At 40.0% G+C, this 144,179-nt stretch overlaps 4 protein-coding genes across 5 annotated transcripts in view; 3 read left to right on the top strand and 1 right to left on the bottom strand.

Annotated features, from left to right (window-relative positions):
• Positions 1 to 3,106: 3,106 nt before the first annotated feature.
• LOC311187031 (NACHT, LRR and PYD domains-containing protein 12-like) lies at positions 3,107 to 22,064 on the top strand (the record flags this gene model as incomplete). Its single annotated transcript, XM_084258247.1, has 12 exons — positions 3,107 to 3,179; positions 4,544 to 4,588; positions 5,263 to 6,928; positions 9,075 to 9,164; positions 13,118 to 13,288; positions 13,403 to 13,573; positions 15,583 to 15,756; positions 16,439 to 16,609; positions 16,716 to 16,886; positions 17,187 to 17,357; positions 17,476 to 17,646; positions 21,983 to 22,064. Exons 1-12 carry the CDS (start codon positions 3,110 to 3,112, stop codon positions 22,062 to 22,064), a joined length of 3,153 nt encoding a protein of 1,050 aa, XP_084114373.1. The 5' UTR covers positions 3,107 to 3,109.
• A 29,267-nt stretch (positions 22,065 to 51,331) lies between these two features.
• VSIG1 (V-set and immunoglobulin domain containing 1) lies at positions 51,332 to 82,825 on the top strand (the record flags this gene model as incomplete). The annotated part of the gene is made up of 8 exons (XM_084259220.1): positions 51,332 to 51,383; positions 65,719 to 65,882; positions 69,421 to 69,528; positions 73,651 to 73,849; positions 77,738 to 77,893; positions 78,289 to 78,408; positions 81,120 to 81,261; positions 82,510 to 82,825. 8 exons carry the CDS (start codon positions 51,332 to 51,334, stop codon positions 82,823 to 82,825), a joined length of 1,257 nt encoding a protein of 418 aa, XP_084115346.1.
• A 7,924-nt stretch (positions 82,826 to 90,749) lies between these two features.
• PSMD10 (proteasome 26S subunit, non-ATPase 10) lies at positions 90,750 to 96,399 on the bottom strand (the record flags this gene model as incomplete). Its single annotated transcript, XM_084258488.1, has 5 exons — positions 90,750 to 90,903; positions 92,951 to 93,117; positions 93,209 to 93,355; positions 94,221 to 94,319; positions 96,286 to 96,399. 5 exons carry the CDS (start codon positions 96,397 to 96,399, stop codon positions 90,750 to 90,752), a joined length of 681 nt encoding a protein of 226 aa, XP_084114614.1.
• Positions 96,400 to 133,747: 37,348 nt separating this feature from the next.
• Positions 133,748 to 144,179, top strand: part of ATG4A (autophagy related 4A cysteine peptidase) — a gene marked incomplete at its 3' end in the record, with an annotated part of 18,594 nt that continues 8,162 nt past the window's right edge. Inside the window, exons 1-5 of one of the 2 annotated variants that reach the window (XM_084258315.1) lie at positions 133,748 to 133,856; positions 136,518 to 136,589; positions 138,732 to 138,830; positions 141,245 to 141,346; positions 141,532 to 141,604. In XM_084258315.1, coding sequence (XP_084114441.1) covers positions 138,770 to 138,830; positions 141,245 to 141,346; positions 141,532 to 141,604 — 236 coding nt within the window. In that variant the 5' untranslated portion in view covers positions 133,748 to 133,856; positions 136,518 to 136,589; positions 138,732 to 138,769. The remainder of the gene's footprint in view (positions 133,857 to 136,517; positions 136,590 to 138,731; positions 138,831 to 141,244; positions 141,347 to 141,531; positions 141,605 to 144,179) is intronic. The other variant, XM_084258316.1, reaches the window with a different exon arrangement.

Genomic DNA, 144,179 nt, shown 5'->3' on the forward strand with positions numbered 1-144,179 from the left:
TTTCCTCTATCAGAAATGAGAACAATGGCTCTCTCTCCTGGCTTAGTATTAGAAATACCTGGGGAGCTTTTAAAAAAATCAATGCCAAACCTCATCATGAATGATTCTGATTTAATTTATCAGAAATGTGGACTAGAAATTGGATTTGTTTTAAAGCTTTTATTCACATTCAATTTATTCACTAAGCATTTAATGAGTGTCTGCACTGTTGAAAACAATTGTAGGCATTTACAGTCCAGCAAAATGTGTCAGTTAGCTATTTCCAATACCATATGTAGCAACCACAAAATCGCAGTGGTATGAAAAATTAAGACTATTAAGCACTTATTCTCACTAATCTGCAGGCCGCTGGGATTCAGTTGACTAGGCAGGGCACTATTGAGCAACTCTGATTCAGGCTGGGGTGATTCTACTATTGCTGCAGGACTGTGAGTAAATTGGGGTGACTGCTTCATGTATTTCTCATCCTTCTTGGATCAGTGAATTAGCTGGAAGCTTGTCTCTCTCACGGCTTTTCTCATACAAGTGGCAGAATTGAGAGGGGATGTGTCCAACTGTGCACACACATTTTAAGCCGCTGCTTGAGTCACATCTTTGTACACTCCATTAGCCAAAGCAAGTCTCAAGACTGAGCTCACAAACAAGAGGTGGGAAAATAAGCTCCACTTCTTTTGTGTAGACCTGCAAAACTCAGACAAAGGCTGAGAATTGGGCTCAATAATTCAATTTAGATGGAAAGACTAACAATGACAAAATAAGTGCATACATAAGTAAATTATCAAGTGTGTTAGAATGTGGTAAGTAATATTGTGAAAAAGGAAAGAAATTCTGTAGTGTGTGAAGGTGATTCTAATTTGCAGATAGAGAACTATTGCTCTTAACAATGTCCAGTCTGGAAAGAAACCTGGATTAACATCCCTTTAGCCATTTTTTTTTGAGGATTCCTGCTATTTATTACCAATTAGATCACATCATTTTCAGGATACAAAGGTACTATCAACAGCAAAAATCCATTGTTTTCTCACTTCATGTAATTCCAGTATGTTTAAGCTGGAAATTTTTGTGATATCTTTTTTTAATTAGGTATAATTGACAATCAGCATTATATTAGCTTCAGATATACGACTTAATGTTTCACTATTTGTATATATTGCAAAATGATCACTACATAAGGTCTAGTTAATGTTATAATACAGTTACAAAAACTTTTTCTTGTGATGAGAATCTGCTACTATGATTAAGATTACTCTCTTAGCAACTTTTAAATATGCCATAGGATAGTGTTAACTATAGTCAACATGCTATACATTACATCCCCATGACTTCTTTCTTTTATAATTGGAAGTTTGTATATTTTCACCCTCTTCATTCATTTTGCCCATCCCTCTGGCAACCATCTATCTGTTGTTTGTTCTGTGAGCTTGTTTGTTTTTTTTTTTTTAAAGATTTCACGTATAAGTGAGATAATATGGTAAATGTCTTTCTCTACCTGACTTATTCACTTAGCATAATGCCTTCAAAGTCCATTCATGTCACAAAAGGCAGGATTTCCTTTTCATGGCTGAATAATATTCCTGTGTATATGTGTATACATCCTTATGCACACATATGATGTATTTCCACCTGTGATTGCATTTTCTTTCTTCATTCATCCACTGATGGACACTTAAGTTTTCTCCATTTCTTATAAATAGTGCTACACCGAACATAGCAGTTTTGAATAGGTGTTTTCCTTTTCTTTGGAATTATGCCCAAAAGAGGAATTGATGAATCACATGGTAGTTCTATTTTTAATTTTTTGAGGAACTTCCATTACTGTTTTCCATGGTTGCTGCATCAATTTACACTCTCAGTGACAGTGTACAAGGATTTCCTTTCTCCATATCCTCATTTGCCTCAGCCATTTCAAAAATAATAAAACAGACCCTGAAAGGAGAAAAATCTTACTCAAGGTCCTTAGGTAGATAGTCACAGAAATGGGAGTAGCACCTATGTCTCCTGACTCTCTACATGGTCTCTCTCATACCATCATACTGCAATCTACAGCCATAACTCTCCCTTTGCTAATGATGTCAAGAATATGCTGTTGAGTGCAGTCATTTTTCTTATGTTGACCCCAAACATGAGAGGTATACTCCCTGTGCCTCCCATAGTGACCCAATTCAGAACCCAACTTTATATTCTCCATATGTGTACTTTCAAAAGTCTTTATTATTATCTTTTATTAAGTCTTTCTTTCTTTCTTTCTTTCTTTCTTTCTTTCTTTCTTTCTTTCTTTCTTTCTTTCTTTCTTTATTTATTTATTTATAATAGAGGCATGCTTTATTTATTTGTTTGCTGGTTTGTTTGTTTGTTTTGTTTATACATGCACTGGGTACAGTCAGAAGCGCGGGAGGGAGGGTGAGAGAATTCACCAGAGCCAGAGCGGGGAGCAGAGCAGGCAGAAGGACCGAAGTACACTGCTGAGGGGAGCAGCGGGCGGCAGGAGAGGTCTGCGCGCCATGTGGGACCCTCCTCCGGTGGCCGGGGAGCAGCCGGGGATTGAACCGGCGCCGCAGAGGCCGCGCGCAGTTTCGCAACCCAGCGCTCAACCGCTGCGCGACCGGGGAGGCCCTATTAAGTCTTTATTATTATCTTTTCTCATGTTTCTCTTCAGCTTTGGTCTGCTTTTATGCCATTGCCCCAGTCCCACCCCAGCTATCTACTTAGTTACTGGATATTTTCTCTTCCTCAAATGGGAACTGCCTTAAGTGAAGAGTCTTTCTTGAGTTGTTTTTTTTAAAAAAGAATTATTTATTTATGCATTCAGGAGCTGGGGTACAGGCCAGAGATGCAGTGGGTGAGAAGATTCACCAGAAACAGAATGGGGAACAGAACCCCTGCTGAGGGGAACAGCAGGCGAGATAGGAGAGGTCTGCTGTGCCATGTGGGTCACCTCCTGGGCCGTGGATCGAATTCGTGCTGCACTGGCTGCGGATAGCTTCATAATGCTGCATCTCCACCCCTGCGCCAGCAGGGAGGCCCTTGAGTTACTTTTTTAATCTGGAATTCCACTAGACGGTACAATCATCATTTCTATTTTGTATTATAGTCTTTTTGATTTGCCAGGATGAACACTCAGAAGAAAAGAAAAGATATGGAACCTGCTTGTACCTGGAGTTTATTGTCTGAGCAGAACGGTGAGTAACTGAATGAGGTAGGAAAGGGTATCTTTAGACAATTCTGTTCATTCTCTTTCCTCTACTTCTTCTCATAGCCTTTGGGATTCTTCCCAATTTTTTTTTATTTATTTATCTATTTTTACAAGCACTGGGTACAGTCAGAAGCACAGGAGGGTGAGAGAATTCACCAGAGCCAGAGCGGGGAACAGAACAGGCAGACTGACGAAATACACTGCTGAGGGGAGCAGCGGGCGCGGCAGGCAAGGTCTGCACGCCATGTGGGACCCTTGCCAGAGGCCCGGGATCGAACTGGCGCTGCAGAGGCTGCGGGCAGCTTCACAGCCCAGCGCTCAACCGCTGCGCCACCAGAGGAGGCCCCCAATCTTTAAAAACTTTTTGCATGTGTATAGATGCATGTATGTTAAGGTACTACATGGATGCAGTATTTACCCTTTAATAAACTGTTGAAAATATCTCTGCAATTTTCTTGCTTCCCAAAATGAGGAAAAAGAAAGGAAAGAGACAACTGTGGTTCCTCCTGTTTTCCATAATCATTAAAACATTTATAATCTTATAAAGCTCTTAAGTCTTTCCCTTTACTGTAACAATGGAAAATAGCACAAAAGAGCAAAGCATGCAGATTGCTTGAGTATTTCCCCTTGTGACTGATTCCTGAACTCCAAGGATTTTGAGTTGTAAAACCTGTTATTTTCAACGGACCACTCATTGCCTGCTCTTTCTGTGATATTCTAATAGCTGCTTCCTCAGGCTTTGCTTCCTTCTCTCCACTTAGCCACACCTCCCCAATATAGGTCTTTCTCTTGCTTTTAAAGATGTACAAACAGTACTAAAAACCTGTAGGGATGTGAAGGTGCGTTGTGTGCTTGTGCATTTTTATCTATATACCTGTTTATGTGTTTGGATTGAATGTGTGTGTATGCATTTGAATGTAGGTTATTGTATATGTGTCAGACTATCACCAACAATGCCTTTTTCTTTCCCATTAACAAGTTAGGTTCAACAGAAACACTAACAAAAGGAACAAGCTTCACTGGAAACCAAAATACCAGAAATAGTCACTTCAAATAAAAAAAATGTCCCTTTATATTCATGCCTAAAATTTTCTTTATTGATCCTATAAACAAAATATTTACATCCTACATATAGCTATGTGAGTTCTTATGTTTTACTATTTGCTGGATGTTAGTTATAAACTACCTTTGCAAGCAAGTTAGGAGGGTGATTGACTTTATTCATTGCATTTCTGCTTGGAGAACAGCATGGTGGCTATAACAACATGGCTAAATTACTCTGTAGTTCGTGTTTTGGTTTGTCAGTTTTTTTTTGTGCTACTCTTAACCCTAACTCCTTTCCTCCCATAGCTGCTTCAAGTTCTCTGGCTTCATTTTCGTGGAAGGAGCTTACAGGTAAATGTCCTTTCTGTTTTACTCTTTTTCTGTTTTGGGAATAGTGCCAAAGAGCCTGGCTGCTCATCTCCACTCCTCACCCATTTCTTCCCCCTTAATCATTGGGGCAATAATAATTGATTTTTGTAATATCCAAAAATCCCCTAACTGCCATAACAAATAGGATGTTTATCCTATAGAATAGATATTTGAATACTCAGAAGACCATTGATGGTAGTGGTTAAGTATCAGATGTTAGAGAATTTTATTGTTAAAATAGACTAGTCTGCTTCTGGAATGATCTAGATCATGGTCAATAAATTGCAGCTAGTGGGCCAAATCCAGCCAGCTTCCTATTTATGTAAATAAAAGTTTTACTGGAAAACAACCATCCCTTTCATTTACATATTGTCTTTGGCTGCTTTTGTGCTCAAATGGCAGAGTTGAGTCATTGCAACAGAGACCCAGAAGCCTACATTATTTATGAAATTTTACAGAAAAAAATTGCAAACCCTTATCTACAGATTCCTCAAACTGAGTTCTAAAGAACACTATTTCCAGAAGCTGATAGTTTTGCTTCGAGAAATGGATTTTGGAGTCATTTAAGACTGGCAGTGCTGGATTAAACAAAGTTGATGGTGGTATTAGTAATAGTTGTTTGTAATGTTTACTAACTCTTGGTGTCACCTTATTAGATTACCGGGAAGCATTTAGAAAACATCTAAAAGAAAAATACCTAAAACTAGTTGATGATAAATGCTATCACCCTGGCAAACATATAGAGTCACGACTGCTTATTATAAAAGATCATGGAATATCAGAAAAGACACCATGTGGAATTCCTCAAGAAGATACTTTTATTGAGATGGAACACATATTTGATCGTGATGAAAAGGGCTTCAGCTCACCCCAAACTGTGGTGCTTCAAGGATGTGCTGGAATTGGGAAAACAACTGTGGTGCACAAGTTCATGTTTGACTGGGCAGCGGGAATGGTTACCCCATGCAAGTTTGACTATCTCATCTATGTAAACTGCAGAGAAATAAGTCACATTGCTAACCTGAGCGCTGCTGACCTGATCACTAACATTTTTCAAGATGTAAGTGTAAGTGGACCAATCCTGAACATTATTCTGACAGATCCAGAAAAGCTTCTGTTCATTCTTGATGGATTTCCTGAGCTTCAGTATCCTGTAGGTGATGAGGACGAGGATCTTAGTGCTAACCCCCTGGACAAGAAGCCTGTAGAGACCCTCCTACGTAGTTTTGTGACAAAAAAACTGCTCCCTGAATCTTCCCTCTTGATAACTGCCAGGCCTACAACTATGAAGAAGCTCCACTCTCTGTTAAAAGAGCCGATCCAGGCAGAGGTCCTGTGTTTTACAGATGCTGAAAAGAGAGCATATTTTTTAAGTCATTTTTCAGGTGCTAATGCAGCGATGAGAGTCTTTTATGGTCTGCGAGAAAATGAAGTCCTTGATGTTTTGTCTTCTCTTCCCATCATCTCCTGGATGATCTGCAGTGTCCTACAGTCCCAGGAAGATGGTGACAGGACTCTTATGAGGTCACTTGTGACCATGACTGATGTGTATCTTTTCTACTTTTCCAAGTGCCTCAAAACCCTTGTAGGCATCTCAATGTGGAAAGGACAAAGTTGCCTATGGGGCCTTTGCTGTTTGGCTGCAGAAGGACTGCAGAACAATCGGGTCCTGTTTGAAGTCAGAGACCTTAGAAGACACGGGATAGGAGTGTATGATACCAACTGCACCTTTCTCAATCACTTTTTGAAAAAAACTGAAAGTGATAACAGTGTCTACACTTTCCTTCACTTTAGTTTCCAGGAGTTCTTAACTGCTGTCTTCTATGCCCTGAAGAATGACAGCAGCTGGATGTTTTTAGATCAAGTGGGGAAAACATGGGAAGAAATATTCCAACAATATGGAAAAGGGTTTTCATCATTAACGATACAGTTCTTATTTGGCCTCTTACATGAACAAAAGGGAACGGTTGTGGAATCCATTTTTGGAAGAAAAGTTTCTCCAGGACTTCGAGGGGAGTTACTGAGGTGGACCGAGAAAGAAATTAAGGATAAATCTTTTAAGTTTCAGATTGAGCCAATGGACTTGTTTCACTGTTTGTATGAGATTCAGGAAGAAGAATATGCAAAAAGGATAACTAGTGATTTACAGTCAATTATACTGCTTCAGCCTACCTATACAAAAATGGACATTCTAACTATGTCATTCTGCGTAAAAAGCAGTGACAGTCACCTATCAATGTCTCTGAAATGTCAGCACCTACTTGGATTTGAGGAGGAAGAACGAGCTTCTGCATTGATGCCATCAGCTTTGACACTAAATCAGTGAGTATATTCATGTCTTTCTGCCAGAGTTTTGGCCTTCGGAAACGATGGGCCTACTTGTTTATTCCAAGGCTTCTGGCATAGGAGCATTTCTAAATGAAAGAAGTCATCCCTGTTTTCCAAGTTTTATGTCAGTCCACACAGTAAGGACTTACTGAATAGCCACCATATGTTGATCATTGGCCTAGGTAGACACTGAGAGAAATCTTAACATTTTTGAGCACTTACTATTGCCAGGTTCTGTGCTAAATCACCATATAGAAGTGTGTGTATGCGTGCGCACGCGCGCACGTGTATATTAATCTTCATTGTCACTCTGTAAATGTACTTATAGGTATAAAGTGTTAAGAGCATGTTAACCATCAAAGTATCATTGAGAACTCTGCTGTACTGGTATAGATCACCATTCTGGCAAAGGTTTAAACCTAACACTGTGTTGGTCATCACTCTCCTCTACATATACTTCATCACTGAGGCCTCACAGAACTCCAGGTTAGTATGGGCCTGAGCCGCATTTCTGTGTGTATTGCTGGAAAGCTTGTGATCTTGTACCTTCCAGAGGGCCGAGGGGAGAAGTTCCAAGAGGCTTAAGTAAACTGCTTAAATAGTATGGATTCAGTATTCTACAGTTTTAATTGCCAGAGTCCAGCTCCAGTGAACAGGGTTGAGAGAGGAATCCAACTGAGCTGTGGAAACAAAGAAATGACAGACACAAAATAGAGTTCAAGAGAAGGGGGAGCCAGGGGACGCAAGGCCTCTCATCCGTGCTCAAGGGTCCCGAGTGCCCGGTGCAACTTGTTTTTATTGATATAAGCAGCTGCCCCCCACCTCAGGTTAGTTACTAGACAATGAAGTATTCTCTTGGCATTTGGCCTTGTCCAGGCACACATTCACCGCCAAGGTTCTGCACCATCAGGTCATTCTGTTTCTTTTTCTAATCTGGCCTATCCCCTAGACATAGCTTCGCAGACACAAGAAAGAACACTCCAATCTGTACACGGGCCAGTCCTCCCACCCAGGCTCATCAGTTTTTTAGCCATGACCTTGATGTCTTTCTTGTCTCAGCACTGCAGGCCTTAGGGGTCTCCAACATTTACCGACTTATTCAAAAAGCAGCCAACAAGACTTATACCTAGAAAATGCCCCTGCTTATATCTGTTCTGGGTACTTGGGTTCTGATGGACAATGCTTCTTCCTTAGTTGTGGCTGAGGGGTAAGGTACCTGGAGGACACGAGACATTGGCAAGAAACCTCTCCTTGGAGGGTGAGCTCACCTGAGTCCTTCATAGTTGTATATCCTCAGTGGGCAAGAGCACAGAGGTGGAAATGAGCGAAGGGCATATGGTTGAGGGAAGCTGGGCGGGAAAGAAAGGTGCAGGAAGAGTTTGTGTTTGAGACTGGTGTAAAAGAGGTAGGGGAGGACTGGGAATTATGACTTATATGGCTATAATGCCTTGACAAATTCATGACATCTTCAATCCAACTGTGTACTATAAAGTAAAATAATGGAATAATACATTGAGAGATTTTAAACACGGATGGAGACATAAAGGGGCTGCTGGTTCATTCTGTGTTTCCAGAACTTCTGCCTTAGATAGAATCTCCAGCCCCAATCCTTATTGTCGTTATCAGAGGGCTTAAACGCTTTTCAAAATTTAACTCAAAATACTCCTTTCCCAAGCATGTTGACTGAGAATTTATTATTGAGCTTTCCTGACTCTCAGTTACTGTCATTTATTCTTCTATTAGCTGACAACCTAGAATCAGTTATATTGTAAAGTTAGTTTGGGCAAGTCATTGACCTCTGTGACCATGTGCAAAACGGTGATGACAATACCTGTCTCTAGGTGAAGGACCATGGGAGATAATTGGTGTTTGTAAAGTGCTTACCTCGGCCTGACACCTGGTTACATGGTTTTGGCTTTGGAGTCAGACCTGAGTACAAACCTCATTTTTGTTCTTCCCCATGTGACCTTGTGCAAATTACCTTTTTGTGGTTTAATTTCCTTACCTGTAAAATGGGATAATGCCTCTTAAGATTTTCAGGAGAAGTGTATTAGGTAATGGAGGCCAAAACAAGCCTTTTACTTAAAATTGTGTTTTTAATTGTTTTATTTCAAAATATTTTTTTTCTCATTTCTTTTAGGCCCTTCCAACTGCTCAATTTGCCACTGTCTCAGCTACACTTGCTTTGCCAAGCAATGAGAAATCCAAACTGTAAAATTAAAGACCTGAAGTAAGTTGAACTTTGCTTTAAACTCTTTTATGTATTTGCAGGTAATGACTGGGCTGCCAGAAGATGCACTCCCAGCTGATAGTACAATTGCTCAAACTTTGCATAATGGTGCAGCAAATGAGGAGCTAGACTATGAGCCTAGAAGGGGTGGGGAGTTCAGGTACAGAGCCCTGCCATCCCCTCCTGCCTCTTTCCCTTTTGAATATGTAGCTTTTCCTGTAGCATGTGGGTGACAGTGTTAGACATTTGTGTCCCGTGTCCTTCCAGAGACCTACCTTCTCCTTTTTCTTCCAAGCTTCCCCTGTCCTATTCTTAGATTTTCACTTCATGCAGGTGATCCTTTTTTCTGTCTTCATTCCCCATCCTGGCCTCTGCAGTTATTTCCCAAAGTGCCAGTGCTCTTTGAAGCCCCCCACGCCCCCTTCTGTTCTTGCTCACTCCCACTCTCACTTGCCTTGTCTGTTTGTCCATATCAGAACACACAGGCAGGAGCCTGCTTAGTGTCCTATCCCTTCACCACTCACATCAGTGTCTGCTCTCCTTCCTTCCTGTCCCAGAGAAAGAGGTGTTCTTTTCAAATCCACTCAAATCAGTAAATTAACTTCCCTTTATTTTAATGTAAATTTGTGAACATTTAGTTGTTTCACTTTACACAACACAGAAGTATGTAAAGATATTTAAAAAGATATGAAAACTCTCCACCCTATTACCCCATACCCCACCTGTACCCCAACACTGGCTGCCTTGACTCTGATCTCATCTTCCCTTGGCAACACCTTGTTTGTTAAATATCTTTCCAGACCTTGCTGTATGTTTATGTAAACATCAATGTATAACACAAGGCACACACATGTATAACATACTTAGCATACATACACACAGACATTTGGGGCTGGTGGCTGTTTCGCACATGCACAAAAATCTGCTCTGTCATCCTTATTTTTTCACTGGACACATGAACATGGCTCCTATACAGCAGTGTGCATGGTCTCATTCTTTTACGTATCTCGTGCGTTGTCGTGCTTTCTTCAGTTACCTCATTCCCCAGGCCTCAAGCTTCCCCCATATTCAAAAGAACCCTCTCTGGCCCATACCTCCCACCGCACTCCTTCCCTTCGCAGCCCTGGAAGAAGAGCCTCCCTCACTGACTGCATTTCCTCCATTCTGGCTCACTCTGCAGTTTGGCTTCGGGGCCGCCCCCACCGGGATCTACTGCAGATCAATAGTGCAAGCCTGACCCAGTGAACACTTTCCACCTTGATCTTAGGGGGTCCCTGCAGCCCTGCGCACAGCAGAGCACGCTAGCCTTGCACGTCCCTTCCCTCTGTTCTGAGGGCCTGTGTACCTCATTGCCTCCGAGGTCCCCAGCCAGGGTGATCTGGCCCTCCAGTGGCCATGTGGTGATATCCGGAGCCATTTTTGGTGGTTATAGCCAGGGCGGAGCCGGGGTGTGCTAGTGGTACCAGTGGCCAGGAATTACATCTCGTAACATGTAAACATCATCAGTGTACTGCATAGCCCCCTGTAGCAAGGGATTATGCAACCGCAAGTGCTGAGAGTGCTGAGTTGGGAAACCCTGCCCTAGAAGGATGTACACAAGCCCAAGGGCATTTCTGACTAGGGATCTGGCCCCCAACCCACACCTGCCCCAAAAGGAGACACCCCAGAGTCACATCCAGCTGCTGCAGAGAGGTCCCAGGGACACGACTCCTCAGTCTCTAGGTCCACAGTCCATTCGTGATGGCCGGGGGTGCCTCAGTCTGTCCAGGTATGATCCTCCCCATCCTTCCCGCTGCGGACAAAACCAGAGTTAGCCCCTTCGGCACTGAATAGCCGTAGGTGAGGGGGACAGCCCGTCCTCTTTTCCTCCTTGTTCACCCTCCCTCTTGAGGCTGATTTACATGGGGATAGCCAGCTCCACCTTTGTGGATTCACTGAGAGCTTTGTAGCCAGGCTCCCCTTCCGTAGTTGTCATGTGGTAGATTGGTGGAGAGACTCTCAGACTGGACTCTACTCTTCAATCTAGACCAGCAAGGCCTCGGGCACTGTCAGCTGCTGACTCACCTCCTTGGCAGTGGCACGAGCTCCCGGGTCAGATGTGTTCCTGATTCTGCCTCCTGGGAACTGGGAAGGATTCTCCTGTCAAGGGGCTGAAGTCATAGCTGTCCTCATGTGCAGCCAGCGCTGGTGTCCTCCGAATGCAGCCTTGGTTCCGTTAGGGGAGGCAATCTCTGCAGCGTTGTCAGTCCGGGTTAACGCCAGGCCTGTTTTGATCATTTCTTGGGGTAGAACTGGCTCAGAATCTGAATTTTCATGTTGTGGAGATGCTTGGGATGCAGGAATCCCCGCTCCCTTTCTCTCTCTCGTGCACCTCCTCAGTCCAACATTTTCTTTGATGGTCTGTTTTGCAACTGCCATTCTGGAGGCAATTTCTGACTTAGAAATAATCTGGTACCACAAACAGGAACTCACTTCAAGTTAACTAAAGACAAGGGGTCTGTGTAAAGTGGTTTTTCTCGCAGCACTATTGCAGGAAGGTGAAAAGTGGTGAGGTCCCCTCTCTCCATCTCTGGGGTCCTAGGGTATACTGCTCTGTGCTGCTCTGGGCCTGTCTGCTCTGAGACTTCATACTGGCATTCTCTAAAGACACCTTGCATCTGTGGTTTTGCTCCCCACAACCAGGGCCAGACTTTAGCTGTGGTCCAGGTGCCTGTGCCTCTGACCTTGGCCCCAGCTCCAAGAGACCCCCTGCTTCATTGCCCAACACCATCTTGAAGGAATCTGTCTCTCTATTCAGTCTCTCCAGCTGGAGAATCTGTTTGGTTCAGGATGGGTCAGATGACCTTTCCTGCTCCAGTCGTCTAAGACCTAGGTTGGGGCGGGAGTGGGTTGTTATATACATGCCCAGATGCATAAGTACTAGGTTTGGGGAAAGACGGACACACAAATAGAAGCTTTCACCCCTGCACCTCTACAAATCTATAAAATTTGTAGATTTTATTTATTTTATCAAAGATTTATTTTTATGTGTTTATGCATACAAGAACTAGGGTGTAGACCAGAGGTGGGGACTCACCAGAGACAGAGTGGGGAACAGAACAGGTGGATTGACTGAAATAGACTGCTGAGGGGAGCAGCAGCCGAGTCAGGAGAGGTCTGCTGCGCCATGTGGGTAGCTCCCTGGCCGGGGAATCAAACTCAGGCAGTGGCGGTGATAGTGCTGAACCTAACCCCTGAGCCACCAGGGAGGTCCCAATAAAATAAATCTTTAAAAAAACTGTTTTTCTATTTTTTTTCATTGTGAAAATTGCTTATAATAAGCATGCATTATACTTTATAAATTATAAAGCCTTTTTCCCCCATATAACCCCTGATCATTTAAAATAATTTTTAAATACCTAGCAAGTAAATGTCTCTGTAGAGTCCCACTCTTCCCCCAGCCTGGAAGATAACCAGTGTTAATACTTTGATATATATCCTTCTAGTCTTTTTAAATGGCCCTCGCAAATAAATGAGTTTCTCAAATGAAGCATCCTCTCTCTTCCTCCCTGGGCTTAGCACAGGCTCCACCACGAGTGAATTTCTCCTTAGCCCCTCATGTTCTCCCCACTTCCTTTATCCTCTCCCACCTAATTCCTACTAAATTCCTATTCCCCTTTCACAATAGCACACAAGTATCTCTCTTCCTCTTACAAATATTTTTGATCCTCCAAACCCTACCCCATGATACTTTGTGCATTTCGCCTGCAGTGCTTTTCACACTGTATTGTAGTCCATGATTTTCTAATCTCTTTCCCCCATTAAATGGTCATTATGTGAGCACAGAGTTTGGGTCTTACTTGTTTTTGTGTTTTCAGCAACTGGCACTGCGGTAAGCAGCCAGGGTGTAAACAGGTACCTTTAAATAGATTGGTGATTTCTTCTTCCTTTGAAATGTGTATTTTTCCACACAGACTCATTTTCTGCCACCTCACAGCTTCTTGTGGCAGGGACCTCTCCTTAGTATTTGCAACCAACCAGTATCTGAAAGATTTGGAATTTGTAAAAAATACCCTGGAAGATTCAGGAATGAAGTTGTTGTGTGAAGGATTAAAAGAAGCAAACTGTATCTTACAGGCACTGAGGTAACCAATAGCAGGCGTATTTGTTGTCTGCGTCCATATCTTTTTTGCCCGCTTCTGTTTGTGGAGTGGGAAAGCATGAATAAGGTCATAAAGTCATTCTTCTGTTCTCTGAAGGTTTTACCGATGTCTTATTTCTCCTGCTTCATGTGGGGCACTAGCAGCTGTTCTCAGCACCAATCAGTGGCTCACAGAGCTGGAATTTAGTGAAACAAAACTGGAAGCTTCAGCTATGAAATTGCTCTGTGAAGGCTTAAAAGATCCAAATTGCAAATTGCAGAAGCTCAAGTAAGTTGTCAGTTTCCATACTGCAAAAATAACATTTTAAATATACAACTCAAGATGAATGTTATGTGATCAAAACACATTTCATAGGCAATGGAGAGGAAGAAAAAAGTGCAAGTCCCTAAAGTTGTTCCTATATAACAAGTTTAGGAAGAGAATTTTCATTGTACATGGCTGGGACATCAGTGACAATAAGAACCCATATTTACTGAGCAATTGGTGTGTACTGAGCATAACACATGATTTCCTTTAATCTACACAATAGTTTTGAGAGGTTCAGATTATTATCTCCATGTTAGCAGATGAAGAAATGGAGACCCAGATATAAAACTGAATAACATGGCGCCAGAGGTACAATTCAAAACCCAGATGTGTCTGACTTGAAAGTCCATGGTAAAGACTTTATATCTATCTATCTATCTATCTATCTATCTATCTATCTATCTATCTATCTATCTAAGAACGTGACTGCTAAATATCTATATGGATATCTAGATATTTATCAGTCAGGTTCTCCAAGATACAGAACTGATAGGATCTGGATAAATATAGAGAGAGATCTACTTTAAGGAATTTGCTCATATCGATTATGGTGGCTGTCAAGTTCATATCTGCAGGGTAGACTAGAGACTAGATATACAGGGAAGAACCGATATTGCAGCTGAAGTCCAAAAGCAGTCTGTTGGCAGAATTCCTTTTTCTTCCAGGGAGGTCAGTCTTTTTCTATTAAAACTTAATTGTAGTTTTGATTTGCATTTCCCTGATTACCAGTGATGTTGAACATTTTTTCATATGCCTGTTGGTCATTTGCATTTCCTCTGTGGAGAAGTTTTTTTTTAGCTCTTCTGCCTATTTTTTGACTGGGTTGTTTATCAACAAGCAACTATAAACCAGAGACATACTATGGGAGTGCGGGGAAGGGAGTAGGATCAAAACAAGGGGGGTGGGAATTGTATGGGGACTGTAACCAAGATGAAAATGAATACATTGTGCAAAAATGAAAAATGATGTAAAAAATATATAAAAGAAAAGAAAAGAACTTTTAATTGACTGAGACCCACCTTAATTATGAAGGGGAATCTACTCAATGTCTGCTGATTTAAAATGTTAATCTTAACTAGAAAGTACCTTCACAGAAGGATCGAGAATATGTTTGACCAGATATCTGGGTACCATAATCTAATCAAGTTGACCCACAAAATTAATCATCATAATATAGGTGTTGGATTTTCTAGAGCAAAAACTCTTTAGCATTAAAACTTTCAAAAATCTGCCTTGAGACTTTAATTTTTTGTAAAATACTTCTATTTAAAATTTTTAAATTGCAGAGACATAGCTACACATCCTTATGAGCCCTCTTCAAACTGAGTTTAGAGCTTGATAACTCAAGAGAAAATTGAGTACTCAAAGGTTCTCAATTATCAGAAGTTCTTGAAAGTGATTGAAGAAAAAATTGATGGGAAATAGTTCAAGGAATTTTACTACTTAATATGGAGAAACAAAGATTGAGAAGACAGGGAGGTCAGTAAAAAATAATCTTCATGCCAAAGAAAGAATATTATGTGGATGATGGTGATGACCTGGGTCTCTCTAAGGATGGCAAATTAATAAATAACTTTCAGACAAAAGGAAAAGAAAGCTCCTTTGACTAGAGTTTATTGAGGTTGATAATAGTATTTTTCCCTTGGGATTTGAAAAAGATATGAGATAGGATGCTAAATTCATACAAGGAATTTAGACGAGATTAGATCATCTTGCTGTTTCTTCCCAACCATTTCCACTTTTGAGAGTCAATAGTTACTGAGATCCCAATGGTGGGAGACAGTGTTGTGGGAGCACTGTACAAATTGCTCCCACGGTGGTAGGGGGGAGGAGGCTATGAAGTACTTGAGGTTAAGGGTCTTGCATGAGTGGGCCTTAGTTTTCTTTGCTCATGAGCTGTTGCAGGTAGTGGGTGACTAGGACAATAAGGCAGAAAATTCTGTCCTATGTTCATCCTTCTTTCTCTCCAGGTTGTGTGGCAGCCTTCTCCCTGAAAGTTCAGAGGCTGTTTGCAAGTATCTCGCCTCTGTTCTCATGTATAATACAAACATCACTGAGCTGGAGCTGAGTGAAAACCCCCTGGGGGACACAGGGGTGAAGTATCTCTGTGAGGGTCTCAAACATTCCAAAATGGAGAAATTAGAGTAAGTTTTTTAAAACTAGCATCATCATATGACTATTGAACTTGTTAAATGCCTGCTATGTGCCATGACTTATGATTGGTGTTTTGCCAGAAGTTTTTCCACTTAATTGGTTCTTTGCAATAAGCATGTATGGGTGTTCTTTGCCTTGTTGTACACTTGAAAAAAGTGAGGATCAGGGGGAAAATGACTTGTCCAAGATCACTCTGCTAAATAGTGGTAAAGTCAAGATATGACCCCAAAATCTGTCTCTAAGTCTCATGCTTTTTCCAGTGTACTGCTGTCCTGCGTGTTTACAAGAATGATGCTTATTAAATATTAATTCTATGAAGAGTTCCTACTATGCACCCTCCACTGCTCTAGATGTGGGTGGAATTATTAGGACTACAAGTGACAGGGCTGCCCTGACAACACAGAGATATGAAGCAACTGGAAAACAACACTGTTCAGTGTCATCAGTCCCCAACACTGGAATCATTTAAAAATGCCAGATGAGCCAGGCAAGGGAGGAGGTCTTTGTGGGCTAGAGACCTCAGGATTATCACGGAAGGCCCTGTGCAGGAGGTGGGCCTAGGAACTGGATGTTGAAGGATGAATAGGACTTAGGTAAACGGGGAGGCTAGAAGAACATTCCCAGGAAGCAAAATGACAGCAGTGGCTGATTTTTTTTCTCTTTTCTGAGTAGCTTGAGCACATGCCACCTCACAGATGCTAGCTGTGTGGAGCTCTCTTCTTTCTTGGAAGTGAATCGGACTTTAAAGGAGCTATTTGTGTTTGGCAACCCTCTGGGGGACACAGGAGTACAGCACCTCTGTGAAGGTCTGCGGCACACAAAGGGCATAATCAATAATCTCGTGTAAGTGTCTGCTTGCCCTGGTTCCATTTGTGGGCCTTAGCATTTGAGGTGCGGTGGGAGTCCCTGCTACCCTGGTTAATGGCCACCTGTGTCCCCATCCCTCCAGGCTTTCCGAATGTTCCCTCTCTGCAACTTGTTGTGAGTTCCTTGCCCAAGTCTTGTGTTGCACCCAAAGCCTGACAAGGCTGCTTCTAATTAATAACAAAATTGAAGATTTGGGACTGAAATTGCTGTGTGAAGGATTAAAACAGCCTGACTGTCAGCTAAAGAATTTGGCGTAAGTATCATTGACTATAGCCACAGGCAGGGTTCCTGATGTTTCAGCAACTCCCAAAATTAAATGAGTACCTTTTGGCCTGGTGTTTGACTCTCCAAGGAAGCAATAAATGAAGATCCGAATAATTTAAAGGGAATAAATCTTTCCCTTTCCACAATCTCCACTTGGCTCTGGCCCAAGGGATTTTTTTATGTGACTCTCTGACCTTCCACCGTGTTTTTCAAGTGGGCAAACATAATTCTTAAAGTGACCTAGTACCGATGAAATGATGCCAACTTTCTCTACCTTGCTTCCTGGCAGATTGTGGACTTGTCACCTGACTGGAGAATGTTGTCAGGATTTGTGCAATGCACTCTACACTAATAAACATTTGACAGACCTTGACCTCACTGATAATGCCTTAGGGGATGAAGGCATGCAGGTGCTGTGTGAAGGGCTGAAACACCCTTCCTGCAAACTACAGAACTTGTGGTAAGTCCACAGGGGCTCTGTTTATTGGGCTTTTGTTTAAGGCTGAATATACAATAGAGGGCAGTTGTGGGACTTGAGGTAAAGTTGATTTCTTTCTTGAATCCCCTATCCCCCATAGGTTGGCAGAATGTCATCTTACAGATGTGTGTTGTGAAGCCCTTGCCTCTGTCCTCAACAAAAATGAGAACCTAACGTTGTTAGACTTAAGTACAAATGACCTCAAGGATTTTGGAGTACAAATGCTGTGCGATGCGCTGATTGATCCAGCATGTAAACTACAGACATGCTAGTAAGTTTCTGTGGTTGGGGAAGTGGGAGGGAGAGTGGCAGGACCAGCACGTTGGGTTTGATCATAGCCTGCTGCAGTGAGGAAAGAAAAAGAAAACTGAGAGTAGGCCATACCAATGCCAAATAACGAAGTATGTGAAATTACCTATAGTCCTCCTTGGACACGGAGAGGGAGAGACAGACAACAGGCAACACTGGATCTCACTAAGAGAAGCAGCATGGTATAGGAAAAAGGCCACAGAGTCTAGATTTTGCTAGGTCTGGCTTAAATAATAGGTCTTATACCTGCTTAGCTACATGAGCATGCTTATGTAACCTCTATGAACTTTAGTATCCTTGTCTGTCAAATGGAGATAATACTCCATACCTGACTACCTGTGTTAGCATGGAGACTGAATGAAGTGAGACCTTAATTATGAATATATCCAGAACAATTCTTGGCTCATAGGAGATACTCCATAAAGGTTAGACTCTTTCTCTTTTCTCTTTTAATATATAATAGAGGGTTTAATGTTTACATTTTGAGAGTCTTTAAGACTCGAGGGAATAAAACTATCATATGGTGCAATTACTGAAAGTGGAGATCTTGACCATTTCTGGTCAACGTCCGTCTGCCAGCTCAGCAGGCTGGCATGGCACACGAAGTAATTCTTAATTAGGATACAACTATGCTCTATTGGCAGCTAACCAGTGGCCAAATGGCCATCCATTTCTGGCATTCAGAACTGGAACACATAATGGAAAATAAAGGCCAAGCGCAAAAATTCCACATTCCAAAGCTAATTTGATGGATTGAAATGTAAATGAAAACAGCATAAAGGCCTGATTACAAATCTGGCTGAAACAGAAGCTGGGTTTCTACTAGCAAAGTGAAGTTAGTTTCAAAAGCTCAAGAATGTGGTGATTACTGCCCAGGAGAACGGGAATTATTCACAACATGATAAACCTCAGGGATTAAGAACCTCCATGGCTTCCTTCTTAGAAAAAGGTGGCTGGGGTCTCTGTGGTCAACAATTTGAACTAAACTCAACAGTCAATGCTAGTGCTGCTTTAAATACAGAATAATTACGTGTAGCTCTGTAGTACATATACTCCCCAAAGATCTTAAAGGACAGCAAGGAGAAATTATTTTGTTGGTGATGGCTGCTATATTTTTTTGTATTATAAATATTTGTACCATTTCCTGTTTCTCTCACTCTGTCGTTTAGCCAATGTGCTTCCATTGTGTTTTCAGGTCAACCTTCAAACCTTTATAACTTGTCAGTCGGCAAGTTGATAGCAGTGTGCAATAATAGTTCAGAATACAAAATAAAGGACACACACAAAGTAGACACAGTTCACTTATCTCAAGAAATTGATGAATATTAGAGTTTATAAAACAACATTGAAATAAATAGAAAAATATACTTAGTAAAGTAAGGTGAAAGAAACCGATGGATCATTTTAGATGGTCCCCCAGAGGGACACTCTTCTCTGGAAATTGGAAAAACTGGGGGAAGAAGATTATATTTGAAGAGCTCCTTGAATGTGGGGTTTGAGTCCTACTCCTCATTGCATTTTCCCCTGTAAATTTCCTGGCTCAGTGCTTTGCATATAGTAAATATCTAAGGTGCATATAGAAAATACATAGAGGGGTCTCCCCGGTGGCGCAGCGGTTGAGCGCTGAGTTGTGAAGCTGCCCGCAGCCTCTGCAGCGCCGGTTCGATCCCCGGCCGCCGGCGAGGGTCCCACATGGCACGCAAACCTCTCCTGCTGCCCGCTGCTCCCCTCAGCAATGTGCTTCATTGGTCTGCCTGTTCTGCTCCCCGCTCTGGCTCTGGTGAATCCTCTCACCCTCCCGTGCTGCTGACTGTACCCAGTGCTTGTATAAATAAGTAAATAAATCTTAAAAAAAAAAAAAAAAAGAAAATACAGAGAGGGGGCCAGTTACTAATTTAGAGCTTCCAGAGGCAGGGCAAGGAGATAGTTAATTATATATTCATTAAAGACTAGGTGTCTAGACATTCAGAGGTCAACGGGGGAAAAAGAGGTGGGAGTCCTAGAGTGACAAAGCTCGCCTTCATTCATTCCACCAGTACCTGCTGAATTTCTGTTCTGTGCCAGGAAAATGTGCCAGGTGATAGAAGACAAGAATAAGAAACATGATCTGTGCTCTTCAGGGGCCAGCGTGTCCCTGGTAAGGATAATCACATAAGCTGAATCCATTAGGGTAATCACGGGTTTACAAGGCCATGGCAGAAGATAGCGCACCAAGTCCTAGCGGGTGAGGGAAAGCTTCATGGAGCAAGGGCCTCCAAGAGAAGAGTTAAGTCTCAAGACTATAGCCAGGGGGATGAGGGTAAGGGTGGAAAAGGGTAGTTCAGGCTTAGGAAATGTAGCCAGACAATGAACAGCATGGTTTATGGTACTTAATGGGAACGGGGTGGGAAGTCTTCAGGACGTTTGTTACTGCCAGAGCATAAAGGGTAAAGCAGAATGTATCAAGGAGTAAGACTGCGGATGTAGGCTGAGCTTCGTAGGCCGTGTGTGATTAATAAGACCTGTTAAGCAAAATTCTGGGTGCAAATTCAGTCATCTCTTTTTCTTCATACTCTGGTAGTATATTTAGGGGCCTCTTCTCACTTTTTCAAAACTGGCCCCAAAGTTGGAGCCAGTTTCAATTCCAAAGTTGGTTGGAGAGTCAGTCCACTGCTGCTGTTGTTTTTCCCTGCTATTAACGGCTTGATCTTGAGAAATGATCCTACTCAATCCCACAGAAGCTGGGTGACAGGACAGTGATGCTCTGGCTGGTCTGATCTGCCAGCCCTTTAGGGGCATTATACTAAGACTCCAAGGTAATGATATCTTGGTCTACCTCCAAACATGCAGCCACTGTTTTCTAAAATATCGTATGTGCCAGAGTGACTGGGTCTAGAAGAGCTACTAAAATCAACTATAGGTGTGTATGTGTGCAATCTACCCTTGCCCACAAAGATGAAGGCCCCTGAATTGAGTCAGGGACACTATTTAAGGGCCTCTTTCTTCAACATAATTTCATTTTAGGGGTCTTGGTGCCTTTCACAGTCCTGTGCCTTGGATAAAGCCCCCAGCTCATCCTGACCCTAATTCTAAATTTAGAAAGAAGGGGTTGAGAGCAAGTAGCCTTTTAACTCCAAGAAAATCACTGGGTTTCCTCCGTGAATTGCCTACCTCTTCCTTAGCAGTGAGTTCCACATATATAAGGCAGTTGGTCAGTTTTGTTAAGTTACTCAAAAAAATCTAAAGATTGTGTTACACTTCCATGGCATTAAATGTCTGCTTATACTGCAGTTGCAAAATAAACACTACTCATTTCACTTTGCTAGATAAAAATTAGCTTCTGTCCATTTAAAAGTAGACATGCTACTTCACTACGACTTGAAGGAGCTTGTGTCTTCTTTTGTAGCTAATGGGCTTTAATCAGGGATACACATGTGGTGTTTAACGTGTCTGTGGAACTTTGGGAATTATGGGAAGTTTTCTGATAGGTAGGCCATTGGATGAGGAGCATACCCTGAAGATGATAGTTGAAGCTATGACAATGGATGAACTATACTAGGGAGAGTGAGGAGAGAAGAAACTCTGAGGAACATCTCTGGGGAATTAGTTCTGGGCAATACCAACTTTTCAGAGGTGGGTATGGGAAAACCGTGAAGAAAACCAAGAAAGCAAAGTGTCCCAGAAGCTAAGGGGAAAAGATGGCCTACAAGGAACACATCCTTGATAGTATCTAACACAGCAGAGAGGTCCAAAAAGTTGAGTGCTGAAAAGTGTCTGTTGGAATTAGCCATGAGGAAGTCACAGGTGACTTTATTAAGGGCTGTGGTAGGGCCAGAAATCAGACCACAGTGATTTGAAGAGATGGCAGGTAAGCAAGTAGGGAAGGAATGGAGACTGTTTTTCCAGAAGTTTGTGAACAGGAGAAGCAATATTGGGTCATAGCCAGAGGGAATTGTGCGACTACAGGAAGGGCATAGTTCTTTTCCTTTTTTGCCTTGTTTTGATATAAGAAAATTTGTGAGCTGAGAGAAAGGAGTCCATAGAGAGGGAGAGGCTGTAGATACAGGAGGGGGAGTTAATGAATTAAGGGAGCAGGGCCTTGGACAAGGTGGGAGCAACAGAAGTGACAATCTATGAGGATAAACATTTTCTTTCTTGAGACCCAAGGAAAGTGCCTGGCTGAAATAGATGCCAGTGGGTGAAGTAACTGGGTGCACCATGGAGCAAGCGTGAATGGGAATCTTATCTTTGAGAGTAGGAAAGCTACTGAAAGCATCTGCTGGCCTGACTTGACACATGATTCTTTTCATTTTCCTTAGCATCGACACAGATCATTTACATGAAGAAACATTTAGAAAGATGGAAGCTTTAAAAATGAACAAGCCTGGATTTTCCTGGTAGTCTCCAAGGAGAGGCCCTGGTCAGCTGCATGTAGAGCACCGTCTTCAACAGTTGTGCAGTATTCTTGTCCAAACCTCTTACCCTTTGTTGAGGACACTAGTGTGAATCAAGTAGCAATGACTGCTATTTCTTACATAGAACATCCACTGAGCAGTATACAAAAGACAGAAGCACTTTTGGTGAAATGTCCAGCAATAAATTCCTTACATTCCTATATTGTTTTGCAAAGTTTACTGCGTTTTCACAAAACCCTTGAAGGTGGGAAGGTGAGGCTCAGAGCAGTTGTGACTTGCTCCAGGTCACCTAGCTTAGAAGTGGGACAGTGGGGACTGGGATCCAGCCAGGTTGCCCAGTACTCAGACCAGGCAGGCAACCAATAGAAAGAAGACATGTGAATGAGACCACTTCAAAGAAACAAGATACTTGAAATGATTAAAGGGCAAGAAAATATAGAAATACATTATATTTTTATGGTGCTGATTTGAAGCAAAAACTAATTCACAAGAGAAAACAATGAGCTGATTAATAGGGAAAGGCTTACGTGGAAGTAAGACGACATAGGCCTTGAGAATAGGCAGGATTGAGGCAGGGAGAGACATACTGGCCAGGAGCTGTATGACTGGGGCAACAAGGCTGTGTATGTGAGCGGCTCACCAAAAGCACCCGGGAGAAACAAATGTTTGAGTTAGAAGTTCTTAAGCTCCCGCAGGATCCACATCCTAAGTTCCTGAGGGTGCTTTCCAGTTCCCAGGCGCGAGTCCCTTGCTGAACTTTTAATACCTCCACAATGTTTTTGCACTTGTTCAAAGGGCTCCTCTGACTGACTCCCTCCTCATCCCCGACGGCATCTTGCAATAGCCTGTGTGGATCCTGCACAGCCCTAGGTGATTCTATGTATTTCACGTAGCTTCCATAAACCATCAGATGAGACAAGTGGAGAAGCAGAATGTCGGGCAAGGAAAATAGCACAAACAAAACCCATGAAATAGGAATGAATGTGATGTAAGATCAATAAAAAGTAAGTGGACCCGATCAAAGTGTAAAATTGTCTCTGGAAGCTACTTAACTAGCTTTGTGACCCTGAATTAGTCACTGGATTCTTGGAACCTCAGTTTTCTCATTGGGATGAAATGACATTAACCTTACAGGGCTGTTCTTCCCAGCACGGGGCCTGTTTCTTAGTAGTAGGTGCCGATTAATGGTAGCTGTGTGAGTGTGTACCTGCAATATAACTCAGCTGTGTAGTCTCTGAGCTCCCATATTTTCCTGCTGTGTTGTCAGTGTGAAGTGCATGTTTGAACTAAATGTGTGTGCTGGAGGCAGTGAATCTAGTGGAGGAAGAGACCATGGTGGGAAGTTAATTCTCAGCGAGCAGTCCAGCTGCTCATGTCCTCGTCTGTCTTCGAGTATGGCTCCCGCTGTCCCGGGAGATAGTAACTCTCAGAACGGGGAGACAAGGTCTGGTCTGAGAAGAATGATCAAGAATAGCAATTTGTTTCCAGTTTTTTCAAGCTCCTTTTTTCCCTTTAGTTGTTTAGCACTCACTTATTGAGCATTTATTTTGCGCCAGGTTTTGTGTTAAGTGTTGGTTTTGTAGAGGAGAATATGCCTTGTCCTGTGCCTTTTCCCTACAGTGTTTTCTCACCACCCCGTTCCCTCTGTCAGTCTGGTAAATATCTGATAAAAGTCAGTCATGATAAGAACTTAAAGATGTAATGTTAAGTGAAAAATTGCAGAACTCTGTGTGTGTGTGTTTTATTCCGTTTGTGTGTGAAAGAATACATTTGCATGTGTATGTGTGTGTTCAAATACATATGGAAGGGTATATACCAGAAACTGCTAACAGGAGCTATCTCCAGCAAAAGAAATTTGGCAAGCTGAGGTACAGGGTGAAGAGGAAAGAAAACTGCATTTTCATCTCTAGCTCTCTGTTCCACTTGATTTTTTTTTTACCACGTGCATGTATTACTTTTATAACTAATAAAGTTTGTTAGAAATAAAGCTCATTCAGGGCCTCCCCGGTGGCGCAGCGGTTGAGCACTGGGTTGCGAAGCTGCCCACAGCCTCTGCAGCGCCGGTTCGATCCCCGGCTGCTCCCCGGCCACCGGAGGAGGGTCCCACATGGTAGGCAGACCTCTCCTGCTGCCCGCTGCTCCCCTCAGCAGTGTACTTCAGTCCTTCTGCCTGCTCTGCTCCCCGCTCTGGCTCTGGTGAATTCTCTCACCCTCCTGCGCTTCTGACTGTACCCAGTGCTTGTATAAATAAATAAAATATAAATAAATAAATAAATAAATCTTTAAAAAAAAGAAAGAAAGAAAGCTCATTCATACCAAGGAGTTATTTTTCTTCTTTTAAAACTTGCCAAATGAGGGCCTCCCCCGTGGCGCAGTGGTTGAGCGCTGGGCTGCGAAGCTGCCTGCAGCCTCTGCAGCACTGGTTCGATCCCTGGCAACTGGCGAGGGTCCCACATGGCGCACAGACCTCTCCTGCCGCACCTGCTGCTCCCCTCAGCAGTGTCCTCAGTCTGTCTGCCTGTCCTGCTCTTCCCTCTGACTCTGGTGAATTCTTTCACCCTCCAGCGCTTCTGACTGTACCCAGTGCTTATATAAATTAATAAATAAATCTTAAAAAAAAACTTGCCAAATTAGAAGAAAACAAGGCAGCAATTTATAAGCATGACATAAAAATCCAAAGGAAAAGAATGGAAGTTTGACATCCAAATTAAAAATCTCTTCATTAAGAAAAAGTCATCATAAATAAAAGGGCTAGTGATAAACTGGAAGAAATATATGGCACATGCATAACATGATATAAATAACAAATTAGTATGAAAAAATACAGTATTTCTACTTTGAGCAGTGATGAAACAACAGTGATGAATTCACCCTCCCACTTTAACTCAAAAAATGGGCAAAATATAGGAAAATACTGTTTACAAATATTGTACAACAGGCAGAGTTTGGACAAATAAAAATCAAATAGCAAGATGGTATTTTTGAACAGAACCATATTGATAACCCTATTAAAGTTAATGTTCTCCCAGTAATTAGAAGGCTGAGCTTGTAGAATGGGAAAAAATTTAACAGCAAATTGTGGGATCCCCAGGCACCTTCTTTCTTGAAGCCCAGAGTTCCTGCTTGTCAGCTAGGTGTAGGGTCATGCAGGGGGCCTCTCACCAAGGGCAAAGTCCAGGTATGAGGAACAGTACTGGGAAACCATATCTGCTGAAAACAGCAGGCAGATACTAGAATAGAGATAATATACTTTGAATTGCAGGAACAATGGAGGCCCACAGGCAACAGCCTCTGATCACTCCACCCTAGCTTACATCCCCAGTAACTGCTTCCCCCAAGCATGTACACTCCCTCCATACTTGCCTCACTTTTGTACTTGATGTTAATAAATACGAGACCCCCTTTGGATGGGGGCTGCACATCACTTCTGGTGTAACCCTTCTAGGCTTCTCATTGCTCCGCGTGGACTTGAAATAATCCTTCTCATCCCGCACAGCTTCCAACACTGCTGCCTCTAGGCGACACTGCTCAGACACTACTGCCTGTAGGAAACACACTTTATTTATTTATTTTTAAAGGCTATTTTTTTAAGATTTATTTTTATTTATTTATACAAGCACTGGGTACAGTCAGAAGCTTGGGAGGGTGAGAGAATTCACCAGAGCCAGAGTGGGGAGCAGAGCAGGCAGAAGGATGGAAGTACACTGCTGAGGGGAGCAGCGGGCGGCAGGAGAGGTCTGAGCGCCATGTGGGACCCTCCTCCTGTGGGGGAGCAGCCGGGGATCGAACCAGAGCTGCAAAGGCTGCGGGCAGCTTCGCAACCCAGCGCTCAACCGCTGCGCCACCGGGGACGCCCTTTAAATATAAAACACAGGGCCTCCCGGGTGATGCAAGGGGTTAAGAGGAAACCTATAAAGCTATCGCAGTCACTGCAGCACAAGTGCGACCCCCGACCCCCACCCCCAAACCCCTTTCCCCAGGCAGCAACCCACATGGCGCAGCAAAACTCTCCTGACTTGCCTGCTGCTCTCCTCAGCAGTGTATTTCGGTCAGTCTGCCTGTTCTGTTCCCCACTCTGTCTCTGGTGAATCCTTTCACCCCTGCACCTCTGGCCTGTACCCCCATTCTTGTATGCATAAATAAATAAATATAGAACACAAATAGGTTAAACCTTTAGATGCACCATGTGAATGTTAGTTTTTAAAAAGGTGAAGCTGTCATCAGAGAATATAGATAGCAAAACAAAAAATATTACCAGAATAAAGAGGGTTATTTCATAATGGTGAAGTGGTGAATTCATCATGAGGGCATACCAATTGTAAGTAAATATGTACCTAAATAGCATTCAAAATACATGAAGCAAAAACTGACTGAACTTCAAGGGGAAATAGACAAATCTGCAGTTTTAGTCTTAGACTTCAACACTTTTCTCAATAATTGATAGGCCAACGAGACAAAAAAAATCAGTAAGGATATAGAAGATTTGAACTACACAAACAACAATTTTGACTTAGTTCCTATCTATGCAACGCAAAACATAACAAGAGAAAACATTCATAAGTGCACACTGAACATTTATCAAGCTAGATCATACCTAGGTCATATAACCAGACTCAATGAAGTTAAAGGAGTCAAGTCACAGAAAATTTGTTCTCTGACCATGATGGAGTTGAATTAAAAATTAGATAAAGATACATGGGACGGGCCTCCCCGGTGGCGCAGCAGTTGAGCGCTGGGTTGCGAAGCTGCCCGCAGCCTCCGCAACGCCGGTTCGATCCCCAGCCACGGGTTGAGGGTCCCACATGGCGTGCAGACCTCTCCAGCCACCCGCTGCTCCCCTCAGCAGTGTACTTTGTCCGTCTGCCTGTTCTGTTCCCCACTCTGGCTCTGGTGAATTCTCTCACCCTCCCACGCTCTGACTGTACCCAGTGCTTGTATAAATAAATAAATAAATCTTTATTAAAAAAAAAAAAGATACATGGGACATCTCCCGAATATTGGGAAACCACACACTTCCAAACAATTTAATGTTCAAGAGCATGTCTGCAGGGAAGATAGGAAATGTTTTAAACTGAGTGAAAATGAAAACATGAGGCATACAAACTTATGGGATGTAATGCAGTGCTTAGAGGGCAATTAGTACACTAAACAGCTGTATGAGGGGGAAAAGGTATTAATGATATTACCAATAAGAGTGACAATGAGGGCCTCCCTGGTGGTGCAGCGGGTTGAGTGCAGTGCTATGAAGCTGTCTGCAGTCTCTGCAGCACAGGTTCGCTTACAGGCCGGCCCGCCAGGGAGATTCCCACATGGCGCAGCAGACCTCTCCTGTCTCTCCCGCTGCTCCCCTCAGCAGTGTATTTCAGTCAGTCTGCCTGTTCTGCCCCCCACTCTGTCTCTGGTGAATCCTCTCACCCCCCACACCTCTGTCCTGTACCCCAGCTCTTGTGTAAAAATAAATAAATCTTTAAAAAAAAAAAGAGTGACAATGAGTGTGAGCATTGAAAGAATGGCTGAAACTTTGAAATGTTTATCGTTGTCACCACCATGAGGACATCAAAGGAGTTTGCTGGGAAGGAACTGCTCAGTCATTTCCCTTTACTTCTTTTCAAGTTTCACTCCACCTGTCTGAGTAGGTAACTGACTAAGCAGCCAAGGAGGAAGTAGCCTCCTTTTCTAAAAGAATAAATAGTGATAGTAACAATGATAATGATAATAATACAGTTGTGGTAGAGGAAGAATACTAATAGTCGTAATAATAATAATAGAAAGAGCTGTTTAAGCACTTAGCTGTCACAGGCATTGTTCTTTACTATATTTTATCACTAATTCTATGAAAGTAGATATTCATTTTCTTCATGTTATGTATGAAGCATAGAGATATAAAGTAGTTTGCCAAAGTTCACATTGGTAGTAATATCTGACCCAAAATCTGTCCTCCTAATAACCATACCTCTTCATGGAGAATCTAACACAGGAGAAGAAGCGGAGGTGTATTGTGTAAAAAAGAATTACTACATTCAGCAAATGTGTATGCCTTTCCTGCTATGTGTTGGACCAATGGGTTATAAAAAGGCAAGTCTATAGTCTGCGTCCCTAATGGGATTACAATTATTCTAATGGCTCTGATATAAGGCAGGGTTGGATCAAGACCATAGCAGATATAATGCTAACAGCCACTGGTTATTGAGAGCGTACTATAGTTGGACACTATGCTGTTACATTCTACATTTTCCAGATGAGTAAACAAGACTAGTAAAGGGGTCATTAATTTCTGTGACTCAGAATATTGTTACTGGACTCTTCGGAGGCAGAGGAGAAAAATGGACTGAGTTCTCTTATCCTTCCTTTTTGAATGAACTAAAGGTATTTGCACTCTTATCAGAGCCTACAAACCAAACCCCCCAGCTGCTTCAAGATCGTGTGTACCTCAGCCAGCACCTGCTCTGAAGTAGCTTGACACTCTAATGTCATTACATTTGGAAACTTGAGAACAGTGGTGACCACCATAGTCCAATCATTGGCCACCATCACAAATGTAAACCCACTTTTTGGAGGGTTTAAACCCATTTATTCATTAAGACTGTACTAAGTGCCACTGAACTACATATTTTAAAAATTGTTTAAGTGCTAATGTAATGATGTGCACATTTTACCATAATACAAAATTTATTGCACAAATGTTAACTTTTGTTAAAAGTTTAATGTAGTCTTTTCAAAAAGTAGTGTTGGACCAATTGAACATTCATAGGCACACAAAGAAGAAAAAAATGAACTCGGTCTAAACCTGATCTCTTATACAAAACTGAAAATGAAAATGGGCAAATTCATAGAATTATGAACATTCCAGGCTGGATCAGGGAGAGATTGAAAAGCCGAGCTCATCACAAGCAAGGAAACTGAAACAGTAATCAAAAACCTCCCCCAAAACAACTTTGACTGGGGTTGTGACAGCAGCAGAAGCAGCAATGTTGGCAAGCAGTCACACATGCAGATGGGTCTATCTAGAAGGAATTGAGCTTTTTTGCGAGTGTGAAGGTGTAGTCAGTTTCCACAGACAAAGCCAGGACCACCTTATACCCCTAGATGATGGACGGGGCAATGAGGCAAGTTGGGCAACCAAGCTGTAGGCATGCTGGCAACACCGCAAACACTATTCCAGAAGCAAGAAGGCAGTTTTCTCTGTGATTTCAAGCGTTTTGGGTTCTAGATGCTGTCATGGTTAAACACCCGCTGGACGGTCAGCCCAATGGGGAAAGGGGAGAAATTTGGCGTGTTCAGTAGTGTGGCTTCGCTGCCTCACACTTTGTCTCCAGTCTTCATTACCTGCACATCACTCAGGATTTCAACAGGGTCCCTGGAGATTTTTTTTTTCAAATATTTTTAAAATTTATTTTATACAAGAACCCTGGTACAGGCCAGATGCGCCTGAGGGTGAGAGGATTCACCAGAGACAGAGCATGGGACAGAACAGGTAGACTGACGAAACACACTGCTGAGGGGAGCAGCAGGCGAGGCAGGAGAGGTCTGCTGCTCCATGTGGGATTCTCTCTGGGCCGGATCGAACCCACACTGCAGAGGCTGCGGACAGCTTCACAGCACTGCACTCAACCTGCTGCGCCACCAGGGAGGTCCTCCCTGGAGATTTTTTGTGGTGATGCCTAGACAGTGGAATAAGGTCCCAGACCAGCATTTTTGGTTGGCACAGTGATTTCATATGCAGCAATAGCACCAGCACGGGTAGCAGCTGGCACCTTATTGGCCAACAGCATACCCTGGCAACAGAGTTGGTTTGTTTTCCAGATGCCTTTGAATGGCCTTGCACAACATGGAGTTTTTGCCCATTAGCACTAAAGCCTTCCCTCAAAGAATATGTGCATCTGCTGCATCTGCTCCTACAATGAAGCATCTTGGATAATCCTCCAACATTTGGATTATCTAAAGGAAACAGCTGGACATCCAGGCCACCCTTTTTCCCCTGAGCATCATGGTGCATCAGGGATTGTCATGCAGGGTTTAAAGACATGTCACTCTCATGAGGATGCCTGGGAGAGGAGTTTGATATTTTCTTCATTTGTTATTAAATCTATTTTGACTGGACCAACTGCGTTTCCAGTGCATGACAGATTGGGGGTGGGGTGGGGAATGGAGGGGAGAGAAGACATGGAAAAGTAAGGAAGAGGATTGGGAGAGAGGAGAGAGAAGAGACGAGAGCAGAGGAGAGAAGAGATAGATGTTGATATGACCTGCAGGAATACCAAGTAGGTATTAGTTGATGCTCACAGAACACACTTATTATCATGGTAAAGTATTTACAATGTATATTCATCAAAAAAAAAAAAACAGGTCACCAAACAAAATGTGTATGTATGCATAAGACAGTGATGGGCCAGGAAGAGAAATATTAAAATGTTACCCATTATTATTTCTGGTTTGTGGGATACCCCTGACTCAACATATCTTCTAATTCTTCTACATTAAACATGTACTTTTTGTAATAACAATTTAAAAACTTTCTAGATACTAGCTTATTCCCTTCCTGTAGCTTCTACCTTATCTCTCTTCTTCCCTTCAGATGTTAACTTCTGAATAGTCTCCACTGGTTATTTCCACTTCTTTCGTTCCCATTGTCTCAAGCATTTGCAATCTAGCTTGAGTTCCCACCATTTACTGAAACTGTCTTCACCAAGGTCTCCCATGACATGGTTGGTGCTAATCTGCCGGACATTTTCTGTACTTATCTGACCTTCCCAAGTTGTTACACTGGATTTGATACTACACCCTGGATCACTCTGTTCTTCCTTATATGCCTTCATCTGTTGGTGCCAGAACCACACTCTTTCTTAAGTTATTTTTTTGTTGTTGTTGGCAGCAAGGGTGTGAATTAAAAAGTCTGAAAATCTAGCTTTGAATCAGGGCTCTGCCACTAACTCACAGCATAAATTTGGGCTAAGTACCTTAATGTCTCCAAACTTCAGTTGCATTCACCTGAAAATGGGGATAACAAACACATCCTTCATAAAATTTTGTTCAAGATTAAATGAGGTGAGGGCCTCCCCTGGTGGCACAGCAGTTGAGCGCTGGGTTGCGAAGCTGCCCACAGCCTCTGCAGCGCTGGTTCGATCCCCGGCCAACGGTGAGGGTCCCACATGGCGCGCTGACCTCTCCAGCCATCCACTGCTCCCCTCAGCAGTGTATTTCATCAGTCTGCCTGTTTTGTTCCCCGCTCTGGCTCTGGTGAATTCTCTCACCCTCCTGAGCTTCTGACTATACCCAGTGCTTGTATAAATAAATAAATAAATCTTTAAAAAAAAGATTAAATGAGGTGATGCCTGTAGAACACTTAGCACAGTCGCTGGAATGTGGAAAGTGACAGTAAATGATAGTAGTAGTATTAGTAGAAGTATTATTATTCCTGTCTATGAATTCTCTTCTCAGTTTCCCCCTTTAAAATATCATCAGCGTTCTCGGAAATATCATCTCTGTTGTGGGTACTCTTTTCTGACACAATACACTGTCCCTGGTGATCTTGTCCACGCTCATGACTTCAACTACCATGATATGCTGATAAACTGTTGAATCTTTGCCCTCATCCAAACCCTTCTCCTGAGTTCCAGACCATTCAAACCATCTGCCTGAGATTCATCATATGGATGTCCCTGCCAGAATTTTAAAGCTGAGTGTATTACATAGATGAGTGATTATCAACTAGGAGCCATTTTGTGTCCACAGAGAACATTTGACAATGTCTAGCGTCACAAGGTGCCACTGACATCTGGTAAATGGAGGCCAAGATTGCAACTAAACATCCTACAATGCACAGGATAGCCCCCAACAACAAAGAATTATCAGTCTCAAAATGTCAATACTGTGTTAACATTGGGAAACCCTGATGTAAATTTTCTCTAAAGGCCCACCCAACTCTTGCCTTCTTATAGGGAACATATAACTGATAATGAACATGGCTCCTGAGGTCTAGAGAAGAAAGTGACATGATGAGTTTCTCTTCCATCTCTATTGCTTTTCTTATTCTGCTAAATTTTAAAATCTCCTTATTCTAACTATTCCTTATACAGCTGTCTTTCATGCTTCTCTCCTGATCTCTGCTCCTCCCAACAACTCGCCCTGAGTGATGTCATCTAGTTCTGTGGCCTCACCTTCAACCTTTATGCTGGTTATTTTCAGGCCTATATTTCCAGGCTAGATTAATCTCTCAAGCTCCTGAAAGATATAGCCACATAGTCACCTGCTTACTATTATTCTGAATACCTTCTGGAAAAACTCTCTATTTTTATAACTAATGCGAGGCTGGAGGATTTTGAAGGACTATGTGAATGCTATGCTTTTCCCTGAGCCCTCTGCTTTATTTACTTAGCTGTCTACTATTTCAACTTCTGGACCACTTTAACTTATTTCTATCAAAATGTACCTACTTAGCATTCAATTTCCTGGAATCTTGGAAAGTGGCAAGTTTAGCTAATATTATAAATTTATTACTTAAGCAATTTGCCAAATGACCTTGTATGTTTGAGATACAGCACTGTTTCCTTGGGGAATTCAATATAAGGATATTGTAGCAAAGATAACAGATTAATTATATTATTACAGTTCTTTCACTAAATATACTGTATACTCTGGCTAAGTTAGTTGCATTTCTGGGCCTCAGTTTCCTCATTTGTAAATTGAGAATGTGAGACTAGACCAGTTCCCAGAATGTGTCTGATAATAACAATCACCAGACCTGCTTGTTAAAAATTAAAATTCCTTGGCACCTCTGCAAATCAGGATTCATTATGGGTAATCATGCTATGGATTTTTAAAAAAGCTTTATTTATTTATTTATACAAGAGCTGGAGTACAGGCCAGAGGTGCAGGGAGTGAGAGGATTCACTGGAGACAGTGGGGAACAGAACAGGCAGACTGACGAAATGTACTGCTGGGGAAGCAGTGGGCAAGACAGGAGAAGACTGCCTCGCCATGTGGATTCTCCCTGGTTGGCCTGGAATCGAACTGGCACTGCAGAGGCTGTGGACAGCACTCAATCACCTGCACCACCAGGGGAGGCCCATGATGTCATGGATTTAATCAGGTAAAATTCCCTGTGGCAACTCTAACTCCAACAGATAAACTCAAGTACTAAAGTCTATGTCTGTAAGAATCAAGCTTCTCCCTCCAGTCCAGCTCTCTTGCACACCAGAGGATCCAATACTTCTCTGCAAGCCTAGTATTAATACCTTTCCATATCCCTCCCCTGCCCACTTTATAGTTACAGGAGAGATCACATCTGTTATTTTTAAGAGGAAGCAAACATGAAGTTAAGAAGGTTTTATGTAAGTGGCTGCATTTGAGCTAGGCCTTGAAAGATAGGGTAGAGTTTCACCAGAGATAGAGGGAAAGGATTTTTCAGAAATGGATCATGGTGTGAATTCATTTATCTAAACATTGTTTACTGGTATCTACTATGCAGCAGATCCAAGAACAAGGTGAAGAATGGAATGGGCTTTGGAGTGAAGGACCTGGGCTCCAAATGCCTGTCATGTCTTTACCCACCCCACTCCCCTCACTGCCAACTGCCGCCTTTTGCCAACTCCAGCCTTCTGTTCTCAGCTGCCCAGGCCACTCCCACACTTGCCCTCACTGCTCAAATGCCGTATTCTAAAGGACAGTTGTGTTGTTTCACTTTCCCTCCAATTCCTGTTCCCCAAACGTGCTTGCTAAGCAGCTGGCCTCACACAGAGGCCAATTCTGGTAACTTTGGAATTTGTATGTAGTAAAATATAGAAACTCAGGTACAAACCTCAGAGTTGTCTATCTCCCCATCACTGGTCAAGAAAACCCTCTCAGGAAGTGTTTACACACTTTGCTCCCCAGCCCTTCGTGCTCATGTAGAGTAGGCTGTGGCCACCATGTTTCCATTTTTCTCTTGGTGTGCCTGTGGCTGTATCATTCCCAGAGGCTGTAGGGGCATATTGGTGAGATATTCTGCTCTAAACTGAGAAGGTTGACAGCCATAGTGACCCAACAGTTTATTCCCAAGCTGGACTGTAAAAGTGGCACTGCTAATCATTACACCATGACAAAAGTGACTATATATCAAGATTTGCCCTGTAGAGACGCAAGTCACAGAAATAGCAGTGACACTGTGATATATGCCACTCTATTTATGAGTAGGAGCCACAACTCCAGGGCATAAAATCAAGGATAAAAATTTCCTTATGCAAACAAAGGACCTGATCCAGAAAGGCAGATCAAACCTCTTGGTGATGTGTGAGCATATTGCGTTAGTGTTCTGCAGTATTGGATTGTACCTGCTTGCCAAAAAGTGGGGTTGAAAATCAGTGTAATTGGTCTAATGCCCAATTTCACTGGTCTGTTTTTGATATAGTCATAAAGTGACAATTGCTTTTGCCAAAAGGAAAGGGCCCCTAAGGCCCTTAGGCCTTAGGCCCTTGGCCCTTAGGCCAAGGTAGTTATAAATATTCAGAGTTTAGGAAATTTTAATTTAAAAATCCCATTAGTTCAAGTATAGCCAGTTCCAGCGGAAAGTAAAAGGTTGGAGATCCTGCCTGGGAGACTTCCTGGCCATGCTGGCCTGTGCTCTGAAGGCACGGATGGGGGGTTGGGAATGGGGGTGATGCCTGGGGGGTGGGGAGCAGTTTCTTTGGTGTTTCAGTTGCTCAGAACCCTTGCTGTTGAAGTCAAGGAAGTCCTGGCCAAAGCATGGCAAGCCCACCCTTGTGACCTGACTACTGCCGTGGTCTCTCCCTGGGTCTTTACCATCCCTGCAGGTGACCGACTGCAGGTTTACCAAGGCCAAGCCCTCAAGGTCATGGCACCTTTGGGCGGTGTGTTTTGTGTGGTGGGAAAACGGATGTGTTGCTGAACGTGGGCCAGCTACCCAATGACACAGAAGCCAAATGCCATGCCATCAGCTTTTGAGAAAAGAATGAGTTTAAGGAATAGTCAGCTGGCAAGAGAATGGAGGCAAGACTCTTAAGTCAGCCTCCCTGAGAATGGGGCTTTGGGCTGTATTTATGTGGTTGGGAACAAAGAAAGCCGCTTTCTTGGCGAAGATCAAGCCATCTAATAAATCTTGAACATACTCACACTGCTTATTGGTAGTACCAGCAATTAGACACTCCATTGTTTTTATGGCATGCCCAAATCATAAACCACACTAAAGGTGTAGCTGTTGTCTGTCTATGTTAGCCCCTTCATTTTTGGATAGCTGGTAAGCTAGAGTGAATTCTGTAAATTCAACTAGTTATGCTGACTTGACTTCAGGAAGTGAATTGTATTCAATAAGCTCTCAGGAAATTGTGAACACATACCCAACTTGAAAATATACTTGTCTCAAGATAGAATTTGTGTCAAAAAATAAATCCAGCTCTGGGTTTTGTAGAGGAATTTTGAAGAGATAAGAGACAGGGAAAGTTCTTACATTAAAGTTAAAGAATAATGAGCTTCTCCTCAGAAGAGGGACTAAAATAGCTGGATTAAGGATATGACACCACCAAAGAAGATGTATGAATGAATTAAATAAATAAAAAAGAAGACACTCAATAGCATTAGTTATATGGGAAATTCAAATCAAAATCATATGGAGATGCTACTTTATACTTTATTAAACCACTCACAAGAATGGTTTAATAAAAAAAAAGCAATAACAACTGTTGTGAAGATGTGGAAAATGGAAACCCTATCCATTGTTAGTGGGTATATAAAATGGAGTAGTCAGTGTGGAACAGTTTGGTAGTTCCTCACAGGTTTAAACATAGAGTTATTATATGATCCAGCAATTCTACTCCTAAGTATATACCCAGGAGAATTAAAAATATAGGTCCACAAAAACTTATGCATGAATGTTCATAGTAATGTTATTCATAATTCCAAAAAGTGGAAACAACTTAGATGTCTATCACATGATAAATGGAGAAACAAACTGTGGGATATGCATGTAATGAAATATTATTTAACAAGGAAGGGCAGTGATGCACTGATGCGTACGGCATCTGGATAGACCTTAAGACATGCTAAATGAAAGAAGCCAGACATGCAAGGTCACAGTTATATGATTCTACTGACACAGAATATCCAGACTATGCAGATCGATAGGGACAGAAGGTAGACTATGCAGATCCATAGGGACACAAGTTTGGGGAGAAGGAGGAGGAAGTGACTTGCTAATGGGTATGGGTTTGCTTTTTGGCATGATGAAAATGTTCAGGAATTTGATAGTGGTGATGGTTGCACAACTTTGAGAATATACTAATACCAGAGCATTTTACAATTTACATGGATAAATTTATGATATGTGATTTATATCTCAAATTTAAAAAAGTGTGAACTGAAGACAGGTGTAACAGTTCATAAGAAATGAGTCTGCCAACAGAAATGTTGAGTGCTTTTGGTGAGACAATTCTGAAATCAGGTAACATTAGATGGAAAGGTGACCCCAGATTGATGCAGCTACAGCTATTGCTCTTAGATGAAAGGGTTAGGTTTAGCTACTGGGTAGAAAGAAAGATTGCAATACCCAATGAAGTTTGAGATAAAACTCTACAATAAAACTCCAAGAACTTAACCATCCCTTTTACATATAACCAGAAGGAAAGACTTAGCATAATTTGGAGGTGACCCAGAATGGGAATGTTCTGGATAGTAGTCTTGAGTTGGTCAAAGGCTAACTCTGCAGTGACTTCCAAATGCAGGGGTTCAGGGATACCATTTTTAGCCATGTTGTAGAACGTATCAGCTAATTCAGAAAAGATGAAAATCTACCAATTGCAATATCCTATAAATCCTATAAGTCCTCTAAGCTATTTTTGGGTAATAGGGTAAAAGTAATTTTGAATGACTGTCGCCTATCTGTTGAGAAGGATTTGCCTTCTTATAATATATAATAGTGAACCTGTCTAATGAAATAAGGAAATTGTAATTTATCCTTACAAACTCTGTGTCCTTATATAGCCAAATTGTCCAAGAGATAAAGAATGCCTCTTGGGCAAAGGTTAGATCAGATGAACAAAAAAGCATCTCGCTTGCATATTGGAGCCAGGTAAAGGAACAAAGATATTGTGAGTCTTGGAGGTTATGATTGGAAGCCTGAGGTCAGTAGGAGGGGGCTTCGGTGTGGTCTTCTGTGTTGTTTTTCTCATGTTAAAGTGAAAAGGTACTGAAAGTGAGAATGCAAGGGAGCACTAAAGAAAGCTGAAACAGGCTTCCCTGGTGGCGCAAGGGGTTGAGACGCAGCCTATGGAGCTGTCTGCAGCCACTGCAGCACGAGTTCAATCCCCGGCCAGGGAGCGACCCACATGGCGCGGCAGACCTCTCCTGACTCACCCTCTGCTCCCCTCAACAGTGTATTTCAGTCAATCTGTCTGTTCTGTTCCCCACTCTGTCTCTGGTGAATCCTCTCACCCCCCACACCTCTGGCCTGTACCCTGGTTCTTGTATGCATAAATAATTTTTTTTTTTAAAAAAGAGAAAGTTGAAACAGATTCACCACTGTGCAGTGTGTTAAAATTGGAGTTATAGGAACCAGGACAGTATTTGGTAGAGGAACCACAGGAAAATGTGTGCACACTGTAGTATTTATAGCCCATATACCTTGTACAAAGAGGTACCCATGACCAATGGGCCATTTTCCCTGTATGGATAGGAGTGTTGCTGGCACTGGTGTAAGGAATAATTAAATCTCTATGAGTAATGCCATAGTGGGCCATTGTCCCCCTAGTGCTTCTGATTTTAGGGAATATTTGCCAATTTAGGCAGAGGCATAGTGGGATCAGTGTTGACTTGTAGGGGTTCTAAGTCCTTTATCTTTTCAGCATCTGTAGATGAGGAGGTCCAGAGGACATTGGGTACTGAAGAAATTCAATCAGAAAACTGAGTTGTTGGTATGAATATGAATTGTTGCAGCCATTATGAAAAGTAGTTGGAGGATCCTCAAAAAATTAAAACAGAAATTTCATACAATCCAATCATCCATTTCTGGACATTAACCTGCACCCCACCCAAAAAAAAAAAAACCCAACTAATTGGAAGAGATATATGTGCTCCATGTTTATTGCAACACTACAATATCTAAGAATTGGAGACAACCTAAGTGCCCATCAGTTGATGGAGGGATAAAGAAGATGTGGCAGAGATACACAATGAACTACTCTTGAACCATGAAAATGATGAAATGCCATTTGCAACAACATGGAAGGACCTAGAGAGGAAATTAAACTTAGTGAAATAATCCAGATAGGAAAAGACAAACACCATAAGACTTCACTCTTATGTGCTACATAGAGAACAAACAGGTGAACTAAATAAAACAAAAATAAATTTCTGGATTATAAGACCAATTAGTGGGGCCTCTCTGGTGGCGCAAGAGGTTAAGCACTGCTTTGTGAAGCTGTCCGCAGTCTCTGCAGCACAAGTTCGATCCCTGGCCAGCCAGAGAGAAACCCATATGGCAAAGCAGACCTTCCCTGCCTTGCCCGGTGCTCCCCTCAGCAGTGTATTTCATCAGTCTGCCTGTTCTGTTCCCCGCTCTGTCTCTGGTGAATCCTCTCACCGCCCCCATCTCTGGCCTGTACCTGCCTCCCGCTGCTCCCCTCAGCAATGTACTTGGGTCCTTCTGCCTGCTCTGCTCCCCGAGCTGGCTCTGGTGAATTCTCTCACCCTCCTGCGCTTCTGACTGTACCAAGTGCTTGTATAAACAAAACAAACAAACAAACAAACGAATGAATGAATGAATAAAATACATGCCTCTTAAAAAAAAAAAAAAGACCAATTAGTGGTTGCCAGAAGGGAAGGAGGGAGGGAGGTGGGACAACAGGGACAGTGGTGCGAAAGACAGATCTTCACTGGGAGTGATGAATTTAATGTAGCCTATACACATGTGGATTCTAATGGTGCACACCTGAAACTTATATAATGTTATAATGCAATGTTACTTAAAAGAAAACATTTAATTTGAAGACAAAAGGGAATGGAGGACTGAAGAGGTCCCTGGAGGACTTGGGGGGTTAAGGGGAGCCCCATATCATGGTGTACTGGGTTAGCAGAATCTCAGAGATCAAGACAATTACTTTGGGTAAACATCTAATAGTAGCTCCCCAATGAGACTGGATAGCTATTTATGAATAAATAGTTTTATCCTCTTGATAATCCAAAGGCAGTTGGGGCTAGTGGCAGTCTCTTCCTTGGGGAATCATTTTGTTTCTGATTGAGCTATCTGTGTAGTGTTGGCAAATAAAATCCAGGAAGTCCAGCTAAGCTTGACTATCAGATAATCTGCAAACTTCTTTTTTTAGTATGTGTCCCAAGTATTTCATGAAACATATATATAATGAAATATTACTCATTTATCTGAAATTCAAAATTCAAAAAGATTATTTTTATTTGCTAAATTAGGCAACTCTCGCTGAGGGTCTAGTTTCCAGGCCAGAGCAGGATAATCGCAGGACCGGGGTCATTTTTCTCTGCACTAACTGCAAGTATCCATGTTGATCTGTGTTATATTTGTGGAGGACTTTTTATTTCCCTCAAGCCGTTTAAGTCATAATGAAATAAATTTGCAGTGTGTGGCTTTTTTTTAATTTAATTTATTTTTTAAATGATAGAGTATCAGTAATATTTTTTTTCTATAATACTTTTTTTTATTTTAACATTTATCATTTAAAAAAAAATTTAGACAATATTTGCTTCCCCCCACCCCCTCAGGTGTAGTCCCCATGGAATTTCCTTCCCCAAGGCACCCGTGCACCATCACCACAGTCCCCTGTGCTCCTCCCTGCCTCCCTCTGATCCCTCTCCCCCCTCCTCCCCTGCAGGATGTCTCTGGTTTATAATTGTCTGTTTTTGCTTTGTTGTGGTTTGTACTGTTATTATCATTTTTTCTTTATTCTGCTTTATACAAAATGCTGGACTAACCAGTGCTGGACACAAAGTGCTGTAACTTAAGAATGGGTGTGGTCTGTCAGCCTGTTGAACGCTTCTGAGCAGCATCTGATATTTCAGGCTTAGAGCCATGAACAAAGACTATGCAGATTACTGTTGGGGGGTCTCCTTGATACTCAGGGTGGTTTCTAATCAGTCCCTAAAATTAGAGAGGGATTCATCACACTCTTGTTGATAGGTTTGTTTTATTCCTCAGTCAGTGGAACAGGAAAATCTTCATGCATTCTTTTAAAAGACATTCTCCTCTTGCTATGGCTTTTGCTTATCTGGAGAGTTCTGAAGGTAGGGATCTAAAGGTGAGAGAGAACTGAAAAGGGGAAAGAGGAGAAAGCAGTCAGAACAGAGGATGGAGAACAGGAGGGGAGGAAAGCCAGGAAGGAATCAGGTTTTAAGAGGCCAATCACAGAGTTCAAAAGGAGGAGTTTTTACTTCTCTGAAGAGGAAATGCAAATGGCCAACAGGCATATGAAAAAATGTTCAACATCACTTGTCATCAGGGAAATGCAAATCAAAACTACCATGAGATACCATCTTACACCAGTGAGAATGGCACATATTAAAAAACTAGCAACAACAAATGTTGGCGAGGGTGTGGAGAAAAAGGAACTCTTCTGCACTGTTGGTGGGAGTGCAAACTGCTTCAACCACTATGGAGAGCTGTGTGGAGATTTCTGGACCTACTAAACATAGAGCTTCCATAGGATCCAGCAATTCCACTCCTAGGTATTTACCCAAAGGACACAGAAACATCAATTCCAAAGAGCACCTGCACCCCTATGTTTATAGCAGCACTGTTTACAATAGCTAAGCTTTGGAAACAGCCCAAATGCCCAAAAATAGATGACTGGATTAAGAAGATGAGGTACATATATACCATGGAATATTACTCAGCATTCAAAAAAGATAAACACATGCAATTTGCAGCACCATGGATGGCGCTGGAAGGGATCATGCTCAGCGAAATAAGCCAGAAAGAAGAAGAAAAATACCGGATGGTCTCACTCATAGCAGGAATCTAGAAAACTTAAATAAGGGACCAGGAAAATGAATAACTATAAGAAAGTGAAAATCAAAATCAACAAAAAACTATGAACCAGAGACACTTTTTGAGGGGTGAGGGGCGGGAGGGGAGGGATTGGGGTCAGAATGGGGGGTTGCAATTGTATGGGGAATATAAAAATAAAATTTATTATTTAAAAAAAAAAGGAGGAGTTTTTAGGAGCAGGGGCAAGACTGAGGTTGTATTCAAGGAGGACTGAGTAGATTGGACTCTTTCTAAATTGTTTCCTTTTTAAGCTTCTCCTTACCAGTTAAAGAATGTAGCTCATTGGTAGTTAGCCATCTTATTTCACTTTTGTTCTAGAGGGTCCCACATGGACCACTGATATTTTCCTTGAAGTCATTCCACTTAGCCCATAATTTAAAAGAGCTCCAACATGGAAGAAGGGAGAAAGGCCTAGTTTTACTTTAGGATTATCATGTAATTCTCCACTTCCAGAGAACCTGATCCAGAGAACACTAAAAGGCAAAGGAAATAGAGAAGTATGTTTAATTTGAATAACAACAGCTTAACCTTTTCAAGGAATCAGAGCCTACATCTTGCAGACCCAACAGGGGCTTCCAAGAAGTGGGGAAGAAGCTTCCTCAGCTTGCTCTGTCCTTATCTGAAATCTCAGTAGACTCAAGGGCTTATCCAGACACAGTCCACATCATAATGCCTGACTGTCAAGGACAAAATTATTAATAAGGCGAATCAAGTAGAATTTACAGATTTTATTCAGCGGATGCACAACTGGGAGCACAATAAATAGGCACCTCCTCTAGCTGAAGTAGGTTTGGGGTTTTTGTAGGACAGGCAGAAAAGAGGGGTATATGACTACGGTCTTGCCCCAGGTTGCAGTTTTTTTTACCCATAAGCGCAGTTGGAATGGATGCAGGTAATTTTGGTTTATCATGACTCTCGGGATAGTTGGTGCAGTTGCATTTTGGCTGCTCTCAGAACAGTTCTTCTGAGAGCTATCCTTGTAAGCCTGTGGGTTGAGTGCTGACTGTCTAAATGCCGGTTAAGGTACAGGAATTGGAGAGTTAGAAAAGAAACAAGGAAAGAAAACAAGATGAAGAAATAAAAGGAAAGGAGGCAACATTCCAAGCAAAAATAAAGCTGAGATCTGTATTAATTCTTTTATTGTAACTCAGCCTTCACAATTTCTGTGCTTTCTGCTCAGGTATACCGATTCGCAAGTACAAACCTCGGATGGTCCCCACTACCTACAGCCCAGTTCTAACCAACCTAATGCTCCTCTCGATACTCCCCTGCATACCAGTATTTTGCTTTCTTTTTTTAAAAAAAAAAAGATTTATTTAATTTTATGAGCACTAGGGTACAGGCCAGAGGTGCAGGAGGGTGAGAGAATTCACCAGAGGCAGAGGACAGAAATACACTGCTGAGGGGAGCAGCGGGTGAAACAGGAGAGGTCTGCTGTTCCATGTGGGAATCTCCCTGGCCGGCCGGGAATCGAACAGGCGCTGCAGAAGCTACAGACAGCCTCACAGCACTGTGTTCAACCCACTGCACCACCGGGGAGGCCCCTATTTTGCTTTCTTAAACACCACCTAACAAGCTGTAATTTCAGATAGGGTAGTTGGGGAAGGGATCTCTGAGACAGTGACATCTGAGCAAATATTAGAGGAAAGAGTGGGAACAAGCCATACAGATGCCCAGAGAAAATACTAGGAAGAAGTAACAGTAAGTGCAAAGGTCCTGTGGCGGGAGCATGTTGACATGCTTGAGTCAGAGCAAAGACGCCAGAGTGACTACAGAGCAGTGAGCCAGGGGAGAGAGATGGGGAGTGAAGTCAGAGAGGCAAAAGAAGAGGGCTAGACCATGGTAGCATCACCTTCACCACCCACCAAACGCAAAACCTAAATGAATAAGGCATAAGGGATTTTCCCCCCTGCTGGGATGTGTGATGTCAGTGCCTGGGACTTATGCAATATCAGATCAAAACAGCTCTCCCCACAGATATCTGTTTCTTGTAGCTCTCTCTTTACCCAGAGTCTTTCCCACAAGGCTTTCAGACACATGTCCCACCTGAGACTGGGCGCTGTTTGCCTTGGGAGGGTCATGAACTGGTGGAGATTGGCCAATGTTATTTCCTGCTGGTTGGGGCTGGGACCAAGCTGCGCACCTCCGCCCAGTTGGAAAGGGCTCTGGAGCTGTTATTCATCAGATACGCTGCTGTTTAGAACAAGTTGAGTTTCCCGCCTTTACACCATTTCCTCTCCCAGGAAAGTCATACCGAGTCAGGAGATTTGTGTTCTAACTCACCGCTCAACCCCTACAATAAGCTGTAAGACCCAGGACAGGTTTGGTGCTGTGTGAAATGATGGATTTGGGCTAGCACTCTCTCGTGTTCTAGCACTGGCACGTCACCCCTGCGTTTTGATTTTGTCTGTGTGATGGAGCACCTGATTTCTGACTCTGATAGTGGACTTGCTGTGGCTCCCTTTGCGCAGCTGCACCCAGGTGTAGCGTAGCTGTGCTGCTTATTCAAGAGCTTGTTGGAGGTTCTAGCCAGGCAGTGCAGCTACTTCTGTACCTTTGACCAAAGAACGGTCCATCTCTGGGGAAGGCTGTCCTCTTCTACCAAGAGTGCAGATGAATCAACCCTGGCCATCTATGGGGTGACAGATGTCGTAGCTAGATCACCCTCACATCCATGCCCTGAAATTTTAATCATTTCTCACAAGCAAAGGAGGGAAGCCATGCCCATGGGTGAGACCTAGGAGCCAGCAGGCCTGCACACCCTCCCCTCCTAAGCAGGACTTGATTAGTCTCCTGGAGAGCAGAAAGGAAAAGCAGCTCCTCAGAGGGCTCTGAGATTCTCAGAAAACAGTTGGGAGAGGCTCAGGCAGGGCTCACTACTGAGCAGCCCTGAGGAGTGCCAGAGGATGACGAGCCAGGGCCCACTAGGAAGCTCACTCCCTGGGAATGCTGGAAAATTTGGTCAACCTTGCAGCTTGGTTAGGGACCTGCTGCTGTGTAATTTTTTTCCTGAGCAGTGGAGTTTTCAGACCTTGAAACAATTTAATCCCTTAAGTGATCACGAGGAGGACATGATTTGTCAAGGTCTGGGAACTCAAGGGAAGCCGCGCATTCTTGCTTTGCTGACCTCAGCTCTGTGTGTCTGCCAGAGTTGCTACTGCGAAGGATTGGGAGCGCTAAGTACTCCCCAGTATCGGAAGTGCTGAACTGGTCAGGAAGACTTGAGGTAGTAGAGGAGGCTTTGGAGAGGGGAGGTGCCAGCGCCAAGGAGGGACCCCAGCTGAGACTTAAGGGTTAGGACATCCTGTGAGCTCAGCCAGGCCTGGCTTCTCGGGTCAAATTACTTCCTTTATGAGCTTTCTTTATAAATATAGGGGCATATTTGGAACTAGGATGGTCCTTTCACTTTCAATCAGGAGTCCCAAGATCCCATGAAGTGGGCCAGATGTCTGCAGCAGGGGGTAGTGGGAACTGTGGGAGCTGGAGGGGACAAGTCCCATCTGAAGGTCGATGGCACTTGGTTGTCGCCATGCTGCAATCTGGCAGCATGCTATCTGCCAGTTGGTTTTTTTTTTTTTAAAGCTCTTTACACAATGATTTTAGAAATGTCCCACATGTTTCAGTGTTGAGGAATGACATTTGTATTTAAATTTCAAGCATGTCTACAATGGTTACTATAGGTAGACACTGTTCTAAGCCCTTTGTTCTAAGCCCTAAGCAAATAATAACGTGCATAAGTCTTACAACACTAACAATCTCATGAGGGAGGTCTTCTTTTACCTCATTTTATGGGAAGATGAGGAAATGGGGTACAAGATGAGGAATTGGGGGCCACTTCCCCATGGTCTCTCAGCTGGTAAAAGGCAGAATCTGGTTTTAAAGCCAAACTGCCCAGCTGTACAGTATCTTTTAGTGAGGCCATACTGCCTCATTACAACTAACAAAGGAGCAAACAAAAACAGTCCAAACCACATGCACACAAAATAACAGGTAGGATAAGAACCAAGCAGACAAGCAAACACAAAACAGTCCTTTCCATTGCTTCCACTGTTTGAAACCAAATCCAATAGAATGTTCTACCTTAGCCCTTTTCTCCTGCTTCTCCTGTATATCTTCATTGTGGGTGCCTTCCTATCTGACCCCCCCAACTCTTTTTTCAGTATTTTCTCACTCATTTCTTTCCAGCCTTTCCATAAAGCAACCTGCCTTCTAGTCAGGTCATTCTTGCCTCCTGGAATGTCTGTCCTTGTATCATCCATTCTCTTGCATTGGCCATTAAACTGCAAAAATCCTGCTCAGATCTTCCCAGAATCCCTCTCCTGGAGGTAGATTCCATGGGACTCATTCTGCTATGAGAGTTGGGGCCTCATGGCCATCCTTGTGATCACCCACATTCCCCTTGTGATTGTTTCTTGTGTGGGGTGACACAACCTTTCATAATCACACTTTGTAGTATTAATCCCTGTCTCGTGTATATTTGTCTTGCCTTCCCAGAAAGAGTATAAACCTGGCAGACAGGAGCTGTGTTGATTGCAGTTTCCATTGTCCCCTGTTTCAGTGCTGGGAGCTCTCATCGCACAATGGGAAGGGGAGCAGTCACACTTGGACACAAGTCCTCGCTCTGCTACTTACAAACTCTATGACCAATGAAAACTAATTTTTACCTCTCTGAGCTGCATTTTCCTCATCTGTAAAATGAGAAGTATAACTAATGGCTCCTTCATAGCATTACTGCAAGACATAATGGCTACCAAATGCTTCACCCAAAGTCTGTCCCTCAGGAAGTCTTTGGCATTTGGCAATCTTCATTACCATATCACAGGTACCATTAATCAGCTAGAGCAGCCATGAAATGTTTCAATCTCATTTCCAAAAGGATCTCTGGTCTTTAGGGTTAACTTTACTCAGGCCTGCTATTTTTAGGAGGCGTTGAAATAGAACTGGCTAAAACAAAACCAAAACGAAGGCCATGCAATTACACAAATAGAAAGTGATTTTTCTCAGTTCAAGTCAAGCTTGAGGTCTTCCAATGGGATGGAATTGGAGGGTCTATGTATGACCTGTTTGGGTTGAGTAGGTGAATTTTCGTATGAGTGCTTGCGTCTCTGCTGACATGCACAGGTTTAAGCCCACACATACATGTGATTCTTTTTCAAAGCGGAGCCTTTTACATGTGTTTGTACAGTGCGTCAACACAAATTGCCTAGGAGTAGGCTTCCCCAAACACTTTAATGTACACAGCAGGTTGAGTCACACTATCGGTTAACATAGCGTTCCTGGTACTAACCCTTTCCAGTCTCTCTATTATCGCTAGGTAAGCAATCCCAGGCCTCTCGACATGAGCTGACTCATACTTACTGTTAAGACATGACTTGCCAAAGGAGAACTTTTGGCATGATTCTTCCCTCCAGGATAGAAAACAAAGATTTCCCAAATTCAAGAAGACAGGAGTCTCCATGGCCTTACAGAAATCTAGTCCTGGAGTGTTCTTGTTTCATAGCCTTATAGAGGTCCACTTATGGAAGTTGTCTGGAGGCCTCTAGAAGGCTCCTAGTAAGGTGTTCAGAGAGCATATTTGAAGACTGTTCACACCAGTAGATCATTGAGAGAAATTCTACTTTTAGAATGAGGACAGGAAGGAGAAGGGGGAGCTCTCATGCTGGGTATCAACATCATAGAATTCATTTAAGAATTTCCCTTTCTAGAATTCTTATTTGGGATATGTTAGTTCTTGATTTGGAGAATAGAATTATGTACTTTTGCTTTTTATTATTTTCTTTTTACTTTTACTTTTTCTTATTACTTTTACTTTTGCTTTTTATTATTTTCAAGTTGGAATAAGGAAGTTTGCTGTTGTTGATGTTATTCTAGGTTATTTTTGAAGCAATACAATCATGTGTCACCTAAGGATGGGGCTGTGTTTAGTTGTTGTGCAAATGCCATCGAGTGTACTGACACAAATCTAGATGGCATATATAGAGAGACCACCGTCTTATATGCAGTCTGCTGTTGACAGAGATGTCATTATGTGACACATGACTGTATAGCAGATCCGGGCACCCGTCAGAGTGTAAGCCTTTCAAGTAGTTGCTTTGAATAACTATGAACTTGAAAGAGTGGATTCACCAAACTTTACTAGACCAGGTTCTTAAAGCCACACTGTACCAGAAGAGCACATGTCCTGAAACCAGCTGACTGGGGCTAAGGTCCTGCTCCTGGCATTTATATTCTTAGGAAAATGTTCTTTGAGCCTCAGATTTCATAACAAAGTGGTTCTGAGGACTGAGGTCTCAACCAACAACAGCTTTAATTGTGAGGACGATGATTGGCAGCCATTTCACAGCAGGGAACTAATAAAGCAAGATAAAAATAACCACTCACAAGATGTGTGCAATAAGGAAGGGGAGGGGATCAGGAAATAATAGGTACCATCCACTGAAGGGAACAGAAAACTACCTAACTGTGCATGTGAGATAGGATGTGGATTTTTGAGGTTTGTTGAGAGGGCTCAGAATACAAATCCTGAGTCTGCCTGTTGCTATATGAGATTTGTGCAAGTTGTTTAATTTCCCTGTAAAATGGGGATGGTTATACTACCTGTCTCATAACTCTGTGAAGAGGAATAAATGAGATAATACATATAAAGCATGTAGCACATGCCTGGCCCATAGGAAGCTCAGTGTGTTTAGGATGGCGGTGGTGGTGGTAGTGGTGGTGTGTGTGTGTGTGTGTGTGCAATCATTCAAACATGGTCCTCATCTTCCTCAGGAGCTTGCTTTCCTAATGGCATGAGGACAAGTACATGAATAGCAAAGGTATATTCTAAGTGTTGTGTGAAATCACATCAGTGGGGATCAGGAGCCAATTGCCAATTTATGGAGGAGTTAGCTTTTGTGATGGGGCTCACAGGATGAGTAGATTTTTGACAGTTAGATAGGTGGGGTGGGTGATCTAGGAAGACAGAGCAGCCTTGTCAAGACACAGGGGTGTGGGCCTCCCCTGGTGGCGAAGGTGGTTGAGCACCGCGCTGTGAAGCTATCTGTGGCCTCTGCAGCGCCGGTTCAATTCCGGCCAGCGAGGGTCCTACATGGCGTGGCAGACCCCTCCTGTCGTGCCCGCTGCTCCCCTCAGCAGTGTATTTCATCAGTCTGCCTGTTCTGTTCCCCGCTCTGTCTCTGGTGAATCCTCTCACCCTCCCGTGCATCTGGCCTGTGCCCCGGTTCTTGTATAAATAAATAAATAAATAAATCTTTAAAAAAAAAAAGACACAGGGGTGAAAAAGTGAGGCATATGGTTAGGGAACACAGTATTAGAGGCCACTTATAAGATTTTGGCCAACTCTGATATTCTCTAGTATAACAAATGGCATAAAATAGAATGAGTATGTTGGGTATCTATTGAATGCCAGATAAAGATGTTTATGTCTAGGCACAAAGGTAACAGGAAGTCATGGAAGATTCTTGAGCATGAGAAAGACATGATTAGATTGAACTTGAGTATTACTTATGGACAAGATTATAAAGGATAGATTTCAGAGGCAATTTGGAGGCCAGGAGATGGGTTGAAAGTCTACCACAACCCCCTAAATGAGAAATAACAGGGGATGAACAAGAGTATGAAAGATGGAAAGGGGAAGATGAGCTGAGAAGTTCTCAATAGGATTTCATACTGGTGAAATGGCAGAATGAATAACAGTAGGAGTCAAGGAATACTCCAAAGAAGAGTTATAATGGAGACACTAGTGACAGTAATCATGGCACAAGGTAAGGCACATGGAGACAGAGGACACCTGTGAGGTTCAGTATGAAACATTAGTGGGGCATGTAAGTGGAGATGCCTGGCAGGCAGTTGGAAAACAGACATACAGAAGAGAGTCCATTCACTCACTTCTGCAGTTACTCCCAGACCATTCTCTGCATACTTCTTTGTTCTTCGAAATCCCTTGACAATCAAAATGTATTACTTTTATAACTTTTAAGTAAAAAAAAAAAATGAAGGATACCTCAGATTGAGCACATTTCTAAAAGTTCCCAGGGAAGAATCCTGGAGACAACAGTGTGTTTGTTACAATAGTTTCACATTGCTGGGAGGTACAACTGCTAATGGGCGCTATGTGGCCTTGGGAAAGACACAACGTTTCTGAGTCTCTGTTTATAGAGTATGTAGCTAATGCCTGCCCTATTTATTTTATTGCCAGTTACAAAAACAAAATGGAAAAGCCACTGGAAAAAAAATAGCCCAGAAAAATGTGAAATACATTTATTAATATTTCATGTGCCAGTTAATGACCCACTTCTTTTGAGCAATAATCAATAACATCAAAACTCAGTCTAAATCAGAGAATTTAGATGATCTCTTAGAGTTTATTTGTATGGAGTTCTACATGTTATAGCTAGGCTCCATTTAGGCATTTTATTTAATGCCTAAGTAAGGCACTTTATTTAAATGTTCCTGAGTGTTTTGCATTTGCATGAGAAATTCTGTTGCAGATGTGTTTTGACAATAGCCTTAAATCACACCCTCCATCCCACCTATTTCAGGGTCAACCAGCAGGTTTGCCAGGGACTATTACAGTTTATGCTGTCTCATGCAATTGCTAACAGTGTCTCAAAATTGTCCTTGTTTTAATGATCAATTATATGGTCATCATATTATGCTCACCTGTGGGGTACGGAAGAAACACAGGAAACCCCTGGCTTATGAACACCAAGCTTAGACATTTCTTTCCCCAACCCACTTCTCCACTACTGGAAAAGCCAGTGATACTTCTAGAAGAGCCATTAGAAGAACCATGGGCCTTTTGGAGACTTGGGGGTCTCAGATATAAAGGCAGAACTGAAGTTGAGAAGAGCTGGTGCAGCCCTCCAAAGATCTCTGCAAGTTTTCCTCTTCAAAACCTTTCTGAGGTTTTGCTCCTTTCTGAGAAGCAGTGGGAAATTAGCTTGGTTAAGGTGAGTTGGGGTCAAACAGTTCTTAAATTTATCGCTGAAACTTGCATATATTTCATGTGAATGAACACTTTGAGGCAATAAATCTTGACAGCATTTTTCAGGTGAGTGATTTAACCTGACTAAGGTTCAGAGGAGGCAAGGAGCATATCTTGAAAGACTGGGAAGCCCAGATTAAGGACTTCAGACTTGAAAGAGCCCATAATGTTGTTAGTGAAGATAATTGATCAGGTTGGAATATTGACATCTGGTTATTACACAGGACGAAGGAGAAAGAAGTCAGGGAAACCATTTAAGAAGCTGCTACAGTAGACCAGGGGTGGGAAGCTGAGTATCTGGACCAGGTACCCAAGCAGCAGAGTGGACAGAAGACGAATCTCAGAATCATTGTAGAGATGGAAACAACAGGATTTAGAGATCCCATGACAAGAGTCAGTGGACGAGGAGGCCCTTATGGGGTAACTTAAACATGAGATTTTAGTGCTAAGTTACAAGTTCATGTTCCCATGAGGCTACCTACCTGTGCAGCCTGCCATTCTCTTCCAGTGAACCCCCTTTTTAAGGAAACTCTATAGTAGATGAATTCAGATTCATCGAATGTAAGTCTTAAAGTATTTGTTCACTCACCTGGCTTTGCAAAATTAGTTTAACGAATAAATAACCCAAAAGAATAAGCCAGCCCGGAATTCATTCTACTGCAAGTTTTGTTGGTGAGTGGTGAGACCTGCTGGTGTTTCAAAAAAGTGTGATTTGTCTGGAATTTGCTCACCTAGAAATGAATCCTTTCTTTGCTTCATAATCCCTGTGCCCTTCCTGTGAACTCAAATCTGAGAAAATCTAACAGCACCAATTTACTAACCTAATTGGTAAAATGGGGTTAGTGAATCAATTCTCTAATACTTTCATGAAAATATTTGAAATTAATTAGCCTTGTCAGCTTTTATTTTCATAGGCTACGTTCCAACTATATCTCCTCCCCAATATAATTTTTAAGTAAGACTGATTTTAAACAATAAAACTCAAAGAATCCATGTACAAAGAGTCTGAAGCATTTAAATGTGTGGGTTTATTATTAACACAGTAGCAAATATATCAAGGAAACACGCCCCATGAAAGTGTTTCAAAGAAACACAAATCTGCTTTGAGAAAGGTTTGTACCCAATAAGTAAGCTCGAAGAGGCTTGTTTGCTTGGTGATGCCAGCAGATAAGCCTGGCAAACCTCAGTGTGATAGAAGAAGCCAGTCTGAGACTCAGCTTAGCCCAAGCAAGCTACTGGCCTCTAGCCGCGCTCAGTGAACCTCAACATGATGGTGTTCGTATTTTGGAAGGTCTTCCTGATCCTAAACTGCCTTGCAGGTAAGGAAAGGAGCTCTAAAGCACCAATACTTATTGGGAATGGTGTTCCCTTTTAAACTGAAATCTCAAGGACTTGTGCTTACTAGACTGCGTAAAATAATTTCCAGAACTCTTGTTTAGCAAATATGAAGCATGCTGGCATTTTGAGGAACTGGCTTGCAAAGCAAATTATTTTATGTGGCTTTTGAATTCAATTTTTCTCAGAAAAATCATTGTTTCTTTTGGTTTTAGTTCCGAAGGTGCATAGACGAATTTACTAGAAAGCTAATTTGCTAAGGATACGACTTTTGCCTCTGTTTCAATTGTTTCCTTTAAGCTCACCGTGAGCGGCTTGCTTTGCCACAGCAGGCAGAGACTGGCTGGTGGGGGTGTGGGGGTGGTGGGGGGCCTGGTGAGATTTGCTTGCCAACATTTCTTAAGGAGTTGCCCTTTTCCAGGACTAAGACTGTATTTTGGAAAATTTGTGACTGATTTATCATTGTACTCAATGAGATTTCAGTAGAACAAAATCGTTTTTACAAATATCAGATACTTTTTGAATCTGTTCTAATGAAAAGTTAGGTCCACGGTAGATATAATAATATTGTTTAATCCATAATATTTAAATATATTTAAATGGTATATTAAATGCTATTTTAAAGCCATTGGTAATAGTAGGCAGTCATTAGAATGAGGTTTACTGAGTGTATTCGATGACACAAGAAAATGTTCAGGATAAAATATGAAGTAAAAAAGCAGGATCTGCACATATGCCCAGAATAAATTACTAGAAAGTTAAATGCTTAAGTGCTCACGGTGATTATTTCTGGATGATGGAGTTATAGAGGATTTTAATTTTATTTCATAGCTTTCTCATGATTTCTGGGGTCTCTGCAAAGAATAATATACTATTTTTATAATCAGAAAAATGTTACTTTTCAAAACTATATGCTTTCCAGTAACAGTTCTCTAAATGTTCATTACTAATGTTTAAATGTATATGTTCCCTGGAGTCAGGAATTCTCAGAAGGTAATACCGTATTTATTCAGTGATCTAATTGGGACTTAGAGCTGGAAAAAGCTGCCTTTTTCAGTTTACATCCTGGTAAGAGCACGTTACTATTTTCCCTTTCCCCCAGAAATATTCATTTTATGCTATAACTTTTAGACAGTGAAAGTCTTTGTCTCTTCTAAGAGAGCTTCTCATCTTTCTAATTGAATCGCCTGTGGACCTACTGCACTCCCCAAACCATGCCTGTACTCAGCACCCACTCCCCTGTGTGAGACCTGACACTATAATAAACACCAGTTTTGAAACATTTGCAAGAATGGTTTTTACTGTAACTCACATGACTACAATGGCCATTGTAGGCTGAGAGGAGCTGGAGATGAGGGAGATGCTGGTAAAGGGTACAAACTTTCACTTTTAAGATGAATAAGTTCGGGGATCTACTGTTCAGCATACCGATTGTAGTTAATACTCCTTTATATATGTCTGAAAATTGTTAAGAGTAGATCCTAAATATTCTCATCACAAAAAACAATGGTAATAAGGTGAGTGATGTGCGTGTTAGGTAAGGCTGTACTAATGATCATTCTGTATTATAAAAGTGTATCGAATCAACACATTGTACATCTTAAATTTATGCATTGTTATAAGTTAACTATAGGCTGGAAAAATAAAAGAAGGAATTGCCAAACTGAAACACAGAAATGATGCTCACAGACATATTTAAAATCAATTTTTGGTAAAACAATGCAAAATAGATTTTCATCAAAATCTTCCCGATGGCTTCTCAGGAAGTCTTAGGTTAAATTTCCCTTTCAGGAAAATAACTTTAACTCCAAATGTCTTCTGTAAAATGTACATGCACAACATTTTAGGTACTTGTAATATATATTGGAATATATGTTGGAAAGAGGTTAATGTTTTCATTTTCTGGAGGTATGTGCTATGTATTTTAAAGTAGTAATATAGTTGAACTTTGGTTTTGCAGTCAAGTCCAAAAAGTGAGTGATCATTTGTTTGTATTACTTCCTATTTCAAAATGAAGCAACTAAACACAAAGTTACAGAAAATTTAATCATTTCAAATGCATGAGATTAAATACAGCTATGTGGGGGGTAATTTTGTTGAGGTATATTAGAAGAATCACAATCTCCCTATAAGCAAAGTACCTGCCACATTGCAGGTGTTAAAGGACAATATACAGGCATCTAAATTGCTTTAGTGTTAATTTAACTGTCTATACGTGGGTTATTTTCCTTTAATAATAAGCACTAATTTTAAAATCAGTCACATATATTCAAACCATTTTTGATTGCTTTTATTTTAAATTCAGCCAAGTTAGTGAATGAAGTTTCAATGCAGCATTTTCTTTAAATCAAGTACTGATGTTTATTTTGGTATTTATTCAGTCTTATTGCTATAGAGATTTTTATTTCACTATTCCCATAAATAATTTCTCAATTTAGAATAAACTAATTCAAAAAAGGGAACATTCCCCTTCACACAGAATCACCTGCAGTTTAAGACTAAATTTGCCCTGTTCACTAGCTACATGTGGCTATCCAAATTTAAACTAATTCAAATTAAATAAAATTAGACATTCAGTTTCTCTTCACAAATTAAGAATTGATTATGGTGCTGAATATTAGGAATCTGGACAAATATCCAGAATCTGGTCTGGACTTACTGCCTCACCCAATGTTAACTATGTATAGAAGATTGTGTAATATTCTTAAACCTATGTTGTCTCACAGTAGATATGGAGATCACCATCTTATTGCATGGTGATATTGTCTTTTTTACAGATCACAGATGATCTATATATTTGTCTTCTATTTTAAAATGTTAAAAATGTTGACATCAGATTTATACTTCCCAAGGCCTTGATTTTTATTTGCTTTCATTCTGGTCTTTGCTATAAATGGTTTCCTGCTACATTGACATAACAAGCATAGATTTTCTTGTTTATTACTGTTTCCCCAGTGTTTAGTACGGTGACACAAAATAGGTGCTCAACAGATATTTGTTGAAAGGCACCATGGCCTGTTGCTTTGTTTGAGAACTGTGATTAACTTTGCCTTTGAACCTTTTTGCCAAGCGCTGCCTTTAATGGGTTTTTATGTTTGTTTATTTGCCTTACCTAGTCATAATTGGCCAGTCCCATAGCACATACTGGGAACCAAACTAGAGGACAAAATGATGGCCAAATAATATCTTCAAAATCTCTGCTTCTAGGGGAAAACTACTTTAATCTTTTATAACCACCAAATTCCCATTTGATCTTTCTATTTTGGACACATTCAAGACATTTGGAAGTCATTGTTCAGGCATAGCCAGAGATGGGGCGTAATTCCAGGACAAATGAGATGGGCCTTTTGAGCATGGGGCAGAGCCACATAGCTTTCTCCAATGATGTATCTGTTGGACAGAGTAGCTGATTTATAAAAGACCGATTGCATTTTTGGAGGATTCATTATGGGAACCAGCAAGACGGTGAGGAGAGCATTGGGAATAGGGAAACTGTGAGGAGTTAGGAGGTGCTGCATTGCTGTCTACCCTAAAGCATTTCTCTTAATTCATCAAGACATGGGTTGCTATGTAAACAGCCAACTTCGGCAGAGAAGCAGTTGGACCAGGTGGCCTGGATGTGACAGAAAACATGCTGCTGAATCCAGGAAAGCAGGGCTAGTCAGTACAATGTGTTTTTGTTTTTTTTTTTTTTAATTTTTTCAAAATGTTTGTCATTTCCCTGAGTTCCTTTAGCCTGACTGCTGTCACTAAGTAAAATGAATAAATAAATAAAGTCTTTGGGTATGGAAAATTGGGAAGGAGGCCAGGAATTTGTCTTTCTCTATTACTTCCTCTGATCGTCCCATGATCTCTGTATTCTTGTCGCCCACCCCTTTTCTGCAACCCTGCAGGCAGCTAGGGCTTTCATTACAGCCCACTGCAGCATAAAAAACATCTACTAAACTCGACCCCTGCTCCTAATAACCTATCCAACAGTCTTATGTCCCATCCTAAAGAACTTCTATACTTTTGGACTTTACAATGGACAATAAATAATCAGATAAACAAATGCCTCTATGGTATTAACCAAAATATCATTCCTTATCAGCCCTTTGGTAAATGAGATCTTATGTTCAATTCTTTAATCCATTTAAAGTTCATTTTTTTTTTTTTTTGTGCATGGTGAGAGGTACTGCTCTAGTTTCATTCTTTTGCATGTGGTGGTCCAGTTTTCCCAGCACCATTTATTGAACAAACTGTCCTTGTTCCATTGCATATTCTTTGCTCCTTTGTCAAAGATTAGTTGTCCATATATGTGTGGCTTTATTTCTGAGCTTTCTATTCGGTTCCATTGGTCTGTGTGTCTGTTTTTGTTCCAGTGCCATGCAATTTAGTTAGTATGGCTTTGTAGTATAAGTTCAAGACTGGGAGTGTGATACCTCCATTCTCCTTTGTTTTAGTTAGGAGAGCTTTGACTATTCAAGGTTTTTTTGTGGCTCCCTATGAATTCATCAATATTTGTTTTATTTCTTTGAAGAATGTCGTTGAGATTTTTATGGGGAGTGCGTTGAATCTGTAAATTGCTCTCAGTAGGATGACCATTTTGATAATGTTAATTCTTCCAATCCATGAGGAGGGGATGTTTTCCATTTCTTTGTGTAGAACACTCACCTCTTTGATTAAGTTTATTCCTGGGTATTTGATTTTTTTTGTTTCAATTGTAAATGGGATGATTTTCCTAATTTCTTCTTCTTCAGATTGTTTGCATATAGGAAGGCTACTGATTTATGTGTATTGATTTTGTATCCTGCTACTTTACTAAACTGGTTTATTATTTTAATTAGTTTTCCTGTGGAGTTTTTAGGGTTCTCTATGTATTTTATCATATCATTTGTAATCAGTGATAGTTTTACTTCTTCTTTCCCTACTTGGATTCATTGTATGTCTTTCTCCTGTCTTATTACTCTGGCTAGGACTTCCAGTATTTTATTGAAAAGCAGTGGTGAGAGTGGACATCCTTGTCTTGTTCCTGATCTTAAAAGAAAGGCTTTTAGCTTTTCACCATTGAGAATAATATTGGCTGTGGGTTTGTCATATATCCTTTTATCATGTTAAGGTATGTTCCTTCTATCCCAAGAATTTTGAGGGCCTTCATCAGCTTCATTGTTTTTTCTTGTCTTGGACTCTTGGAAGCTTTACTATTATGTGTCTTGCTGTAGTTTTCCTTTCATTGTGGTAATCTGCTTTTCTTCTACCTTCCTGCATGTCTATTTTCATCTCCTTCATGCTAGGGAAGTTCTCTTTGATTATCTCCTTGAATAGTTTCTCACTCCTTTTGTCTCTCTCCTCACCTTCTGGGATTTCTATAACTCTTACATTTCCTTTCCTCATGGTATCAGATAGTTCTCGAAGTGTTTCTTCATTCTTTTTCCTTCATATTTCTCTTTCTTTTTTTTTTTGTTCTTTTTATATCTGTATCTTCAAGAATACTGATTCAAACTGTAAGAAAGTGAAAATCAAAATCAACAAAAAACTATGAACCAGAGACACTTTTTGGGGGGTGGGGGCCGGGAGGGGAGGGATTGGGGTCAGAATGTGGCATGTGCAGTTGTATGGGGGAATATAAAAATAAAATTTATTATTTAAAAAAAAAGAATACTGATTCATTCTTCCATTTCATTAATTCTGTTTTTGTTGCTTTTCCCAGAGTTCTTCAACACCTCCATTAATCTTTTAATATCCTGTGTTTCCTTCATTTCCTTCTTTAAAGCTCAATTTCATTCTTCAGTTCATTATTTATATTTCTCATATCTTTCTTTTCCCTTTTGTCTTCTTTATGTTTTTTAATCATGGTGATTCTAAATTCTCTATCTAGCAGGCAGAGAAGTTCTTCCATGTCATTGCTGTGGAGTTCTGGTGGCTGATTTACTTTTTGGGTGTGTCCTTCTCCTGAGGGCTTGCTAGTTATTTGTATTTTTCCTTCTCTCAATTTTTTTGTTTTCTAACTAATTCCATGTGTTGGGCCACTGTGCCACTGATTGATGTGCATCTCTTTGGGGTGCTCCTCTGGGATGTCGGGAACTGGTGGCCAGACCGAGTCTGGCTCCGTTACACCAGGTTCCACAAGGGTAGTGATGCTGTGGATATGTTGATGGGTGCCGTCTCTGAGGATTCCTGAGTCTCTGTATGCTACTAATCTCTTCCCTTAACATGCCCATTTTAACCTTTGTTTGTGGAGCCCTCCCTCTGTATCTACTCAGTTCCAGAAGGGGATTGTGGGTTCCCTGGCTTCCAACAGCCTCACGGGCAGGACCGCCCTTTCCTGGGACCCACAATTCACCTTGATGGAGGAGCCCTCCTTCCCTCTACTCAGTTCCAGAAAGGGATCACTGGATTGCTGGCTTCCACCAGTGGTTCAGGGGCCACACTTTTCTGGTACCCACAGTTCACCTTGATGACAGAGCCCTCCCTCTCTCTACTCAGTTCCAGAAGGGGACCCCTGGGTTGCTGGCTTCCAACAGTGGCACAAGAACTGCACTTTCCTGGCACCCACAGCTCACCTTTGTGGCGGAACCTGTAGCATATCTCTTTGTATAGAACATGCACCCAACAAGCACAGAATGCACACTTCCCCTCAGGAACCCACAGAACATTTATCAAGCTAGACCACATGCTTGGCTATAAAACAGACCAACAAATGTGGCAAATTTGGAATTATACAGTCTCTGAACCCAGTGAAATCAAACCAAAAATCAAAAACAAAAAAATAATAAGAAAGTTTTTAAACACTTGTAACTTATATAACACACTTGTAGGTAATCTATGGATCAAAGAGGAAATCTCAAAGGAATTTTAAAATGAGCTGAATTAAAGTGAAAGTATAATATTACAAAAATATGTAACATGCAGCTAGAGCAGTGCTTAGAAATTTATAAGACTAAATGGTTACATTTGAAATGAAGAAAAGTCTGAAGTCACTAATTGAAATTTCTCTATCAGAGAATTAGAAAAAGAAGAACAACATAAACCCAAAATAAGCAGAGGAAGGAAATAATAAAAAGTTGGACTCAATGGAATTGAAATAGTAAAACTATAGAGAAAATTAAATAAAATATATGGTTCATTATAAAAAAATCACTAAATAAAATTGACAAACTTCTAACAAGACAGGTAAAAATAAAGAGGATAAAACACAAATCATCAGGGTCCTCCCTGGTGGCTCAAGGGGTTGTTTCAGCACTATGAAGCTATCTGCAATCTCTGAAGCACGAGTTCAATCCCTGGCCAGGGAGCTGACCCACGTGGCACAGCAGACCTCTCCTGTCTTGCCTGCTGCTACCCTCAGGAGTGTATTTCAGGAGATCTACCTGTTCTGTTCCTCACTCTGTCTCTGGTGAATCCTCTCATCCCCCACACCTCTGGCCTGCACCCCAGCTCTTGTATGCATAAATAAACAAATCTTTTTAAAAAGCTCAAATCATCATTATCAGAAATGAAATATGGGATGTCACTAGAGATCCTACAATCATTAAAAATATAATAAGTGACGACTGGCAACAAGTTTGCATTCATATATTTGATAACTTAAAAGAAAGGAATCATTCTTTAAAAACAACAAACTTCTAAAACTCACTTAATACAAAAATGGATCCCCTGAATATCTCTATACATGTTAAAGAAAGTGAATTCACAGTTTTAAAATCTCCTGGCAAAGAAAGCTCTAAGCCCAGATACTTTCACTAGAAATCTCTTCCAAATATTAAAAAAAATAATTAACACCAGTCTTACACAATCTCTTCCAAACGTGGAAGAGCAGAGAACACTTCTGACTCATTTTATGAGGTTAGTTTACTCTGATACCAAAAGCACACAAAGATGGTATAAAAATAAAAAACTGTAGGCCAATATCTCCATGAGCTTAAATACAAAAATTCTCAACAAAACAGTAACAAATTTAATCATGGCTGTGTACAAAACAAATTCCACATCATGACCAAATAGAATTGATTTCAGGTGTGCCAGACTGGTTCAACATTCAGAAGCCATTCAGTGTAACTTACATCAACAAGGCTACGGGAAAAAACAAACAAATAAATGAGCATGTCAATTGATGCTGAAAAGACATTTGACAAAATCCACTACCCAGTCATATATAAAAAACTTTCAGCAAGTTAGGAAAATGGGTGCATTCGTTTCCAGAACTACAGCAACAAGTTGTCACTAACTAGGTGACTTAAAATGAAGAATTCATTCTCTCATGGTTCTGAAGGCCAAGTCCAAAATCAGAGTTAGTAAGATTGGCTCTTTTGGTGGCTCCATAAGAGAATCTGTGCCATGCCTTTCTCCTAGCTGGCTGCTAGTGATTCTTGGTCATCCTTGCCTTGTAGATGTACCATTGCAATCTATGCTCCCGTCTTCACATGGCTTTTCCTTTTGTGTATCAAGTGTCAAATTGCCCTCTCTGTTTTCTTATAAGGACTGAAGTCATTGGATTTAGGATGCACCCTAAATCTCAGATGATCTCATCTCAATATCCTCAACTTAACCATATTACAAAGACCCTATTTCTAAATACGGTCACATTCAAAGTTACCAGGGCTTAGCACTTGGACATATCTTTCAGTGGACACAGAATTCAACCCATGACAGAGGAGAATACTGCAATTTGACAAATAGCATCTACAAAAAACCCTCAGTTAACATAGTACTTAATGGTGACAAACTAAATGCTGATATTGGGGAAAAGACAGGGATATCCACCTTTTTTTTTAAATAATAAATTTTATTTTTATATTCCCCATACAATTGCAAATGCCCCATTCTGACCCCAATCCCTCCCCTCCCGCCCCCCACCCCCCAAAAAGTGTCTCTGGTTCATAGTTTTTTGTTGATTTTGATTTTTACTTTCTTATATTCATTTTCCTGGTCCCTTATTTAAGTTTTCTAGATTCCTGCTATGAGTGAGACCATTCGGTATTTTTCTTTTTCTTTTTGGCTTATTTCGCTGAGCATGATCCCTTCCAATGCCATCCATGTTGCTGCAAATTGCATGTGTTTATCTTTTTTGAATGCTGAGTAATATTCCATGGTGTATATGTACCACATCTTCTTGATCCAGTCATCTATTTTTGGGCATTTGGGCTGTTTCCAAAGGTTAGCTATTGTAAATAGTGCTGCTATAAACATAGGGGTGCAGGTGTTCTTTGGAATTGATGTTTCTGTGTCCTTTGGGTAAATACCTAGGAGTGGAATTGCTGGATCCTGTGGAAGCTCTATGTTTAGTAGGTCCAGAAATCTCCACACAGCTCTCCATAGTGGTTGGACCAGTATGCACTCCCACCAACAGTGCAGGAGAGTTCCTTTTTCTCCACAACCTCGCCAACATTTGTTGTTGCTAGTTTTTTTAATATGTGCCATTCTCACTGGTGTGAGATGGTATCTCATGGTAGTTTTGATTTGCATTTCCCTGATTACAAGTGATGTTGAACATTTTTTCATATGTCTGTTGGCCATTTGCATTTCCTCTTCAGAGAAGTTTCTTTTTAGCTCTTCTGCCCATTTTTTGATTGGATTATTTTCTTTGTTGTTGCTGAGTCTCATCAGCTCTTTGCAGATTTTTGTGATCAGTCCTTTATCATTAGTGTTGGGTGCAAAAATGTTCTCCCAGTTGGTGGGGTTTCTCTTTGTTTTTGTTATTGTCTCTTTTGCTGTGCAGAAGCTCTTTAATTTGATATAGTCCCAGCTGTTTATCTTTGCCTTCACTATCACTGCTTTGGGTGATGTGTCTGTAAAGATGTCTTTGATGTGCAAATCCCGTAGTGTTTCGCCTGTATTTCCTTCTATGTATTTTATGGTTTCAGGTCTTATGTCTAGTTCTTTAATCCATTTTGAGTTGATTTTTGTGTATGGTGTGAGGTAGTGGTCAAGCTTCATTCTTTTGCATGTAGCAACCCAGTTTTCCCAGCACCATTTATTGAACAAACTTTTTTTGCTCCAATGCATAGTCTTTGCTCCTTTGTGAAAGATTAGTTGACCATAAATCTGTGGGTTTATTTCTGGATTTTCTATTCGATTCCATTGGTCTGTATGTTTGTTCTTGTTCCAATACCATGCAGTTTTGATGATTATGGCTTTGTAGTATAGTTTGAAGTCTGGGAGTGTGATGCCTCCATTTCCTTCTTTTTTTTCAGTAGAGCTTTGGCTATTCGGGGTTTTTGGTGATTCCATATGAATTTCATTAATAATTGTTCTATTTCTTTGAAGAATGACATTGAAATTTTGATTGGAATAGCATTGAATCTGTATATTGCTTTTGGTAGGATGGCCATTTTAATAATGTTTATTCTTCCAATCCATGAGCAGGGGATGTCTTTCCATTTCTTTGTGTCTTCTATTTCTTTTAACAGTGTTTTATAATTTTCTTTGTATAGGTCCTTTACCTATTTTGTTAGATTTATTCCCAAATATTTGATTTTTTTTGTTTCGATAATAAAAGGGATGGTTTTTTTGATTTCTTCTTCTTCAGATTTATTGTTTGTGTATAGGAAGGCTACTGACTTTTGCGTGTTGATTTTGTATCCTGCCACTTTACCGAATTGATTGATGAGTTGAATTAGTTTTTCTGTGGAGATTTTGGGGTTTTCTATGTATATTATCATATCATCTGCAAATAGTGATAGTTTGACTTCTTCTTTTCCTATTTGGATTCCTTGGATGTCTTTCTCTTGTCTTATTGCTCTGGCTAGGACTTCCAGTATTATATTGAAAAGCAGTGGTGAGAGTGGACATCCTTGTCTTGTTCCAGATCTTAATGGAATTGCTTTCAGCTTTTCACCATTGAGAATGATACTGGCTGTTGGCTTCTCATAGATGGCCTTTATGATGTTGAGGTATGTTCCTTGTATCCCAAGAATTTCAAGGGCTTTTATCATGAATTGGTGTTGCACTTTGTCGAAAGCTTTCTCAGCATCTATTGATATTATCATATGGTTTTTATATTTCTTTTTGTTGATGTGTTGGATAACGTTGATTGATTTTCGGATGTTAAACCATCCTTGTGTCCCTGGAATGAATCCAACTTGGTCGTGGTGAATTATCTTATGGATACATTGTTGGATTCTGATAGCTAAAATTTTATTGAGGATTTTTGCATCAGTGTTCATTAGGGAGATTGGCCTGTAGTTTTCCTTTTTTGTGTTGTCCTTATTCGGTTTTGGTATTAGTATAATATTGGCTTCATAGAATGTGTTTGGTATTGTCCCTTCCTTCTCAATTTTTTGGAAGAGTTTGTGAAGGATAGGCACTAATTCGTCTCTGAATGTTTGGTAGAATTCATTTGTAAATCCATCAGGTCCTGGGCTTTTGTTTTTGGGGAGGTTTTTGATTACCATTTCAATTTCGCTAATTGTAATTGGTCTGTTTAGGTGTTCTATTTCTTCTTTATCTAGCTTTGGGTGATTGTAGAGTTGTAGGAATTTGTCCATCTCCTCTAGATTGTTGAACTTGTTTCCATATAACTGTTCATAGTAGTTACTGATTATTCTTTTGATTTCTGCTGTGTCCGTTGTGATTTCTCCTCTTTCATTTATGATCCTGTGTATTTGTGCTTTCTCCCTTTTTTCCTTTGTGAGCCTGGCTAGGGGTTTGTCTATTTTATTGATTTTTTCAAAGAACCAGCTCTTGGTTTCATTGATCTTTTGGATTGTTTTTTTAGTTTCAATTTCATTTATTTCTGCTTTGGTTTTTATTATTTCTTTTCTTCTACTGGTTTTGGGGTTTTTTTGTTGTTCTTTTTCTAGATCTTTGAGCTTCGAGATTAGGTTGTTTCTTTGAGTTCTTTCTTGTTTTTTGATGTGAGCTTCTATTGCTATATATTTTCCTCTTATTACTGCTTTTGCTGCGTCCCATACATTTAGGATATTGGTGTCCTCCTTGTCATTCAATTCAAAGAATTTTTTAATTTCTTCTTTGATCTCAGGGATATCCACCTTTAATTCTCTTATTCAATCAAATACTGGAAGGTATTCTGGCAAGGAAGAAATAAAGTTGTCTGCTCATCAAAAGACTGACACCCAAATTGTATAGAAATCTCAAAATTCAACAGCAAGAATGCTGAACAATCCAACTAGAAAAATAAGCCAATATATGTACAAACATTTTGCTAAAGATGATATACAAATGATCACATGAGAAGTTGTTTAGCATCACTAGTCACTATTCCACAGTCACTATGGAATTACAAATTAAAATCATAATAATATATTACTACTCACCTATTAGAGTGGCTAATGTAGAGGTATCACTCATTTGTGCCATATACTTAACCAAAGAAAACTGACAAAGCACAGCAAAAACAATTCTTCAACTTTGTGAAAACTACGCTCATTGCCAGAGGGAGTAGGGGTGAGAGGGAGGTGGGGATAGGGAAAAGAAAGGAACAGGACATCCGCATTGGAGTTTTGGTAGAGGGTAAGTGAAGCATGTGGGCCTATGGAGGTGTGAAGTTATAACCCCAAAATTACATAGTTATGTACACGACTTACAAATTAATTTGTAAAAATTAAAAGCAAAAAGGAAGTTAATGACAATAACAAATGCTGGCAAGGATGTGGAGAGACTGGATCACTCATATGTTGTTGGTGGAAATGTATATTGGTACAGTTACTCTGGAAAGCAAAGTGGGTTTTTTTAATAAAATAAAACTAAATATGTAACTATTGTCTGACTTAGCAATTACACCCTGGGACATTTATTTCAGAGAAATGGAGATTTATTTGCAATTTGACAAATAATTCACACAATAATCTGTTCATAAACCGTTGCTGGAGTTTTATTCAATAACCAAAAATCTGGAGACAAACCCAGATGACATAAATGAGCAAATAGTTAAACAAACTGGTACATGCATACCTTCAAATACTTCTAATCAATAAAAGGCAATGTACACTTTATCCACTCTACTCCCTAGTGGCAGCCTTCACAAAACTATAGGATAACCTCCAGAATCATGATACTGAACAGATATACCATGTTGCCGCTTTATCATCACACCCACCTCCTCCTTACACTCCATCCTTGACCTGAAGCATGGGCAATCACTAATCTGTCTTCCATTTCTAAAACGTTGTCATTTCTTAAATGTTATTTTAAATAGAACACAAACTTACATATGTGATGAAACCATTCATTCATTTATTTTAATGATGTACCATTGTTTTACGTTCTTGTTAATATTTTGACAATATAAGATTTCTTTCCTCAGGTGTGGTCACCATACCTCTCCCACCACCAAAGCACCCATAGTCCTCCACCACAGTCCGTTGTGCTCTCACACATGATAAAATTGTATAGAACGAAATGCGCACACACGTGCACACCACACACACACACACACAAGTTCAAGTATGCCTGAATATGAACAAGATTGATGGATTGTATCAATGTCAGTTTCCTAGTGGTGATATTATCCTATAGTTTTATAAATGTTGCCACTAGGGAGTAGAATGGATAAAGTGTACATAGGACCTCTGTCTTCTTTCTTGGGAATGCATTTGTACTACTTACTATCTAAATAAAGATTTTTGGTTAAAATTATTGAGGGTTCCCAAAGAGTTTTTGCTATGTGGATTATTTCTATGTATATATATACTATATTAGACACTAAAACTAAAAAAAAAAATTAGGCGCAAAAGTCCATAAAGCCTCCAGAGCAATAACATTACCTGTCATCATGCTTCTGAACACTCCATTGTACATTCATGAGAGGACGAGAGTGAAAAAGGAAAATGACATTTAATATTATTATAAATAATTACAATAATTTTGATCATGTAGGTCCCCTCCTCACCCCCCAGTGGTCTTAGAGAGTGACCAACTCATTCTGGTTTGCCTTGGACTTTCTTGGTTTTGGCACCAAAAGTGCAGGAAAACCAGTATGGCTTGCCTGAGACTTACCCAGATTTAAAACTGAAAGTTCTACATCCAAGGGACTCCTTGGGTTTTAGGCAACCAGGCTTGGCTGTACTCTATATTCATGGACATTTTTGGGTCCCTGAACAACATTGTAAGTGCCTTGTGAAAAGCCTTCTTCATATAGAAGCAATTCCCACTTCAGTGTTCCTATGTCACACAAGGTTTGGGTATCTTCACATTGTTATTTGTTAGAAATTCTCATACCGTCATCCTAATTGCTTGCCTAACTTTTTGGTATAGTTCATTCTGCCTTTTCCTCCTCACCTTGGAGTCCTTAAATAAGATGTCATTGAAATTGCTTTGTAATGAAAAAGTGTCATCAGAATATTGTGTGTGTTATTGCCTTTTTGATGATTATCTTTTCAGGTCAAGTTAGTATGGTGCAAGTAACCATCCCAGACACTGTCGTGAACGTGACTGCTGGATCTGATGTCACTCTCATTTGCACCTACACCAGTACTCTGCCCTCCCGGGACAAGCTTTTCATCCAGTGGTCATTCATGACTAAGAATGAGGAAAAGTCAATTACCGTAAGGACTTTTTTCCCTAAACTATTCCCCTTCAATAGTTCTGACTGAAAACTATCGGGGTCAGAGTGTGAAGTAATGATAAGTCAGTGAAAGCAGCAGCAAACCCTCACATATAGAATGTTTGAAGATAGCTATTTAGGGAAGACCATCATCTGGAGGACTTGACCTTTGCCTTCTCTTCATGTTCAGTTATAGCCTGTAATCCCCACTCTGTGTAGGTCAACATCAAGCACATCCTGAATTCCAGAGTAGATAGGGATGGTCTCAATATTCAAGTGCATGTCCTAATGGATTGGCAGATCTCTGTCAAATGTAAGTGAGCTAGATCATCATGCTAGACTTAGTCCAGATGGAATGAGAGTTCCCAGATAGGCGGAGATGGCCAAGGTAGTGATGAGCCCTGGCTGATTAAGGGCAGCAGGAGGTTAAACCTAGAGGATATCTTTTTTTTTTTTTTTTTTTTTATAGAGGCATGCTTTATTTATTTGTTTGCTGGTTTGTTTGTTTGTTTGTTTTTACATGCACTGGGTACAGTCAGAAGCGCGGGAGGGCGAGAGAATTCACCAGAGCCAGAGCGGGGAGCAGAGCAGGCAGAAGGTCCGAAGTACACTGCTGAGGGGAGCAGCGGGCGGCAGGAGAGGTCTGCACGCCATGTGGGACCCTCCTCCGGTGGCCGGGGAGCAGCCGGGGATCGAACCGGCGCCGCAGAGGCCGCGCGCAGTTTCGCCACCCAGCGCTCAACCGCTGCGCCACCGGGGAGGCCCTAAACCTAGAGGATAAAGAAAGAAGACTAGGGGCTGCAGAGGGAGGTTGCTAGAGGAGGGTAAGTGAGCAAGCTGCCTATTTCCCAGGTTTTCTCCATCTAATCTTTTTTTTTATGTACGTACAAGAACTAGGGTGTAGTCCAGAGGTGCGGGGGGTGAGTGAGAGGACTCACCAGAGACAGAGTGGGGAGCAGAACAGACAGATCTACTGAAATACACTACTGAGGGAGCAGTGGGCAAGACAGGAGAGGTCTGCCATGCCCTGTGGGTTAGCTCCCTGACCAGGATCGAACTCATGCTGCTGTGGCTGCAGTAGCTTCAAAGTGCTGACTTTAACCCCTGCGTCACTAGGGAGGCCCATCTGTTCATCTAATCTTAAGGGTAATTTCTTCTTCAAATTAGCCCAAGGACTCAATGTGCATGTGTGTGCGTGTGTGTGTGTGTGTGCATGCAAGTGTGTGCTCCAGCATATATGCTGGGCAAGCCTGTGCATATCCTTGGAGGGAAAAGGTCTGTACCTTTCATTGGATTTTCAAAAGGATACATGATCCAAAACAAGGAGTTCAGTGAAGAGATAAATCAGTGTGTTTTGAATAGTTGGATGTCGTTGGACCTTGAGGGAAAGGATGGATTTTGATTAGTAGAAATATAGGAGAGTAAGTGGCATGGACAGGGGGAGTCCCAAGGGCAGAGGTGAATAAGAAAGGGGACATTAGCTTGGAGGAACTACACCCTGGCATCACTGGTCTTGGAGGTGCTGCGTCCTCTCTTTACCTGAAGTCCTGAACACTTGTTTAGCAGGAAACACCATTCAGAGAGGATTCCATGAGTGTCACCCTCTAGTCAAAGTTAAACAACTTTACTCATTACTGGTGACCCTAGACAAGTATTTGAATCACTCTGTGCCTCTCCTAAATTGGTAGAACAGTAATACTCTTCTGTATACCTCATGGGGAATCAAGTGACATAATGAATATGAAAACATTTGGAAAAATATAAAACCCTGTAAGTTTTTGTCATCTGAAGAGTCCTGACCCAAAACTTCACAAGTTGTAGTCAACTAAGAAATCATCTTTTTCCTTTGTAGCCTGCTCTTATAGATTGTGAATGGCAATAAGTGCGCCATCTTTTTCTTCCTTTTTAAAATTCACCTTCCTGACTCATCTTTTTCAATACTCTCTATCTGTAGTCTTAAGATTTTTCTTTTTGCCAAGAGGGTCTGAATCTTGAAGTTTTTTAATGCTTGGTACTTAAATCAACATGTTTCCAACTGCATGGAAGCCAAATCAGGTTAGTCTGAGTTCAAAACCACAAATTCTTCTTTATGCCTCCTCTAAAACTGGAATTTATAAGGCCACCTCTTGGTTGAAATCTGTGGCTGGCTGGGAGATGCAGAACTAAAGAACTTATTACCTGCAATGAGTTATTTTCTAGACCTAGAGAAGAAGAAGAACATGGTGTAAGTGATTGAACTGAGTGTGGCTCAAACCCAGGACGTTTCTTAAACAGTTTCTTAGAAAGAAAATCTATTAATGCATAAGTATTAAGCATCTTATTTACTTGCCATTTGCCTTATCCTTCAAATTATCAGGTACTTGTAGGGAAAGTAATTTAAGGTGTTTACTCTTTTGGGAAGTCCAAATCAAAGGAAGTCTTCTGCATTGAGTTACTGATAGGTGAGAACATGCTTCTTGATCTTAACATTCTAGATGCTTCTCCAATTGCTTGAGACTGGTGTTAGGCCTGTACCTTAGCCTCATAGAAGACAGGGTAGAGCAAGGCCATCTCTTGGAGACATTGAAGAGCACTTCCAAAGAGGGCAACTTTCTCTTTCTCCTCTTTTCCTATCTTGCTTCACCTTACCTCAGGGGGAAAAACAAAAGCAAACCAAAAAACATTGCAACTATCTTTAGGTTCTTACTTTTAGAAAACTAGAGTTCCTCCATCTTTCCCTCATGCCCTGTGGGCATATACTTCTGTCTGTTTTTTCAGATGAGTAGTTTTGGAGCCCCAGTGGAAATCTCCAGATGAATGTCAGTTCTATTTCTTGCTCTGTTACTTGCTGGCTGAATGATCTTAGACAAATCACTTAACCTTTCAGAGATTCAAGTTTCCCATCTGTCTGTGAAATGGGGTTACATACCTACTCCATACGTTTGCTGTGAATATTAAATGAGATGATGCTTTTGATGCACTAGGAAGCCTTCCCCCATTGAAATCATTCAAAGAATATGAGTTACTACTGTCAGCATCACTACTGTATCCCATTCATACCCCTCAGTCATGGGCACTAAGGAATCCAGCCCCAAAAATACAGTTAGTGAGTTCAACAGCTGGGACAGACTTTTGGGGGGTACATCCCAGTCCAGGATTGACTTCTAGTTCCACTGCCTGGGATTTAAGAAAGGCCCATCCCCTTCTCTGCCTGTTTCTTATCCTTGAATAGAGAACCTGCTTAACAAAAAGGTTGCAGACATCCTTAGTTGAATTGGTACTTTTCAAAATGGGATTTGGCCTCTATTTCAAATTTTCTCTTTGAGCACATCTATGCATTTGAAATTCTGTAGTGCATGTTGTATGTTAATCTAGGCATGACTGGTGGGGCATTTGGGGAATGATAAAAATAGACTGCTGTGCTCTTAGGCAATTCTATGATGTATGGGAGTAAAGTTTTGCCAGACTCACCCAAGTGATTCATTCAACTCCTGGGTTGATGTGACGGTATACAATGTAGCATTCGGCTCTCAGATCCACCCATTTCTGCTCAAACACAGCACAGCCGGTGCCTCAGTACTGAGGGTATGGAGGAAAAGGCAGTCAGTCAGTGTCTAAAAATGGCGCATGCAAGAGACGCTCGGGGAAGATGTAGCTGGACCTCTCAGGTAAGAACACTTATTGGTGTATTACTGGACCCCTTAATTGTTTGGAGCCTCCAGGTCAATGACACCACTACTGAGCTGGTAGGAGAGTGGTTGGGAGGAAGAAAGTCTTCCTTTTTGTGTTCTATTACTTCCATGTGCAGTCCCAACCCTCTCAGTACAGTCCAGAGAAAAGTCTGACCTTGACATCATTGCCATTGTCCCCTCACCCCCTTCCATGGCTAGCCCCTTTATGAGCAGTGCAGGAAAGCAAGAAGCTGGAAGGGAAAGAATGAGTGGTTTGCTGTGACCTTCCAGGCCCTCCACATTCCCTAAAGGAACCCACAAAGCAGCTTGGGAGGCTAATGGCATTTATTAACTGCAACTCAGACTCAAACAGAAATCAGACCAAATTCTTTCTACCCTTCTTGTTTAAACTCCAGCCTCTAGTAAGAGAGTAGTGTCACAAAGCTGAGGAAAAAAATCTTTTTGGCAAATCTGGCTCCCAGCTGCATGGCCTCCTGTGAATAGGAACTTGGCACAGTAGGAGGGGAAAAGCTGTTATTGTAGCCAACAAATGTCAAGGCATCACATGGAGACCCACTTGGCATGGGAAGCGTCATCCAGTGAATAGCAGCAACTGGCAGGAGAAGAGTCTGGCGGGAGAAGGGGATGGGATGGCCCCAAAGGGGGAAGGATGAATGGGAATCATTTTCCCCACCTAACACATGACTTTGAGCACCTAACACATGACTTTGAGAGCCATCGGTGTGCTCATGTGGGAACTGGGAGGTCTGGATTCTAGGTTTGGGTATAGATTGATTATATAACCTTGGAAAAATCACTTCCTCTATTGGGGCCTCAGTGTCCTTTACTGTAATAGAAGAGGATGAATCTGAGGTTGCAATCTGGAGGTCTCTGGGCCAGATTTGGCTGGTGAATGTATATTGGTTGGCCTGTCCAGTGTTTTTTGTTTATTTCAACAGTTTGAATACCTTGTTTGCTTTGGCTCCCCAGTTCCCACTGTCCTCTATGATCTTACCACTCTCCATTTACCCCTTCCCAGCCATTTCCCATTTGTTTAATATCCATCTGGCTCCTGAAGATTCCTCCTTAGGAAACATGAGCTAAGTGATCTCTAAGGGGGTGTTATAACTAATGTGCCATTATAACTCCAGTATCACCAAGGGGCAGGCTGAGAGGAGCTTGAGGAAAAGTAGGGGAGTCTGCCATGAACACAGCCACAAAAGACAAGTGGGTAAAAAATTAACACGCACCAGTTAAGGTGAGGCTTGGATGGATTTTCTTACAGCAGGACCTCCCCCCTCTCCCCAAGGGATGTGGCCTGTTGAGCATCCGTGGCTTTTAATGAACCTTTATTGCTTTGATCTCTAAATTGACAGTATACTTTCATTGAAAAGTGGACAAACCTCAAAGGATCATGAGCTGGGCCTTGGCCATTGTTCAGCTTTGATTTTGAAAAGAGTTTTTCTTTTGTGGAAAACAGAACCAAGTTCCAGTCCTTCCTGTGTGATTAGATAAGCAGTTTCAGGAAAACATTTAATTTTTTGTCTTTTCAAGGACAGTGTAGCAGCGTGGACTTCCCCTAACAGAAAACCCCTCCATTGACGTGTGTGGCCACTGTCTAGCCTCTGGGACTTTCTTTCACACACAGAACCCCGAGGCCAAGGCTTTTCCCTGTTAGGTGTCTATTGTTATTCCTCTTCACCCCTATTACTAGACTGATACCCTTTACTGTTATTTGTGAGTGGGTAAAGTTTGTTAGAATACAGTGTGCAGAGCTAGGGTAGAAAGATTGGTGAACATCCTTTTTATAAGGAAGTTTCAAGTCCAGAGCTTCCTTACTTATTGCTCATTTCACCTTGATTCATGCCCAATTGTGAGACTTTCACTCTGGCTTCTTTTTATGCCCCAGTCCTGGCCTGAAACAGAATCTTTCACTCCCCTACTCTGTTAAGAAACCAGGTCTTGCACCTAGATCCTCTGGGACTCACTATGGGCTGTAGGCAAGGATGTCAAAGCTCATTGTGATGTCATCAAGCTTCAGCATAAAAGAGGCTGACTTTGCCCCAGTTTCACTGGGAGCAGCGCTCGAGGAAGTAGCCACATGTCTAAGCTGTAGAGGGCTTCCTGGATGGACTGCAGGCTCCACTCCAGGTAAGGATCCGTGGGACCTGAAATTGTTGATTAAAAAGTAAATAAGCTAGTGAAATAGAAAGCCAAATATCATGGGTGTTGACTCAAATGAAGATAATAGACTTTTGATGAGTTGAACCTCCCTCTGGTCCATGTGAATACTTTAACGCTGGGTTTCTGGTTTGTAAGTTAAACAAGATCATTCTGGTGGTTATCTAGGTGTGACCAGATAACTTGAACTATAAATGGCTCATTAAGGGCAAGAAAGAAAGCTAATTGATGCTAGAGAACTGGATGAGTTATTTTCTCTGTAATATGCTCTTTGAATTTTCCCTCAGATTTTACCTGTTGCCTTAGTTAAAATAGATTGTCTTTCTACTTAAAGGAGGAAACATTTAGTTTACTTATTGTCTTCTCTCTCTTATTAGTTTATTAAGGTAAAGGATATTAGAAAACTGGGTTCCAGAGCTGTCTCAACTGTTAATTTTGTGTGTGTGTTCACATCTCTGGGCTCAGTTTCTTCTGTAAAGCGGGGAGACTGAATTAAATGAACCATATGACTCTTCTAGTGTATTTGATGAAAATACTAGTCCCATTGGACTAGAGTTATGCCAGTTTATTGAAAAATAACATTCACTTGAGTTATACACATTCAGCAACTAACTAACCTAGTATGTACATAGACTGTGTTATGAAGGAACCAGAGGGATCACGTAGTCCATTGAGTCCCAAAGTTTAGCCATCCATGTCTCATCTTCATGATTTTTGTCATATTCATGTATCATCAGTACCATTAATTACTTAGTGGTGTTTTCTGTACTAACTTGGTTTCTTAAAATCTTAAAAATAGCTGCTTAGCCTCACTATAAGCAATGATATCCATGAAGTCATACATTTGATGTGATATGTTTCTCCTAACATACATTAAAAATTTTAAGTTTTCATTTATTTATAGACCATTTAAAAGCAATTTATGTGCTTATACTTGGGAAATACATATCAGACTTTGGAGAAGTATGATCAGGTGTGCAAACTAAAGGTTGAGGAGATGAAACAACTTTGCCTCTTATCACGTAGTAGGTTGCCATGGTGACATGAGGCTACCTCCATTGACTATGTCACAATCAGAGGCCAAGCTGTGGCTAACACACAGGTTATCTGACTCCTAGTCCAGGTCTTTTTCTACCACACCACTCTGCTCCCACAGTTGTCATTATGTTCTTAATATCCATGTTCTTTAATAGAGATGAGACTAGAATTCAGATTTTAAGTCTAGTAAATTGTAATAATAAAAATTGAAGCCTTTTCTGAATTTGTGTGCCCTTGTTTGTCTAAATGAAATAATTCAACTTTTGCTTCCTGCCATGGGTGAAAGGTAGTAGCTGTCATCGACTAAACACTTCCTAGGCCTTTTACTAGACTTGTTTTATCCTCATATCACTACTATGAGTAGATGGGACCAGATGATTTCTCAGGAGACCCTCTGTGCTGAAATGTTATTCTTCCATGGAATAGAAGAATCAAAGTTTGCTTATCCAAAGGAGCACATGTGCATGAAGGGAAACCAGAGTTTGGTAACAGTTTACCAAAAAATTATGAAGTGGAACAAAATGGATGGTTTGGGTTTTCCTGTCAGCCATTTGTGTCCAATATGAGCTTCCTCCAGATAGACTCATCAGGTGAGCATCTATCTCCTTGTCTAAGCTTAGGAGTTGAAGCCTGTTGGCTCTACCTGTATACTGTCTAAGATAAGCACATCGTCCTGCCCTGATGACATCACAGAGCTGCTTTGATCACAACTAAGGCAATGGCTGTGCACAGCAGTTGAGAAAAAAGTGCCCCACTGAGTCCCCACAGGGACCAGTCCCCTCCCCACAGGGAGGAAAATGCTGCTTCTTAACACATAGGGTAACGCTGATAGAGATTCCATGTAGCCTATTTAGCCCTGGACATTCTCCACTTCTCATTTCTGTCATTTTTCTGTCCTAGATTTACTATTTTGCAGGTGGAAAAGCTGAAACTGCTGGGAATTTTAAAGATCGAATTGTAGGGTCCAATAATCCAGACAACGCATCCATCACTATCTCACGTATGCAACCAGCAGACAGTGGCCTCTACATCTGTGATGTCAACAACCCTCCTGACTTTACTGGTGAAAATCAAGGAGTCATCAGCGTCAGCGTGTTAGGTATGGACATTTATTTCTGTCTTTTCTTGGAGCAACTTAAGATGTTAACAGAGCCAGGACAGTGAGTTATGGTGCCAGTGAGGTCCCAATGATAAATATTCTCAGTGCTCTATTTTTCTTTTTAAATCAGGGATACAGAGACACATCACCTACCCAATCCACATAGAAACACTGAAAGATCATTCAAAACATGTTCAAACAATTGTGAAACCAAAAATGGCCACTAAAATGACAGATGACAGTAGATGACCCAACCTCCAGGGATCCTGATCTCAAAAAAACCGAATGAGAATACATGGGACAAGGCACAGCCCCACTATACCGTCACTAGCAATTCTTTCAGAGGGTACTTACAATTAGAGACAGTGTTCCCTGGGGGAGACAACTGTCAACTTTTTGTCTCCTATGTCTGCCACAATTTCTCACCATTAAATCATTCTTTTAAAACAAATGAGTGAATGTATAGGTAAATAAAATAGGAAGGTTCCTTTTCAAAATGGTTTTGCCATTTGGAAAAAGGACCACATGTTAAGCCAGAGTTGAGAAGTTATTTATATAGAAATATTAATTATGTGTCATTGGGAATATCATATCCACTCTTAAATGAATTTAGAGTGATTCATTGATACAACCTTTATTTTATTATTATTTTTTTTTGTGGGACCTTAGCTGGTGGCCGGGGAACGAACCGGTGCTGCAGAGGCTGTGGGCAGCCTCGCAGCCCAGCGCTCAACCGCTGTGCCACCAGGGGAGGCTCAGATGCAACCTTTATTGAGTGCCTACTTTGTGCCAGGAACCATGAAGCTTGCAGAGAAGGAAACATGGTTTCTGCTTTTCACCAGGTCATAATTTTGGCGATTTCTAGGGCTCCTTCTAATCTCCGAGGGGACAGTGTGAGTTTCGCTCTCATCTGCAGGCCTAGCGAGTCCTGTCTGTGGGCCTTCAGAAGTACCGAAAGGAGTTGAATTAACTGTCCTTCCACTTCTAAGAAACTTAAATGGAGCTAATCTAGTCACTGCCTCTCATGTTATGTACATCCATCACAAGAAAGGAGAAATTAGATCAGACCAGTGACTTGATCATTGAGTAGCTTGTGAAAGTAGCAATTGATAACAAGGTGCACAGCTTACGAGACCTTTAGAGAGTTATCTGGACTTGCATTCCAGGTGATGCTAAAGATGAACCTGCTCCTTACTGTGAAGTTTGTTATTGAATCTGGAAAGGAGGAAAAGCAGCCAAGAGGATTTTTTTTTTTTTAAGAGCAGGATATCCAAGTCAATCATGTTTTTACTTTGCTGAGCCTTGTATTAGGTGTTGGGGTGGTTTGGGTGACCACTCATTTGAGATATTCCCATTAGATATTACAGTCTCGGAAACACAATCTCTAGAAATAAAAAAAAAAACCCACCCAGAAGAAGCTTGAGTAGTTTTTTGGTATGCATTTGGAATGAGCATCATCTTCCTTCTATTTGGCACATACAAAGAAAATGATGAAATTAGAGAAGGGTTGAGAACACACTGAAACATTTACATTTATTTTCTGAGGTGAGCCTTTTCCTCTTATTCCAATTCTCTTGAAAGCAATAAGGCTAAGTGGTAGATCAATGGGTTTGCCAGTAAAACATCAAAGTTCTACCGGGGACTTTAACTGGATGAAATGATAATTTAATCCTGATTTGATAGTTTTAGAAAATATGTAGGTTTGGGACATGATTCAAGGTGATTCACTGATCGAGTATTTGGTTAATAAAAAATAAAAGGTGAAAAAATATGTTCAGCAAAAAATAAATGCCTATTTGGGTTTGACTCTAGACTCAAGAAATGAATAAGTCATTCCAGATTTGTGTTCATCATTTAGTTCAAGTCTTGGTGGCTGACTTGGTGATGACACACCCCAACTTAATTTGCTGTTCAAATTGTCCTATTCTGCTGTAAAGTTTATAAAGTCGCTGTGTTTTTTAAAAGGCAGTTTCTCAATGCAGAGATAGCTGCAATGGACTTCCAATTAAGTAACCTCATTTTGGATAGGCAAATCCAACTAGTTGTTTCCTTCTCAGAAAATCAATAGTGAGGAACGTATTCAGTTACCATCCCAAACTGACTCCATGATCGCTCCTTCCTTCTCTACACCCCTCCTAAAACTTGCTCCTTCTACTATATTCATCTCAAGGCAAGGCAGGATCGTGTATTAAGCTGTCCATATCAGAAACCTGGCCACAATCTTTTTTTTTTTAAAGATTTTATTTATTCCTTTATACAAGCACTGGGTACAGTCAGAAGCACCGGAGGGTGAGAGAATTCACCAGAGCCAGAACGGGGAACAGAACAGGCATACTGATGAAGCACACTGCTGAGGGGAGCAGCGGGCGGCAGGAGAGGTCTGTCGCACCATGTGGGACCCTCGCCGGTGGCCGGGGATTGAACCGGAGCTGCAGAGGCTGCGGGCAGCTTTGCAGCCCAGCACTCAACCGCTGCGCCACCAGGGGAGGCCCCCTGGCCACAATCTTTGACTCTCTTTTTCTTTGCGCCCCATATCCAGTTGGTCACCAAGTTCTGTTAGTTCTACTTCCTTAATACCTCTTGAATCTGTTTCCTGCTCTTCTTGGTTCAGGCACCCATGGTGTCAGAATGATCCATCTAAAAGGTGAAAGTGACCATGGTTGCTCCCCAGCTTAAATTCCTTCTGTGGTCCTCCTGTTTGCGGCATACAAAGCCACCTAGCTCTGACCCCCATTGTCCTTTAGACTCATCTCTCTTCCCCTCATGCCTCTTTAGAAGTGGGTCAGAGTTACTTGTGAATTCCTGGTGCCTAGAACAGTGCTAGACATACAGAAAGCACTCAATTAAATCTTGTGAAGAATGAACAAAGTTTCCAGGGCCATGTAGCAGCCCTCCAGCCCCCCTCCAACCACCGTGGGCTCCCCTACTGAAGAGGGACACAGGCAAATACAAACCCTCCAGCCAGGTTCTGTCACCAGCAGAAGAAGAAATGCCAGAAAAAAAGACACATAAAAGGCAAACATGGCAAAAAATGTAAACTTATAAAAAAAGAATAAATAATAGGTTATCTCTAATTACTGAAGGGTTCTCTTTTCCTATAAACAGTGCTTAAAAAGTATAAACTCTGTCCCTTGTCGTTTAGTGTTTGTTTGGCTTTTTTAATAACGGCATATTTTAACATACAATGAGGAAATTCACGGTTATGGATCCCTGAGGCCAACTAGAGGAGACCAATCAGAATCTCAATGGCCTGGTGACTGCAGGTCCTTGCACCTGAAGTACTCTACTCCCACCTGGTGGTACAACCAGGAAACTGTCAAAATGCATTTTTTTTTTCTAACAGCAACTCAGTTTATTACATGGAGATTCTTCTGCATTGTTGCTAACAGTTCACTGGTCCAAAATTACTAAAATACTTTAAAAAACTATACATTATGTAAACAAAACATAAATAAGACAGCATAGTTCTTTGTACATATGCTTTAGTACAAGTTGTAAGGGGTTAGGGATATGTACAATTTTACACCATGGACTGCATTTTCACAATGCATATATATATTATATATATATATTTACAGAAACAAAAATAAGATTTCACTAATGACACAAAATACCATATCATAGATATGCTGCGATAGTCCAAATTCAAGAAATGTGTCAATGCAAGGATGCAAAAGGCTAGCTCACTCCAAACTAGTCAAACTTGACTTTATGTTATACAGACAGGTAAATCCTGGCCATCTATTTTAAACAACCTTTGAAAACATTCATACCAAGTAGTGAAATGGAACATATTTATTTTTAAAGATTAGTCTACAAAATGAAAGTGAGGAAGTTACAAACTGCCATTCATCCTGCAAGTTTTTACTCTTTGTCATTGCCTTACAGTCAAACCATCTAAGCCCTATTGCAGCATTCAAGGAACCCCCGAAACTGGCCATCCAATATCTCTTTCTTGCCTCTCGACGCTTGGAACACCTGTACCTGTGTACTACTGGTTTAAAGTTGAAGGAAAAGACATCGTTCCAGTGAAAGAAAGTTTCAGTAAGTATAGCCCTCAGCAACCCTTGGCAAGGCCTGTTGTATGTCACTGGCTGACAGTGTTCGTGTGTTGGCCGTTTGCTTTGAGAACTCAATCTAATATATTTCTGGGACGGGATGTAAAATGTCTGTTTCCTAACAAGATGATGGTGGTCTGATCCTCTCCCCAACTTCTAGAAGTCAATCCTGTTTTGGGGCTCAGAGGTAATGGGTATGCAGGGAATGGGCTAGGTCCCACACAGGTTACCTTTGGAGTAGTCCTGAAGGGTCTAGTTGGACTCTAGATATTTCAAAGGTAGGCAAATGTGAGTAAGTGAGTGGCCATTGAATGATCAGCTACATCAGCTTGATGTGTGCCCAAGAAGAGATTTCTGAAGTCTCTTTCCTGTTTTTGACAGACCCAGCCACCGGCACTTTTGTTATTGGAAATCTAACCAATTTTGAGCAGGGTTATTACCAGTGCACTGCTATCAACACCCTTGGCAATAGTTCCTGTGAAATAGATCTAACTTCATCACGTGAGTTAATCATACAACTTTAACAATTTCTTCTTAAGTATCCTGAGACTGCCACCAAGTAAGTTAATTAGGATCTGTGGTTTATCCTGTCTATGGGGATTTTTTTTGTGCTAGGTATAGGTCGATATTGTGAATAGCCATCCTAATATAGAATGTTTACATTAATACCTACTATGTGCCACATACTGTCCTAAATTGTTTACAAAATTAATTTGTTTATCTTTCTCCAAATCACTCGAAAGTAAGTATTATGAATCAATAAATAAAACAACAGCCTCATTGATAGTACGAGGCTGAATTTCTCTTGGTGATGCTGTTGGTAAGTGCAGGTGAAACTGCAGCAGTCTTTGTCAAACATGTAGCTTAAAGGCCACTGCCTGTAATAACAGTAATAATAACACTCGCACCTACAGTCACAGTAGCTAATATCTGAGGGGCACAAATTATGAGCCATTTAACTGGGTGTTATGAGCATTCTCTCACTCAATCCTCCAACTACTCTGTCTAGGAGGAAGAATTATATAGTTAGCCTCACTTTACTGAAAAGGAAACTGAAGCACAGGGAGGTAAGTGACTTGCCCAAAGTCCTCCAGTTAGTAACTGGATCCCTTGTAAACCTCGATCTTTCAGTTTAAAGGTGTTTAGTTACCCTCTAAGAGATATCTTGCCACACCTCTGAAGGATCACCCAATAATACTTAAGATCATGTCATCTGATCATTTTTTCTTAGTTTGAATATGCAGTTTTAATATGTACCGTATCCGGGGTGGCCAGTTCCACTGGATCATTGCTCTCTTATGAGGCTGAACTTTTTTCCTTTCATTTGTCCTGAATCAAATATCTTTCAACTCCAGGTTGCTCCTTAAACCTGATAATACTTTCAATCCTGTATCACTTTTCAAAGTAAAGAAAACTCATCTTTTTTGGTCTGTTCTTTACTGTGGTCCTATTCTATCCCAGTCTCTTGACCACTGTTTTTTCCAGATCTTCCTCAATTCTGTTTTGCCTTTCTATCAGTACAGTCGTACTGCCCGTGTAGAGACTCTTAGGATTTGTACTTGTGTCTTTTTTCCTTTTGAATCCTCTTTTCAATGATGCCAGTTTTTGGCTGCCTTCCTTCCTTTCTGCCTGCCTGCCTGCCTTCCTCAAATATTGAGTATCTACTCTGTGCCAGGCACTGTCCTAGGTAAAGGAGGTACAGTGAGTAATGCTAGGTATGTAGCTTACACTCAAGGAGCTCAGTTTATCTAAAGGGGCAAATAGTAAAATGTGCTAAATGCTAAAGGAAAGGCATGCAAAGGTCTATAGGACACCAAAGAAGAAGTTTATACTTATAGAACTAGAGACAGCTTTACCAACGAAGTGCTATTTGAGCTGGATTTTGAAGGAATTTGCAAAGTCTGTTTATTTATTAAAACAGGGATGAAGGTGAAAGAAGATCAAAGGATAACACTAGAGCCCAGGCTTAGGAGAGCAACCAGTCCATGCTGCGGGGCGGGGGTGGGGTGGGGAGGGGGGTGGATGGAGGAGTCCAGAGAAATGTCTCTGAGGGAAAAAAAGCCATAAGAAGATGATAAATTATCTGATGTGTTTGAATCTATTGAAAAGAATTGAACCGGTTTGCTGGAAGATCTGGGGATTGTTGATAATACATTTTTAAAAATCCCCAAGAGAAGAAATAAATAACTTCAGGGAAAATTTTTAAATGTTGTACAAGAAGGAATCATATTATACTATGTTCTGCAGCTGTATTTGTCATCATAATACTACAAACTTTGATGTTGTAGTTACATGAAAGTGCTCTGTATTAGGAGAATGTGGCAAGGTGTCAGGGGAATGATATAGAGTTAAATCTTCAACTTCTGGTCAATAGAAATGATGAAAATTGGAAAAGGCAAGACAAAAAGGGTAGTATTATAGAAAGATGGAGGCAAATACCAGAAGATTTTGAAAGTGACTAATGCTTAGACATGGGGAGGAGTAGAAAAAGGGCATGCTGTTTTCTTGTGTTGGAAGCCTAGCAAAACTGTTTGACTTTATAATTATGCACATGTATTCATTCATTTAATTGCAAAATGTTGAGAGAAAGATCGGGCAACTCAACCAACTTTTGTCTCAAAATAGAAAATGTCCATCCTTGTTGGAGGCGAGGTGGATGGTGATGGGTTTGCCAGGAACCCAGACGTGGTCTCTTGGGAACAATTGTTCAGTGCTCGAAGGTCTGGTGCTCAGCTGGATTGTTTCACACTCATGAATTTTTTCCATAGAGTGAGCTAATAAACCAGATGCCTGTTCATGGATATGGCATATCCCTTTCCAGTGACTAGAAAGCATGAGGCTCATTGGCGAGTATGGAATCTGTGTGGGAGAAGCATAGCCTCACCTACGCTTTGGGAAGTTCTCCTGAAATGCTCTTGCCTTTAACAAAAGTCATTTCTCTGGTGATCAGATTGCAGCTTCACGGTGGCTCTCTCAAGAACCCAGCAAATGTTCACGGAAGGCTGTCTCTAAACTTCATTCTGAAAGGACCCCACCTCCCCTAAGTTGGCATGCTTTTTTGTGTGCATAACTGTGAATGGATGAGCTATGTAGTTGAGCCAGGCAGCTTTCTCAAGTTATGATCATGTCGAATTTTTCCGAAGGGTCACAGACACACATGTATGAGGCAGACAGCATGTTCATCTTCCTAACCAGTTGCTTATATCCTCCAGATCCAGAAGTTGGAATCATTGTTGTGGCCTTGGTGGGTGCCCTGGTAGGTGCTGCCATTATCATCTCTATTGTGTGCTTCACAAGGAGCAAGGCCAAAGGGAAGGAAAGGAAGAGAAATTCTAGAGCCACCACAGAACTTGAGTAAGACGTTGTTTTATTGTTTTTATTTGAATGCAGGCTTTTCTCAGGCTTTCTCTTTCAGCAATTCCTCAGCACTCCTTTTAGCATGACATCAGAGGTATTTTCCTGTTCATTCTCAGCTTTTGAAAGAATGATGGTGACCATTTACTGAGCCTGGATGCCAGAATCTGTTCTAAGCAGTTTGTGTTTATCAAATCTTTTACCCACCATAACCACCATTCTAGAACCAAGAAATGTTTTGTTATATCATATTAATATACTTGTGTTTCTACCAATGGTCATAAAAAAGTATTTTTTTTTTGAGAGGGTTGCTATTTTTCTCTTTTTTTAATATTTTATTTTATATAATTCTTACATCTTTTTTCATCTTTGCACAATGTATGTATTTTCATTTTGGTTATATTCCCCTTACAATTGCACCTCCCTTATTTTGACTCTAGACCTTCCTCTCCCCGCCCCTCCGCCCCCTCCCCCTGTAGTGTGTCTCTTGTTTATAGTTGCTTGTTGATTTTGATTTTTACTTCACATTGATTAGTCTTTTTCCTGGTCTCTTACTTAGGTTTTCTAAATTCCTGCTATGAGTGAGACCATCCGGTATTTTTCTTTTTCTTTCTGGCTTATTTTGCTGAGCATGATCCCTTCCAGCTCCATCCATGTTGCTGCAAACTGCATGTGTTTATCTTTTTTGATTGCTGAGTAATATTCCATTGTGTATATGTACCACATTTTCTTGATGTATTTTTAAACTTTTTTTTACGGAACAAGAGGCCCACAAAAGCAAGTGCTTAGTGCCTGCGGATGATGGAATGCATCCTTGCCCACAATCCATGCTCCTAACCACTTTGCTCTTTCTTCCAGAATGTGTATCTCATGCATTCATTTATTCATCTTTTGATTTCAACTTGTATTGGGTACTGGCTAAGTGTCATGTTCGTGCTAGATGGAGTAGAAGCTAGGGATGCACCAGTGTCATGGATTTGAACTTCAGAGACCTTATTATGTCTTTAGACTCTTTCTTCTTGACATGAGTCTTTCCATCTTCTTGAATTCTCGTATTGTTGAGACCTAACCTTTGTGCACCCAAAATGGAAACTTGTGGTCTGATAGCGAATCAGAATATCAGAAAGCACAGAGGTCCTGAACAGTCTGGGACCTATGGTCACTGAAGCTACAGAGCCTATGTCTCCACACGAAATGTTAAAGTTAGCAACTCCTTAACTTGTTTTTTCCTGGGCCTTTTTCCTGCAGACCAATGACAAAGATAAACCAAAGTGCAGAGGACGAGGCAATGCCATCTGAAGATATTGTCCAACTAGAAGCAAGCCTACCAACTGCCTCCCATGAGACTAACCCCGATACCAACATGGGGCCAGATCATGAGCCTGCCCCCGAGCCTGTGACTGCTCCGGGGACTACCCCAGGGTCTGTCCCAGGCCAGGGGCCATCCCGGGTGCCTGAGCTTGAGATCCAGCTGGAGCCTGAACCGGAGCCGGAGCCAGAGCCTAAAACCAACAATGTGGCTGAGCCCTTATGTGATGAGGAGAAGGGAGTGAAAAAGCCATAGGCTGGTAGCCTAAGTGCAGTATTCATCTCTAAGGAACCCATTACTGGCAGTTGGAATTCAATTGACCTGGCCAGCCTTCCACTTTCTCCATCCTGACCACCCGTCCTCTAACAATGTGCTCCTACCATCAATCCAAAATAAACAGGTCAAGGTAACTACTAAATAAACGCAAGGGTTCCTATCTTACCATCATAGAATACTTACAATTTTACTAACATATAAGCATGACTAGTGATAAGGCAAGTGATTTCTAACTCAGTTCAAAGTGTGTTACAACACCACCTGCGTTGTACTTCAGAAAACTGTACTTCTTTACTTTTAGGTACTCTCGTTACAATCCACATGTACACATGACAAGGTAACATTAACTGCATTCAATATTATTTCAAGGATTAGTTGCCAAGGTTTCCCTATTTACTTTCACAATGACCACTAAGGAAAGAATTCACCAGCATTATCTCATAGATTGAAAAAGAATTCCTCAAGAATTTCAGAGAAGTATATGTAATTTGTACATAACATTTAAACTAGGCCTGAAAAATTAAATTTTCATTTAGCATATTAAATTTCCCAAGGAGCCACCCTACCATGCCACTTTCTAAGCATAGCACATTTAAAAATAACTCAATTTCCAAGTACAAAATAATGTAATTTTCCTTCAATAAATGTAAAATGTTGCTATTATAGGTGATGTACAAGTTTGACTGAGCTATCATGTATCTGATGCTATCTACTTTGGAAGTAGGAAACTGCTCTGAATGAACTCTTAAGACCACTTTAGAGAATATGAATTCATTGTTCAATCTTTTTACTGTTGGAATATTCCACATTAATAAAGAGATATCATTGTATAAATGCTAATTATTAACTCAAATGCATTGATATCACCTCTTCTTTAACTGTTAAAAAGTTTTTCCATTGATTATATTTCACCCGCATCTTCCTTGAAGAAATTTACAGGAAGACCTTTTCATTTGTATAATCAAGCAGATTTTAATCTTAAGGTTCAATCAATACTACTCAATAAAATCTCATTTTAATGACTCGAGGTAAATCTTTTATAAAAATGTTATCGATATACTTTATATTCAACAAAATGCACTTTTCTCAAGTGCACAATTTGATGAGTTTTTTTTAAAGATTTATTTATTCATGCATACAAGAACCGGGGTACAGGCCAGATATGCGGGAGGGTGAGAGGACGCACCAGAGACAGAGCAGGGAACAGAACAGGCAGACGGACCGAAATCCACTGCTGAGGGGAGCAACAGGCGGGACAGGAGAGGTCTGCAGCGCCATGTGGGTACTCCCCGGCTGGCTGGGATTGAATCCACATTGCAGAGGCTGCGGATAGCTTCACAGTGCTGTGCTCAATCGCCTGCGCCACCAGAGAGGCCACACAGTTTGATGAGTTTTGACAGGTGTATACACCTATCAAACCACCAACATTTCACATAGAACATTTCTAGCAAAATGTTCCTTATGCCTCTTTGTGCGATACCATCATCCTCTACTTAGGAAACCACTGATTGATAATCATGGATCTGTTTTCCATCACCAGAGATCACCCCTTGTTGACCTTCATACAAATGGGGTCATATAGTATGTACTTTTTTGGGTCTCATTTCCTTTTAAGGTTAGTCATTTTCAAATGAAGTAGTGAATCTGTCACATCCAGGTTTTCATGTAGAGGATTTTCTTAAACTGTATATACCCTTTTCTCTATAGAGATTATATTTTACTCACAATTTTAACACCCAGGTCTGCATCCCTCAGGCAGGATTCATTTATCACGACTGAAGTAGAGTCCTTATAGTTTTTAGGGTAGACTGAAATTGAAATTAACACTACATACACATTTGCCGTGTGTAGTGCCATGGATAAAAGAGATAGCACTTTTATATTTTTTTCTTTGATGTGTTAATTTTTAGCCAATCACATGATTGACTGAAACAGTTATAATTCCACGAATATATAATGTTTGCTGGGTCCGGGAAGCAAAATGAAGATCTGAAGAATAGCCTAATATTTACAGATTAAAAACTAAATACCAGCAGTATAAAAACTCAATTATCAGAATGCCCAAGTAGCTAGAACTCAGTTTTCCACTTTTATGACAGGCAAATCAGAGACTAACAATAGTTGACAACTACACCCCAACATTTCTGATGGATGGGTGCTGAGGAGAAGGGAAGGCAACCCTTGGTCTTAGAGAGCTCTGTCTTTATTAGCACTGCACTGTTCAAAATATTGATGAATAGTTGAGTCAGTGGTTTTTAATCTTTGCTGAGGATTACCTTGAGAATCTGCTGCAAACTCTGGACTCTTCATCACAGATAAATGTTATACGTAAAAGTGTCATGTATAGTTTTAGATAAATTAGACTCCCTGAGTCCACGATTAAGAACTGGTGACTTATATAAGAACACAGAAGGCACACAACATATCTGTGGGTGTCTCACTCCAGGCTAGAGTGACTACTATGCTGTATGACGGAATCATGATGCAAAATGATCTTAATAGCCTGGAAGCTGAGCTGAAATCAACATAGTGAATTTGACAAGAATAGATAGAAAGATATGGATGTAAAAATATACAGAGTACATGGTGCCGATGCAGAAACTCCAGCTGGGCAAAGCTGGGAAGTTGAAGTTAATCTGAAAGGGTATACTTGATTTCTCTTTTCAGTGCCCTTCCAGACCTTTTGGTTCCTTTTTTTTTTTTCTCTCTCTCCAAATCCCAGGATTCTCAAGAGCCTACTAGCTCAGTGACCCACTCAAGCCTGCATCCATCAGGCAGGCCTCATTTATCAGAACCTATCTCTAACCCTGCTACCCTTTTCGAAAGGTAGCCACTGTGTGATTTGTTCTTGTCCTCTGATGATTTCATCATTCAATGATGTCATTCATGTTAATAAAGAGTTAGTTCCCTGAGAAGTATTTACCTTTCAAGGAGACTCTTGAACACAAATCCTTAATCCAGAGGCTAAATGGTGGAATTTGAAGCACTAGAACAATCCAGAGGGGAGATACTTTGGGAAAAGGGAGCGCTTCTCAAATCAAATCATGTAGGTTACCATGAACTCCCCATATTCATAAGGATACTCTAGATCAGTGCAACTTTCATCCCAGTCTCCTCAATTTCCTACTAGCACACCAATAATACAACGCTTTTCATGTTTAGAATGAATTCCGAGACCCTGTAAAATAATGGACTATTTTGTTCACTAAATCTTGGTCAGTAAAATGGTCTTCTCAATATGTTAAAGAGTTTTCCATTAAGGAACACAACAAAGGGCTTTTTTTTAAATGTCTATCTGTGGATCAGAAAATAATAGAATGGTCAGCACCCAAATATTCTGATTGGTAAAGCTTCAACCAAATTGTTTTTGCTTAGTTCTCATTCAGAGAAGGTACTACATGATTTATGTTGCCATACACAGCTAAAATTTAAGTGGGTACTCCCAAACCAAATCCCAAACCAGCTTGGCCTTCGAGACTATTCACTTTTTGCCATCCAAAGAGATTTCCAGGAACTTTTTTCATATCTCTTTCTACATTTAGCAACCACTATATGTTGAAGTCAGCAGAATAGTTGTTTGGCTGTAGGTTCCTATTGTCCTCAAATTCATCTGTTTATTCAGTCACCCACTGGACATTTATTGGGTGGCTACTATAACCAGACACTGTAGCTGTTGATACAGAAGCAGAGTTAGTTCTTGTCCTTATGGGTACATGGCTTTGCTAACTATGACAGGTTCTTGAATGCTATCTACAACAGTTGTTGAATACAGGGGAGGAGGGCTGGAGTTTGGACTGCCCTGGGGAGGCGTTATACTGATTATGATGATCTATGATGATCTATGATGATGATCAATTATACTGATCTATGATGAAAAGGTACTAAAACAGTAATTCTTGACCAATGACTAAGAAACCACATACATTGATAGCTATGTCCTTTAGTGTACCTACCATTAATGTATGCTAAGGAGTTAATATTTGAATCTCTAATACTGGCCTATGTGCTACTTAGGTTTGATGAATTTTCAGTAAGAGCTAGAAGAGTTAGAAGCGAACTTTGAAATCAATAGTACTCAACTTTTCTCAACTCCACAACATCTGAAGGTGATAATACACACAAAGGTTTACTCCTGACAGTGATGGTGGGGAAGGTAGATGATAGAGAATTGCATTCTTGGTTGGGTAGAGAGGAAGATCAGTGCAGTTTTAAAAAGCTGGGTCATTCATACCTATATTCCCTCCTAAATGGAGATAAACTAATCTGCCTGAGATTATATAAAATTCAAGTTCTCTGATTCCCAGTGAAATATTCTTCAAAGCCATGCAACAAACTACTAATTTCAATCAAACAACCCAAGTTTCAATAATAAAATGTTGTTTTACATGTCTATGGGCTGGAAAATAGATTAAGAGGGTCCCATAAAAGTTCAAATAAATCAATAAAAACAATAATCCCATTTGTCTCTGATACTTTGGTTTAAAGACACCAAATTAATATGCTAAGTGAAATAAGTCAGAGGGAGAAAGACAAATACCAGATAATATCACTTATGTGCAAAATTAAGGAAACAAAGCAAAAGACAAGTCAAAACCAAACTGAAAATAGACCCTAGAAATCTGACTGTAGAATTGAGGCTACTGGGGGAGAGTGAAAAACAAAGTGGCAGAGGGGCCCAGGGTACTGCTGTGGAGGATTATCGTGCTTTGGTGGTAGGTGTGCTGTCAAAGACACACCTGTGAAAGTCAAATACATCCGAGGTGTGAACCTTTACCCCTAAATCATACAGTGTTGTAAACCAGTAGTACCTCAATAAAAAGTAACACAATTAAAAAAAAAAAAAGAATTCAGAGATAATCACGAAGATTCCAGGAAACCAAGGGGAAAAAAAAAATCCACAAAACTCTACCAAAGAAAAGCAGCAGGATGGGGTTCCGGGTTTAAAATGAGTGAGTTATCTAAATGCTATGTGCCTTTCATTTGGCCCACATATTTGGGTAGATGCAGAAGGAAAGGGATCAGGATCCAGGAAAGATAGATCTTAATGGTTGTGTCTCTAGCTCTAGGTGTTTTTTCATCTGTAAAATGGAAGTGATTTCTGCCTTCTTAAAGGCTACAGTTGAGAATGGAAGTACGAATATAATTAACTACATAAAGTGTAGTAGAGTCCAGTGTTGTAGAACCCATGTCTCCTGATAACTGATTCACCCTTCTTTTTTTCGCTTGACCAAGGTTTCTTAACCACTGATCCCTTACAGAATCTGAAGAAAGCTACAGAACCTTCTTCCAGAAAAATGTAGACATAAATTTCTGCATTAAATTTTAGGCAGACAGTAGAACTGTGAAGCTAGAGCCACAGACCCAAAAATAAAAAGCTGTATCAAACTTGCTGACAGATTGAATTGTGTAACACACAGAAAGCAGCAGAGTCATGTAATGAATTCATTGTAGTTGATATAATTGAGAAATTGGGATGTGAAAACACTGGGATTACACAGTTAAATTGCTAAGTAAAAGATTATGAAGTAAAATGCAGACTTAACTTGATGATCATAGAACCCCAATGAAATTGTGAATTCCTGCTAGTAGATACTTTAGAATGTAAATTTTTCCTCTTTTCCCATTTACCTATTTCTTTCATCTTATATTCTCAATTAAGCTTCACAATGAAAATTGTCATCTTGAGTTCATTTTGGAAGAAAATGTAAAACGCACTACCTTTTAATCGGATACATCTCTATCATGTTTCCAATTAGGAATAGGTAACAATTTGATTCATGTTAGGCCATTAATATTCTTAGTTTATAGTAATCGATTTAATTAGGTGAACAAGCCACTTCATTTAAAATGTCAATAGCCTACAAATCACCTGAGGCTTGGTTCCATCTGTATTGCTTATTTAAGAACTCAGATAAGTTTTCTTTTATACCCGCAAAGCCTATTACCTCAGAAAATAAATGCAGTATTTATGAAAAGCAAATGCCCTCAGTCCTAATGGGCCGTATTAGACACAACTCTTCTCTGGTCACTCTAAAATTATTAAAAAGAAATGATTTTTCCTGTCATCAATTCTACTCCCGGTATTCAATAAACAAAGATCAGCACTCAAAATATTTCTATAAAAGGGTATATATAGCGATAAGTTTGTGCTTATAGAACTTATTTTAGCTACTGGTTATTAAGTCTGACCCAAAATTAATGCAAATTTGTGGGCCTGCTTGAATCACTTATTTTAAGCAATGTTTGCTGCATAAAATTCACATTAAAAAACTTGAAAAATCCATTTGTAGTTTATCAGATTTTATGAGTTAGTAATCATTTAGATGTTTTCCTAAATTTAAGATCAAGCTTGAACTTTTCTTTAGCTCCATATTTAATTAGCAATTCAGAAGATTACTGTTTTTAATGATTTTAGTTGTAATTCAAGCTTCATTAATTTTATTGACTTTAGAGCTATCAGAAACTGAGAAATGTCTTTACTAAGGATTTTTTTTATAGAATTTTTTTAAGATTTTTTTGTTTATTTATACAAGCACTGGGTACAGTGAGAAGCACGGGAGGGTGAGAGAATTCACCAGAGCCAGAGCGGGGAACAAAACAGGCAGAGAGATGAAGTACACTGCTGAGGGGTGCAGCGGGCGGTGAGAGGTCTGCGCGCCATGTGGGACCCTGGCCTGGCAGCCGGGGATCGAACCGGTGCTGCAGAGGCTGCGGGCAGCTTTGCAACCCAGCGCTCAACCACTGCGCCACCTGGGAGGTCCTTTACTAAGGATTTTAAGGCGTAAGTGCGTGTCTAGATGATTTAAAAGAAAAATTGGGAGGTTCAACATTTTGTATTTTTAGTTTCTGAAACATATCAAAATACATTTTTGATACATATGTGAACAAGTTTGGCATTCTTTTCAAAACAGGATGACTTGGGCCTCCCCGGTGGCGCAGCAGTTGAGCGCTGGGTTGCAAAGCTGCCCGCAGCCTCTGCAGTGCCAGTTCAATCCCTGGCTGCTCCCCAGCCACGGGAGGAGGGTCCCGTCTCACATGATGCGCAGACCTCTCCTGCCGCCTGCTGCTCCCCTCAGCAGTGTACTTCGGTCCTTCTGCCTGCACTGCTCACCGCTCTGGCTCTGGTGAATTCTCTCACCCTCCCGTGCTTCTGACTGTACCCAGTGCTTGTATAAATAAATAAATAAATCTTAAAAAAAAAAAATCCAGGATGACTTAGTATAGGTATTTTAAAACTTCCCATTAAAAAACAACAGATTTTATTTTGGAAGGAAATAGTTCATTAAAAATATACATGGATACACAGTCTATTATTTTTCATTATTTTATTTCATTTAGTGTTTCTGAATGCCAAATTTGGAAAGCATGCCTTCCAACTTAAAATTTGGTCCTCTAAATTATATATTTCTCCTATAACAAAAATTAACCGTACTGTTGAAAAACAAACCAAAACGAAACAAATATTGGCATAGGCCTCTGAATGAACTTGAACATTGAGTTTGGATGTGCTTAAAATGTATAGAGGAACATTCTAGAATCCACCTAGACACATTTGGCAGAATAACTAGCCTGGTGTTGTTGGGGTTCTGCCTTGGAGGTGGACAAGGGGCATTGGAAGGCGTTGAAAACTGACAAAAGTCACAGAATCATTCACTTAAAATGAACCAAAATTCAATGCAGAATAATATACAATAGTAGAACAATTTCATCACAGGCTCAATGTCTGGAAAATTGTTGTAAGCTTAGAACAAATACCTCATCAGGAACAAAATTCAACATATAAGACTTTGAAGATGAAAGAAAATTCATCATTCATAGATGATGTCTTGTGCACAAGTATATTAGTTTCCAGGACATTGGGGACAACCACAAAACATAAAACATAAGAACAGATCCAAGATGCTTAACCTTCCACCATTCTCTTGAGTATTAAACCCAGACCACCTTTGGCCACTTGCAGGGGCGTTTTTTCTTCTTTATTCTCAATGTAAATACTTGCTCCTTGGGATACCAGCAGTTTTGCTTCTTCCACTCGCTCCTCGTCACAGGCTAAGTGTCTAAAATCAAGGATCACAAAGACCGATTAATCACTACCGGTTAGAATTTCCTGATAGGTAGTGTAAACTATATTATTATTAGAAAAGGAAAATCATAATTTTACTCCCACTACATTAGAAGAAGGGATCTAGCTGCCAGCCTAGGAACAATTTTATTTCATGGAGAGGAGAAATAGTCACATCAAATATATGCAGTAACTCAGGGTTCAAATTTAAAGAAGTGTTTACAAGAATTCGTGTGGTTGAAATTTTGGAAAAGTAGTTAAAAATATTTTATGTCATTTGATTCTTATATCTACCTTACAAGTGAGCCAAGTAGCATTATCATCATTTTATAGTTGAAATTGCAACAGACGTTAAAGTCCTTGCCTATGATGACATGGCTGAGTAGCAACTGCGGGGGAAAGCTTTATTGAGCATTTTATAAGTTTGCCAGGCACTTTTCAAGCTATTTTATTTAAACTTCACAACAATCTAGCAAGAAAGGAATTAGTATCCTCATATTACAGATGAGGAAATTGAAACTCAGGAAGGTTAAGTCACTTTGCCATGCTATTATAATACATATATATGTAATATATAAATACTTATATAGTTGGAACATGGCCGAGTTTGGATTGGGGAAATAGCATGTAGCTATTCCAAAACCCTAGCCTCTACCCAGGACCCTATACTGCCTGATCCCTAGATTTCCTCTGGGCCACTCTGTCTTTCTTGCTGTGGGAAAAAGAGCTAAATTATGTCTTTCTAAAGAGGGTCATTCAGAGCTACAGAAAAGATTTTTATAACTAGGAGTTAAGTACTATGGAAAAAAATATCAAGGTAGAGGATGCCTTCAGGTCACAGACACAAATCAATTCCAGTGGGATCTGAATTAAATAAAAAACAGTAACAATAATTCTCAGCCAAAGCCAACGAAATATTAAAAACAACACACAGCAAAATACAGGTGAATAGTTAACTAAGTTCAGGGTGAGGAAGGACTTTCCAGTCAGGAGGGAAGCTTAATAGGTTTGACTTCGTAGAAGCTGAAAATTTCTGTTATTTAAAAAAAAAAATTATGGACCAAATGAAAAAGATAAACTGGGAAAAATATGTTCAACTACGATGGCAGAGGATTAATATTTTTACTATATGAAGTCAAGGGTTCTTAAAAAATCAGTAAAAAATTAATTCCCCAAAAGGAAGTAAAGAGACACAAAAGTTACAATTTAGAGAAGAAATATAATTAGTTAAAGGTATTAGAAAATGTTTTTTACTGATAATTTACAAAATGAAAGTAACAGCTACAAAATACCATTTTCAGAGAACAACAGGTTATTTTCAGTTTTGGAGAAGAGAAAATAGGAACTCTCAAACTGCCGTTAGGAGGGTCCAATGATACAACTCCTCTGCAAGCAATTTGCCAATTCATAATTATAGTGTTAAAATGTGTATATTTGTTGACCTAGCAATTCAACTTATTAGAGCCTTTACTAAGGCATTAACCAACAATATGGCTAAAAATTTTGTGCAAAGTTGGCCAATGGAGTAATATTTCTATCAGTGGAAAACTCAAAAGTTTAAATATATAGTAATAGAACAATTATTAAATTGTGGCACATCCATAAAATGGAATTGCATATAGGTATTTTTAAATGTTGTTAAACTATTTAATAACATTGGAAAATGCTCACAATATACTCTAAAGTGAAAAGAACATGACATAAAAACTACATACATGGTATAATCCCAATTTTGCAAAGAAATATATGCAAATTACAAACATTTGCATACAAAGACTGGGAGGAAGTATACTAAAATGTTATCTGTGGTTATTTCTGGATAGCGAGATAATAGGCAATTTTTATTTTTGGTCTTTATACTTTTGTGTACTTTCAAATTATTTTTGCCATAAACTATCATATTTATAAGCAGAATAAAAACACAATGATCGTTTCTTGGCCTTTGGGCTAAGATCAAGTGTAGAACAAAAACACAATGATGTGTAATTAGTGCAAGAGGGCAGTGTCAGGTAGAATACAAATGACTGCTACTTGTCACTTACAGAGGAGTGTTACCCTCAGTGTCTTGGATATTTGTGGATGCTTTGTAGTACAGAAGGATATGAATCATCTTCAAGTTACCCTTGGCTGCTGCCCGGTGCATTGCTGTAGCCTCATAATGGTCCTTAGCATCTGGGTTTGCCCCGCCTTCCAGTAACATGACAGCAATCTGGAAATATGGAGAAACAACAATGCAGAGATCTGTGTTTGTGCACAGGTTTAGAACTCAAAAGAAGTAGACCAAGAATGAGGAGCCCTACCTCATGCCTGTTTTTGGAAGCTGCATAATGTAGGGGAGTACAGCCATTTTGATTGACAGCATTCACTTGAGCACCTTTTCCCAGAAGGGCTTTTACAATCTCATCTCGGCCGGCAGAAGCAGCAATATGAAGAGGAGACCAACCTGCCTGTAAGAAAGATGGGAAGTACCAAAGCAGGGGGAAAGGCACAGGGATTAACGTTAACGTTTTAGGCAGGTTTTACAAAAAGCAGTGTGTGAAGTTTTAAAAAATATTTATTCTTCATTAAGCACTGCAGGAAATTGAAAAACCAGAATTGTAGTATACAAGAGAAAAGAAATACCACCCATAACCACCAACGCACAGAGAAAATGATATATAAATTTAATTCCAATGTGTTTGTCAATTGGGACCATAGGACAAAGTTTTGTGAGTTACATTTTCCACAAATCTTTATTTTGTGAGAATTTTTTGATGTTATTCTTTGGACTCATAACTTTATAGGCGGCATATTACTTTAACATGAATATACCTGCTATAATCAACCATTCTTCAATTCAATTATTTTATTCTGTTATTATAAATATTACTTCAGTGAGCATTGTGAAAAAGAATCTTTACCTATAAAAAAGTTGCCACACTTATATTTCCTAAGTCTTATCCTACTGCAACCAATATCATTATAATAAATCTATAACACAAAAGATAGTTAGGCCCTCATTATTGAAGTAATATTCACCCCCCAAATTCCAACATAATAAAAATGCTTTGTAGTCTCTGAGGGGTCACCATAATAGGATTTGATTTGGCTGCTTACTTTAGACTATGGGGTATGAGTGGCAAAACTAACATTCTAAAGTAACGCAAACACTAGTTTGCATAAAATAACTGTACTTGGACACTGGAGCCATGCTGTAACTTCCTAGTCATAAAGGCTATAATTTTGTTTGTGAGCTTAATACTAAAGCTTCGGTAAACACCAATCTGCTACCTAAAGATAACTGGGGATTTATCAATTCTGCCTAGTACTCACATCATCTTTATCATTCACTGGCACTCCCAGTTGTAGTAAGAATTCAACAATTTCTGTATGTCCAGCTGAGCATGCCCAATGCAATGCAGTTCTGCTGTCCTACAAGGGAAACAGAGAAGCAGTAAAATTAAAATTCTAGAACAGAAATATAAAAACGAAGGCAAGAAAACAGAAAACATTGATTCTGGGGCAGGCAAACCCATAGTATGAAAGCAACAATGGAGTACATGGGATCTTCAGGTAGGTAATCTTAAATAAGCCATATTACTAGTATAGGAGAGACCAAGGTTTTAGTAACATAGGGAGAAAACAATGATGACTGGAATATCATATTTTGGGCAGAATACATCCATAAAAGCATGAGAGGAAGACAATGATTTCAACACTTTGGGAGAAATAGAACTTTGGTTGTTTCTATCACTTGTGTACTTTTTTTGGTTAGACACTGTGCTAGGTGTTTTACCATCTCATTTAGTCCTCACAATACTATACAGTGGATGTTATGTGCATTTTACAGATGAGGAAACTAAGACACCTCAGGGTAGGCAACTTGGCCCAGGTCACACAGCTAGTAAATGGTGAAGTTGGGAAACAAACTCTTGTCTTTCTGACTCTGAAATTTCTAGATTCTTTAGAAAGAACAAATGAATCTTATGGGGAAGAAATGTTTAAAAAAAAAAGAGTAGAGATGATCTATATTGCCATTTAAAGAACACTGGGCACAGAATTAGAGAGCAACAAAATTACTTTTAAAAAGCTATGAGTTAGTCATGTTTCTCTTTGAAATGATGGCTATATTTCTTAGCTCTACGTAAGAGAAAATGGTATTTTAAACTTTAATAGAAAAAATTCAAACATAAAAATAAAGGGACTGTAACAGAAATCTGCATGTTTGTCATCTAGATTTAATAAATATTTTATTATATTTGCTTCATCTAGTTTTTTTTCCCTTGCTGAGGTTTTTAAAACCAAATCATAAATATCAAGCGCCTTCATCCCTAAATATTTCAATATCTTAAAAAAAAAGAGTGCTTTCTTTCATAGCTGTGAGGCCATTGTTACATTTATTATAATTAACACAAACTTCTTTATAACATTTAATACCCAGGATATATTCAGATTTCCATAATTGTCTTCCAGATGTCTTTTGGCAGTTGGCTTGCTTCATTCAGGATATACAATGGGTCGAAAGAAACATTTAGTAGCTAAGTTTCTTAAGTCTCTTCCCAAAGACACAAAATGGAGATTTATAAGTATTGACACTGTGTCGCTAGGGTTTAATACGGTGCCTGCCAAATAGGAGGCAATCTATAAATATTTGTTGTCTCTTTGAGGGCACCATGAATCTTTTTAGAAATGGCGTGAAAATAAGGAGCGTTGGAGAAGGAGGCTAGAAAGAAACATTTCCCAAGGTCCATCCACTTTTGTTCTGTCTTTGCGTAAAATGTCCGTCCTTCCCCAGGGAAACTCCCACTCATCCTTCAAGGTCTAACCAACCCTCCCCCTTTGGCGAATCTTTACAATCACCACAATACCCAGCTCTCCCAAGGGAGGTGAAATCGGGTGCTGCCATTAGAAGTCTTAAGAGCAACACGTAAAGTCCTCCCTAGTATTTACCAAAATTTGTAACCGGGCACATGTTTTTGTGATTCCTGATTAAGGTCTGCTTCTTCCAGCTCCTAGCAAACTGCCTGACACGGAAGAGGTGTTCCGCCACACGTGTTTCATTGAATTAAATCACTAGTAAAGAAACCCATAAATTTTTTTAAAAAGCTTTCCATTTCAGGGAGATCTCAAAGCTTAGGCATTTCTGTGAAACGCGGAAAATGTTCTAGGAATCCAGTGAGCTAAAACTGGGTCCGAAAAAATATTCGAGGTCTGCGGGGCTAGCTACTGCCGCCCGATTGTGAGTCCTGAAGTGACCCCGGGATAAGGATGGGGCGGCGGGGGCGGGGATGCGGCCCTCACGCTACCGGCCTCCGCTTGGGCCGCGCGGGGCAGGCAGGCACGTAGGGGCTTCGCTGCCTCGGCCGCCGGCGGCGGAGAGGCCCCAGCGCTGCTTTACCTGGTCCGTTCTAGTAGCCAGGGATTTATCGGCTAGAATCCTCTCCTTCAATTCCTCCAACTTTCCGGTGTAGGCCAGGTTGCAGACCATTAGATTGGACACACACCCCTCCATTTCGCTTTCCCAGGATCTCCGTGAAGCGCGACCATCAACCGCCTCACGTCGCCGGCTCCTACTGCCAATCAAAAGAGCCCGAAGGCCTCCACCAATCACTGATCGTCCTCGTCCCTTTGGTCTTTTCCCATCACGCGGCGCCTCTGGGAGTTGCAGTCTGAGGGCAGTTCCGGGCAGGGAGGTGCCTTTGCGGCCCGCACAGACTCGACCCCTACCAGAGTGGAACTACAAGTCCCAGGGTCCCTAGCGGCCGCCGTAGTCAAGCGGCCGGTGGAATTGGCCCAGGATGACAGCTGGAGAATGGAGTCAGGTACGGAGAACGGCTTCGCGAGGAACCCGGGTGGGTGGTCGCGGCTGGGCCACAGATTCGGTCACACGAAACGGGTGCGGGGTCATGGCAAGAGAGTTATGGGCACCTAAAGGTCCTGTCTTGTGGGGGCCCTGAGCTGCCGTGGCAGGCGGAAGGGACACTGTTCGGAACTGAGCACTACCTTCTAAGCTCGTACTGGTGGCGGTGGCTACCCCTCCACCCCCCCGCCGCTGCCAAAGGAGTGGAAAGAAGCAGGGTATAATTATTCTGACGTCTCGGTGGAGTGGCATCAGGGCAGAATTCTGTCACAGCAGTGATAGCATATGACACCACAGTAAGGTGATGTGCCAGGGTGATGCCAAAGGCGGGGTGTGATGCCATAGGAGCCACTTGATATCCAAGAGATCTCAGTGAGTCCGTGGCCTGGTGACATCACAACTTGATGACGGTCAACTTGATATTGTGGTATGGTGTTGGCCCTGTAATATCACGATAATAACAATGACATGGAGACTTTGCTAGAACTATTAAGCTAATAATGTTTCTATTTATGGAAATCCCAAATAGTGCCATAGCAGAAGAGAGATGCAAGGCTTATCCTTTATAGGGCATTATGCCAAAAACTAGGTAATGATAAGAATACACACAAGAAAAAGACTGATTATGTTTATATTTCTCTTGTTGCAGTGCAGAATAGGGCTGGCAAACTTTCCTTGAAAAACCAGGTAGTAAATACTTTAGGCTTTGTGGGTCAAAAGGCAAAATCGAGAATATTTTGTAGATACTCATATAACAGAGAGAAAACTAATTTCAACAAATGTTTATTAATGAAATTTAAAAAATAATAATAATAATTGAATTTTGTAATACAGGACTACTAATCAGAGTAATGGAATTTTTGTGGGGAGATAACGTTCTCTTTAATTGGGATTTACAGACAGTGTTCTGTATCATCAAAATCATTCCAAATGTTATCTGTTAATGCTGATCTGTAATGATATTTAACCTATTTTAACTTTGAAAAGGTCTTTTCACATTGAGATTCCAGGTCATAGTATCAATCTGCAAATATGTTCTTATTTAATTTTTATTTTTATTTAATAAAATTTCAACATCAGAATAGCTTTAAATTTATAGAAAAGTTGCAGAGATAGTGCACAGTTCCTGTATACCTCCTCACTTTCTCCTACTGTTTTTTCTACTTTAACAGCCTCATTGAGATATATTTTATATCATAAAATTCACCCATTTCAATTGTATAATTAAATGATTTTTAGTAACTTTACTGAGTGATGTGTCCATTACCATAATCAATTTTAGAACATTTCCCACTCCCTCAATAAGATCCTGCATGTTCATTGACATTTAATCTTCCTTCCCACTTCTAGCCCTAGATAATCACTAACCTACTTTCTGTCTCTATCAATCTGCCTCTTCAGAACATTATATCTAAATGAAGTCATACATGGGGCCTTTTGTGCTTGACTTATGTCATTTAGCACAATACTTTTGTGATTCATCTATATTGTAACATGATCAGTACTTCATTAGTTTTTACTGCCAAATAGTATTCCATTTTAGGGCTGTAACACATTTTGTCTGTCTACTTACCAATTGATGGACATGTAGGTTGTTTCCAATTTTTGGTTACTATGATCATTGCTGCTAAGAACATTCACTTGCAAGTATTTATGTGGACATGTTTCATTTCCCGTTGGTAGATGCCCAAGGGTGGAATAACTGGATCATATAGCAAATTTATGTTTAACTTTTTAAGAAACTGAAATACAGTTTTCCAAAGCTTCAGCACTATTTTGTATTTCCACCAGCAATGTATGAAGATTTCTGTTTCTCTACATCTTCACCAATATTTATTACTGTCTTTTTCATTATCACCATTCTAAATGGCTATAAAATATCTCATTGTGGTTATAATTTGTGTTTCCTTAAAAACGTGATGATGAGCATCTTTTCATGTGCTTATTATCCATTTGTATATTATCTTTGATGATATATCTGTTCCTATCTTCCATTTTTAAATTGAGTTATTATTTGTATTGTCTTTCTATTATTGAGTTGTTAGAATTATTTATAGATCCTGGATTATGTCCCTGCCAGACATATGATATGTGAAGTAGCTATTTCCCCCAGTCTTTGCTTGTCTTTTTATTTTCTTAATGGTGTCTTTTGAAATGCAAAAGTTTTGAATTACAGTAAGATCCAATTTATTTTTTTCTATTATGGACTATGTCTTTGGTGTTAAAAATCTTTGCTTAAGCCAAGGTCTTAAAAATTTTCTCCTCTGTTTTCTTCTAAACATTTTATTGTTTTAGCTCTAACATTTAAATCTGTGATCCATTTTGAGTAAACTTTTCCATATAGTGTGAGGTGCAGGTCTCAAGTCATCTTTTTCCATGTAGATTTCCAAATTTTCCAAGCATTTTTTGCTGAATCCACTATGATTAACATCTTACATTGCTCTTCTATATTTATTGCAACTAATAAACCAACGTTGGTATGTTACTATTATCTAACCTCCACATTTTATTTTATTCCAGTTTCACTAGTTTATCTCTGGATGGTGTCCTATCCAAGTCTACAGAAATGAAGTGTCATTCTCATATACTATCAAGAGTACGCAGCATGTGATTTTAATTGAGCATGTTCATTGGTAGGAATAGATTCTGTTTTGGTTCCTTTCTTAATATTTGCCTTTTAGCAGGTCATTGCTTTACAGATTAAGCACTTCCAATAGAAAGTAAGATGAAAGCTCCTCAATTACAATTAAATAGAATTTAGAATATAGACATTCCCCTTGCACTTGCCTCAAGGTCTAAAAACCACTGATAGAACTATAGTTTGAACTCAGAAAATATATATACTGCAGTTTTTTTGTGGGAATGGACATCTTGCTTCTTGTTTTAACTTATTTTAAAAGTCAGTTTTATTGGGGTGTAATTTACATACAGTAAATCCTATTCTCTGTAGGTGTAAAATGCAGTGCACTTAGGTAAATATATATTGTTATATAACCACCGCCACAATCAGGATACAAAATATGTCCATTACTCTCAAACATATCCTCATGCCCCTTTGTAAGGTCACTTTTCCCCTCACTACTAGCACTTGACAATTACTGAACTGATTTCTGACTCTGTAGTTTTGCCTTATCTTACATGTACAATTTAATGATTTTTTAAAAAAGATTTATTTATTTATCTACACAAGCACTGAGCACAGTCAGAAGCACGGGAGGGTGAGAGAATTCACCAGAGCCAGAGGGGAGAGCAGAGCAGGCAGTCTGACGAAGTACGCTGCTGAGGGTAGCAGTGGGCTGCAGGAGAGGTCTGCGCGCCATGTGGGACCCTCGCCCGATGCTGGGGATCGAACCAGCGCTGCAGAGGCTGCAGGCAGCCCCGCAACCCAGTGCTCAACCACTGTGCCACCGGGGAGGCCCAATTTAATGATTATTTATTAGTATATTTTAGTGTTATATTATCATCACTACATTCTTATTTAAATCATTTCTGTCACCTTCAAAAGAAATTTCATGTCCATTTTCTATCACTGCCCCACCCCTCATTTCTACTTACAGTCCTAGGCAATCATATGTCTTTTCATATCAAATATGAATTTTCTGGACATTTCATATAAATAGTATGAACAATTTGTGTCTGACTTTCTTCATTTAGCATAATGTTTTTGAAGTTTATCCAATTTTTAGCATTGATGTATCAGTGCACTGTTTCTTTTTATGGCTGAATACTATTCCAGTATATGACTATACTATATATTTTTAATCCATTCACCAGTTGATGGACATTTGGGTTGTTTACACCTTTTGATTATTATGAATATACTTCTGTACACATTTGTGTACAAGTTTCTATACAGACATATGTTTCCATTTCTGTTGTTACACATCCAGGAATGGAATTGCTAGGTTATATGATAACTCTGTTTAACTTTGCAAGTAACTGCCACGCTCTACCAAAGTGACTACATCATTTCTCCCTCCTACCAGCAATGCATGAGGGTTAGAATTTCTCATGTCTTTACCAACACTTATTAATGTATTTTGTTTTTATTATGGTCATTCTAGTGGGTGTGAAATGGTATTTTGTTATTTTGTGGTTTGACTTGTGACAGCATAGGAAGTGTATAAATGCATCTTGAAATTACCTGTGATTCAAACAATATAGTTGTCAAAATAACTTTACTCCAGTATAAATTTCACATATAAATGCTATTTTGCCTTATAATTTTACATTAAGTTAATTAAGAAACATTATCAAGACCTCAGCAAAAGCTAATTTCTAGAGCCATTCAGTGTTTGGTAATAGAGGTTGAAGACAATTTTAAGACATTTTAAACATGTAAAAATCATTCCTACCTTGCTTACTATATGAAAAACATGAAGTGGCCTTAATTTGGCCCATGAGACATAGTTTTCTGATAGCTGGTGTAGAACACAAATGTCCTGTATGTAGTAGGTGTTCAATAACTATTTATTCAGTTGATTACAATGGTACAGTAGGCCTGTTGTGTGATATTCACAAAGGATTGGGTATATTAACATTTCACCACAATAATATGCCAAAGCATTGGATTTGATTGCTAGAAACAGCTGGAAAAACAACTACAAGTTCCTCTCCTACTGAGTGACTTGTTTGGGTAATCTTGTTTGGGTAATCTTTTGTAGATACTGTGCTGTGCTTTTATTTGGTATGACATGGTAGTTAGCTTTCCATTCTAAGCCCCCTAGTTAACGCTTAACTTTTTGAAAGCTCCATGACAAATAAATCTCTATGGGAGGAGGTCTCTTCTTTTTTGTCTCTGACTCTAAGTTTTGGAGGAGCAATGTGGTTATTGTTTATTGAGAGTCAAAGGGGGAACCTGTTAAGGACTGACTGCCCTGCTGCTCATATTATTAAATGTTCCTGTTGCCTTTTCTGTGTGCTACCGAGATCCTAGAACCTAGAACAAGCCATGTTCAACTTCTAGCCTTAAAGCATAATGCTAAGAATGACTAACATTTTTAGATCACGTGTGTCAGATATAGGTAGGGCTTGTCTCATTTAATGGTTCACAATAACCCTATGAGGTAGGTATGATGGTCCCCCAGTCTCCGCCTTTTTAACAAGGTGAATACTGGCACAGAGAAACAAAGTAACATGCCTGAGGTGACACTGTTCAGTAAAAGTTATAGCTAAAATTGGAATCCAGGACTATTCTACCGGAAAGACCTAGCACTAAGCCAGTATAAGATACTGCTCAATATTGCTGAAGATGAAATTATGTGTAAATACAAACCTCAAATAATGCAATACTAATTCCTGTCCAAGCTCTTTGGGCTGTAACTCTCCCTATGATTGTTAGGAAATGACATGTTTTTCATGCACTAGAGGAGCGCTATCCATAGTAAAAAAATGAATATGCTGCACATCTCTAGGTCTTTTTCCAGGTTCTCTGTTCTGATTCATAGGTCTGTGTCTATCTTCTGTGATGCACAGTCTTAGATTACTGTAGCTTTGTAATATTTAAAATTTGTCCTACTCTGCTATTTTTTTCCAATATTCTTTCTTTGTTTTTCCCTAAATACATTTAAGAATAAGCTTGTCTAAATCTAAAAAAAAAAATTAGCTGGGATGTTCATAGGAATTGTATTCAGCCTGTATGTCAGCTTGGAGACAACTGACATCTTTCCTATATTGAGGCATCCAAGCCATGTCTCTCCATTCATTTGGACCTCTTTATTTCTTTTAAAAACATTGTGTCATTTTTATAATAGTGTAGTTTTAAGCATGGAAGTCCTGTACATGTTTTCTTACAATTGAAACTGTTTCATTTTAGTGAGTTAATGATATTGTATTTTGAATTTTTGTTTGTATGTGGTAATTACTAGTGCATAGAAATACAATTGCCTTTGTATTATGTATCTTGCACCCTGCAACATTGCTGACCTTATTGTTCATGTTCTAGGTTTTTTATTGTTAATTTTTTTTTATTTTCAACATAGATCATCTTGTTATCTGCAATAGGAACATTTGAAAACATAGGAAGAGTTACTTCTTTTTCACTCTAAATTCCTTTTATTTGTTTATCTTTACCCTTATTATTCTGGCTAGGACTTTTAGTACTATGTTGAATAAGAGTGATGAGAGCTTAACTCTTGTCTTGTTCCTAGATCTTGGGGGTGTAAGGTTGTGGCGGGGAATGCAGTCAGTCTTTCAGCACTAAATATGAGGTTAGCTGTAGTTTTTTTGGGCATAGTGTTATTTTTAAATTTGAGGCAATTGCTGCTCAATTCCTGGTTTTCTGAGGATTGTTGTCATGAATGAGTATTGCATTTTGTCAATTGCTATGACCATGTGGTTTTTCTTTAGTCTGTTAATATGGTGAATTATACTGATTTATTTTCAAGTATTGAGCCAGCCTTGCATCCCTGGAATATATATACACAGTCATAGTGTATTCATTTGTTTATATATTGCAGAATTCTATTTTCTAACAGTTTAAAGATTTTTTGTCTTTATTTATGAATAATATATGCTTGCTATTTAATTTTTGGGGGCTGTCTTGGTCTGATTTTGGTATCAGTGAAATATTGACCTTATAAGAATTAGGAATTATTCCCTTATTCCTTTCTCTTGTATTTTCTGGAAGAGATTGTGTAATATTGTTATTAATTCTAAGTGGTTGATAGAATTCTCCAGTGAAACCATCTGGGTCTGAAGATTTCTTTTGGGGGAGTTTTAAAAGTACAGATTCAATTTTCTTCACAAAAATAGGGTTATTCAAATGATCTATTTCATATTAGGTGAGTTCATGTTTGATTTTTTCAAAGAATTGGTCCAATTTATTTAACTTGTAAAAATTTACATGTGCAAACTTGTGTGTAGTATTCCTTTATTATTTTTTTGTAGATTTATTTATTTATTTATACAAGCACTGGGTACATTCAGAAGCGTAGGAGGGTGAGAGAATTCACCAGAGCCAGAGCTGGGAGCAGAACAGGCAGACTGATGAAATACACTGCTGAGGGGAGCAGCAGGCGCGTCAGGAGAGGTCTGCGTGCCATGTGGGACCCTTTCCGGTGGCCGGGGATCGAACTGGCACTGCAGAGGCTGCGGGCAGCCTCACAGCCCAGTGCTCAACTGCTGTGCCACCAGGGAGGCCCTATTATTCTTTTGGTGTATGTAGAATCTCTAGTTATATCCCCTGTTTCACTCTGATAGAAATAATTTGTTTCTTCTCTTTTTTTTTGGTCACTCTTGCTAAAGGCTTGCTTATTTTATCCATATTTCCAAAGAAACAATATTTAATTGAGTTTCTCTATTGAGTTTCAGCTTTCAATCTTATTATTTCTTTTGTAGTGCTTTATTTGGGTTTATTTTGCTCTTTTTCTAGTTTTTTAAGATGAGAAATTCTGCTTAAATCTGAAACTTTTCCTCTTTTCTAAGGTAAGAATTTAGTGCTATACATTTCCCTCTCAGCAGTGCTTTAGCTCCATGTCACTTTTTTTATTATGGTAAAAATACATAATATGAGATCTGTACTCTTAAATTTTTAAGTGTACCTTGTATTATTGTTAACTATAAGGTGCAATGTTGTACAGCAGATCTTCAGAACTTTTTCACCTTGCATGACTGAAACTCTGTACCCATTGAATAGTTACTCCTTATGTCCCATTCCCATCGCCCTCCACAACCAGTAATCTACTTTCTGTCTCTGTGAGTTTGATTATTTTTGATACTTCCTATAACTGCACTGATGCAGGATTTGATCTCAATGTCCTCAAGGTTCATCCATGTTGTATCATATGACAGGATTTCCATTTTTATGCAGGCTAATATTCCTTATATCACATTATCTATATTCATCAGTTGATGGATATTTAGGTTATTTCTACTTCTTGCTCTTGTGAATAATGCTGCAGTGAATGTAGGAGTGCAAATATCTCATCAGATCCTGATTTCAGTTGTTTTGGATTAATACCTAGAAATGAGATTTCTGGATCATATGGATATTCTATTTTTTAATTTGTTGAGAATCTGCCATATTGTTTTCCATAGCAGCTACACTACTTGTTCATTGCCACCAACAGTGCACAAGGCTTCCAGTTTCTCCACATCCCTGCTAACACTTGTTTTATTCTATGTTTGTCTTTTTTTTTATAATGTCCATTATAACAAGTATGAAGAGATACCTCATTATAGTTTTGATTTGCATTTCTCTGGTGAGTACTTATGTTAAGTATCTTTTTATATATCTGTTGGCCATTTGTATGTTTTCTTTGAAAAATTTCTATTCAAGACTTTTGTCCACTTTTAAAAAGTTTTTTTGGCTATTGAGTTATTAGAGTTCCTTATAAATTTTGGATATGGGCCTCCCTGGTGGCGCAAGGGGTTAAGCAAAGCCCTATGAAGCTATCCGCAGCCTCTGCACCACGAGTTCAATACCCGCCTGGCCAGGGAGCAACCCACATGGCGCAGCAGACCTCTCCTTTCTTGCCTGCTGCTCCCCTCAGCAGTGTATTTTCGTCAGTTGGCCTGTTCTGTTCCCTATTCTGGCTCTGGTGAGTCCTCTCACCACCCCCTACACCTCTGGCCCGTGCCCCAGTTCTTGTATGCATAAATAAATAAATCTTTAAAAAAATAAATAAATTTTGGATATTAACCTATTATGAGATAGGGGATGTTCTCATATCCCTTAGGTCATGTTTCATTCGGTTGATGCTATTTTAAATGGAATTGTTTTCTAAATTTCTTTTTTGAATAGGTTGTTATTAGTGTGTACAAATACAGCTATTATTTATGTTGATTTTGTATCCTGTAAAGACTTAATATTCACATTATATGTCAAACTCATTTTATTGCTTCTAACATATTTTGTGGGATCTTTAGGGTTTTCTTCATGTGAGGTCATGCCATATACAAACAGCCAATTTTATTTCTTCCTTTCTGATTTGAATTCCTTTTATTTATATTTCTTGCCTAATTGCTCTGAATAGGACTTATAGGCTATGTTGAATAGACTGGCAAGAGTGGGTATCCTTGTTTTATTCCTGATCTTAGAGGAAATCTTTCAATTTTTTACCTTTTAGTATGATGTTTTCTGTGAAGTTTTCCTATATGGCCTTTATTATGTTGTGGTAATTTCCTTTTATTCCTAGTTTGTTGAGTTTACAATACTCAAACTTTCAACATGAAAAGGTATTCAATTTTTTTCATATGCTTTTTCTGCTCCTACTGAGATGATCGTGCAATTTACCCTTCATTTTCTTAATGTGGTGTATCATATTGATTGGTTTGCATATGTTTTTTTTTTCCTTTTCCTTCTTTTTTTTTTTATAAATTTTATTGTTATATTCCCCATACAATTGCAGCCCCCCCATTCTGACCCCAATCCCTCCCCTCCTGCCCCCGCACCCCTAAAAGTGTCTCTGGTTCATAGTTTTTTGTTGATTTTGATTTTCACTTTCTTATAGTTATTCATTTTCCTGGTCCCTTATTTAAGTTTTCTAGATTCCTGCTATGAGTGAGACCATCCGGTATTTTTCTTTTTCTTTTTGGCTTATTTCGCTGAGCATGATCCCTTCCAGCGCCATCCATGTTGCTGCAAATTGCATGTGTTTATCTTTTTTGAATGCTGAGTAATATTCCATGGTATATATGTACCACATCTTCTTGATCCAGTCATCTATTTTTGGGCATTAGGGTTGTTTCCAAAGCTTAGCTATTGTAAACAGTGCTGCTATAAACATAGGGGTGCAGGTGCTCTTTGGAATTGATGTTTCTGTGTCCTTTGGGTAAATACCTAGGAGTGGAATTGCTGGATCATATGGAAGCTCTATGTTTAGTAGGTCCAGAAATCTCTACACAGCTCTCCACAGTGGTTGGACCAGTTTGCACTCCCACCAACAGTGCAGAAGAGTTCCTTTTTCTCCACACCCTCGCCAACATTTGTTGTTGCTAGTTTTTTTAATATGTGCCATTCTCACTGGTGTAAGATGGTATCTCATGGTAGTTTTGATTTGCATTTCCCTGATGACAAGTGATGTTGAACATTTTTTCATATGCCTGTTGGCCATTTGCATTTCCTCTTCAGAGAAGTTTCTTTTTAGCTCTTCTGCCCATTTTTTGACTGGATTATTTTCTTTGTTGTTGTTGAGTCTCATCAGCTCTTTGCAGATTTTTGTGATCAGTCCTTTATCATTAGTGTTGGGTGCAAAAATGTTCTCCCAGTTGGTGGGGTTTCTCTTTGTTTTTGTTATTGTCTCTTTTGCTGTGCAGAAGCTCTTTAATTTGATGTAGTCCCAGCTGTTGATCTTTGCCTTCACTATCACTGCTTTGGGTGATGTGTCTGTAAAGATGTCTTTGATGTGCAAATCACGTAGTGTTTCGCCTATATTTCCTTCTATATATTTTATGGTTTCAGGTCTTATGTCTAGTTCTTTAATCCATTTTGAGTTGATTTTTGTGTATGGTGTGAGGTAGTGGTCAAGCTTCATTCTTTTGCATGTAGCGACCCAGTTTTCCCAGCACCATTTATTGAACAAACTTTCTTTGCTCCAATGCATATTCTTTGCTCCTTTGTCAAAGATTAGTTGACCATAAATCTGTGGGTTTATTTCTGGATTTTCTATTCGATTCCATTGGTCTGTATGTCTGTTCTTGTTCCAATACCATGCAGTTTTGATGATTATGGCTTTGTAGTATAGTTTGAAGTCTGGGAGTGTGATGCCTCCATTCCCTTCTTTTTTTTTTCAGGAGAGCTTTGGCTATTCGGGGTTTTTTGTGATTCCATATGAATTTCATCAATAATTGTTCTATTTCTTTGAAGAATGACATTGAAATTTTGATTGGAATAGCATTGAATCTGTATATTGCTTTTGGAAGGATGGCCATTTAAATAATGTTTATTCTTCCAATCCATGAGCAGGGGATGTCTCTCCATTTCTTTGTGTCTTCTTCTATTTCTTTTAACAGTGTTTTATAGTTTTCTTTGTATAGGTCCTTTACCTCTTTTGTTAGATTTATTCCCAAATATTTGATTTTTTTTGTTTCAATAACAAAAGGGATGGTTTTTTTGATTTCTTCTTCTTCAGATTTATTGTTTGTGTATAGGAAGGCTACTGACTTTTGCGTGTTGATTTTGTATCCTGCCACTTTACTGAACTGATTGATGAGTTGAATTAGCTTTTCTGTGGAGTTTTTGGGGTTCTCTATGTATAATATCATATCGTCTGCAAATAGTGATAGTTTGACTTCTTCTTTTCCTATTTGGATTCCTTGGATGTCTTTCTCTTGTCTTATTGCCCTGGCTAGGACTTCCAGTATTATATTGAAAAGCAGTGGTGAGAGTGGACATCCTTGTCTTGTTCCAGATCTTAATGCAATTGCTTTCAGCTTTTCACCATTGAGAATGATACTGGCTGTTGGCTTGTCATAGATGGCCTTTATGATGTTGAGGTATGTTCCTTGTATCCCAAGAATTTCAAGGGCTTTTATCATGAATGGGTGTTGCACTTTGTCAAAAGCTTTCTCAGCATCTATTGATATTATCATATGGTTTTTATATTTCTTTTTGTTGATGTGTTGGATAACGTTGATTGATTTTCGGATGTTAAACCATCCTTGTGTCCCTGGAATGAATCCTACTTGGTCGTGGTGAATTATCTTATGGATACATTGTTGGATTGTGATAGCTAAAATTTTATTGAGGATTTTTGCATCAGTGTTCATTAGGGAGATTGGCCTGTAGTTTTCCTTTTTTGTGTTGTCCTTGTTCAGTTTTGGTATTAGTGTAATGTTGGCTTCATAAAACGTGTTTGGTATTGTCCCTTCCTTCTCAATTTTTTGGAAGAGTTTGTGTAGGATAGGCACTAATTCGTCTCTGAATGTTTGGTAGAATTCGTTTGTAAATCCATCAGGTCCTGGGCTTTTGTTTTTGGGGAGGTTTTTGATTACCATTTCAATTTCGCTAATTGTGATTGGTCTGTTTAGGTGTTCTATTTCTTCTTTATCTAGCTTTGGGTGATTGTAGAGTTGTAGGAATTTGTCCATCTCCTCTAGATTGTTAAACTTGTTTCCATATAACTGTTCATAGTAGTTACTGATTATTCTTTTGATTTCTGCTGTGTCCGTTGTGATTTCTCCTCTTTCATTGATGATCCTGTTTATTTGTGCTTTCTCCCTTTTTTCCTTTGTGAGCCTGGCTAGGGGTTTGTCTATTTTATTGATTTTTTCAAAGAACCAGCTCTTGGTTTCATTGATCTTTTGGATTGTTTTTTTAGTTTCAATTTCATTTATTTCTGCTTTGGTTTTTATTATTTCTTTTCTTCTACTGGTTTTGGGGTTTTTTTGTTGTTCTTTTTCTAGATCTTTGAGCTTCGAGATTAGGTTGTTTCTTTGCGTTCTTTCTTGTTTCTTGATGTGAGCTTCTATTGCTATATATTTTCCTCTTATTACTGCTTTTGCTGCATCCCATACATTTAGGATATTGGTGTCCTCCTTGTCGTTCAATTCAAAAAATTTTTTAATTTCTTCTTTGATCTCCTCATTAGTCCAATGGTCTTCCAGTAGTGTGGTTTTTAATCTCCATGAGGTAGGAAAGTTCCTTGCCTTCTTTTTATGGTTTATTTCTAGTTTGATGCCTTCATGGTCAGAAAAGATGGTTGATATGATTTCAATCTTGGTGTATCTGTTGATGTTTGTCTTGTGCCCCAGTATGTGATCGATCCTGGAGAATGATCCGTGTGCGCTTGAGAAAAATGTGTACTCCGTTTTTTTGGGGTTTAGTGTTCTATAGATGTCTGTTAAGCCCAATTGCTCTAGGTCTTTATTTAGAGCTTTCGTTTCTTTACTTATTTTTTGTCTTGTTGATCTATCCATTGTTGATAGTGGTGTGTTGAAGTCTCCCACTACGTATGTGTTTTCTCTGATGTCTGTTTTCAGAGAGGACAACAGTTGTCTGATATATTTTGGTGCTCCTTCGTTTGGTGAGTATATGTTAATGAGTGTTATTTCTTCTTGAAGTATTGTCCCCTTGATCATAATGTAGTGACCATTGGGGTCTCTTTTTATCTTTTTGAGTTTGAAATCTGTTTTATCTGATATAAGTATAGCTGTTCCTGCTTTCTTTTTTGGTCCATTTGCTTGTAGGATTGTTTTCCATCCTTTAACTTTGAGCCTATTTTTATCTTTTGTAGCTAAATGTGTTTCCTGGAGACAGCAAAAGGTTGGGTTTTGTTTCTTAATCCAGGCTGCAACTCTGTGTCTTTTTATTGAAGAGTTTAGTCCATTTACATTTAGAGTTAATATTGATATGTTAGCATCTGTATTTGCCATTGTGATTGTCTTTCCTTTGATTTTATTTATTTATTCTTTTAATAACTTTTTTTTTTTGGCCTTCTTTCATTGTTATTCGTCCCTCTGAGGTTCTGGCTTTAAGACTCCTTGTGGTATTTTTTGGAGTGGGGGTTTAGTTGCAATGAAATTCCGGAGTTTCTGTTTGTCTTGGAAGGTCCATATTCTTTCTTCAAAGAGGAAGGAGAGCTTTGCGGGATAGAGTATTCTTGGTTGGCATCTGTTTTCTTGGAGTCTGTTGACTATGTCCCTCCACTCTCTCCTCGCCCATAGTGTTTCTTCGGAGAAGTCTGATGTCAGCCTGATTGGCTTTCCTTTGAATGTTATCTGTTTCTTCCCTCTTGCCAGCTTCATTATTTTTTCCTTGTCCTGGATTCTTGGGAGCTTTACTATTATGTGTCTTGCTGTATTTTTCCTTTCGTCGTGGAAGTTTGGTGTTCTTCTTGCTTCTTGTATATCAATTTTCAGCTCCTTCTTCACATTTGGGAAGTTCTCTTCAATTATCTCTTTGAATATTTTCTCTGTTCCTACATCTCTCTCCTCTCCTTCTGGAATTCCTATAACTCTTATATTTCCTTTCCTCATGGAGTCAGATAGTTCCCGAAGTCTTTTTTCGTTCTTTTTCCTTCGTACTTCTCTTTCCTTTTCTGTTTTGGTTCTTTTTATTTCTGTGTCTTCAAGATTACTTATTCGTTCTTCCATTTCATCTATTCTGCTTTCATTGCTTTTCCCAGAATTCTTTAGTTCTTCCATTAATTCTTTGATCTCCTGCATTTCTTTTACTTCCCTCTTTAGGGACTCAATTTCTTTCTTCTGACCATTGTTTTCCCTCTCTAGGGACTCAATTGCATTCTTCTGATCGTTGATTATTTTTCCCTTATCATTGTTTTCCTTTATGACTTCTGTCAGTTTTTTAATCACGGCAATTTTAAATTCTCTTTCTGGAAGGCTCAGAAATTCTTCCAAGTTATTGTCGTTGCAATCTGGGGGCTGGTTTTCTTTTTGTGGTGTGCTTTTTATCTGGAGAGTTGCTAGGTTGCGTGTGGTTCTTCTCCTCCCTACTGTCTGTTTTCTAATTTGCCGTATGCGTTGGGACACTGTGTTGTTGGGACTGGCCGGCATCTTGGGTGGGCTTCTCTGTTCCCCTCTGGTTCCTCCAGGAGTCATCTGTCAGTTTCAAGCAGTCTTTACTGGAGAAAGGTCCCTGTTCTAAAATGCCGATGTGGGGACACACTCCCCTGTGCGCCTGGTCTGCCCCGGCGGTGGGTTCCTGCTCCCCCTCTGGGCTTGGACTGCAGGCCAGAGGGGGTCTGGCGTGGGCGAACTTCCCCTGCTCACCTCTGGCTCCTGAGGAAGCCTTCTGCAGGTAGTCTTTACTGAAGAAATGTCCCTGTTCTAAAATGGTGATGTGGGACACACTCCCTGCGCGTCTGGTCTCAGGCACACTCTTCTGCGCGCTTGGTCTGCCCCGGCTGTGGGTGCTCACTCTCCCTGTGGGTTCAGACTACTTGTTCGGAAGGGGCTCAGTGTGGGCTAACTCCCCAGCTGGCCACTAGCTCCTTCAGGAGCCTCTGCTGGCTTCAAGTCGCTAGGTGGCGCCAGAGATCTCTCCTAGAGCCCTTGGGGAGCTGATTTTCCACCCCGTGGGACAGGGAGCAGAGCGGGGATGGTAGGGTACACCTCAACGGCTTTGGGGTGCTGTGTCTGCCTTGTGCCCCACCGTCGTGGGGAACCCACGCCCCTAATTTCGTGCCCCGGGTCTCAGTTCCAAAGCCCTCAGTTCCAGGAAGCGGGCTGTAGCCCAGATCAGTGGCGCGGGAATGGCGCCTTTTGAGTCCCGCTCCCCTGCCTGGGCACCTTGTTCCTGCTCACTCAGGGAGGGCCTCCGCGCCTCTCCTGGCAAGCCTAGGTCGCAGGCGCGGGGACCTGGGCAGCTGCGATCCGATCCGGATCCGCGTCTGCTTTTTCAGCGCGCCGCTTTCCGTGCAAGCTTACCGGGCGGCGGGGGCTGTGTGCTGGTGCTGGTCTCCTCCTGGGGGGCGGGGCTCTCTTTAATGGCGCCTGGAGCTCACCTCCGCGGCGGATCCTGCAGGGTTCTCCACAGCTCCCGTTCACGGGGTGTGGTGGCTGAAATAGTTCCTTTCCACTCACAGTCCCGCTTGCTGCGTCCTTTGTTCTTGTTGGCCGTTTTGGTGTGTTGTTTCCCTCCTCTCTGCCGGTCGGAGAGTGCCGCCTCTGTGGGCGGGGGAGGGGAGCAGGGTTCTGTGCTTTCCTCCCTTCTGGTCCTCTTTTATGGCAACTTTGTTCTTCGGGCAGTTCGCTGGAGTCACCGTTTATCTTCCGTGTCCCAGTTCTCACTGGGACCTGCCGCTTTTCCTCCCTATTAACTTTTTTTAATGGGAGATCTTACTCGCAGCGTCTCCTCGCCGCCATGTTGCTCCGCCCCCTCGGTTTGCATATGTTTTGTCATCCTTACATCCCAGGGATAAATCCCACTTGGCCATATTTATCAGCCTTTTAATGTGCTATTAAACTTGGTTTGCTACTATTTTGTTGAAGATTTTGCATCTGTGTTCATCAGGGATATTGTTTTGTTCTTTTTTCATCAGGCTTTGGTATCAGGGTAGTCCTGGCCTTACATAGTAAATTTGAAAGTATTCCCTCCTTTTTTGTGTTTTTCTTTTTTTGAGGAGTTTGAGAAGGATTGGCTTTTGAAACATTGAAAAAGAGAGAATAATGTTTTTAAACTTTAAATTAAGAATTAACTAAAACTGGGGCCTCCCCGGTGGCACAGCGGTTGAGCACTGGGTTGCGAAGCTGCCCGCAGCCTCTGCGGCGCCGGTTTGATCCCCGGCTGCTCCCCGGCCACCGGAGGAGGGTCCCACATGGCGCGCAGACCTCTCCTGCCGCCCGCTGCTCCCCGCAGCAGTGTACTTCGGTCCTTCTGCCTGCTCTGCTCCCCGCGCTGGCTCTGGTGAATTCTCTCACCCTCCCTCGCTTCTGACTGTACCCAGTGCATGTATAAACAAACAAACAAACAAACAAATAAATAAATAAACAAACATGCCTCTATTAAAAAAAATTAACTAAAACTGAATTTAAAGTTACTTATTTGAAATAAGTTAATTCATCTTTAAATATTTGACAGAATTCACCAGTGAATCCATCTGGCCCTGGGCTTTTCTTTGATAGGAGGTGTATTATTACCAATTCAGTCCTCTTGCTATTTATATTTATGGTTAAACTTTCTATTTCTTTATGATTCATTCTTGGTAAGTTATATAATTCTAGGAACTTAGCCATTTTTTCTAGGTTATCCAATTTCTTGGCATAGGATTGTTCATTGTAGTCTCTTAAAATTCTTTTAATTTCTGTGGCATCAGTTGTAATCGCTCCTTTTTTATTTATGATTGTATTTATTTGAATTTTCTCAATGTAGTTAATAGTTTGTTAATTTTGTTGATTTTTTTTTAAATCAACTGTTAGGATCTTTTTTTCTATACTTTATTTTATTTCTGCTCGAATCATATTTATTTCCTGCCTTCTGCTAACTTTGGGCTTGTTCCTCTATCTTTTTCCTTGAGATGTAGTGCTAGATGGTTTTATTCGAGAACTTTTTTCTTTTAAATATAGGCGTTATCATGATAAACATCCTTCTTTGTACTGCTCTTGTTACATCCCATAAATTTTGATATGTTGTATTTTCTTTTTCACTTGTATCAAGATATTTTCTAATTTGTCTTTTGATTTCATTAACATTGTTTTTTGAATTTCCACATATTTGTGAATATTCCAGTTTTTTTCCTGCCATTAATATTTAGTTTTGTTCCATTGTGGCTGGACAATATATTGGTATGATTTCAGTCTTTTAAAATTCGTTAAAACTTGTTTTATGATCTAACATGTGATCTATCCTGGAGAACGTTCTGTGTGCTCTTGAGAAGAATGTATATTCTGTTGCTGTTGGGTGACATGTTCTGCGTAAGTCTGTTAGATTCAGTTGGTTTGTAGTGTTGCTCAAGTTTCTAATTTCTGTATTGCTTTTCCTTTTCATTCCATTTTTTTTGTTCCTCTGTTTATTACTCCAAATATGACTTTATCTGATATAAATATAACTGAAATTGCTTTTTAAAAAAGTAATGTTTGTATAGTATACTTCTTTCTACCCTTACATGTTCAGTCTACCTATTTTGTTGTATTTTAATTGCTTATTTTATGTAATGAAGTTTTCCATTTTTATCAAAACATTAATGTACAACATGATTTAATCTATGTATATATTGTGAAGTGATTACCACAGTAAGTTTAGTTAGCATCCATCATCTCACAGTTACTAATTTTTATGTGATGAGAACTATATACAAATAATATAGTATTGTTAATGATAGTCAACATGCTGAAATTTATACCCCCAGAACCTATTTATTTTGTCACTGGAAGTTTGTACTTTTTAACTGCTTTCACCCAATTTTCCCATCCCTACCCCCTACTTCTGACAACCACCAGTCTAATCTATCTCTTTCTCTCTCTTTTTTTTTTTTTAGATTCCACATATAAGTGAGATCTGAATTGGGTTACATGTTGACAGCATAAGTTGGGTCATGTTTTTATCTACTTTGCCAATGTTTGCCAATGGTGACAAGATCTCTTAGTTTATCTCAGCACTTGAATAATCTGCCATTTCCTTTTGGATTCCTTGGTTTCTGATGAGAAATCTCCTCTCATTCAAAATTTTTCCCTACCCCCATAAATAAGGTATCAGTTCTTTCTCACTTTTTCCAAGATTTTTTTCTTTAGTTTTTAGAAATTTGATTATAATGTGTTTTCATGTGAACTTATTTGCATTTATTCTATTTGGGGTTTACTCAGATTCTTGAATATGTAGGTTTATGTGTTTTGACAAACTTGGGAAATACTTAGTCATTTATTTATTTTTAAAACAGATTTTTAAAAAAGTGCTTTTAGGTGTTATAGCCATTATTATTATTATTATTACTTTAGCCCCACTGTTTCTCCTCTCCTTTTGGGCCTCTGACAACCTGAATGTTTAATATATTATTCTATAATAGTTTCATATGTGTTCCTGAAACTCTGTTTACTTTTTTTGTTTCTTTTCTTTCTGTTGTTTAGATTGGGTAATTTCTACTTTTCTGTCATCAGTTTTACCAATTCTTTTGTGTGTATATCTTTATTTCATTACTAATCCCATTCAAGTTTTCTTTTTTGTTATTATATTTTTCGGTTGTAAAACATCCACTTACTCCTACTTTATAGCTTCTATTTTTTTGCTGAGACTTTCTATTTTTTAAGTTAAAATTTTTTTAAGCATGTCTATAATTGTTTTTTGGAGTGTCTGTCATGGCTGCTTTAAAATCTTTGGGTAATTTCAATGTATATATCATCCCAGTTTTGGTTTTTGTTGATTGTCTTTCCTCAACTTGAGATATTCCTGCTTCTTTGTCTGATAAGTGCTTCTCTATTATATACTGTACATTTTGAGTATTATGTTCTGAGATTCTGTATATTATTTCAACCTCCTGTTTTAGAATATCTACTCTGCTGTGGTGGGGGTATGAGGGCATGCTTCATTACTGCCATGTGGAGGTATGCATCAAGGAGCCCCACTCACCATCCATTAATATAGATAGGAGTAAGGACACCTCATTATTACTGTGTAGGGGTGGAATTTCAGGCTCCCCATTAGGTCTCTGCTGACACCACTTTGGTTTGGAAAAAAGGACATTTTGCTATTGCTAATGATCTCCTGTACTGTCATATTCTTGGGGCCTCATTTCGCCTTGGTAACGATGAATGTCCCAAATTCTCACTCGGGGCTTTTTCTGAAGTGACCTCAGGGACAGGTAGAAAGGTGTATGTGACCTTTATAGCCAAATAAAGATGAAAGTTTAGGCTTCCCACTTGATATTTGCCAATGGGTGTAAGTGTGTGTGGGGGCACAGTTTTCTCTTATGGTGTTTGACTAAAGTATGCAGTTTCTTTATTTTTATTTTATTTTATATATTTTTTACATCATTCTTCATTTTTATACAATGTATGCTTTATCATCTCAGGTATAGTCCCCATGAAATTCCCACCACCAATTCACCCATTATTGTCTAAAAGTTTTCTAGATCACCCCCTTCCCTGTTCCTTTGATCAGAACTTTTGGGGGGAACTTTTTGTCTACACTCATTGACAATTCTGAGTTGCTGGTTGTCCATCACCAGGTCTAGGATATATTACTCAAAAACAAAAACTAGGGAATTCATGCCATATCATTGAAGTCTTGAAGTCTTCTTTCTATCTTCAAAGTTATAGCTCTAGCTATATATTATATATGGTATATATTATATTATATATGGTATATATTATATATGTATACATTACATTACTAATAATATGTGTATGTATATATAAAATTTCCAGTGTTTTTAGTTGTACTTATTGGAAAGAATAAAGAAATTATGTCTGTTCTATCCTTTTTGGAACCACAAGTTGTTACTTAAGGAAAATCCAGATGCTGTGTTAATTATAGCCTTTCTCCACAAAAATCTAATTATTTCTTTTTTTAGAAAATTACCATCTTAAGTAATTTTAAGTGTTTAGTTCAGTAGTGTTAACTATATTCACATTATCATGAAATAGCTCTCCAGAACTTTTTTATCTTGTAAATCTGAAACTTTGTACCCATTAAAAAAGCTTAATTTTCCTCTAGTCCCTAGTAACCACTACCACATCTATTAGTTTAGATACCTCATGTTAGTGGAATGATACAGTATTTTCCCTTCTATAACTGGCTTCTTTCACTTATCTTGATGTCATTAGTTTATCCACGTTGTAGCATGTGACAGAACTTCCTTTCTAAGTCTGAATAATATTCCATTGTACATATATGCCACATCTTGTTTATTCATTCATCCACTGCTTCATGAACATTCAGATTGATTCTGTCTCTTGGCTACTGAGAATTATGCTGCTATGAACTTAAGTGTTCAAATATCTCATTAAGATCTTGATTTCATTTCTTTTGGATGTATACCCAGAAGTAGAATGACTATATCATTCTATTTTTAACTTTTTGAGGAACCACCATATAGATTTCCATAGAAGTTGCACCATTTTACAATGCTATCAGCAGTGCACGAGGTTTCCAGATTTTCCACATCCTCACTAATAATTGTTATTTTCTGCATCCTTTCTAAAGGGTATGAGGTCATAGCTAGATGAAGTTTAGATTTTCATATTTGTGATGATTAGTGATGTAGAGCATCTTTTCATTTGCTTGTTGGCCACTCATATATCATCTTTAGAGAACTATCCAAGTCATTTGCATGTTTTAAAATCAGATTATTTGATATGATTTTGAACTACAGGAGTTCATTATGTAATCTAGATATCAACCCCAATTAGATATCTTTTTTGAAAATATTTTGTCCCATTCCATAGATTGCCTTTTCACTTCTGATTATGTCCTTTAATATACAATGCTTTAAAGTTTGATGCAATCCATTTTTGCTTTTGTTGTTGGTGTCGTATTCAAAAAGCTTTGTCATGAAGCTTTCCCCCATATTTTCTTCAAGATATTTTATATATGTATATATATATTTATATATATATATATCTTCAAGATATTTTAGCTCTTATATGTAGGTCTAATCCAGTTGGACTTAATTTTTGTATATGGTGTATAATAAAGGTCCAACTTCATTCTTTTTCATGTTACTATCCAGTTATCCCAGAACCATTTGTTGTATATTATCCCTTTTATATTGAGTGATATTGGCACCTTTGCCAAAGACATATGATCATATAAGCAAGTATTTCATATCTGAGCTCTGTATACTATTCATCTTTATGCCAGTACCACACTGTTTTAATTACTGTAGCTTTGAAGTATGCCTTGAAATGAGGAAGTGTGAGGCCTCCAATTTTGCTCTTCTCTTTCAAAATTGTTTTGATGTATGGTGTCCCTTGATATTCCATCTGAATTTAGAATGAATTTGTCTATTTCTTAAAAATTGCCATTAGGATTTTGAGGGATTATGTTGAATCTGTAGATTGCTTTGGGTGCACAGATAACAAGGCTTTCCACTAGCATAGTGATCACTTATGTATTTCTATTTGTGTTGTTTTTAATTTCTTTCAGCAATGTTTTATAATTTTTCACAATGTTTTACAGTTTCCCTTTGGTATATTTCTATATAGTTAATAAAATTTAACTATCAAGTAAAAATCCTTTGTAAACCTTGCTTTTCCAGTAATTTCAGAGTACATGAATGGTGTACCATTCATTGTTTCCACAAAATCTTTTCTGCTTGGCAGAAGCATTAAAGCATTAATTATCTCCTTTATGGTACACTAGAATGGTATAATAGCCCAGTGTCTGCATTCCTTCTTTCTTCTTATTCACTATTATTAAATTTCCCATAACACTAGACTCCTTCAGTGACTGAACATGAGGAACTGCTTAAAGGTAGCAATCAAGAAAGGTAGAATCACACTTTAATTGGAAAGAGACTTCAAAGTGAAACTAACCCCAAGTCCTGCCTTCTCCATGAAACATTCTCTGACTATGCTGACCCTTCATTTTTTCTGGCCTCATATAATACTTGGCTATACAGTAGACACTGTATAGCTCAGTGGTCATCTTGAGTGAAACTTCAGTTGTCTTTGAAAAGGCATTTTGAATAACCAGATTTTTCAAATGATTTATGAGTTCCACTCTACATATGCCATGAGCTTTTAACATTTTAACCAGGAAGGAAGGAATAAGGGGAAGGAGGGAGGGAATTTATTCCTTTGACTTCTTATACAGCATTTATGGATATAATATAATCTTTTGACTAAGTATCATCATTACACTATCAGTTGCTTTATGCTATAATACAATGATATTCTAAGGCCTATTAAAATATGTTTTAATGTTTGCCCCTGCAATAAATGACTGAAGCTCATTTAGTTTTTGTGTTTGTGTGTGTGTGTGAATCCTTATTAGGTTTTTATGATTTTTCTGTCTTTTTCCTTGTCAGTTGTCCTTTCTTGCTGTTGTCAGTGTACTTTTGTAAAATTGACCCCCATTCCCCCAACTTAGTAGGTTACACAATGACTTCTTAACTGGGACCTGATGCCTGAAGGAATGCTTCTCAAGGACCTTGAGAGGCTTAGGATTCACATTTTCTAGTCTGTTTTGTTTGTTTATCTGAAGGCTTGCTCTAGTTTAGAGAACTTAGCTATGGCACTATGAACAAAGTCTCTGGGAACAGGAACCACTGGGGCCCATGAAACCAAATCACCCTAAATTTCCCCTGGAAAGAATTGTTGGTGACAGAAGCATTTTGTGCCAATTCTGTCATATATCACTTCCTCTCTTCAGAGAAACTTCAAAAGATAGTACAAGAAAATGTTCTTTCTATTTGGGGCTCTCTGACAAGGAATATTTGGGGCTCTGTCAAAGAGTTCAGATTAAAGAGTATTTTTTTAAAAATTTTGTTATAGTGGTCATGATGAATGGTGGAGGTTAGAAATGGGAGTAAGGCCTCCCTCATGGCCTAGGGCTTAAGTCTCAGCACTATCACCACTACAGCCTGAGTTCGATGCCGGCCAGGGAGCTAACCCATATATGGCGCAGCAGACCTTTCCTGTCTTGCCTGCTACTCCCCCTAGCAGTGTATTTCAGTAAATCCACCTGTTCTACTCCCGACTCTGTCTTTGGTGAATCCTTTTACCCCCTACACCTTTGGTCTACATGCCAGTTCTAATATATGTATGTGTGTGTGTATATATATATATATATATATATATATATATATATATACACATCCGCACACACATATGAAATGGGAGCAGCCTTCAAGGGCAATTAATGTGAAATTCAGAGAACTATGACATGGGTGTTTCAGAAGCAGTTCAAAGTTCTAGGATTGTGAACTGAACATAATGGATATTACATAGCTATAGAAAAAAAGTCATAATTGGGAAAAAGCAAGGAAGGAGTTCTTAATTGTACTCTCCTGAACACATCTATTTTCAATATTAAAATATAATTGTTTCAACTTTGAATGTTGGAATTTGAATATACTTGCTGATCCTGTGAAACTGTAGTACAAGCTTTGAAATAAGTACATTTTCTACTGGCCACACCCAGGCAAAATTCTAATAGTTAGCTTTGGGGATGTTAATAGTTCCTTAAAGTTTACAAAGCACTTTCACATCCATTTTTGCATTTTATACTCACCACAGTCCCTAGAGAAAATGTATTTTATACATTTTATGGATAAAAAAGGAAATCTTAGAGGGCTAAAAAGGCTGAATCAAGGTGACTGGGCTAATAAAAAGCAGAGCAGAAACAGAACCCAGCTCTTCTAATTCATAAATCAGTGTTCTATTCAGTCTACTATGCTTTATTTCATTAAGATTTGGGAAACAAGGGCTTCCTTGGTGGCACAGGGGTTAAAGTCTCAGCACTATCAAGCTATTGCCAAACACTGCTGCATGAGGTCTATCCCAGGCTAGGATGCTAACCCATATATGGCGTAGCAGACCATTCCTGTCTCACCCACTGCCCCCCTCAGCAGTGTATTTCAGTAGATCTACCTGTTCTGCTCCCCATTCTGTCTCTGGTGAATCATCTCACCCCCCCACCTCTGGCCTACACCTCAGTTCTTGTATGCATAACTAAATAAAAATAAATCTTAAAAGAAGATTTGGGGAACATATTCAATATATTTCACTGACGTAGAAAAGCTAATGTTATAGTAAGAAAGAAATATTAATTTGTGAGATTTTAATCAAAGTGAGCCTGTGAAAATAGAGTGTTTTGGAGTGCTGTAAGCTTAAAAATCCAAATATTGGCCTTACATCTAGATAATAGCCGAAGCTCCAAACTACTTGCAGTTGGATTTGATGTGTATGTGTGTATAGGAAAAATATAGCACTATATCTCTACCGATAATAAAGGAATATATTGTTGTTAGCATAATTTTGATCTATGTTGCCAGTCTATACTAGAAATAAATCCAGTATAGAGACTTACTTTTTTCTTTAATGAGATATTCCTTACAGACACTAAAGTACACAAATCTTACCTTCCAAAAGCCACACCTCCAAATAACATCCCTTTGAGGGTTAGGTTTTAACATATGACTTTAGGGAAGAGGACATAAACATTCAATCTATAGATAGTACCTCTTTTGATAGACAAATGATAATGGGTCTGGGTATTGGCTATTATGAATAAAGCCACTTTGACCATTTTTGACCATATCTTTCGGAGGATGTAAGTGCTCATTTTTCTTATAAATTTATAAACGTCTAAATCTTGGCGTGGAATCACTAGAGTAGGTGCAATAACAAGACATTTTAAATTTAGAGTAATTAGTATTAATGAAAGAACTTATAACTGATCATTTTATAAGGAAACCTACTTTATAAAGATACACTCTTGGAGATAAAAATGGATCTGTGTTTTGTTTAGCAAGTCAAGATTTTCTGCCTGTCAGACATTAGAGAGAGTTTTCTTTTTGTTGTTGTTATTTGCTATATTAGGTGGACTGGGTCCTTTATGCTTGTGGGTAGGTAGATAGATATTTATTTTCCTGGTATCTGGTACACAAAGTGCACATCTATGATGAGGGGCCATTGTATTCCAAGTTGTATCTTTTTTGGATGTAGGTGAAAAAAATTGGGGGGGGCAACATGGCTCAAATGATTATAAAATAGCATTGGAAAATCAAGTTCACTTTACAGAAATTTGTCTTAGGATTAACTTGGAATACATCTTCTGTTTTGAAAGTGAAGGTATAACATATAATTTTGTGTAATCCAAAAACTTAACTCTGGCAATATAATTTTACATTACATCGAAGGTAAAGAATTTTTAAACATCATATGTCTGCTGGCAACATTTACTAATGAAGTGTGATGTTGAAAGAGGATGAGGAAAATTCCTGTGGCCTGGGAAGCAGGTGAGATGGTTGTAAACAGAGGGAAAAGCCGGGAAAGTGCCCCTACTGAAGAGTACTGTTCCTGGAAAGGACTCAGAGTTTTTCCGGTTGTGCTGAAACACTGAGCATGCCACGAGACAAAGACCCATCTTAACCCCTTTCTAGACAAAGATCTTTGTTTTTCAGTAGAATTTTATTGATGATGAATGTAAAAATATAACTAGAATCTGCTATACAGGCAGATTGTTTCCTTTCTTCTGTTGTACAGATTGTAGAATACCTAGACTTCCTTCTGGATATTTGAAATCCTTCAGGGACTCCATGAAGCCTGGGTTAAGTCCAGAATCCTTACCAAGAGCCCCAAGGCTGGCATCTCCTAGCCCCACCTGCCTCTACAGCCTCAACTCTTGCCACTCCCTATGTGGCATCATTTTCCACAGTCTCTCAGCTCTCAGTGGTTTGCTGCAGTCTTCTCTGCCTAGAACATCCTTCCCCTGCCCAGTTTGCTTAACTCTCACACATCCTTTAAGGCTAAGTCCTGGAATCATCTTTCTTTCCAAAGTCTTTTTGTACCCCAGGCCAGCTCAGATGGCTTTCTCCTATGCTCTGTTAGTTCCCAACACTGACCATATCATATAAAAATGATCTCTCTCTCTTTCTCTCTCTCTCTGACTAGAAATTGCTTAAGACATGTTGCCCATCCCAGGGCCTAGCACAGTGCTGGTCATATAGTGAGCACTCAGTTGAAGACTGTTAAATTGAAATTTCAATGGCTATATAAGCCAGACTTTACACTCTTGTCAGCGTGCCATTTATTGAGTAGACATTTGATGTTCTTAGGGGACAGCTTATTACAAGGCACTGTGATTAGAGCTGCAGTGGATACACAGATGAATACTGCATTGACTGAGACAGGAATTCATTCCAAGAGAGATGATGGGCTTGCAAAGAGTGATAATTGAAAGTACAAAGTTCTCAGTAAGGAACTATAAGTAAAGGACTATAGAGATTTAGAAGGAGAAAGTACTAGTGGAAAAATTGAGGAAGAAGGTTTCATAGAGAAAGTAACATTTGAGAGTAAGTCTTAGGTACCAGTAGGACATAAATGAGTAAGGAGCCTCCAATGTATCATGTGGTTTATTTTGGCTGAAAAGAGTACATCTCATGAAGGCGTAATGTACAATGGGGAATGATCAGAAATATAGGAAGTGTTCATATTGGAGAGGGCTTTAAATGCCAGGCTGATGAGTTTATATTTGATTCCTATCAGTTGGAACAGACTTGGAAGCTTGTGGAAGTTTTTGAGCAGCTTAGTGACACAGAGAGGTCCTGTAAGATTATTCTGACAATGGCATGTGTTAGTATCATCTTAGTAAATTACTGTTAACTAATTAATCACTAAGTTGACAATTAGTTTTACTAAATAGTATCAGAAAGTTCCAAGGCCTGTAGTTCCTTGACCTTTTTTGCACCAGTGCTTTCTCACTGGAAATCTAAATGAAGAGATCTTATGACCAATTAGTTCTGAGAAATGCACATTGAGATTGACAGAGGAAGGAAACACTACCAAGGAAGACATGGCTCATTAAAAAACGCATAGACATATAAAGTGTTGTTTACTTAGAAACTGTGTTCAAAACATTGCCTTCAGCTGTCTGGAGAAATCTGGACACCAGTAGATGAATTACATTGTCAATATTTATTCCTTTGATTTAGTTCACTTCTAGTTTAAAGTAACTACAGTGTTCTACCTTAAAACTGTCTACTCTTACTCTCCCCTATAAACAGTGGGTACTACCTTGTCAATTTGTTTTGTAGTGTGTTATATAATCAGACCATCTGGTTTCTTGTCACCTTAGGCCAGGCCTTCAGCACTTCATGCCTGGATTGTTACAACAACTTTGTCATTGGTCTATCTCCAGTGCCTGAAATCCAACTTTTACTATAAGAGTAAGGTATGTTGGAAAGAAAAGTAGGGGGAGATTAGGATTAACTCAGTTTGAATCATGATTTGATTCCTGCTTACTAGCTGTATGACCCTGGGTAAGTCACATCCCCTCTCTGAGAATCAGTTCCCTCAACTCTAAAATAGAAGTACTGATCCTTGCAGCGCCTGTCTAAAGAGGTCATCTTGAAGATCAGGTGAAAATACTCTGAAAACTGTCAATGGTTTTATAGAAATTTGGACTCGACAACCTGGCTTTATCCCCCCATAATCTAATCCCAAACCACCTTTCTAATCTTATTTCTCAGTAGTCTCCAGAACCTACACCACTCCAGCATTCACATACTTAGGTTGTTCTCCTCATCTGCAATATTCTCCTCTCTTATCTCTCCTCATCCAAATCTAAGCAGTAGTTTAAGGACTGTTTTGAATCCTATGTCTTTCTCGATATCTTCCCTGATGATTCCAATGCTGAAACTGAGCAAGCTCCCCCTTTTCTGAATTTTGGCAGCACATAGTTGTCAAAGTTTGTCTATGCATTGTCTTTTTTTTTTTGTGTGTGGGACCCTTGCCAGCGGCCGGGGAACGAACCGGCACCGCAGAGGATGCGGAGAGCCTTGCAGCCCAGCGCTCAACCGCTGCGCCACCAGAGGAAGCCCTATGCATTGTCTTTTATTATTAGTTTTTTTATTTACAAAAGGTTCATATCTTTAGCTAGATTGTGATTTTATGATATCTTAACTTGCTCATTTAACATTTAGTGAATGTTTATGAGCCTGTTTCCTCTGTATTCCTCACAGAAGCAATTACAAACTTAATAAATAATTGTTGGCTTATTTATTTAGAAATTCACATACAGAGTCACTTAAGAAACAGACAAGTAAACCCATTTTCTCTTCCAAGGGCTTGTAGTACTCCTTGCAACAACCTGGCCTATGTCTACCTCCTACAAAACCATAAAAAGGCCCTTAGCATAGGACTGTCCAAAAGGATTTTTTTTTACAACAGTTTTTTTTTTTTAAAGATTTATTTATTTATTTATACAAGCACTGGGTACAGTCAGAAGCACAGGAGGGTGAGAGAATTCACCAGAGCCAGAGCGGGGAGCAGAACAGGCAGACTGATGAAGTACACTGCTAAGGGGAGCAGCGGGCGTGGAAGGAGAGGTTTGTGGTCTGCACGCCATGTGGGACCCTCACCGGCGGCCAGGGATCGAACCAGTGCTGCTGAGGCTGCGGGCAGCTTTGCAGCCCAGTGCGCAACCACTGGGCCACCGGGGAGGCCCTCCAATTGGATTTTTTGGTGATTATGGAACTGTTCTGTAGATTTACTATCTAATATAGTAACCACTAGCCACATGTAGTCATCAAATGCTTGGAATGTGACTAGTGCAACTAAGTATCTGAATTTTTATCTTCTTTTTTTTTTTTTAAAGATTTATTTATTTATTTATTTATACAAGCACTGGGTACAGTCAGAAGCACAGGAGGGTGAGAATTCACCAGAGCCAGAGCGGAGAGCAGAACAGGCAGATTGACGAAGTACACTGCTGAGGGGGGCAACGGGCAGCAGGAGAGGTCTGTGCACCATGTGGGACCCTTGCCGGCAGCCGGGGCTCGAACCAGCGCTGCAGAGGCTGCGGGCAGCTTTGCAACCCAGCGCTCAACTGCTGCGCCACCAGGGAGGCCCAGTATCTGAATTTTTAATTGGATTGAAATTTAACTAATTTAACTATAAACAGTTGCATGTAGCTAATGGCTACTGTATTGAACAATGTAGTCTAGTTTCTGTTCTATTTAGTTTCATTAAAAAATGCCCTTTGCAACCCATTATATAGATTTCAGAGCCCACCAATGAGTTATGATGTGCTGTTTGAAGAAAAAAAAATGCTGCTCATTTTATAAATGGAGAATCTGAGAGCTAGAGAAGTGTGATAGGTTTTCTAAGGCCACATAGCCAGGTAGTGGCAAAGTGGGGCTAGAACCTAAATTTTAGGGTTTCTAGGCTGGAGCAATTTCCAGGAATGGTGAGAATGATTCCTCCTATTTTTACCATGCCAAATGAAAACAAAACAAAATACCTTTTTAAACGTATTTCTGATACTGGTGAAAATAACAGCACATTCTAAATTTTGCCTAAATGTTTTTCATGGTGCCTTGATTTGTACATGAATTGAGTATTGCTCCTTTTTTGTTCAGACTGTCCAAAATTAAAGATACAGTGAAGGCAGAGGCTTTGGACCCAACACATGACGTGGCAGTGGCATTAATGTGAAACTGTCCTCCTTGGGAATACAGCCGCACTCTCCAATAGGAAGTTGGTTGTTAAGACCAACAAAACCTTTTGAAGAGTTAAGGTGATTTTCAGCTTGGTTTGAGGAAGAATTGTCTCAAGTCTTGAATTATAAAACCAACCAAATGTGCCTTCCATTCAATGTGCTGCCCTCTCTGAACACCTTATCAACAAAGATAACCTTTACAAAAACAAAATCTTTTTATTCTTTTGAGAAATGCATCTCTCCTAAAAGAGCAGAGTTATCAAAAGTAATATGAGGCAGCAATTTCGAGGTGCAGTGTTCTGTGTATGTGTAAGTGCATTCCTGACTAGCTTGTGCATGGAATCCCACTTCCTCATGGATGTTTCCAAATGTAATTCAGTCACCAGACAGTTGACAATAATTTGGCTCTAAGTGAAAACAACAGCAAAAAATATACCTAAAAAGCAATAAACTTTGCAAAAGCATCACTTTAAAGGAAAACTAGGAAGAATCCAGTTTGGAATTTACATTTTATTCTTAGCACCATTGTCAATGAGATGAATTGACCGAAATCTCTATAAAATGATATTTTGTGGGACCAAGTTTTGTGGGACCAAGGGCCTAGATTTATATTTCTAGCTGAAATCCAAAGTGTCTTATCATTTAACAGTAGTCTTTTGCCAACTGAGCTAGTTGTCCCTTTGCCAACTTGCCCTGAAATTTGTCACATGCAGCATCCAATGTTCTACCACCAACAGCACTAGTCAGTTAAATAGAATCTCATAAAGTCATAAGATCTAGCTGAACTGTGTTAATATTCTCTAGTATAAGTCTGAAAATCACAATGTTCTTTTAGGGTGTCAGAGGTTATACTGGTCTGTAGAGAAATCATTCATGTTTTTGGCATTATTTGATAACCTAGCATTGTGAGGGGGTGACTTGCTGAACACATTTCGGATAATTTGCAGTTTTGAAAATCCCCTTGAAATGCTAAGAATTGTTTTCTAGTCCTCTACTCTAAGTTTTTTTAAAAGATTTATTTATTTATGCATACAAGAACTGGGGTACAGGCCAGAGGTGTGGGGGGTGGGGGTGAGAGGATTCACCAGACTCAGGTGGGGAACAGAACAGGCAGACTGACTGAAATACGCTGCTGAGGGGACCAGCAGGTGAGTCAGGAGAGGTCTGCTGCACCATGTGGGTTAGCTCCCTGGCAGGGGATTGAACTCATGCTGCAGTGGCTGCCGATAGCTTCATAGGCTGCGTCTTAACCCCTCGAGTCCCCAGGGAGGCCCCTCTAAGTTCTTGATTATCAGAAAAGCTCAGCATTGAGAGGAAGGAAAATTAAGATGGGACAGGGCCTATGCATAGTTGAGCAGAGACTGGGAACACTAGGGGGTAAAGGCACATTTAAGGTTGAGCTTTGTGCTTCTGAATCTCTCCTACCTTTCTAGGCTCTGCTAATAGCATGCCATCTACCATGTCCTCCTCACAATCTCTGTGCACGTTGACTTCTTCTTCACCTTTTTTAAACCTCCCTTTCCTTTGTCAACCAAGCCCATGAATCCAATATGTTTTGGTTAGACCAAGCTTATTATTTCTCTTCCATATTTTATGTCACAATTTATTCACACACACTCAAAGACTGCAGGTTCTCTTTCTCTCCCTCTCCCCAGTCCCACCGCACATTCATTTGCTTTCCAAGTCTTTTTTTTTTAATTTAAATTTTATTTTTATATTCCCCATACAATTACAACCCCCTTATTTTGACCCCAATCCCTCCCCTCCCGCCCCTCACCCCCCATTGAGTGTCTCTGGTTCATAGTTGTTTGTTGATTTTGATATTTTCTTTCTTATAGTTATTCTTTTTCCTGGTCCCTTATTTAAGTTTTCTAGATTCCTGCTATGAGTGAGACCATCCGGTATTTTTCTTTTTCTTTCTGGCTTATTTCACTGAGCATGATCCCTTCCAGCGCCATCCGTGTTGCTGCAAATTGCATGTGTTTATCTTTTTTGAATGCTGAGCAATATTCCATGGTGTATATGGACCACATTTTCTTGATCCAGTCATCTATTTTGGGGCATTTGGGTTGTTTCCAAAGCTTAGCTATTGTAAATAGTGCTGCTGTAAACATAGGGGTGCAGGTGCTCTTTGGAATTGATGTTTCTGTGTCCTTTGAGTAAACACCTAGGAGTGGAATTGCTGGATCATATTGCTTGCCAAGTCTTTTTTGGTGTTCCCCCAATTAGGAATTTTCTCCTTTCCCACTTTTATCTTATTTCCAGTCAGGCTTGGTTCTGAACTGTTGTGGAAGGCTCATTCAGCCTCAGTTAGAATTAATCATTTGCTGAGTCCACATCACTTTCCTTTATCTTAGAGTATTTATTGTTGTTTGTTCTTTAACATCTTTGGGAAGATGGAGACCACATCTCCCTGATGTTTTATTCTTTGGGCTTAGCACATAGTAGGTACTCTGTAAAAGTTTGTGGAATTAATATAGTCATGAATGTATTATATATTATATATTATATTATATATGTATAGACATATACCATATCTACCCTTCATGGACACTTTTTATGTCTTTGAAACTGTGACTTACATATGTGTGTATTGCTGAGAAGGTTGTTTGGAACCATCAGTATTTAGGGCATGCTTTTCAAATTAGGTGCCCTACAAGGAAAGTACCATCTGGTATTGCAGCCCCCTTCTGACCCTGAGATTCTGTGACCTTTTGATTTCATTTAGAGATTTTGTGGTGTTTGTGGGGCATAAGCCCCACAAAATCTGGGAGCCTTGATGTATAAATGCCTTTATTAAGTCCTATCAGACAATTTGTTGTTGAAAGTGATTTTCTCATTTACTTGCAATTTTACAAGGTAAACTTTTAGAAATATAGTCAATCACTGAAAAGTGGGCAGCAAAAATGGCAGAGTGAGGACCTTTGAAAATTCTATCATAGCAATGCAGAAACTGGCAAGATAATCAGAATCATGTTTTTCAAAACAGCTACATTATGGTAAGTATAGTAAGCCTGTCCTGTGCCCATCCCTTGCATTCAACTCTCTAGTAGCCTTGAAAATCCTCAGTCTGCAATTGCAGGGAAAGCCAACAGCTTGGCAGCCACTGGGGGCCACAGAATAGGGTTGGAGCTCCTGTAATGCCTCATTCCTAGAGAATTGTTATTATTTGACTGTCTGGTGGTTTCCTGGAAGACCCCAACTGCAATACTGAATTTACTTGCCCTGATTTGGATCTGTAGAAAAGTCTTTCCTAGAGATTTTTTTTAAAAAACTTTGGAGGTAATTGATTAACTTTGCAGCTGCCAGGGGCAGTAGATAACCCAAACTTAAAAAGAAAAGCTGGGGAATAAGATGTCCATAGAGGGTTTGAAAAGTTTGGGCACATCTTTTGGGATCCAGAAGCCCACCTACATGATCAGGGCTGTGTGTATCCCAGGGCTGTGCATATGCTCAGGAACGACCTAAGAAGATTCAAAGCTATTGTTCTGCTCTTGTGCTTTGCGTCAGCACAAAGGGAAGACTAAGCATTGTCAACTGCCTGACCGAGTGTTGAAGGCATGCTCCAACATGTGCACATAGTCCTTGGTCAAGACTGGTTCTAGGAGTTTAAGGAAATCTTTGTTCAATTATTAGCTGACCACTAAGCTAACCCAGCAGAGACTTCAGTGCAATAATTATTGTTAAGTGGAACAGGCCGAAGTCTGTTGTCCATAAGACCTCATAGATGCTAATTCTTGGTCTATCAAGCTGCAGTGTTTATAGTTCTGCCTGTATGGTACCTTTCTCTTTCAATAGGATGAAAGTGCAGGGAGCTCATATGTGACTGATGTCTGGTTTGTTAATTTTTAAAGGCAAAACAAAAGTAAGTAGTTTACGAAAATATTTTGTAAAAAAGGATTTCTGTTAGAAGTGATTCTGTTGGAAATCAATTTCACTTCTGTACCCCAACCATGTCCCAGATTACTTGTTAATCTCTTGAGTTCTCCTTGTGGAAGACCTATTCTTGTTACCCAATTTAAGGGGTTCATCCTTGGAAGTACCCCAAGTACCAGTGCAGACTGCCTCCTTAAAAAGGGCTTGAAAAGGCCCTTAAAGCCTCCCCGGTGGCACAGCGGTTGAGCACTGGGTTGCGAAGCAGCCCGCGGCCTCTGCGGGTCCGGTTCGATACCCAGCTGCTCCCCGCCCACCGGAGGAGGGTCCCGCATGGCGCAGCAGACCTCTCCTGCCGCCCGCTGCTCCCCTCAGCAGTGTACTTCGGTCCTTCTGCCTGCTCTGCTCCCCGCTCTGGCTCTGGTGAATTCTCTCACCCTCCAGCGCTTCTGACTGTACCCAGTGCATGTATAAACAAAGCAAACAAACAAATAAATAAAAACATGCCTCTATTTAAAAAAAAAAAAAAGAAAAAGAAAAGGCCCTTAAGGGAGGGCAAAAGTGAGACAAAAAAGAGCCTCCCCTGGTGGCGCAGGCAGTTGAGTGCAGCACAGCGCTGTGAAGCTGTCTGCAGCCTCTGCAGCACTGGTTCGATCCCGGCCAGCCGGCGAGGGTGCCACATGGTGCAGCAGACCTCTCCTGTCTCACCCGCTTCTCCCCTCAGCAGTGTATTTCAGTCAGTAGTCAGTCTGCCTGTTCTGCTCCCCGCTCTGTCTCTGGTGAATCCTCTCACCCTCCCATGCCTCTGGCTGTACCCCATTTCTTGTACGAATAAATAAATAAATCTTTAAAAAAAAGTGAGGCAAAGGAGTCTTTGATGATTGAATAGTGGAGGTGCTGGGTGGTGCCGGTCATCCACTCATGCTTGAAGGTAGTTCATGCTTCCTGAGAAAGTGGAGGCTCAACTCTCTTCCCCTAGGGGGAGATTTTAGTAAGCTAGAGAATTGTCCACCTAATGAGGTTGGCATGAATTTCAGTTCACAAGGGAATAAACTGCACATGTTCCAGGTTCTTTATGGCCCTGTGGGCTGTTCAAACCGGATAGGGGTGATTGGAACCTGGTTATCAAAATAAGATAGTTTTTAGTTATACATTGCTGCCTTTGAGTAAATCAAATGGAGACAGCTTAGCCAGAGGTTATTGTCCTTGAGTAAATCACATCAGACCTCTAGCAGCCCTGATCTAGGGGCCAGTTTTCAAAGAGTATTGCTTTCAGTAAATCAAGTATTCTTATCCTGCTGAGAGTTAGTAATTAGTAGTATTAACTCTTTGCTTCTCAGTGTGTTGAGACCGCAGAACTTTCTTAACCATTTGTTTCCCGGTTCTCTGAGGTCCTGGTTTCACAACAGTCTTAACTCTCCAGCCTCCTCCACTTTCTCCCCCCCCCCCATACCATGTGTGTGAGCACCCCATGTTATTGCTCCTTCTGCTAATCTCGTCTGTTCTGGCTTTAATTTTTTCATCCATGTATAGCTTGGGACCGGTTATGACTTGATGCACTGCATTCTGGAAGTCTGTCTTCTAAGAGGAGAATCAGGAAGAATAGAGGCAGTAATGACCTTCTTGCTATCCTGAGAGGGGCTAAAGAACAACAGAAAATTATTTGGCTACCTTTTTGGTCAGACTCATCCTAAATGAAGCAGCGTGCTTCTCACAGGTTTTAAGGGGTTGTGCTAATTTGACTGGATCACTGGGCAATGACTCATGGACAGGGTTGGCAATAGAGAAATGATTTCTTTTCCGGCCAGTACTAAAAAAAGGACCCACGGCTTATACACATACATGCTGTACATGCATCTAATATCACCCTTCCTCATCCCTACCAGGACAATGGCAGAGAGGCTACCTCTTTCTCAGACTCAAGCTATTTATTTCTGACTTTCTCTGTCTAGGTGGCACTGGATATTCGTTTTAACCTGATTTCTCCTGCTCGTGAGGGATAGCGCATAAGGTGGGAAGGTACACAGTGTGATTTGTGCCACCTCGGCCCACCACCCTCCGGGGATGGCCTGACCTGAGTGATCATTTTTAGCCTGGTATTTCCTGGCCATGGGCCAGGGGCTAAGGCCAGAGGCAGAAAACCCAAGATAGCACAGTCTCCTGCGCGGATTCAGCAGTGATGAGTTTTCACTGGGGAATGACAGACTGTCTCATTTCTAACTTCTTTAGATTTGAAATACTTCTGAGAGTGTAACCTTAATGATTAAAACATCTTGAGGAGAGAGGCTACTTAAATCCCTGAAAGACTGGACTTCTGTAATATGTTTCAAGAAAGGCAGTATCCTTGGGTAGCTATTTCTAAAATAATAACTTCAAACAAATTGTAATTTCAGTTTGTTCAAATTCTACAAATATAACTTCAACTTCCAACTAAGCATTTTGAGCAGGTGAACCTGTTTTTGTGATCAGGTATGACTCATTTATATTTAGGAACATGTATTTATAAGAAAACAGCACACTCCTATCTTAGAAAACAAAGCCAAAAGAAAAAAAAAATATTGTCCTTACAAGTGAGTTAAACGTAGCCCTCAAAGCCATTTACACAAGAAGTTATTTTCTTAGGGTTCATAGGAACTGCTCTGGGGGAGTCCCTGTCACTACACAAAAGGGTTCCCTACTCCCACTGAGCTTCCCTTCCTATAAGGGGCTGGGAGGAGGTATATCTTGGGTGTCTTAGCTTTGAACTTGAAATATGGTTTCTTACAAAAATAGCACCATAAACTGTGAAACATAACTGGTTACAGGTTAAAATGGGTTTTTGTGGGCTGTCTTGGAAACTTACTAACTCCAGGGTTATTTCTCTCAGAAAATTTTATAAGAGAACTTTTGAGATAGGATCCCTTCTTAACTCGGTCTTGACTCTCTTAGCAGACCCTTTCTCCACAAGTGGTACAAAAGTGAATTCTAACTCACCCCACATTATCTGGTCATGAGTTCTGAGTGTGGCCTGTGAACTTATGAAGTTTAATGACATTTTATTCTGTTACTCTATCTAAGATAACCATAGTCATTTGTGAATTCTAAGAACAAGTTATATTTCTCACCAGCCTCAAGAGCCTTCTCTGCAGTCATATGTGAATAAAATGGCAAATAAAATTACCATGAAAACATTCAGTCTCCCAGCTCAAATATTACATTTTCACAGTTATATAATCCCTCAGACTTGACACAGTCCCTTCCAAGCCACTGGCTGCTAGAAACTACACAACACTCCCTGGACACAGATAGAAGTTAGGTATGCAGGTACCTAGGAGAATCTAGATAAGTGACTATTTACAAAAAAGGCCCCAGGGGTTAAAAAGGTTTTGAAATAACTCGCCAAATAATTATTCAGGGATGATGCCAAATAGGACCATGAGAAAGCAAAGGTCAAAAGAGGTGGTCAAGAAGAAATCCCTCTACTAAAGGGTTTTGAGGCCTTGTGAGTGTCTTTGTTCCTCAAAGAAAAGAATTTGCTTCCCTTAGATTGGAGCCAATGAACTTTCACCTTCAGGACAAAGGTAATAATCACTATACCACAGACGCAAGCCCCCTATGTTATATTTCACTTACTTTCCTTTCCTTTCAGTTTTATCCAAGTATGAAAACCAGATTACTATTTTTGCTGACTACTTAGAAGATTTTCCAGATACAGATGAATTGGTATGGATCTTGGGAAAACAACATCTCCTTAAAACAGGTAAGGTTTGGTAGCATTGGTCTGTGAGAACCGAAATGTGGTGGGTACCTGATTAAGGTCCTAGGTGTTTTCCTGCTTTGGTTGGCAGAACATTACTTTCATAACTGTTCATTCTGCTCCTAGGCAGATTTAGCTTGTAGCCAAAAGGGTTTAAATCTCACATCCCTCGCTAGCACGTGCTCTTTCCAAGGCCCTGAGAGGCCCGAGCAGTGGGTTCACATGCTCGTAGGTATTTGCACAACTTGAAAAAGTATTTCTATTCCTTTCTTTAAAGGAGAACCCCTGAATTCTATAATCCTTGGGTTTCAAAAGACATGGCCCCACTCCCTATGTCATTATCCAGTATCTCGTCTTTGATGACTAGACTACCTACTTCTAATTCCTCTCATCCTTTTCTATCTGCCTTAAAGTCACTGCCACCCAGGGTTCCTTTAAACATCCCATGGCTGTCAGAAACAATATCAGACACTAAGAGGTCTTGTAGTTTTAGATCTTTTGCTGACTGCAGCGCTGTCTAAATTTGTTCTGATTTCATATAGAACTTTTAGCCACTATAGCTAGATGGAAAAGAGACTTGAACTTTTCTTTCTTACCCTCACATTTTTATAGATTGGGAAAGACCTTTTTACCTAAAAGTGCTAACAACCCAGCACCCAGATAAATCCTGAGCTTGGAGACAGGCAACTCTGAGATTTGTATCTGTTTGAGCAACCATCCTGTCCAGAGGTTCTAGCATGGAGGGAGGGACTGGAAGAAGCTGAACAAAAGGCAGGAGAGGAAGTTGGTCATTTTCTATCTTCTCCTGAGTTTGGCTTCATCATTTTGATGGGTAAGTCCTGATCAGTGGAGATAGCCCAGGGCTAGCAATGAAGGTCCTTTTATATTCAGATTCTTCACCTACCTTAGATCATTCACATTTTCTTTCTGGATCTTAACTCTTTTCTCCCGTGCTTAAAATGAGGGTACTGGAGATGATCTCTACTAGTTCTGCATTCCACGACAACAGGAATCCCGGGTTACCAGTTATGTCCATATTCATGGGCATATTCATGGGCATATTCATGGTCATATCTGAATATGGGAAATGCCATTAAGTTGGGAAATGCCTTTCAAAGTGAAATAGTTATAATGTTCATACAATGTCCCCCAGCTTTTCTAGCATATAGGCAAGCTGGAAGGCACAGAGATTATTAGAGATAGGAGTGAGTAGTATGAACATTTGAGAGGAAGTTAGCAGCTAACATTTATTGCAGACTTACTGTGTTCCATCCCATCTAAACACTCTCCATGTGTTAGCTTGTTGAATACTCACAATTCTAGAAAATAGGTACTCTATTCTTCCCATTTTACAAATGAGGAATCTGGAATTCAGACTGGTCAAATAACAAGATCACACAGTTGGTAAGAAGCAGAGTCAGGGTTCAAACCCAGGCAGAGTATGATGGCAAAAGTCTTACTCTCAATCATTATCCGTCTGCTTCCTATAATGTGCTACGCACTGTGGACATGATGAAGAGGAAAAACCCAGACAGATAGGTTTCGAGGGAAGGCAGGAGAGAAAATGGAAACTACAGGCTAAAATTTAATTTCCTTTTTTTCTTTTAAATTGTAATGGCTGTTAGTCCTATGCAAAATATAAATATGTATATGTTGTTGAGAAGGGGAAGGGAGAGAGAAGACTAAGAAAGACAGAACCACATAGAAGTATAAATGGGAACACGGAAGCCACACTTGCAGCCACAGTAGTTGATTTGTCATAAAATACAGGAAAGCAGGTTTTCAAAAGAGACGTAAAAACATTTGTGATATTACTCATCCCTTTAGATTACAAATGCCAATTGCACTAGGTGGTATTGATAAACTTCCTATATACTTAATTTGCTTAGCAGAGTCAGCTCCTTTTCAGTTAAACACAAGTGTGTGGGCACACACATCCACCCCTAGTTTTAGATGATGGACATTGGGTAGTGATGAGAGATTCAACCATCTTTATTCAGGGGGCTCGATGCCTTGTTAGCGGGTTATTCAGGATCTTTGTTTTTCCCATTCCTTGCTGTTGGCCAAAACCCCAGTGTACGTGCCTGCCAGGACCATGGAGCTCAGTAAAAAGGAGATAGGAGCTACCTGGTATTGGGTGAAAAGGGTCAACTGTGTGGTAAAAGGATAGAGTTGGGCTTTTAGTGGTGAACTTAATGTAGTGTAGACACATACTGATTTTCAGTCATGCATAACTAAAATTTATATAATGTTATAATGCACTGTCACCTCAATTTAAAAAAAAAGCAGCAAAACATAGGTGTGGGGGCCACAATAAAAAAAAATGGTAATGATGTGACCCGATGCAGATGTTGGCTAATGCCAAGGTGGAAATCATTTTGCCATATTAAGTCAACATGCTGTGTACCTTAAGTTAAAACAGTTTTGCATATGAATTATATCTCAGCAAATCTGAACAAAAAAAAGAGAAAGAAAAACATAAGTGGGAAGAAATGCTGAGATTTTTGGCTAAAATGAGATTGGGTTTCCACTGAATTTCCCTAACTCTCATAACAACGGCACTTACTGGTTATTTGAAAATGTTTGCTGCTGGCTCAGAAATCAAGGGCTTTTATCTTTAGATGGGATCTGGTGATTTAATTTTAATTTCCTATTTAATTACAGAAAAATCTAAGCTGTTGTCTGATATAAGTACTCGTCTATGGTTTACATACAGAAGGAAATTTTCACCAATTGGTAGGTATATCATTTGTTGTACTGTGCTTTCTTATAGATAGCTTGCCTGAGGTTATCAGTGACTTCACAGAAACCTCAGAATTATTAGCTCACTGTGGTAAACAGTTTGATTTAGGGGAATAGTTAAGTCATATTTTATCTAAAGTTTCACTGCTAAAGGTCTTCATCAGGTATGGTTTCGTGGTGCCAATGTGTAATGCCTGCATACTTTCGAGCTCCTTTTCCCCACCAAGTGTTTTGACACCAGATAGTATTGCTTGCTTTAAGAGTAAGGAAAATGTCAAATACATTTTTAATTTGGGCAATATCTATTAAATTACAATCCACGGCTTTGTGGATTATTAAAGTGATTATTAAAGACAATTGCGCCTTGAAGGAAAGAAAATAATTCCTTTGATTTTTTTTTTCCCTGTGAAATGAAAGCAACTTGCCACTGGGAGATGAATTATAGTGGATTTCCTTGGAACTAATTCTATGCTGTTACAGTACCAGCTGCTGTCTGGAACAAAGGACAGTTCAATAAACTAAGTAAATAGGCTCCCTCTAGAGAAAATTTGTAAAATGTTTGCAAGTTGCATGAATTGTTTGTAGTAGGATGGCCTTGTAGGAAAAGATTACCAAACTCAAGTGGTGGAAGCTATTCTCTTAAAAAGGAAGGCTGTCTGATTGATTTTGATGTGAGATTCGACCTAGGGACTGAAGTGAAATCAATCTTTCTGATAAGTACCAAAAAAAATGAAGATTTTTGTTTGTTTGTTTTGCTCTCCACAGAAAATACTAGAGCAGTAAAACAAACAAATGGACAGTCTTTAGTGCCCAGTGGTTCTAAACTGTTAACTTTCTCTGGGTGAAGAGAACTTTGTAAGGCTGGAAAACTTTTGCAATTCAACTCTGAATGTTTTGGCAATAGATGATCTCTTCTTTATGTGGGCCTCATTGCATCTTTTCCATCTGACCTATCATCCCGCCATGAGTAAGAGCCCAAGGGCTCCCTTTCTGGCTCGCAAATTGGTCAGTCCTTCTTATTTTCACGTAGTAACTCTCCTTCAGTTCTCACAACAAAAGAAAAGGTGTGGCCACCATGGCCCCCTTCTCTTAGAAGGCCGATGAGCCCCTTAACATTAGTCTTGCAGGATCATGCTTATAGCATGCTCTTACATTTCCATGTTGGGAAAGGAGAGAAATGAAAGCAGAGTGTGTCCTCTGCCATCCAAGTTATCTGATTTCATTGGTACCTTGAAAAAGGATATTGAGCTCACCCTGGCTATGTCCATGGGATTTTCATTACCTCAAGTGTTCTTAAAATGGAACCTGTTATCCTATTTCATGTATTAACTGGTTTTGTGCCTTTTAAAGATATGGTACATTTCTAACTTATTAATAGTATTTTACATTGTAATCATACTCATGACACCAAATATTTATATCATCCTCAGTAGGTTGTAGAACACATTCAAAGATGCTCTCTCATTTAATTATTAGCATACCCCCTGATAGGAGGCAGGGTATGTCCTATGATCCCCAGTCTACAAATGGGACTTGGATTAGGTAACATAGCTAGGTCTTCTAATACCTAATCTGGGACTCTTTCTTCTATTTGACATTGTCCTTGCTGTTTCGGTCTTTGTGGTATGTATTTGGAAGTGTAAGTTTTCTGGATCCCTTTGTTCATTTTGATGATTACCTTTGGTAGCATTTATTCCTTAGCTAAGGTAAGGCTGCCTTCCCAAAGAAGTGAGCTGTGTAAAGCCAAGTTTGGTCAGGCAGAGGATGACATGGCATGAACTAAGTGTTAGTAGTCATACATGGCAGTCATCCACCAAAACTGCATGCAAACCAAGACAGTCTCCAAGCAGAAGGCATCAGGTTTTTGTTCACATTTTTGTTTTGTCTTTGGCCATAGAAGGCTGTCTGATTGATTTTGGGTAACTCATTTTGGGTAACACAGCATTCTGGGTAACAGCATTATTTTTGCAAGTTCCACCCTATATTCAGACCCTGTGTGATATCTGGCTATACCTCTTGCCTCTTTTTTCATTATACATGTGTCATCTTGTCTTATGTGATTCACAGATATGCTGGTGTTTCGAGAGAGGGCAATTTAAGGAACTTATATATTCAATCCATCCATGTTTCCAACAGGGGGAACGGGCCCTTCGTCAGATGCTGGCTGGGGATGTATGCTACGCTGTGGACAGATGATGCTGGCTCAAGCCCTTATCTGCAGACACTTGGGAAGGGGTGAGTTGAATTTGTTCTCTAAATTGCCTCAGAGACCTCTGCAATAACACTTAATGCTGTTGGGTTTAGCATTGATGCCGAGCTTTAGGGGCACTCACTAACAAAGCTACAGGTCTTAAAGTGCTCTCTGCAACTTCAAGTGTTAGGCTGACAAGCCAACAAAGCCTCTCATGAGAAAAAAAACAGCCAGCATTTCCTTGTGACTCATCAAGTCAGAGAATTATTTTCTTGGGATAGAACTGAACATTGAGGCAGGTGTGCCATTTAGAGTTTCCATCTTTGCCATTGTTCGAGTGAGTCCTTAAGCAAGTCAGATAACAAAGGGAGCAGGAAGAAGGGTGTGGTGGTTAAGTCTGTTTCTTGACCTCATTTGAAATATCTGCCTGGTGAAGGATGTAAGTGACCTAAAGGAAATGTCTAATGAGGGAGTTGGCGCTATTTTGGTTTGAGTCCACTAATGATGTCCATTAGATGATGAAGGAATCCTTAAATTAGCTTCCTTGGGAGACTGATGCATTAAGAACCTTCTGGTAATTGTTGCTGGAACTCTTGAATCTTGCTTCCTAAAGACATGTGTGTGCTCCCTTGTGGGTATCTGTAGGTTGACCTTGGCTGGAGGCCAGTTTAGGCACTTGGGTGAAAGTCCACTTTGACATGGGAATGAGAGTGAAAGGACACCTATGGTGAGGCTGGACTGCTGAATTCATTGGCTACTGCTCCCTGAGACTTACAGTGAATGAACTGTTGCTCCCCACCCCCCTTCCACCCCGTCCCATCTCACAGATCCTACTACAGTTATCAAAGAAGATTGGGGAAGGGCCTGGGGAGTTTCAGGGATAAATGCCTTCCTTTCAGATTTTAGGATATCCTATCTATGCCTGCTTCCCCTGGGTAGTAGTAGTAGTTTCAGTCTTGTAGATGAGGAAACTGAGCTTCAGAAATTGAGGTGACTTGCCTGGGAAGAAACAGATCTAAAGCATCAATTTAGGAAGGGAATACAGATCTTCTGACTTCTTGTCCAGTGGTACACATACTTCTTAGTGAAGATCTGTTTTACTGTTTAACATTCTCATTTGCAAAACACTTCAAGATGATTATTCTGGAAGTGAATGTTGTGGAAAGCAAACTGGAAAAAAAAAAAAAAAACCCACAGTCAGCAATCTAGATTATTTTAGTATAAATGCAAGCAACAGGAAGAATTTAGAGATAGACCCTGTAGCTAAGATGAATTAGAAGGTGTCATTTTGTAAAGAAGTATGTTGGCATGTTTCCTATTCAGTTATTTTATAACTGAGGTAGAGTGTGCACTTATCACTGTCGTCAGTAAAAATTTATGATACTTAGCAGCCGACTAATCAGAATTTCCCCAGACTTGGATGGTTTAGTAGCTTAAAAAAAAAGTTGGATGCAGTTCACTTTCTGAAGAACTATGCTGCTATGCTGGATACGAAGTTTAAAACTTGGGTTTCAGAAATTCTAGACGCAAAGAGAACTGAAGACTCTGGAGATAATGGCCTTTGGCTTCAAGTATATTTCAGTTGTGAATCCAAGCTCTCTCCAAAACCTCAGGAGAGATATTTATGGCTTGGAAGCAAAGTTAGCCTCAGAAATCAGTCCCATTAGACAGGGTTCCAAGAGCTGAGGGAGTGGGAGGAGATTATGGAGGATTTTACAGTTGTTCTCAGTAAGCGATAAGTAGCCTCTGTGTGATTGGGGTCAGGCTTGGGGGGCTGTGCTTAAGACACAGATAAGGAATTCCTAAAAATGTAAATATTTTGGTTTTGATCATAAGGAGACTTTGAACACCTGATAGCAATAGCAAAGCTATTTGTTTTTCTAAAACTCAGTGTGGGCTTTTTGAAGGTTGTGTAAAAAGGGGAGTATGCCAATTTTTGAAAGCTTCCTTAGTTGTGAATTGTGTGTATTCCCTGGTGAAACATTGTGTGTCAGAATAGCACTTCCCTCCATGAAGCTGTTGGCTGTGCTGCTGATACATAAGGACAAAAGCCACCTCTGTCTGTATGGAGATGAGACACTATGGCGTCTGGGTGATACATGGAGATCCTGCCGGATTTTGTGGTGACCTGTTCACTGAATAGCTGGCCAGAAAGGGTTTTGTCACACTCTTTTTTTGTATAATATTTATCCAGCCCCAGCCCTTGGACTAAGTCAATTCCTTGGTCAACTGCTTGTTTTGCTTTTGCTTTACACCCACTGAGGCTTTGAAAATAATCAGTGTCCAGATGTCTTTGTCATCAGAATTCAAGATACTTAGGAATGTTCTAACTTGATCCTTCCTGCCTTCTAGATGTAGCTCCTTTATTTTCCTTCTAACCTCATAGTTCAAGTAAAAGTGCAGAGTGGTAATAAACAGTTATAAAAATGATTCTAACTCATTTTTCTCCCTAAAAAAGACTGGAACTGGGAGAAGCAAAAAGAACAACCCAAAGAATACCAATGGATCCTACAGTGCTTCTTAGATAGAAAAGACTGTTGCTACTCTATCCATCAAATGGGTAAGGTCACAAAGCAGTAATTTAAAGGTGATGCCTATGCTTGCTCCTGTCATCCCCTGCTTTACATGTGGCACTGTGAAGTTGTCCATCTGCTCAATTATTTATGCAAAAAAATTTAGGATTTTTGTGGCGTTCTGGAAGACCTTTTGCTAATGTGTTTATTTTTTTTCTCCACATAAAAACAGCACAAATGGGTGTAGGAGAAGGGAAATCAATTGGCGAATGGTTTGGACCAAATACAGTTGCACAGGTGTTAAAGTAAGTAAAAGAATCTGGCATTGACCTAATTCTTCTGTCTCTTATGCCTCCCTTCACCACTGACCCAACCTCCCATAACTTAACTGCTCTTGCCATCCTATTAGGCCACCAAAATATCTGCCATTTTTCTCAGACAGTTCTTTGAAATGTGTAATCTATGGGGATATCTGTCTTGGTATATCAGAATTGGAGTTACTGGTAGCCAGAATATGCAGAGGCGTCTCAGGACTGATTTCATATTTTCCACTGCAGATTGGTGCTCACATGCCAGCAGCCAGCAGCCTGAGCCTGAGGTCGCTTTGAAGTCCAAAAGTTCATACTAAGAGGGGGAGGTAGAGTCAGCCTAGGCATGACATAGACTCCACCCTATATAGTATTAAAATCATTCATTCATTCATCCATGCATTCATTCAGTCATTCATTCAATATTTACTGGGTACCTCTACTGTGCTAAGTGCTGGATGTACACAGTCCTTGCTTCAAGGAACTCACCATGTTGGAGAAGAAAACCCCAAGAGAATCTTGAAATCAGTTTGTCCCGTCTTTGCAGATGCATGCTACCCCATCATTGTATTTTTGCAGTTATCCTGAATTCACCTCCCACAACAAAAGGTGAGGTGGGGAGGCCAGAACTAATGTTTTGGAAGTGAATGGGATGAGTGGCATTAGCACCTATACCTGCAGGTCACCTCCCCTGTTGTCACTCTCCTTCCTGACCACCTATCACTGAGTGAAATTTCCAGGATAGTGATCATCTTTGTCTTGTTCACTACTGTAATGATAGCACATAAAGCATCCTGGTATGCATAAGTGCTCAATAAATATTTGATGAATGAATGAAAATGGCAGTCATAATGGGGCTGGCTTCAGGCACCAGAAAATTGAAACCATGTGGCTCCTTTGGTGTCATGTGCTTCAATTCCAGGGCCCTCTGGGTCACGATGATGGGACCTGCTCCTTGCAAAGGACAGATGGGCCACTGATTCAATGCTCAGACAGTCTTCAGAGAACCAGAAAGTTTTGAAATACGCTTACGATGGGATAGTCTGAATTTCTTGGGAACCCAGAAAATATCTTGGCTTTATTGCTTGTGCTGACAGTGCAACCTCATTGAGACCACTTGCTTGCCTTTGACTGTAGTCCCTTTTGGGACATCTCTGACTCTGCTGAGTGAGGATCTGGTGGTCTTGGGAACTGTTGCAGGAACCCAGAGTTGAAAATGTGGACGATTAGAATAGTTGTGCCCCATCCCAAACCCAGTTTGAAGTGGTTTTTAAATGACATCTTTCAGCACATGCTTCTTTCTTGTAAATGTTGAGGTTCCCAACAACAAATGGAAGAATACATTCTAACGAATTAAAGTATGTTCTGATGCATCATGATTATTATCAATAACAACAGTTGATCATGATAGTGATGTCATTACTATTATTTTGGGGAAAGATAATGCATTAAAATGAATGAAATGAAAATATAATGATAGTTAACCTCTTCCTGGGAGCTACTGTGGTTTGGGAGAGAGTGCTTATTCTTTTATTCAGTGAGACTAGGCTTTACAAAGGAATCCCAGAAGGAGCTGGTTTAAATATGTCTTCTTGCAAACTGGTAAGAGGAGAAGATAAGGGACAAATAGGCATGGGACTTTACTTAACCTCAGGTAATCTCTCTTTTAAGAGGGCTTTCTTTCTTATCTCTGCTGAAGTCATGCAATTCAGTGTGCTCTCTCTTCAACTATTAACCAGTAAGGCCCTGCACCCAGGCTATCTGCAGCCCAAGTGTCCTGAATAGCATTCTCACTGCAGATGGGGAGGGCTGTTCCTGGGGCTTATGCTCTATATTGTCAATGCTTCTCTCTCTCTGTGTGTGTGTGTGCGTGTGTGTGTATGTGTGTGTGTGTACATCTATATGTATATATGATCATGCACATGTATGTATATATATTAAATATTAATGATAATTTCCTTTTTCAAAAAGAACAGTAAGTCAGAATGTTTTTCCTTTAAGAAATAAAAAACATGGGGCCTCTCTGGTGGCCTAGGGGTTAAGTCACAGGGGTATCACCACCACGGCCTGAGTTCGATCCCTGGCCACATATGGCACATATGTGCACAGCAGAACTCTCCCGTCTCACCCACTGTTCCCCTTAGCAGTGTATTTCAGTAAATCCACGTGTTCCACTCCTCACTTTGTCTCTGGTGAATCCTCTCATTGCCACCTCCCCCACACCTCTGACAAACACCCCAGATCTTCTATACATAAATAAATAAATAAGTATATCTTTAAAAAAAGAAAAGAAAAGAAAAAGCAAATCTCCTGGGAGCAGATGTGTTGGTAACTTTTCTGTTTCACTCAGTAGGAGTAGCATTTTTATGAGATAGATTTTTTCATTTTGCACGGCACGGCCTTCTTCTCAAAGTTTAGAAACGGTGATTGTGCATTCTCAAGGTCCCTGGACACAGAATGTTCCAGAGCTCAGTCAAAGGAGTCAGAGCTGACCAGAGCCCCTGCTTCTCTGACTCAGTGTCTGGTGACTTCAGGAACACTAGGCATATACTGTAGCTCTTCTTGCTGATAG

Source organism: Talpa europaea, assembly GCF_964194135.1.
Source record: "Talpa europaea genome assembly, chromosome: X".
In the NCBI taxonomy this organism is placed as follows: domain Eukaryota; kingdom Metazoa; phylum Chordata; class Mammalia; order Eulipotyphla; family Talpidae; genus Talpa; species Talpa europaea.